We start from the raw sequence: 144,179 nt of genomic DNA, 5'->3' as shown, positions 1-144,179 counted from the left end.
CTAATAATTTAGTTTTAATACACGGTTAGATGACTTTTGACCGTTTAGCTTGTTTCATATTTGCATTCCTGCATTAACATTATTAACTTGTTTTGTACAAACAATAAACAGGTAAATGTAACTGCTGATCACCGAATTGTATACGGAGCTGACCTGGCTGCCTTCCTTAAAACCTTTGCAAAGATTGTTCAAGAACCTGACAGCTTGACATTGTAAAATGTTAACAACCTTTGCAGCACTGTTACATGGTAGATCTTGTTGGTCAGTGCTGCTAAGAAACTTGGTTTTCAGGGCAACACTATTTTTGTTTCTAGCATTTGCAATATTATTATGTTGTACTTTCATTCTTATTTTTTTCTTACCCCCCCCCCCCCCCTCATTTTCTGGATATTTTATGTTGTACTTTCATTCTAATTTTTTCTTGCTCCCCTTCATTTTGTGGATATTTTTTTCGGTGATTTTAAACATGCCAATAAAAATAAGAGATAACCCCCCACCCCCACCACAAACACACACTAGGGGTGCAAACTAGCCTTGCTACTCGTGAGCTACTCGAGATCGGCTCGTGAAAAAGTTCGATCGAGCCAAGCTTAATCGAGACCGAGTTGGCTAGTGAGCCTAAACGAGCATGCCGTTTATATAATTTTGTAATATATATAATGTTATGTAAAAATAACTAACATATTTTATACATAATAAACGAGCCGAGCTCGAGCTTTGAAAATAGAGCTAGAAACGAGCTGAGCTTGAGCACAAGCTCTATATAAGTTAAAGGAGTCGAGCTAGAGTCTCGTCGAGCTCGGGTTGGCTCGGCTTGTTTGCACCACTACCCACCCACCTCCAAACAATGAAGATTTTGTTTAAGAGGAGTTTTGGGTTTATTTGAACATTTGTAATATTCGTGTTTGATCGTTGAGTTTGTTAATTAAAAAGGGAAGTTTAGCAAATGATGAAACGTATGATAGCGTTTGAAACTTTGAATATCTGCATCATGGACAAAACTTATTTCATATTTTAGATTATGTAACAACAAATTTTAAATTAGAAAACAAAATGTTTTAAATGACGTTTGATAACGCCTCAAGCAACACAATTACGGTTGAGTAAATCAAATTAAAATATAAACCGATTTGCATTAGGGATACTTTAGAAAAAAATATATTTTGATATACAATACTAGCTTTTGAACCAGTGTATTACACAGGATTTGTCAAATGATAAAAAATAAGGTTTGCTATTTGAAATAAATTAACAAAATTAAAGGTAAAAAATTGAAATATATTGAACAAACAATAAAAAGGCTGGAATATCAAATTTATAAATTTGATAAAATGTCTTAGTATACAACATTTGTTGTTTTATCACAAATATTCATATCGTCATCCAAATAAACAAATTTAGACAATGTCTGCTAGTTACCCTAAATAATGCAACATATAATGTTCATAAAAAAAATTGTAACATCAAAGGAACAAAATAACCTTAGAAAAAGATCGTTCTTTACTATTTTCTACTTATTTTTCATATTTCTATTTGTTTGATCTTCAATCAATATTTTACTTTTAATTTTGTGACTATTTCATAACCTAATTGTCAAAATGGTTTTGGTCCATGACCCATTGATAGCTGCAACTAAAAATGAGATGAAATATTAGAATATAGGAATGGAAAATTGACTATTTTATAACCCAATTGAAAAAATGATTTTAATCCATGATCCATGGATAACATGGTTTAAGGAGAATAGAGATTAGAAATTAGGATTAATGTGGTTATGACACATCATCATCATTATTTTTGTTTATTAGTAGAGCAAGATAAGATATAGAACATTTTATCATGAAATAAATACTGTTTGTTTACATTGGAGTAAGGACTTACCAAGTTGGTGAAATTTGACATGTAAAATGTTTAAAAGCTCTGTAAAATTGTTTCATGATAATTTTATGTGCCATCTTTCGAGGATAAATAGACGACAAACTGTGAAGAACGAAGTGTTACAACTAGATACGGATGCCACCTCCATCAGTCAATGTCCCATTATGAATGCTCTTAAAGAGACGAACTAAACACAAACATATTACTCTATTAAATACTAGTCCACTCATTTAATTTTTTTAAAAGGCCAAGATTAAAAAACAAAATTAACGAAATTTAATTTGTACCATTTTACCTAAATCAGCGACTCTGTACACGATAATTTTTCCCAACCCATTCGTTTAATATAATAGATAAACACCCGCCATTGTACTCTATACCCGTTCGAGTTAGAAAGTATACGAAACTCATAATGTTTATTAGTCATATATGTTTATAATTACATACAAAAAGTCGTATTTATTTAATTACACACATAAAAACTAATTATATAACTAACCATGTATCTTTTGTACGACCGTTGAGTATACTCTTCCTTTATCATTATTCTTCGTTGCCTTATTATTATTATTATTATTATTATTATTATTATTATTATTATACCTTCTCCTACCGGACCTCTTTCCACGACGACTAGTCACACCACCACTAGGGATAAAAACACCGGTTCCACCACCACCGTCACCATCACCACCGTTAGCCCACAAACTCTCCAACCAACTAGGGACCACATACCTCCCAGGCTCTGACCAACTATAGTAGTCCTTACCCACCAGTCCTGACCCAACACCACCATAAACCACTGGCATCCGCCTAAACTTTGTAGCACGACTTAAATACTCACCTTTGTTGTCGTCATCATCTTCATCTGTAAGCATCAATATTTGTCTAGTGAGTTCTTCGTAAAACGCGTTGTCATCTAAATCAACCGCGCTTGAATAATCTTGAAATGAACCCATTTTTTGTAACAAGAAAGAATGAAATTATATTGATGGTTAGTTAATAGGGGAACATATGCATATATGTATATATATAGTCTTAGTGAATGTGAATAATAATTGGTTTAGATACGGTCAACTAAGTGTTGGTGCATGGAAGGTGAGATGTGGGTGAAGGTTAAGTTTCCAATTTGCAGCCAAATATATTGACGAATTATGTGTTGACTTAAACAAGTCAATGAATTAAAAGTTCGTTTAACCAAATTACAAGTCCGCAAGTCTTGTCCACGAAGTTGTGGTGATTATTATGGCACGATGAGAATCTTTGAAAAGATATTATGTTATATTTTATCAACATTAATGCTTGACGTGTCTTTTATGTTACTTTTATTAGAAGATATTATTTCATACCATTTTAATATTGTTTATAACATTTTATTCATCACTAAATAAAACCAAACATACTATAAATATGCCCAAAAAAAAAATGATTGCACCAACAAGTGGAGTTGTCGGTGATCATCAACGTATAAATAAAAAATAATAATTTTTGATAGGAATTTTTGATCGATCGCTAATCACCAACATATCAGAGTGAGTGATGTCAATTCAATTACCTGAGAATAGTATAAAAAACCAACGGTTGAACAAAACTATACCAAAAAAATATATCGAAAAGCATTTTAGGGGTTTTGTGTCTCTCTCCCCCAACACTCTCATCTACGCGATAATTTGTTATTGTATGAATTTTTTTTCTCTGTTACCACATATTTTTATCAAAATGAATAAATTTACATGATTTTTTTGTTTATTTTGAATGTGTTATTTCTATTTAAAAGAAATATATAATTTTTTATTAACAATCGTTAACAATTCGTCTGTGAATAGCCAATCAATGATTCATCGTTAACGAAGTCTTTACCAATGCCAGAGAAGTGTCTAGGAGTAAAACGTCGTATATATACATATAACTGCTTGCCAACAAGTCCTACGTACTTTACCGATGAATCCGTCCATCAATAAAAGTACACTAATTTGTAGTTAAAGTTGCACATAATCAAGACTAAATCTATAGATTTTCTTTATAGTTAGGATACTAATTCAAGATATCAACATACCATCTAAAAAGAATAATTAAAAATTTAAAACTCTCATAACTTTTCATGTAAAGTACACATGTTTAAAAGGCATGGAATGAAATTTCACATGAAATTTTCCTTTTGTGTTGCCTCATATTTTTCCCTTTTCCCATTAATCAAACAAACACAAATAAGTGATGGTTTTTCCTTCCTCATCACGTACATCACCTTGCTTTAGAATAATAGAGTACAGATGTAACCTTAATAATTTCATAATTCCCTAATTAAATATAAAAAAACACTAATTTAGTAATTTATATCATACGTATACGCAATATTGACCGGTTACACTTGCACTAAAATTAATTAGGAATTAGAAATAAAAGGTCGTAGTCGTTTAAATGAATGGTAATGTGAGGAGAGAACAGGTAAACAAAGACCATAAATTGTCACGCCATAACATAGGGGAGCCCTCAACAGGTAAACGAAGGCCACGAAAGAGAGATGGATACCAACAAAGCCTAAATTCTATGTGTTTATGCATAAAACTCGAAAATCCAAATACTAGCTCTAACAATGCTTCGCTATGATAAGACTCGAGTCAACATAATAACCGAAATCAAAGTCGTTGACAACAAGGTAAAACAAGTTCACATACCAGCTCTAAGTCTCTAACAATGCTTCGCTACATCATTTTGTTGGATTTAGAGTACAATTAGAGGCATTTATAACTTATTGCGAACGAAAACGCAACAAAGGTCTTACAAACTAGAAACAAGCATTTGTCTCCATTAAAAGTTTAATTATATCTACACAAAACTTTTGGTTTAAGTTTCTATATAGTGTTCTATACCCGTAAAGCATATCGGTGAATGGTGAGTTCATGGTTTAAGTTTAAGTGTTTAACTAAAATATTTTTCCAAATCACCAATACCATTATACCATGCCATATATTTTTCACATTTTAATTTGATGCGGACACAGGCCAGAAAGCCCATAACTTGAGTGAGCTATCGGGCCTTCATAAGTGGGCCGACCCAGAAAAAAAATTTAGAGGCCAGTTGCAATTATTGAAGAAATCAACCATAATTTTAGTATACATGATTAATTAGTTAGCCCATAAGCAATCCCCATTATCACATGTGCACGTAGAAGTGAAAAAAAAAACCCGAACCTGGAACCGGACCCGAAATAAAAATCCGGAACCGGTTTTTAATACCCGAACCCGTACCCGACCCTACACATAGGGTACGGATAGGGTATGCATTTTGGCACTAAAACCCGAACCGGAGCCGATTTGTACCCGGTAATACCCGAAAACCCGTACCGGTTCCATACTCGGAACCGGGTTTTTTCAATACCCGAAACCAGGTATTTCAAATACCCGATGTATACCCGAAAAATACCTTAAAAACACCCGAAAAATACCCCTAAAAAGCGCAAACTTTTAAAAAAAATCCAATTTATACCCGAAAAATACCCCTAAAAAGTGCAAACTTTTAAATATGGTTTTTTCAATACCCGATAATAGGGTATTCAAATACCCGGTTCTATACCCGACCCGAACCCGATGAACAAGGTATGATTTTTAGAGACAATACCTGACCCGATTATTACCAATACCCGGTCATACCCGTACCCGGTCATACCCAAACCCGGTTCCATACCCAAACCCGGGTATTTAAAAAACCCGATTTGTGCACCTCTATGTGTACGTCCGCTTCCATTTTTATCTTCATGATTGCATTTTCTTGTTGTAAACCACGTATCAATAAAACGAAGTTTTAACAGAGTCGGGGTCTATCTGCAAGCATCATCTCAATTCTTCTGGATAGATGTATGATTTGACCCTCCCTAAGCTTTATATATAACTCGATTATGGGTGAAATTTACTGGGTATGGTTGATGATATTCTTCGCTTTAAAACTCTTTTGTTGTAACACATATTTAAAACCATAATTTACCCCCACTTAGTATTAAACTAAATTCATTAGGTTTGGTAAATTGAATGAACTTTATAAAGTTTTCTCATTGTTGAATGTGATGAACACGGAATGTTGGTAATAATCGAACAACTCAAATGCAAGTATGGGGTCTTGGTTGAAACCAAATGAAACTACGAATTGGAACTTTGACATGGACGGGGTTTAGGGTTGGGAGTAATAGTGTAAACTGATCATTTATGGTTGACGGGAGGGGTGGAACATTTCATGAAATATTCAACCTAGACACAACCTATGTTTTTATTCATGTCAAAAACATCAACATTAACTCGTGCACATTTAAATTCGTGTAATCTCGACATGACTCGTTTAACCCATTTATCTAAACATGTCGATCAAGTGGGTTGATGAGCAGTAATCAAGTTGTAAACGTAATAATTGGGTTGGTGCATTGTAAAAAAAAAGTGGTTTAAGCATATGAAAATAAGCTAGGTGATCGAAGTGTTTAATTGAACGATTTATACAAATCACGCCGAACACCAGTGGCAGGCCCATGATATTCTTTCATGGGGGGCGGAAACTTTTGAAGGTCGGCTGTTTGTCACTATAATACTATATACTAAAATTTCTCGTTCCAGGTTGGGTTGGGTCAAGTCATGTCACATGATAAAAGGATAAAACCAAATTTTGAGTCCAAGTTTATTTTTGATAAATTGTATCATCATCTTCATACTTCCTAAATTTACGAATTTAAATTTATATCAATCAATACATTTCATCCTATCATTAACATATCATTCCACAATAGGCTAAATTATTTTCTCTTTTTTTTTAAAGGGAAGAATAATCAAATAATCTAGTAATTACCGAAGTTTCAACCTCAAATGTACTAATATAATTTTACGGTTACGTATAGCTCGTTAAACATTCATTTTACTAGCGCGTCTTGAATGCATCTACTTTCAAACGCATCCAAACATGTTACATGATATTTCTATAAAAGTACACAATTTTTGTTTCTCTAACCCTACGTCCACTTTCAAACACCATCAGGTAATCAATCACATACATGTTTCCTTCGGTAATCATCTTCACCGACGGTTTGCCAAGGAATGATGTTGTCGGTGATACTCTTTTGTTTTGTAGTAGAGTTCGTATGTTTGACATAATTTTCGGGTTCATATCATGTTTATCTTTATCCAAATTAATTCTTGGGTTTGTACCAAGTATTTTAATCCGTCGTCCCGTAAACACAACCACTAAGACCCCGATAGATATCACGAGGTTTATTTAAATAATCATGAAGTGAATACAATGTTTAATTGTTGGCAAAGAGAATTTGGCTCTTTACTTGCTCAAGGGACGGATTTAGTTTTCTTGATCTTCACAATACCAAATCTTGTTATGTTCTTCCACGCCTTATCTATTTGTGTTAATAATATATATTATCTGAATATAAACAAGCAATTAAATGAAACAAATATTCTTGTACATGAAACATGTTTATGTGCAACGACAATATATACCGGTTTTCACCTACTTATAGACTACAACAATTTGGTTATTTCTACACTTATTTAGAAATACATTGTAACAAAGTGTTTGTGTGAGTGTGAATGAATTCGTGAAAACACTGCCAATAGGTCCGTTTATCTCTAGATCTAGTGCAAGCTTGATAATAAACACAATCGGGATTGAGAAATATCAATTGATTTGAATTTCTAGATCCGAAATAGAGAAATAAGATGAAAATGAGTGAAACCGAACAATCTCAAATAACATACATCATTAGATAATAGCCAAATATAATACAATAAGTTCCTTCTAACCCGATCCTCATACAAGGAGAGCAATTCAAACAACGTTCTAACACAATCACACTAAACTGCCCAGCTACGTGTAAATGCTCGAAGTATTTAAAGAGAACACACATTGTCGCTGAAGACTAGCAGTGACACTAGAAAGTGTTGCAATTAGTCCAAGCGACATTACTAACGTCGCATACTAGATAATTTACTATGAAAGCCTGAATTTGTTTTCTTCGTCTCGCTTTGATCCAGCCTTTATAGATCTAAGAAATATGTGTTTTTGTTAATAACACAAGTACACAACCAGTAAATTAAGGGCGGAATGAAGCATAAAGCTTTTTTGATAAGTTTTTATCGTCCTTTTGGTTTCGGGTTTGCAAAGCATCTAGCTGGTGCCTCGTTTTAACGTTTAAAACCGTCAAGTTTATTTATATCTAGTATGGTTTTCAGGAAAATGTTTACAAGTACAATGCAACTTATTACTCTTACAAGTTTTAATGAACATAAGTTATAAATCACATACTTGTTATAGTAACACCTAGAAAATCTAAGAACATTAGTTACGGCTATTTAAATTAATATGTAAGAAGCAAATACGTAAGTGATGACACATGCATGTTTTTGTTTGTTTTGAAGTACTATGTTAATTTTAATAATTTAGTACAAGACATTCAATCAATATTTGTACGTCTGGATATTCATACTTCAATCTATAGTGAAGACCATTTGGCATTTAAAATATATATAACAGCTGCATCCTCAATTAATATTCAAAGTTGGCATTCATATGACCTCTCAATATTTACAAAGAGTCTCACTTGAGATAACGACCCCTTTACATAGATCTGAAGTTAAGATGACCCATTATTCATCCACTGACAAAAGTCTAAGCCTCGAATGAACCGTTCTCAACTAGTGTTTTTTAATCTTCTTCTTTAGATAAACATTATATATCTAATTGGCATTATTTAGTACTTTATGTAGTTTTTTTACCGTAATCTTTTAAAGGAGACATGCCCAACGTATAATACATAAATACGATTATCTGATCTTGTTAGTTAGTAGAGTATTGGTATAGATTCCGTGGGTTTTCCTGTGCAAGCTTCTCACGTGAAAAAAAAGGTATAGTGATAACGGTATTTGATCACTAAAAACGGCCATATCGTGTTAGATTAGATATTGTTAGAACGCGAAAACGGGGATTAAATTTCTTTGGTGTCATGTTAGATTACAGATATGGATGACAAGGCTCGAATTAAAATGGTTCATCTGCTAGCTAGGACGATAAGAGGTTCTAAACAAATGAAGAATATACTTCTCATATTTGCTACTTTCCTTCGAATATCCGAATATTTCTTCACTTTGGTATTTTTTATTTACTTTATCTTGTTTTATTGTAAATGATAGGTAATGCATATCTAATGCTTTCCTGTGGACCATTTCATCCAGATTATAATATAGTTGTTTTCAACAATGAGAAGATTGATATCTCAAATGAAATGAAAAGGCTATAGGATTCAATGTATGCATAAAACTATTTTGTGTGAAATATTTATCAAAATAGTGTTGTTTCAAAAGCAATATTATACCAAATTATTGTTTTATGAAAGGGTTTTTTTTCCTATGTATAACCCCTTTATTTAAATAATCAAAATATAAAAAAAGAAATAACGTGATTTGTCAGAATATATTTGTTCTCACATTTCTCGCACTAAGAATTTCTCTCATAAACTTAATTCTACATACACATGCATGTGTGTGTCTTAATATTTTTAACTTAGTTTAAAACTTTAAACACGCTATTTTGAAAAGTCACCTTATATAAGTGTGAAGTTCATCATGTGATTCGAACCGAACTGATATAATATCTCATATATGGCCTTTTCAGGAATTTCAGCATCAATTGTATTTTGGTTTTGTATTATTTAATTTCAAGTTTATGTAAGTAGTTTAAGTAACCCTTACTTTTAAGTTTACGTAAAATGTATATTATTTTTATTAAATTTTACAGTTTTTTGATACATTCTATTATCTTTAATAATATGGTAAAAATAGTTTGCAGTAAATATTTATTAAACCAGATCCTTTTTCTTTAAAGAAACAGTGACAGCTTACTTTTTAACTCATCCAAATCTTAGGCACAACAAACAATCCTACAAAACATTGGACCAAGAGATCAAAACTTAACACATCAAATTGTCTATAACGATATGGTCAATTCATTATCCAAACACCCATGGGAATGCCTATGATGTTCATCACTTGCCTTTCGCCTCGTTTTAGTTTTAGGAAAATCAGAAGTCGAACTGATAACTCAGTGGTGGCCGGTTTGCACGAAGGAGGTGGATTATAAAACGCTATGTTTATCCATTGTCACGAGCTTTTCTGTTTTCTACTATATAATATTATTGCTTGCGTTGTTTTGTTTTGTATAAAGATGTGGCTGTAGACGGTGGTAGAGACGCTATGGGGGCGTATACTGCTTTTGCATTCTTGATGTCATTGGTTAGCAGAGATGTGGTGGCATTGGTTGTATAATCTAGTGGCGGCATCCATATTCGACCAACAACCACTAGTTGGGGATTATTATGTGTGTCGTAATTTGTAGGGCTCATTCTTCTCGTATGCAACCGATATTTCTGTTTTAAACCAAAATTATAACTAGTTAACTAACTACCAATATGTTAAAATACTAGTTAATGTTGTGTTTGTAAGTAAAATAACACTAAAACACAAATTAAACCTGTAAGTGGCTTTTAATTTCATCATTAGTCAGTCCATCCACCTTCATAAATTCCCTTATTTGTTTTGGTGTAGCTACTGCCAAAAAAAAATGTTATCATTTTGATGTGTTCATGTAATCATGCTTTTTAAGGAAGACACAAATTGTCACAAAGCATACCATGAGCACCACCAAGGTGTTGTAGAGCATTAAGGAACCTTCGGTGCAATTCTTGAGACCAACACCTTCTTTCTTTCTTATTAGCCTGCCCTTTATCTTCACCATTACCTTCGCCATCGGCGTCGGCTGATGATTTTTTCTTCGGGAAATGACGAATAGTGCCACATCCGTTTTGGTTTTCTTCCATCGACAACAGCTTCTTCGATTTGAAATCCTAAAAGAGCGAAATATAGTAACAAAAATTAATCCAGTTTTTAATCAAAAATGAAAATTTTATTTGATTAGTTAACTACTTAACTACCTCTTCATGAGGTGGATCCGGGGTTTGAATTGATAGTTGTGTAAACGCAAGCCAATCGTTGCTACACGTGTTCTTAGATTCATGAGACGAATGATGCTTTTGTTGCGGATGATCATCAACATATTCATCATGTGTAGATGAAGTTGATTTCATGGGGATAAATTCTTCCAAAACTGGACACTCATTAGATGTTTGATCAGAATGATCATTACCAGATTCTGTGTTCCCCGCGGTCATTTGTTGTTTGCATCTTTCAATAGCTACGAAACAAATCAACACCAACAAACAAAATCCCATTTTCAAAAAAATAAAATAAATAAAAATAGAAAAAAGTAAAATAGAAACAACAAGGAAACGGAAAAAAATATATATCAGCACAAGCTACGATTTACCTGATACTGGAAAAAAAAATTTGTATAAGGTGAAAAGTTAATGATCATTTACCCTGAGAAACAAGTTCAAGTCAAAGCGGAAGCTCACGTTCGAATACTCGAATCTTTTCAAGCTCTTCTTCTAAAGCTCGAATATACTCTTGGTATTTATGCACTTTCTCTCTAACTTCACATGGATCATTATTGTAGAAAGCCATTCTCTTAATAATTATTTCCTTAAAAACTGTTCCACACGTACTTTTGTTGGATGAGACTGACTGTTAGTTTATAATGGAAATATATAAACTTGGGATAGTTTTGTCTGTGAACATAGGGAGATACGGTTAGTACGAGAAGACAAGGATCTTAACTGGAATTAGGAACGGGAATAAACTTAGTATATGGTATAATTGAAATCGGAGAAATCGAAAGGTGTGGAAGTCGGCGTGTCGTGTATCAAACGGACCTTTTAAATGTTCATGACTATATACATATAAAAGCACAAATTAAAATAAGATTTTATATAATTTGGATATTGTTGCTACAACAAATATAAGACCAATGATAGTGAATGGACTGGTTAGGCTAACAGGCTTCAAGGGTTCCGGTTAACCTAACGCAGGTCGTGGTGTCCCTCTACGTTTGCAAAACGTAGAAGGAGGTTCACTAGTTTGTTGTTGATTGTTATAGTTCACCGAGGATCAAGAACCGTGTTGTTTGGGATCGGTTCTTGAATGATGTTCTTGGTGAAGCTATGAAGATATTGAAGTAAGAAAGAAATAAGCTAGGAGCATATTTCTCAAGGAAGAAGAGAAGATTAGGGAGATAGTGTTATCTGCCCAAATCTGGTGTGTTCTTGTTTATGGCTACTTATAGAAGAAAAGACTGAGCCTTTTGTCCAGTGTACAAACTAACTGACCTCCAGTTCGCTTAGAGGGTTGACCTTTGTGGGCGGGAAGCTTTGGACCGTTGGTCCATGATTAAAATAATAATACTTTATCTGAGCATGTCCCTTGCTCAGAGGGAACAATGATTTGATCAGTGAGTTGACATCGTACTGTAGCACGTGGGTACTGTTCACGTACTTGTTTACATAAAATTTGGGCGGGAAACGAAGCCTTTAACCTTTTAACCCTTTTAGCGTTAATGTGTTTCAGCCATTTTATTATTTCCTTGGGCTACCTCCGTCATCGGATATAAAATTAATTATTAATGATTTTTATGTTAGCTAGCTGCAAATAGTTGTATAATATCATTTTTAATATTTTGGATAATATGCTATATATTCATGCTATATATAGAAGGAGTCAAACAAGTGGATTTTTTCCCTACTATTTTTCTCTTTATTTTTGGGGTATAAATCATAAATTGATATTTAAAAATGCTTTATACAAAAGATGTTTTTTTTTCAATAAATAGCATAAGAATTCATTTGATACTCTTTGTGAGAATGTTCATTCTTAAATATTTCTTATGAAAACCTTTATTTTTATAGATGATGGTAGCTGCTAATATTTTGTATATTACAACCTTTTCATTTTATTTATTCCTTACAAGTTACACTTTTGTTTATTATTTTATTACACACAACAAGGGACTGAAATATTTGAATTCAAAGGTAAAATTGCTAAAGTTTTTTATGTGCAAATCCCACCTATTCGATAATGATCAATTTATATTAAGAAACACTAATAAACATTTAGCCCATCTTTACAACGGGAACAAACTATATTTAAACATATCTATCTATCTATTATATCTAATACCAACACATAATCTAGAATTAGAATTATTTTATTGTAGCTCTGAAGAAAAAAAGGGATCAAATATCAAATTAAAATATTACTACCCCCGTCCCATTATAAGTGTCATAATTTGACATTTTAAGTCTTTCTTTTGCAACTTTGACCGTAAATATTTTTGTCCGTGTCATATAATACTTGATGAAAATTATATCAATGTAAAATACATTTAAAACTCAATCCATTCATATATTTTACATCAAGTATTATATAACACAAACAAAAATATTGTAGGTAAAAGTTAAAAAAGAAAGACTTGAAAAATCAAACTATGACACTTATAATGGGACGGAGGGAATACTATTATAAAAAAGAGAGTTCATAAAATATTGAAAATTAATTTATATACTAAACTTATCTTCTAACGAGAAACATAGTTAGTAATGGAGTATATATTGGAGTTCAAGGAAGAAGGTTGGTAGGGGTAGTTTGAATATTCGACGAAGTGATTCCTATTGTGTTGAGTTTGCATCGAGGTGACCCATTAATATATTGCAGATAAAATCAAAGGTGCCCTCCAATGTCCTCTTTTTTTTTGACCTTTCTATAGCTTCTTTCGTATTAATCGATATTATCTGTAATCGAAAGGGCAGTGCCCCTAGTAATAGGGTCGAAACCAACCCAGCACCCTTGGTTAGGGTCGAGAGTCGAGACAAAGGCCAAAGGCAGTTACCAAACCCTAATTTGTATACCCCTTTTATTAGGCCGAACATTCATTTTCTAGTTCATGAATTTCACTCTCAAAATCACATACTTTTTTATCTTATCTGAGTTTTATCCGATTAATATATTTAGAGACTCACCAAATAATTTGAACGTGATATATAGTGCAAACGTCTCTCAAATAGTGTAGGTTACTCAATTCTGAAATGGCGAAATCCCCCAACATTATTCATTGATGCTCTTGAGCTCAAATGGTAAAAAGTTGGACACTAACCAACCATTTTAAGAAATATATGTATGTTTTATAAATCAAACTATTCGTCAAGATATGTAAATCTAGTTTTTACCTTTTTACACCATTCTCAAATCACAAACTCAAATTTCATCCCATATATTTTCTTCAATAGGTAAACTGAAGGTCACGGGTTCGACTCTGCATACCATCGGTTTTTATTTTTAGTAGGATTGACTTTGATATTCAAAAGGGGGTTGTAACACAACTTGTTACCTGTTTGGCTACCAATTTATTGTAATCGTTTTGTACTTATGTAAGATGGTTTAGTCATAAGAAAAAAAAAGGTCAACAAACTTTTAATTCCGATGATGAGGCTTCGGATTTGAATCTTGGGCTAAGTTTTAGGTGTTTTGGACTTATGGGCTGGCCCATTAGAGTTGAGGCAGCAGTCGTGGATCTAATTAACCTTCAATACTAGTACTCTAGTTGGATAAGAAAGTGTGATACTTTTCTCATATTAATTTGTGTTCTATAGATAATAACTTTACTACCATTCTTACAATTTTTTTTTTTTTTTTTTTTTTTTTTTTGAAATAAAATTTTATTTATTTCTACTGATGAAACATAGATATTACATCAATATAGCAGGTAGGCGGGCAACAAGCTGCGCCGCCACCCCTTTCTGAATTGCAAACCCTAACCTGCTAAAGACATACCCCTGCCCCTTTGGAGTCGACACATTGCTATGCACAACCTGTTGGACCCTGGTTAGAAAACGGATAGCTTCCGGTGCCAAGGAGCCAAATGTATCAAAAGCCAGAGGGACAAAAACATGTTGGTTCTCTTCGCAGGCTTTAGCATGTTTCTCCACCTTCTTCGTTTCAGCAGGTTAGGGTTTACAATCATGTTCAAAATCAGTAGTTCGATCAAACTAGAAACCAACAACATGAACCTGACATGATACTCGTGGGTAGTTTTAGTCTAACAAGATCAAGTCAGGTTAGAATCAAACCCCCAAACACATTTAAGTATTTAAACATGTTACATGTATGTATCAGGTCAATCTAATATGTTTGCAGCTTTTACTTTCAAGAATTTATCAACAGTTAGCATTAATCAACCTTATTAGATAAAAGAGAAATGACTAAATGAGAGTATAGATATGCACTAACGTATCACTTATAAAAATCTGTCTAGAATTTTCGTTTTAAATGGGCCATAAACGTGTCATGACGTGATTTTTGTGTACATATCGGGTTCAATACAACTTAAACTAGAAATGTGATAGTAAGATATTTGCATAAAAGATAGTCCTTGTTGAACTTATTTGATTAAGTGAATCAAGAAACCGAACACGATATTGCATAAACCTTATGTGAACTATTTACACTGAAAGAAACAAATAATAATTGTCTTATTTATAGACTACATGAAACTAAAAGAACAAAACATACTCGAATTAGAAAATTTAAAAAACTTCTAATTCTAGTTAAAATAAATTCCATATATACATAGAAACAAAGTTATTTTCAACTCGGTCTCTGAACTTTAAATATCCACCATAACCGCCCCTTGAAATCTTCATACCAACCTAATACTTTTCGTATTTAACGTCCGTGTCTTTCAAATTGGTATTGCACCAATTTTTACAGTACTTATGTATACTTTGTAATGAAGAAAAGATTAGCCCCATGTTACAGTCAACTATTAATTATGTATAGTTGTATTTGTTAATGACCCCAGTATTTACGTTCTATTGTTGATTAATAGTTTATTATGTGGTCCCAAATCGTACACCTTAAACGTGCTACTTAAAGCAAAAAGGACAATGAAAGCTGGAAATTGCCAGCCTTTTTGGAGAGTATGAAAATACGGTAAAAAAAAAACTAAAAATAAATTTAAGTCCAAAAGTGAAAGTCGAATGTAGTTTTGTCAACATCAGCTAAACAACTTGACTTTTGATTTTTGAAAAGTCAAACTTATCATGTTTTCTATTGAGAGATTGGTAACTAACTAATTAAATCTTGGAAAATTAGTTTTAAATACTCCCAACTATCATGTGTTGACAAATAACACGGGTCCAACTTTGTATTTGGTGGGTGGCGGTCTCAACTAAAGACCTATTTGTTTTTAACGGTACGCGACTAACGGATGACTAACTCCGTTAGTCGGTTGCTGAGTTGGCACGCCTAGTTGTCAAATATTGCATATGTGGCAGCTTATGTGGCAATCAAAGTAATATATAATATATAATAAGTAATATATCTATATATATATATATACATGTATGTATGTATGTATACATGTGTTGTCTACTTGTCTTCCTCCTCCCTGTTTAATTCTCTAGCAGCCACCACCATCGCCATCACCTGCAACAATAGCCGGAAAACAAATCACCACTGCATCACGTTTTTCCGGCTCCTCCCTCCCACTTCATATACCTACCCGTACCCACGTTTTTCCGACGAATAAACGAATCACCACCACCACCAATGGGAAGTTTGAATCCAAAAAATCAAAATTCGTTTTTCCGGTGGGTTGTTTGAATTCCGGCAAGGCTCTTCGGGATATCAATTCGAACACCATTCGAGGTAATAATATATAATTCAACTCGTTTTTATCAACCAAATAACAGCCCTAAGATTTTAATTGCAATCTGTAATCAACTAACACGAATTATGGATTTGAATTGGAGCCCGTTTCTAGACTTCTAATGAAAAAACCCACCATTGGAAACCTAGAACTAAAATTGACCTGAATTTTAGTCATCCATTAGTCGCAGAACCTTTTAGGGTTTCTTCCAACGAGATGAAGAAAACGATTGGGAGCTCAATTCCATCAATTTGGTGTTTTAGGGTTCTTTAGTTTGATCAATTGGGTATATTAGGGTTATGATTTTGGTCAACTATGTCACCTGATGTTTATAAAGAGATCACAGCCACGTAATCGTTCCACGTCAGATGGTTTTTAACAGCTGAATGGCCAACTCAGCATAATACTAACGGAGTTATGAATCCGTTAGTCGCGGACTGTTAAAAACAAATAGGTATTTAGTTGGGACCATCACCAGCCAAATATAAAGTTGGGTCCGTTATTTACCAACACATGATAGTTGGGAGTATTTAAAACCAATTTTCCTTAAATCTTAGGATTACTTAGGGTATAATAAGTTAATAACTACTTTTTAATGTTGTGGTAACAAAGTAATTCCTAAATTCTCATGATTGTGTTCCATTGGTGAATGTTTTATAAATATATAAAAACAATATTAATGGTTTAAATAGAATATACATATAAATTGCTTGGCTGATATTTTACTGTTTACTTTTCTAAGTTGCCTTAATTTGACCAATTATAGAAGTTTATTATTATTATTATTATTTAGTGGCTATTTAGCTATACATTACCTTCTACGTTAAGTTAATTTGAAAATAATAATCACTAAATGTTGTTTTGAAGATCAAGTTGTGATTATATAAACAAATTAACTTAATCAGCCATCATTTTCTTGATTAAGCATGTGATCTTATCTGAAAGTAATATTCAACTTTGAATACTGATGGCAGCCAGTAAATTAGTAGCTTCCTTGGTGGTGTGATCCTTTCTATTTACAAAGTTACTATATGCACACTAGCTAGGTTTTTTCTTTTTTTCAAAAACTAGCTAGTGGTGTGGCCTTGAATCTTGACTTATAATACAATACTGTTGAAGGGTTCGGATCTTGCTAGCACCCAAGTTTGTTAATGGATTAATTAATAATTATTAATTAAATTATGTTGAAATATCCAAATAATTTACAATGAAGTGGCAGGTAAGCGGGCAACAAGCTGCGCCGCAACACCTTTTTGCATAGCAAACCCAATCATACTAAAAACAAAGTTTCGATTCTTATGGGCCGATACGTTACTATGCGCAACTTTCTGAACCCTATTCAAAAGGTCCACGGCATCCGGAGCTAAGAAACCAAAAGTGTCGAATGCAAAGGGGATAAACACGTGTTGATTCTCCAAACAAGCTCTCTCGTGTTTAGCAACCTTCCCCGATGCCGCCTTCAATGCTGTCTGGCCTGCTACAAACCCATTGTCCCTAATCCCAACAAGAGGGGACACTCCTGTGAGGTCAACACAAGCGTGTTTCCCCCCTACCCACCCAAAAACAAGAATATCGGCCGGTCGTAATGAAAGTTTACGGGGGCTTCCTTTTTAGCCGAAATTCCGACTCGTTTAAGAACATCGCATAGAACATCCCTCACCAAATCATGCCTATACTTAAACCCAGGCAACTCTTTGCAGTGAACCGCATGCTCGCCAAAAGAATCCAAACAAACCTTACGGCAAACCGGGCACGGCTCATCTACGGGAAACAAAGGGATCATTAGCCGATACTTCAGGATAGCCCTATACTCCAAAGCGGACATATGTTGGCTCAATCCTTCAATAGGGAGAACACTTAAGAAATCTTGAGCCCAAGGAGCCCGAAGACACTCAAACACCGCTTTCTGACGAGGGGAAAAGTCAAACTTCATTTCCAAACTCTTGATGATTCCACTATAAAGGGCACTCGCCAAAGCATGTTGCTCTCCCCTCCGTAAACCCAAAAAAAACCGATTAACTCATTGAGACATTTTATCGAACACCTGGCGGGCAGACCCAAAACCGAGGATTAGTGATTTGCGAAAAGCAGGGATTGTGTTCTTGTGTTTCGGGGGACTTTGAGGTAATCAGTAATCACTCACTTTGAGGTAATCAGCTTCAATATCTTCTTCAACAAATCCTTCATCATCAGTGATTCACCTAATTTGGAGTAGATGTAATGTAATTACGAGCAAGTGATTTGAGTTTGGAGTGGAGTAGACAGAGATTTGGTGGAAGATTGAGACGCGACGGAGACGGTGATGAGCTTGGTGGAGGTTTGGGGGTTGTTAATGTACCGTTAGATGACTGACAAAGTAGGTTGACATATCCACCTTAGAATCGCGACCCATAAAAAATCTGAAGTCTGAAATTTATCATTGGGTCCTTCAATCGGGTCTATTACTTCATTTGAGTAGAACGAAAGAGTACAATTATTAGTCGTGACCTTATGGTCATAGGGTATACTCTTTTAACTTCACATAAGGATCGCATCACTCATTTTTATCTTTTTCACTCAATCTCACCCAAAGGAAATTGTTTAATTCATTAACTCTATCTCACTCCTATTAATTGTTAATTTAATATACTGTTCTTTGCCTTTTAACCCGTGAAAAGCATAATCCATGACCCTTTTTAACAAATTTAACATAAGTAGAGAGTGATTTAATTCATCTTTAAAGTGTCATGTAATCTTAATTTATGTTGGACGTTAAAATATACAAATAGGCCTGATTTGAAACCTTTAAGGTAATTAACCAAATGCCTGTTCATAGTACATGCATGAGGTGAAGTAGTGGTACGTAGTAGCTACTAATGTGTGTTTGAAAAGTTATTTTTTTTTAACTAATGCTCACGTCAACTCCAATATATGTGATTACGTGTTTTATTAACATTTGAAGTATGATATCTCTAAGAGAAATCATAAACAAAAATTGTGTTTACTGTAGACTTTAACCCTCACAAGTTTGAAGGTCAATCTCCACCTTAACATAGATCTTGATTTGATTGGGCTACAAGCACTTTGGTATTATTTAGATACTCTTAAAGGTAAAAATCACTTTGACAAAGTTCTCTACCTAAAGAGACGAAGTTGAACTTCAACTAAAAACATTATTTTCTTCTGAAAATTGTTGTAAACCAAGTATACTATATATCTTAGAACAGGTTGGCATGTTCTAAGACCGAACAACAACTTTCCAACTCCCATACATGAGCGGAGCAAAAGGAGCTCGCATTGAGGGTCCCGCAAATAAGGGAGATAGCTCATCAACTCCACAGCTCGCGAAGCCCTTTTCATAGCAAGTTCATTGATGAACTCTGCATCCCGGCTAGCGGCTCCCCCGAGGAGTTTCACACCTAGCACCGGTCTTCCAATCTCACAGGGAAACACCCCCTCCTGCACCTTAACCCCATTGCATGACGGCCAAAATACTTCAGTTTTCTTAATATTAAGTTCAAGGCCCAGGCAGGGACCCTCCGACCTGATAATATCCAAAGCTTTTGCAACCTCTTTAGAGTCCCCAATAATTGTACCATCATTTAGGTACCAAGCATGAAAGAGAAGCTTACAGGAACTCTAGACTAGATGAATAAGTGGGTGCAGAACTAAGGCGAAAAGAAGAGGTCCCAAAGGGTCCCCCTGCTGAACCCAGTGATGGACCAAATGAGACCATCCCCCACATATAGCCTGGCCGGTTGCCCATATAAAAAGTTCACCCATAAGGAAATAGATGGGCATCGGGCCCGAACCTCATTCAGAAGGGCAGTTCTATCCACCAAGTTGAAGGCATTACAAAAATCAATATTAAGCATAGCCAATGACCCATCAGAATGGAACTTACTTAAAAACCTGCTCGCGCTATGAAGAACGGCCTCTGCACCACTAGTGACTCCCACCCCAAACTGCGAGTCACGCTATTATTTAGTAATGTCTTTCCCAACACCCCTCATGGCCACCTTAGAGATCAATCATCTCCAAATGGCACATACGGCAATGGGTCTAATCCCATTGTCCGGTTTGAGCAACGGTGTGAGAGGAGTTGACGCAATGAACTCTGCCAAAACCCTTGGGCATCTCCCCCCCCCCCCCAAACATAAATTAACCATCGCAGTAGTAGCCTTTAGTAACCCAACAGCGATCGGCAACCACTCTCCACAAAATGCATCCAAAATATGTTGTGCCCTCAATCCATCTCGTCCGCATGACGTCCCTTTAGGGAAGGATTTAATGCATCCTAGCACACAATCCTCATCAACAACAAGAGGAGGCCCAAAAGGCAATGAATCAGGCATAACCGGCGGGGGCAAATTGGGACGCTTAGCCACTAACGCTTTCAAAGTGTCATTGCCTAAAGGTGCAACCCCTGAAGAGCATAATACTTTAATGGCGGCAGTGAAATGCCCGTCCGCCACTTTTCGTAAACATTGTTTCACATTGGCACATACCGCAACATCATCGTGCTTAGCGAGAGGCTCCTCATGACTCGAGTTCACCCCTATAGTTGTGGCAAAAAGGAATAAAATAAGCACATCAAAACCATCCTTAGCACCCCAAGTTGTTAGTGCATGTTGAATACTATGACATTGCAAAGACTTTCTATTACCGGACCTGCGCTCCTGACGTTTAGAAGGTCTGAAAACACGCAACGTGCACCGCGGTAACAAGAAAAGTTTCACCCACGCCTCAACAGACTCTGGCATAGCAACCACCTTACCCAGAGCTGCAGTTAACGCTTGAGCAAATGCCATACGACAACGATGAGGGATGCTCTTAACAGTTGTGATAGGAAGAGAGAAGACGCGGTCAAGGAGAACCTCATCCACCACTATCCCTCCCAAGGGAGAAACATCCCTCATAACATGCGGTTTATCAATTCCCACAATAAACTCCTCCACGGCTCCCACACCCTCGTTGTACTTGGTGACTCCATCAGCATGATGACACGTCCGTTTAAGAGCACTTGGACGCATACACACCCCACATAGCCACTGGTTCGAGGCATTTAAAGCCTCCCCAACCGAAATAAATAAATCACAATCCGTGGAAGTGGCGTCCCGTAGGGTCCCTTTCCGCTCATCCGACCACAAATGAAGTCGTTTGATATGCGCAATCAACCGAGAGATCCCCTTTGACCCCGCCCGTCCATCCGGGCAACAATGGAAACCCCTAAAAGGACATGGCCAAACACCCCCCGAACCCACACTATTTTCTAGGGTCTTAGACATAGCTCCCTCATCAATTAATCCACCACGAGAAATGATGTCGACCCGACAACCATGTCCACCTCCCGAGCCCACCTCCCCCGATGGGGCTCCTTTGACAATCTGAGCCCTTGACATAACCCCTCACGACAAAAAGGCCAACAAACAAACTCGAGCTGAGTTTTGGGAGTAAAAACCGGAACTAAGAGGAGAAAGGAGAGCAACCGCCAGTTGCTCTCCCCTCCGTAAAACCAAAAAAACCGATTAACTCATTGAGACATTTTATCGAACACCTGGCGGGCAGACCCAAAACCGAGGATTAGTGATTTGCGAAAAGCAGGGATTGTGTTCTTGTGTTTCGGGGGACTTTGAGGTAATCAGTAATCACTCACTTTGAGGTAATCAGCTTCAATATCTTCTTCAACAAATCCTTCATCATCAGTGATTCACCTAATTTGGAGTAGATGTAATGTAATTACGAGCAAGTGATTTGAGTTTGGAGTGGAGTAGACAGAGATTTGGTGGAAGATTGAGACGCGACGGAGACGGTGATGAGCTTGGTGGAGGTTTGGGGGTTGTTAATGTACCGTTAGATGACTAACAAAGTAGGTTGACATATCCACTTTAGAATCGCGACCCATAAAAAATCTGAAGTCTGAAATTTATCATTGGGTCCTTCAATCGGGTCTACTACTTCATTTGAGTAGAACGAAAGAGTACAATTATTAGTCGTGACCTTATGGTCATAGGGTATACTCTTTTAACTTCACATAAGGATCGCATCACTCATTTTTATCTTTTTCACTCAATCTCACCCAAAGGAAATTGTTTAATTCATTAACTCTATCTCACTCCTATTAATTGTTAATTTAATATACTGTTCTTTGCCTTTTAACCCGTGAAAAGCATAATCCATGACCCTTTTTAACAAATTTAACATAAGTAGGGAGTGATTTAATTCATCTTTAAAGTGTCATGTAATCTTAATTTATGTTGGACGTTAAAATATACAAAGAGGCCTGATTTGAAACCTTTAAGGTAATTAACCAAATGCCTGTTCATAGTACATGCATGAGGTGAAGTAGTGGTACGTAGTAGCTACTAATGTGTGTTTGAAAAGTTATTTTTTTTTAACTAATGCTCACGTCAACTCCAATATATGTGATTACGTGTTTTATTAACATTTGAAGTATGATATCTCTAAGAGAAATCATAAACAAAAATTGTGTTTACTGTAGACTTTAACCCTCACAAGTTTGAAGGTCAATCTCCACCTTAACATAGATCTTGATTTGATTGGGCTACAAGCACTTTGGTATTATTTAGATACTCTAAAAGGTAAAAATCAGTTTGACAAAGTTCTCTACCTAAAGAGACGAAGTTGAACTTCAACTAAAAACATTATTTTCTTCTGAAAATTGTTGTAAACCAAGTATACTATATATCTTTTACTCGCATATTTTAGATTGTGCGGTAAACTACTTAAAGAGGTAAGTTTCATCAAGACATATTTGAATTTCAGTATCATTTTGATTATTTTTCTAGTGATAGTATTATGATTTTTATAAAACGTACATACTTTGGTAATGTTGGTTCATTGCTGAAGATGATTTAATAGTTTTTAGGGACATTTATGTGACATATAATCATCATTAATCAAATAATAGTATTTCAAGTCATATATTGTTTAATCATTATCAAAACTAGGGATTCTAATTGAAGATAAAATTGGATTCCAACAGGGTCGAAGGTGGCGGAATTATAAGTACAAAGTAAGATAACTTGCCTTGCAACTAACAAGTAATTAATGAGTAATGTCACAGTGAAATTAGCAATCGAAAACAATAGAAAATTGCATGCTTTTCAAATGATCTTCTCGATCAGTCTTTCAACTTATGATGATTTTATTTTATGTACCTCGATCAACAAATTTTTTATGTTGATAATTTTTATATAAGATAATTCGACCTTGGCGTGGATGCTTTTAAAACTCATTTTATTGATTACAGGGATAAATGAGTTAAAATGGTTTGAAAATAGTGGTTATGAGAAATTGTTGCACCAACTTATTCAAAATGGCAAGTACATAACACTGATTATGATTGTATAAAATATGAATTTAGAAAACTTTATTTTTTTAATCTTAAATATGATTATTGAGAATGTACTTGAACGAAGTTTTGTTTGTTTGAATAGGTGGGGATGACCGATCTAGTTATTGCGAGTAACAACATGGGTATTACTAAGAAATCAAAACGTCTACATAACGAACATGTGGATGCACTCGAAATAATTAAATGTAAATGTGCAATTATGGAACAAATGCTGATTGAGCATGTATAACATCATACATGCCAACAACACAAGAACATGCCACGTCATTACTATAGTCGTCATTACTATAGTGAACTTCGTCTGCCACTTTAGTTGTAACCCACAAAAATATTGTCACATGCTTATTAGTTTTTATAAATATGTAAAGGTATAACGAGCTATATGCATAAACCTAACTGAAGTGTGGTTTATGCCTACGGGTTCGAGGCAACGCATCATGACATTTAATCTATATACGTAGGTAAAGATAGTTACCAACATACAATAGACTTTTACCAACAAATATCATGTGTGGGTAATGACCCAAATTTCTTGTAGTGAATGGGTATGAACATCGTAAATTACGTGATACCGGAAAACTTTAATGGGCTTATGTAATTTCTACGTACGTACAACTGGTTTTAGCGTGCCTATGATCAACTAGCAGTTATCGCTTGTTCTATGCTTGTGAAACTGAGCTATGCAACACTATAATTGTAGATCTATATGCCCCAATAGAATGTATTTCACAAATGACTTTTGAAAGTTTTAAAAAAGTTCACTTTTTTTTTTGTTTTTACATGTACAACTTATCTAGATACTTAGAATTAATTTGTATATAATACGTAGAGGTACGTACTCCAAGTGATCATAAGGTTCAAAATGCCCTCAGGTTATGAAGTGGACGATCAAACAAGACAACATCGATAACTTATTAACTTAGTGAAGCGGTACAACCAAAGATTCGAACCACATAATATACTAACCAGTTCCATGATCATCTAGATGGTATCCTAAAATGTGGGAACCACCCGTAACAGAATAACAAACTTGCTAATGACAGGGAAATGATATTCGAACCACAATCCTCATTAACAAAACCTAAGGGTATATATAAATCACGAGAGGCAAGTAAGTCGGCATGTGACGCATGTCATAGTCACTTGAATCACTTAAATAAATGGGGTCATAGCGAGACACTCTTTATACAACGAGGCTAATCGGTAATGATTCACAATATTACATAATTAAGAAGGTCTCTCATCTAACGTAGAGGTTTAAGTGATCAACCTCAGATATACAAGAGGTTGATTTTCTGACTCTTCACGTATTTTCCTAGCTAACTTTATATTTTGTTAAACAAAATATTGGAACCTACACCGGGAAGACCCCTGTATATACGTTTAAGTAAATAGGGATTGTCAAACAGATATATATTTGAGGTTTATATTTTTAAAATATATAGAACTTGACTTCTATGTTCTAAGTCAATGTTATGTTTTGTATTTATATGGCGTTAAAGAGGTTTAAAGTTGTAGTGCACGTTACACCGGGAAGACCAATTCAACTTATGTTCCGGCTTTCAAAAACTTAGGTTTTCTATATTTTAATGAGAGTTTAAGTAGGTTTATAACCACATATATATATATATATATAAACATAAATTCCATCTATAATGGGAGTACAATAAACCAAGCTTAAGGAGATCAAATGGCAATGTCTAGATTGAGATAGATAGTGTAGATTTGCAATTATATAAATATAATTTTACTTGTTTTTCGTTTTTTCTAGCTTCTTGCTAAATGGCCAGTTTTGGTCAATAAAAGTAAAAAAAAAAAACCAAAAGCAAAACTTAACAAGATTCTAAAAATAGTTAAAACTTTCACAATTTTATATCTGGTAAGAATAAATGTATTTCTTTGAACATGTTTGGGATCGAATTTGAAAAATACTTATTAACATTTTTAAAAAGTTATTTTGAAATGTCAGGATTTGAGGCTTTTGTTTTTTAACTCTTTTAAAAATATAAAATAAAAAAAATTGTGATTGTTAAAACATATTTTAACTTATTGGACTTTTGAAAACATCAATAAGCATTTTTCAAACTCAATATCAAACATGCTTTTTATCTCCAGATATGAAAAATCATTTTGTTGTAAATACATTAACTACATTAGTTTTTAAAAAGGTTTTATACTAATTAACTTTTATTATCATAATACAATACTAGTGGACTATCAATTATTCTCTATTTAATAGAACTTGTATCCACAGATTCCTTGCATAGTTGTAAGTATATAGGGGTGTGATTATCTAACTAAATCAGATAGTATCTTGTGTAATATCTTTCTGGATACAGTGTATGATCTCAGGGTTGTAAAGACCTGGATCTATTCAAATATATTATTTATGTACCCTAGATTGAGAGCATCAAATCATATATATCTTATTTGCTTGTGTGTGCATGTCCTTTTTTACCTTCATTTCAAAAAATTAACTTTCTTTATGGTCTGTACTCGATTACCTTTCCCCAGTTATATATATTATTCTCTTTACTTTTCTTGAGCAAGAAAAATGTGCACAATATATCATGCCAGAAATGTGACTTAGAATGGAACCAGCCATATAGGTTCAACTATATGAGCAATATATAACCGCGTAATATACTTATACATTACCACGTGTATAAAAAATAACCAGAAGTAGTGGGAGAGAGATCCAAAGACATACGGTTATATAATTGTGTTATATACTGGTTTCCGTGGTTATCAACGTATTATTTGTTTTCCGGAGGCCCCCTCTTGATATATATCATCAAAATATTGGCTTGAACAATAAGTTGGTGTGGGGGCATCCGACATTCAAACTTATATATAATTCGACCCGACCTGACCTGACCTGACCCGTTCATCGACTTGCGTGGAGAATGAATGATGTGGTGCCAACTTTAGATATTGTTTTGTGAAGATTATCTTTTATTAGTTTCCTAAACTATTTGATCCTACTTTTGGGGATTTGATTGTTTATCTATTAATCATTATAAATTAGACCTTTAGGGTTTCTAAGTTATTAGGTTTTTTTACATTAAGAAGATCGTAAAGAATATAGTTCCTGAACCTTTCAGTTCGTCTCTAACATTTTGGTTTAGATAAAGTCTATGAATTAATCATTCGTCTTTAAGCCATTTGAGTATTATCGTGGATCTGATATCATTAGTGATGAGTTAGACTATGTCAAGTGTACAAGATTGAACTTTTTTTTAGCAAAAATGTTGAGTTATAGATATCTAGATATGTTTGAAAAGAAGAACAGTTCCAGATATTGGTGAGAGTATAAGAACCACACAATTATTTATTCCACATGTGGTAAAGCTACAGTATCTTAGCAGGAAAGATGAAAAGGTAGGAGGCTCCATCTATTAGATGTGTTGAATGATGGCCTATAGCATACGAATACTTGTACTCTGTTGTACAAGCACTGTGTGGGACTTGTCATGAAACATAAGCAGATATTTAAACAGTTGTTATGCTAAAACAAGAAATGACAATGAAACATTTTCAACCAAAACTAGAAAGGTTCTTCTTCAAGATAACATATTCAGTGTATCACATGTAAATATATGACATGTATACATCCCTTTTTAGTATGCAAAAGCAACCAGTAATGAATAAATATAAGATTTAATTATTATAATGAAACAAATCAAAGGAAAATTATTAAAACTAGTGATTTTAACAGAAAATTGAGTTCAGAATTAGTGACCGATAAATCAAAAAAGAAAATTTAAGGCTAGCTAAGAACATAATTAAATACAAAAGATTAAAGATTAAGCAAACATCCAATTGAGATGAAGAATAAATTTAAGAACAAAAAGTTTCTATTTTTGTGGAGTTTTTTTAATTACAAATGTTCAACTTGATCCCTACATTGAGCTTTCTTTAGCTCTATTATCTTGAACATCTAAAAATCAATATACAAACTTTTGCAACTTGCATCCTCCTATTCCCTTCCCACCACTTTCCAGCCCTACATCATCATCTCTAGAAGAAAAAAAGTAATCCAAAATATTAATTATCAAACAAACCCCTAAGAAAGAGAAATTGTTACAATGGGTGGATTATTCTTTGTTTCTTACAATCTTCCATCCCCAACATGTCTATGTTATTTCTCTTTCCATTGTAGATATTACCAACCACTTGAGTACTATTATCATTGTCACCACTTAATATGTCAACTACAAACAACCTAAACATTTGTACTGGTTGTACTGGTCGGACCGGTTGAATCGATTCAGGATTCACGCTACCTAACACGCTTTTCGTCTTCCGGTCGATGTAAAGCTGCTTATCTGGACCGGTAGATCTTTGAAAACTCACAATGTCACCGGCTTTTAAATTCTTTTCCTTAACGAACCGGCTCCAACCTTTCGTTAAAACGTAGCTTTGGCTACTATTCCAATACGAATAGCGAAATCTCCACACTTTCATCCCAATATCTTCAAAATGCAAAAGAACACCCTTTGATGTGTTCCCAATTTGCAAGGGGAAATGCTTCTCCGCATGTTGTTTCGGTATCACAAGCCTATTTAGCTTTCCCACGTCGCTAGGGGTGACAGCCTTTTCGAATAATTGCTCCCTCGCATTCGCAACCTTACCCGATCCAAACCGGTCCGTAAAAGGGGTTTTTTGTAAACTTTTGTTTCGTTTACTTTGCTCAAGCTCGTCATTGTATGTGTGTTTCCTCAACATATCAACAATCTCGGCTTTCGAATGCGAATTTAAAAAATTCGCTTCTAGCCTAGCCTCTTCCGTGGACGGAAGAGGCTTAAGGTTCGTGACCGCGTCACGGCCACGAAAGCGTTGCACCGCGGTGTCATAAGCTTCGTGTTCTTCGTTAAACGTCCCGAGCCACACGCGTTGGTGTTTCTCGTAAATCTGAGCACCCCAACGACCATTAGGTTGTGGGACAACTCCTTTGAACCTTGATGAAGGTAACTTCCTTGACTCGGCTTCTAAACCTTGTTCATGGTCTAGAACCACACTCCCGGCACTTCCAATTGGTGGTGTCATCGTCACCGGAGCAGCAACGGTCGATGTTGTTTCAGTAGTTGTGCTTTGATCATCTGTTGATGAGCTTTCATTCATGTTAGAGAAACAAGAGAGAGAATTAGCTAGCTAGGGTATTTAGAGAGAGAAGAAAATATTATGAAGTGGTGTAGGAGAAAGGTTGACTATAAATAGGAACATTGCAAGGATTATTGTTTATGATACATAAATAATGTTCATACAATATATTATCATTACTAGGATACTGGCTTTTGTTACAAACGAGTGAAAAAGATTTCAAACGTTATAACATTATTTATATGTGGATTTCATAAGAATTATTTACATTGTCCTCTGAAAAGTCACAAAGTGTAGGAAAAATATATATAAATGGTGGAATGTGAATTGTTATACAAATCATTGAATTGCTAAAATAATAATTATACTAAAAAAGGAAACATAAAATTAGTTATAAATAATTAATTGTGGTCAAAATCGGTTTTTAAATCATTTGAAAGGAAATAGTTTGTTATGATTATGGAAAACATTAATCAGTGATGTTATAATTCTAGAAAATATTAATCAGTAAATTATGTGGTAATTTTATAGATGGAATCCGGATAACTTGAAAGTCCATGTGAACATACTAGTTGTGTAACATCTGGTGTTACAAGTTGAATGTCATGTGAATATCTTGTATTGCTTTAATAATAATAATAATTTGTTGTTTGTTAAGTTATGGTGATATACATAGAATATACGGAAGAGATGTAGTAGAGGTGTGGGTCAAATGATGGTGAGGAAGCAGGAAGATTCATGGCGACTTGTTGTATATTATATACAAGTGGCATTATAATTATTGATAGGATATATAGGATAACACAACATGTGTATGTGCACACACGCACATACGTACGCATAGATACGTATGTATGTATAGATATAGCAAGTGGATGTGTGAGTTCACATGAAAGGAGACCTAGTTTTAAGTGCATCCCCCTAGCTATCCTTTACTGATTGTGCTATACCGGCGAACAATAGCATGGTTTCTCTCTCTCTCTCTCTCACAGACACACTGATTTGTACCGAAAGAATCAAGAAATAATAGAGAAGATTTGATGAAGTATCTATTTAGATAAGATGGCCACACCACCTTTTATGATACAAATACATGTCACCGGCCTAAAGATGTATATACGGGAATATTATACGTATTTTTGTCATCGATCATATATATTGTTGGGTTTGAATCAAATATAAATAAAATTAACATAATAATTGCGATAATCAAGTATAATAATTATATATACAAGTTGAGTAGTTATAATTATTCTATAATGTAATTACATAATTATTCTACTTGTATATATATATATATATATATATATATATATATAATTACCCCACGTGATTCTCACAATTAGCACGTTAATTTCATTCGTACGTTAACTCTCTAGTTTTTTTGGTAACGGAATAATTGATATGTTTGTTGTACGTGTAATTAAATAAAGCATGTAGTTATATATTATATATTGTAGGAAGAGATATTTAATTTATGTAATATTTCACATTTTCATGTTTATATTCAAAGTCTAGGGTTTAATGTTTGGGCCGGGGTCTGAGTAGGTGTGACCTATTCCCGCATGAAGATCCTCATATGTAGATATACATCAAAATTGCGTGTTTGGAGAATCAGCACGTGTTCATTTCATTTTCATTCGACACATTTGGATTCCTAACTCTCGAGACGGTTCGCTTTTCGGAGCGGGTACAGATTGTGGTCAACAGTGACTCGCATAGCCCAATGAACCAAGGATTTATGTTTAGTAGAATAGGCTTTGCGATTCAAAAGGGGGATAGTGACGCAGCTTGTTGCTCGTTTACCCGTTATCCAGATGTAGCTCGGTTGGTGTTGATAATAAATAAATTGATTATGACTCCCATCTCTCAATTTATGTTGCTATTTATGTTGCTCGTTTACCCGTTATCAAAATTGTACTAATTTTGACGTTATTTTACTAATCTCGTGAAAATAACGTTAAAAGTGGCGGAAGGTTAATCAGGCATCATGTGGTGGCGTTGATAGCCGAAAGACGAGTAGGTGTGACCTATTTATGTTGCTCGTTTACCCGTTATCAAAATTGCACTAATTTTGACGTTATTTTACTAATCTCGTGAAAATAACGTTAAAAGTGGCGGAAGGTTAATCAGGCATCATGTGGTGGCGTTGATAGCCGAAAGACGAGGGTACATGCACCAATCAGCCGGTATCCCGATGATTGAGTGCTATGTGCTTTATGTCCAAGGCTTGATGCAAAACTACTATCGAGCCGGGGGTCTCACCGGAAGCAGCCTCTCTATCCCTATGGGGTAGAGGTAAGGCTGTCTACATCTTACCTTCCTCAGACCCTAACATAGCTTTGCTATTGGTGGGATATACTGAGTACGATGATGATGATCTCTCAATTTATGTATATTAAAGAAACTAAATATTAAACAAAGAAATAGCAGGGTTTTGGGTGTATTTTGTATGTTCACAGTGGTTGGAAATAAGATACATTAGGTCTATTAATAAACCAAATTAAATGCTATATATAACTAAACCAACCAGAAAAAGATAGCAACTAATTAGTAAACCACTTGACTAAAGTTGACCGTTTATTCTGACATTAAAAACCAGTTGGTTATGTACACATACATTTGTTTAAACATCTATTCATATTAACTATTTCTAACACCGCCAAACTTGAACAATAATATATACACATATTTTCTTGCCCTAGGTTACAACCTCTCCGGTTTATGTTCATACGCACATATTGATTACTATTTATCGTTATCTGACTCAATGATATCAGGGTATGTAATAGGTGCTCCATCTCTTAATTTAGAGGTTGATGGTTCAAATTACGCATTAGACAGGATAAAGGTCATATGGATTTGGAAGTAGTTTAACCGTTCAAAGAAAAATATCGCATACTTCTAGTTAACTGAAAATAATCACTGAATAGTACGTAATCAAGAGTTGAAAACGCTAAAAGTAAATATGAAAAACAAATCAAACGAGTAAACCAAACAAACCGAAATAAACTATATAAATTTTCTTTAGTTAACCATAAACGACCAAAATAAACTATGTGTTTTGACGCGACGCTCCACCTTTCCTCCTAAATTTTAATTAATTCGGTTTATTGTTTGTGATATAATTATTTAAGAGACGAAGACTTTTCGAAGAAAAGAAAACTCGTGCATGCCCTCATTGATTGACCATATCTTCTTTGCTTGATACTTTTTCTGTGGAAATATTTGAAAGAAGATCAATAGTGGTTTCCTGTGATCACATCATTTGCATTCAACTTGGACCATTTCTTAACCAACTTGGATGGATCTACTTTAATAATGTGGAAATTTGAACCTTAGCCATCTCTTGTTACTATTCTTTTTACCTACTTGCTCACACACATCACTCTTAATTCTAGACTTATAATTATTATAAATTCGCGTAATAACATTCGTAGGCTGCATTCAAAGACTGGTTTGTTCTAAATATTATACCGTGGCATTCAATGATTCAAACTACAATTACTAATGCTATTATCTACTAATCATGATTGAGAAGTTTGTTTCATCTCTTAAAACACACTAAGGACAGTCTAGCCTTTGTCTACACAAGTCTATTTAGCTCGTTAGACGTTAGCTATCACGGTAATCTGATGCACCTACATATCACCCTTATTATATCAAAACAATGCTTAGATTGTTAATATCTTGTATAGACTAGTCGAGAGAACATATTCCTTGTGCTATTAGTAAGGATTGTAGTCACATGTGTTTTTTGATACCTTCATTAGATTATGACAATGCTCACTAATCAAGATCTCGAGATGATCCTTACTCTACTACTTGATATTAATTTGTATCTTTTTTACGAGATCTTTTCCCTCGGAGTTTAAAAGAAACAACCTCTTAGTGTTACCCGATCAAGTACGATGGCTAAGTATCATACCTTAGCGAATGTTGCTATGAGGCTTCATTGCCTCATATGTGTGCCTCACTACATGTGTTTAGTTCTTCTTTGGCCACTTAGTTAACCTACTTCATAAACGTACGAATTACACCTTGAAGTCAATATACACTATTTGGGATACATTTTAGCTCAAACTCCTTAAGTTCGATATTCGTCTACAACTACTAGTGATCTTCTAATAAGGGTTGATTTCTCTCGGTTTCACACACTTTGGTTAATTAAAAGTTACGAAAGCATAGCTTACTAGGAAACTAGGATATAGCTCGTGTAACACTCGGGAAGTTGAAAATACAATAAAAAAGTTAAATTTAATAATACGCGTAATAACATGCCTTATGGATTCATAAGATATAAATAATGATAAATAAAATTTTATCATTATTAAATTATGATTACATAATTATTAAAAAAAACCTAATTTAATACAACACTGAAAGTTACATCATACGAAGTAATTAACTATTTTAATTGAATGACATGAGAAATAATTGTTTTGTCTTAGTTAGATGTTAAAATACAGTTTCCATTGACAATACTCTATATTTCTCTCTTTAATTATATTAAAAATCACTACATTTTTTAATCTTTTTAATAAAATAATATTTTTTATACTTTTACCATAATTATTTATTTTTACTTCACTCAGACCCACTTTATATTAAAAAAATTATATGATGTGAACATTAACTTTTCAAATATACAGAAAAATCACTATATCATCTCTCATCCACTCACAACATACTAAACCAGTCACTACATTTTAAAAATCCACTCTCATATTTTAATGTATTGAATGTGAAAATATACAGAGGTAACGTGATTCCATTTTTTAATACAAAAAGTAAAACTAAGTAAAAACTAAAAATTCCTTAAAAAGTTATCATTAATCGTAGCTGTCATTTTACCGCTTTCGTTTACAATAATTTCTGACTTTTTGTTAAGTAACCTGTAACATTTGTCTTAGATCCTCTTGTCAATATATGTATGTGTCCACCGACTAGCTAGGAGTTCTTTTCAAACACAACTCCTCATTATTTTCACATAATTATTATTTTTTTAACAAACAAATAGAGTATATATATAAATATTATAGCAATAGCTTCTTATACTAAAAAAAGATCCTGTTACAACAACAGAGAGGCAGGTAAACGGACAACAAGCTGCTCCGTCACCCTCTTTTGAATGGCAAAACCGATCCTACGGAAAACAAAGTTATCGTTTTTCGACTATTCAGTGTAATTAGGACCTACTGTTAAAATAAAAAATAGAAACATACCTTAAGTAAAACGATAATCCTTTTCGTATATCCATCTTATGACATTAATATGGTATATTCAAGGTAATTAGGACGTTAAGCGAAACTTTTAACTTCTACTTTCTGATTATAAGACTGGATTACTAGAGATTTTGAAGCGAAACTTTTAATTTCTAATAAAATCTTTTGACAATATCCATCATTTTTGTTATTATTATTTGTTTTATAAAAATGTATTCTAAAAAGACACTTCAATTATTATTTTTAAAAGTCTTTTTGTTGTATTTATGTTGAAATAAATTTAAACATTACATGAGATAATAGAAAAGTCAAAAGCATGACGGTACATCATTGGCCCACTACCTTTCCATCCCTATGTGCTAAAGAGATACAATCAGATATGAATCGCTTAGGCTGAGGGGTGTGGGGCGCTAACCTGGGCGCGTGAGCCCCTCCGCTCGCGCCCCCAGGCGCTAACCCCACACCACCGGGGCGCGAACGGGGCGCGAGCCCCCAGGCAGGCGTGAGTGTGGTCGCGGGAGAAGAGGGAGAAAAAGCCGGTGGGCCCGCCCAAAAGAGCCGTTGGAGCTCATTATTTTTAAAAAAAAAAACCTTAAAACCCTTATATAATATCCCAAACTCCTATATAATACCCCATTTCATCTATAAAATACCTCATTTCACCCATATCAATCACCACAACTTCAAAATAAAACCCAAAATCAACCCATCTTCCCAATTTTTTTTTAAAAAATAATGTCGTCGTACTTGTCTGATTCCGACTCCTCCGAAGAGGATGATTTGCTTCTTCATGTAGCGGGAGTTTTGACCGCAACCGTGGTCGATCTCTTGCAAAATCAAGCCCATCAACCTCGACTCCCGAGGGTTAGAGCACCACCTCGTGATCGTGATCGATCGGGTGCTAACGATACTTTGTTTAGGCATTATTTTAGCCCTCAACCGGTATATGAGGAGTCGGATTTTCGAACTCGTTTCCGAATGAGCAGACAATTGTTCATGCGTATAGCAAGTGATTTAGAGGCACGGTATCCCTTTTTTCAACAAAGGGAGGATGCTAGGGGTCTCCCCGGTTTTACCCCTCTTCAAAAATGCACGGCTGCTATCCGTCAATTAGCGTACGGCATCTCGTCGGACGCTTTGGATGAGTATTTACAGATGTCGAAAAGGGTTGCACGTGAATCCCTTCATTTTTTCTGCCAAGGTAAAAAACATTAATTTTACTTTTTATTAAATATTTATTACATTTTGTAATATATATTATACGTAGGAGTCATATCGACTTACGCTCGGAGATATCTGCGTAAACCTACAATGTATGACATCCAACGCATATATGAGGTGCACGCAGAAAAACATGGTTTTCCTGGGATGCTAGGTAGCATCGATTGTACGCATGTTGGATGGGCTATGTGTCCAACGGCCTGGCGAGGTCAGTTCCACCGTGGTGATCATGAAGGGCCGACCCTTATACTTGAGGCGGCGGTGTCACAGGATCTTTGGTTTTGGCATGCTTTTTTTGGTGTTGCTGGGTCAAATAACGACCTTAATGTTATCGATCAGTCAAATTTGATCAACGACCTTATCGACGGGGTTGAACCACCTCAATCTTTTGTTGCAAATGGAGAACTCTTCAAGTACGGGTACTATCTGGTCGATGGTATTTACAACGAATGGGCTTTGTTAGTTCAAGCTTTTACAGATCCAATCGCCGACAAACGGAAGTATTTTACGAAGAAGCAAGAGTCTGCTAGAAAAGATATTGAAAGAGCTTTTGGAGCTATAAAAAAACAATATTATGTTCTGGCGAACCCGATACGTTATTGGACTCGGGAGAGGATAACGGACGTCGTCTACACGTGTCTGATCCTACACAACATGACGTTAGAAGACGAGGGCAAAGCTATCTGCCAAAACTACCAAGGTGACATTCCGCCACAACCGTCCACAATCAGTGATCAACAAAAACTTCATAACATAGCAAATATCAAGAGCCGTGAGATACACCGGGATCTTCGACATGAGTTGGTTGAACATTTGTGGGCGAGGCGACCCGATGATCTTGTATTAGATTAGTGTTATTATTAAGTATTATTGTTTGTTTAATTTTTAGTATGTTTTTTTTTTGTAATTTGAATTTTAAAAAAAATGTGTGTTTTTTTAAATAATTTATGAGTTTTTTTAATAATACGTTTTTTTAATACATTTATAAAAAATAAAAAGAAAATCCGCTGGAGCCCCTGCTGGAGCCCCTCCACACCAGGGCCAGGGGCTCCAGCGGGGGCTCTAACACCCCCCTTATCCAGTTTCTCTCTCTGCCACACGTCACAATATTATTGGCTGGAGCCCCCACTCGCGCCCCCGTTAGAGCCCCCCACACCCCTCAGCCTTAGCCATAAAGACACTTGTCCGTACAACTAGAAAAAAAAAGATATATTAAAAATAAATGGAAATAAATTCGTTTGGATGCTATTAGCCAAAAACACCATATGATCAACACCAGCTAAGAAATTAAATAAATATTGAAGAAAACATATAACTACTTTATCCTGCCTTAATTAAAGAAATAAATGAAACATTATAATTTGGTTATCATTTAATAATTCTTAATTAGCAGAGTATTGGCGTATCTTAGGTGTTTTCAGTTTCGGGATGTCATAGGGATTATACAAACATTTCACATGTCCTTAAACAAGTGACATAGCCAAATAATTGCCTAAAGAAAATTAAGGTATATAGCTTGTTATATGCACTAAAATGTCCATTTTACAATCACTTTACTTGGATTAACCTCTAAATATGCAACAATCGTATTACACTAAAAAGTATCATAAAATGCATTCTAGGTTTATGAATGTGTATCGTTATTTTGTTGTTCGCTGTTACAATGCATGAGAAAACTGCCACTGCTATGATGTGATTCAAAATCGAAACAACCGGGAAACTTAAATGAAGATAAAAGAACATATGAATTCATTGGACTTTGGACCACATAAAAATTAGTCCAAACAATATAACTTATTATGTTTGTTAACTAAAGCTTCCTTAATTTCATGTAAACAATCAAGTTGGACTAGTTCATGAGTGATCCAAATTGACTAAACCATTCACACACTGCAAAATTCCTATTTGAAAATACTAGTACAGTTCTGGCTGGCTACTTGACTTTTGGCACCATATCTTGTCTGCTTCATCTGTTGGCATTCAAAACAGCCATAAGCATGTGTTTGGTATATCTTTTCTTCTAACTAGCCCTTAACTTTGCTTTGCTTTCCAGTTTATTTTTAACCACTCTTAATCTACTCATATATTAACCACTTGTGTATATACACATTCAGAATTCAAAAGAGAGAAGACAACTTACGATCATGATGTCCCTTCATGAGGACAAGATGCCAATTTACGAAAGATCAAAATCTTGCCATCTAATAGGGTTATTTCTTGTCTTCCAAAATAATATTTGAAAACTTATTATAATTAACAATATATTTTACTTAAAGTTAACGGATTTAGTAATGTAAAAAAATCATTTTACTTTAGTAAGTTTAAATAGATATTACACTTGCGTTTTTTTTTCTTCATCCGCACGCTCTTTACGTTTAAACCCATTTGTTTTGATATCCGTATAATTCACTTGAGTTATGAGAACTCGAAATAAATCAATTTAAATTTCTGTAGAAGGATGTGACTAGTTTAACCATGTAACTGTTGTAATTAAAACGGTTCAAGAGTCAATCGGTCGATCTGTATGTTGGGTGGTGATCACATATATACCCGGCATCATATTTATAAATATCTATTTGCCATCATTAAACTTATGAACGAATATAACCTTTTATCTTAATTTTATAAACACGTGTTTTTGAGTTGTAAGGGAAAAAAAAAGTGATGCAAGACTGTGGATCACTTTTTCTGGATCCCTAAAATCCTAATCCATTGCTAATTAATTGTAATTTTTTAATTAACCGATAAGAAAGTGCAAAATTATAATAATATATTCCACTTTACAACTCCATTCGCTGGTTGGATATGATGCCTCTTCGGGTTATATATATATTATGCATTTACTATTACATGGTACTGACCATAAAGCTAGATAATCTTTAAGGGAATTGGATGCTTTAAGAAAATAAAGAGTTAATCATACTTATCTAAGATTAGGGTAGATTAGGGTGAGATTGTTCTTGTGGAATGTGGATAATGATGTATTAATTCGAGAAAAGGCTTTGTGATGTTGTCATCTTATATTTTTAAAATTGGCTTACACATCATTTGATATTATAATATGATATTAGAACACAAATGAGTGAAATCACAATAAAACCAACGAACGATTTATGATCTAAATCACAACAGACATTAAATTAGAGAACATAACTGGTCGAGAGTTGTATTGTTGTATGTAGAATGCTCTCAATTCTCAATGTTCACGAACATTTAGATTCGCTAGCAAAATTTGCTATCGTGTCATTATAGTTCAGTCATAACATAATCTTGAAATATGAAAATATAATTAAAAATCACGAATAAAACATCTTTGGTTCTTTTTATTGTTTACATGCGATAGTAAATTTAAAGGTTTATAAAAAACTAGGGAATAGTACGTAACTAACTTATATTCGAAGTTTAAAAGAATGAAGTTATATAAGTCATGGTATTGTTATAACCTGGAATGAAATTAAATGTATGATTGTGGTTTTTCCAAGTTCAAGAGGCTACCACGAAGCTCACTAGAATTGGCTCGTTATGATCATTTATTTATTTATTTTTATTTATTTAGCGACAATAATTTATTTTTTCAACAACAAAATTTGACAACTTTAACACCGACACTAAAATAGAAACTACTATTTTTTTAAAGGTTTTTCTGTACATATGATACATGACAAATAATAAAAACAGAAAAGTATATTATTATTATTATTATTATTATTATTATTATTATTATTATTAGACGTGTTGAAACTACCTCATTTTCATAGCGATGAACATTCAACTGAACGAATACGTTATGACAAAAGAAAGTTATTTTCGTAAAATCTAAAATAAATTAGTCACATTTTAATTAATTTTAAAGCTTAAGGTTTAATATGTGGCCATTTTGTCATCACAAATAATTTGTTATATGAATATAGGTTACGTGTAAAAGAAGCCGCCTCACATTATTAATCAAGCATGTGGACTATTCTCGTACGGACATATAATTAATTTTACCATAAAAGGGTTTTCAATGGGGTATACTTGAGATATATTCATTAATGGAAATATAGTCTCCGTCATCTTGAGATATACACTTTGTAGTAGATCTTGAACTCAAGTATTAGAAACTATGTGTCAATATTAGTGTTAGAGTAAAACAAAAACCAACTCAACTCTATAAACTTATTGAAGAAACGTGGATCTACTCACTGGTAGCAGATCTACTTTCCTCGGGTGTGATTAAACTATTTCACCGATGGTTCTTCTGGATCCGAGTTCTTCCACCTACAAAATGAACAGCGCCGTTACTTACCCCTCAGAAAGGGACAGAGGGGTCCTCTTTGGGGTAACCCTCCGGCGTGAGAATCAGTATCTTTTGGAGAAGATAATAATGTTGTATGTAAGTGAATCTCAAGAGTATTGCTGATCGCTGAATACTCTTGATTTGTGTGACTGGTGTTTTTTCTGTAACTGACTGTGAGTGAATATAATTCAATCTGATTGAATGTGATATCACTGCTTGCAACTGTCAATGATTGAGTGTGAAATGAATGTCCATCAAAGTGGAGTTGATGCTGTATTTATAGTGCTAGGGTTTTCACTGGTTGGGCTCAGCCTCGTTGGCCTCCTCCAACCGCACTGCGCCATGTGTCCTCTGGGACACCTGGCGCTTTCTCGTTGGTTGTAATTATGTGGTAGCCCATGTGTCATGCTGAGTTGTCGACCTTTCATTTGGCAGCTGTCAATATCAGCATATTCTTACTCCTTAGAAAGATGCCTTCTAGAAGATTGTCTGACGTGCACAATCAAGGTTGCCCTAATCCTGACTTGAATAAGGACGAGGTTGATTATGCGCACGTGTGATATGCGCCCATCCTGAGGATGCGCGAAGTCTTCTTTTTATTCTCACGCGCAGGTGTGATATGCACGAGCGTGTGATATGCGCCGCGCGATTGTGCGCCGCGCGCCTATGCGACGCGCGAGCATATGTGATGTGCAAGAGCATGTGATATGCGCCGCGCGTTGATGCGCCGCGCGCATATGTGATGCGCGAGCATATGATGCCTGAGCATGTTTTGTATGTGCCATGCGCCTAGGTTTTGGCTTTGTGCCTTGATAATGTCTTTATCTTGTGGGTTGACCCGCCTTGATTGGTGTTGAGGCGGGTACATACCTCTTCAAGCCCCCCCAGTCTAATGTGTGTCTTATCTCGCGCGAGCGTGGTAAGATAGATATTAGACTCACTGAATTGTCCATTTATAGGGGGTTTTGTCGTTTTCTTGGTTGTTTCCGTCATCGCGCGAAGTTCTATCCACTTTGTTGAAAACCAAAGGTCCAAACACGTGGTTGGTTGGTGGTGACGTGCGCCGTAAACGTGTCAGACGTTTCGTGTGCTCGAGGTGCTACAGTTGCCTTTCACGTCCTCTCACAGCTGTCTTGAACACGTGTCGCGTTCGCATTGGTTAGTACCTGCGAGTGGGGGCGCGTGTCTGTTCCGTGGCAGGTCGGTTTGTCACCTCAGACAGCTGTTAGGGACACGTGTCGCGCCTTCGTTGGGTTGCCCCTGCGAGTGGGGGCGCGTGGAATCCGATCAGCTGCCACTTTTCTCTCTCCTGGTCCTATAAAAGCAGGCCCTTAGGAAATTTTATGCTCATCTTTATTGTTGTTCAAATTCGAATTCCTGCTTTCACATTCTGATTTGAGTGTTTACATCGATTCGAATCCTCGATTATCAGCTATTACAGTTGTATGTCTGATAGTTCATACTCGTCTAGCCCTTCAATCACCTCCGTTGCCTCTCGAAGACGCCGTGTGAAATCTGTGGTGATGTCGACATTGAAGCAAAAGGGGAAGGGGAAGAAGGTTGTTGAAACCACATCGGAGGAGGTAGGGAGGACCAAGGCCACCAAAAGGTGGAATGAAATCCCCTGCAAATTGAAGCAGGCGGATCTCGACAACCTCATCACCTCTCAGGGTTTTCCCACCCTGTTTGGCTGCATGTTGCCTAGGTCCGGGCAAACGGCGGCGAACCCGCCTGCCGGCTATATATCCCTATATAGCCACTTTTTCAGCCACTGCAACCTTCGTCTCCCGATGACAAGGTTTGTGGGTGCACTGTTGAAGTTCTATGGGATTCACATATCCCAAGTCCATCCGTTTGGACTCGTGCGCGTGACTCACTTTGAGTTCATGTGCAAATCCCAGCGCGAGGAACCCACTCCTCGGCGCTTTCAATATTTTTATAAGGCCAAGATCCAAGACAATTGGATATCTTTTATTCCTCGCAGTCAGAAGGTGAAGTGCTCCACTGTTTCATTCAAGAGCCTTCATGACTGGTCAGAGAGGTTCTTTTACATTAAGGCCGGTGTAATCCCCATCCGTATGACCATGCGCTCTATCACTTCTGCGCCTGCGGATGAGGATGTCCTCAAGAACCCAACTGGCGCATGGGTTAAGAAACTGACCGCCGAACCATCCCCCGCGAAGAAAATTTGCGAGGAGGCGCTGGTTGGGGTCGGCATGAGCAGGCTCTGGGCCGACAGCGCGCTTGAGCCCGTTATCCAAGTCGACGGGTTGTGTAAGTTTTTTTTTTTTTTTTTTTTTTTTATTTTATTTTTTTTATTGCGCTAACATCCTTCTTTTGCTGATATCATTTAACTCGTCTTTGCGCAGTCACCAAGGATTACATCCTTGCCGCTTATGATGAACATGTGGAGGGCGGCTCCGTCGAACTTGGCATTGGGGAGGTTGGTTTCCCGGATCGCTTCGATGACATGTTCATCCCAGTGGATCTGGATTTTGACTTTGACGGTGACGCGCCTGGTAAGCCTTCGCACTCTTGCTCATTCCTTTAGAAGACCCAAGCTTATTAACAGTTCTGTCGCTTGTTTTTGTAGATGCGCTTGAAAACTACGAGCTAGAGCTCGCGGAAGAGGAGGAGGAGGAGGAAGAGGAGGCGCCTCTACTAAAGCGCAAAGCTAAGGGGAAATCTGGCGCAGGGGCCAGTAAGAAACAGAAGAAAGAGGACACCCCTGTCGCTCATCCCCATGCTCAAACGAAAAGACCTAAGGAAACCACAAAGGTTTCTTTAAGTTCTCTGCCTGTGAGAGTGGGCAGACCTCCTGTCCACTTGAGGTATGGTGCCGTCGCCTCCTCCGTTCGCGCAGCTGAAGAGATAAGCCGCGCCGCGCCTGCAACAGGTATACTTTGTCTATCTTCATCTGATTGAGTTATTATTAAACCGTTGGTTATTTGAATGTTTGCAGAGCCGGCGTCGGTAACAGATCAGCCGCAGGCGCCACAAGGTGCTACGGCTGCGCCGGGGACTCCATCGAAGTCCCCTGTTCTACCCTCTGAAAAGGGTAGAATGAATTTTATGGCGATGTTCGACGCGCGAACAGAGTTGCGCCAAGGTAAGTGTTGCACATTTGTCTTCTGAATTTTTCCTTTTGGAGTTAGTCATAAACCATTCCTTGTTTATTTGTTCATAGGAGTTGTAGCTGGTACAACAGTTGCTGATGATACTCCTGGCGCAGCTGCCGGCGCCGCTGGTTCTGGTCCTGCTCCTGCTAGTGCTGAGTCTCCCCTTATTGGGATTACCAAGGAGCAGGAGACGGTGTTGCGCGCCGAACTGGCGGCGTCTAGACCTCCTTCGCCTCCTCCTGCACGTAGCCCTCCCCGCGAGGCTGGTTTGGAGCCTTCCAGGTCGCAGCAGAAGAGGCCTGTTGAAGAAGACGAGGAGGACGAGGGGGTTCAAGGTGAAGACTCCTTAGGAGATCGCGCCAGCCCTGCGATGCCGCAAGTATTTGCAGCGCAGACCTCTGGTGGGGCTGGCGCAGACATTCCTGCTTCATCCCCGCAGGTATGTATTGATTTGTTGGTCCGCTGCGCGTATCTCCCTATAAGTATGTTTTATGACTTAGGATTTTTCTTACATTTTTGCAGGAAGGTGACCACGTTTACCGCCCGAGATGGAATATTAATGAAGAAAGTTCCTTTCAATCCATGGGCGTATGCGAGGACTTCTGGGCTCATGCCGTGCCTCCTACTGAAAGGAGGTATCAAGAGGAGCGCACTCGCGCGGACTTGCTGAACGAACATGTTTTCGCTGGGTCGGCTTTTTTCGCTGCTTCCCAAGAGCTGCGTCGTGATTATATTAAAGTACGCGACGCTCTTGTGGAAGCCCAGCGAGAGGCTAAGGTGGCCGCCTGGAACCTGTCTGATGCTCGTGCGCGAGCTGAGAAACTCCAGGCGGAGCTCAGTGAAAATCGAGCAAGTGCCAACACCGCATACATCAAGCGCGGGCATGAGCTCCAGGCTGCGCGGGAGAAGCAGCAATTGGCGGAGGCCGAAGTTGCCAAGTACGCGCGCAGAGTGCGTGTCTTGGAACAGCAGGCCGAGGCGCGTGACCAAGCTATCATCAAGAGTATTACTGAGAAATCATCATTGGAGAGCGAGGTTGCGCGCCTGAAAAGGGATTTGGCGGCCGCGCAGGCCGACAGAGATGAGGCCTTGGCCACGGCGGCGTCCAGCCAGGAAGCACTTGGTGCTGCGCAGGCGGAGAAAGAAAAAATTTTGGCGGCAGCAGCGTCTGACAAGGAGGAACTAAAAAAGGCTAAGGAGACTGTTGAGTTATTAAACTCTCAGGTTCCTGCCCTCGAGACGTCTGTTGCTGGCCTCGCGCAGGATCGCCAATGGCTGGTGTCACAGGGCATGGCTCGCTGCGCTTTGGCGATGAAATATTCCGCCGAGTTTCAAGCCCTTGTGATGGACTGTAATGCCGCCGCGCGTTTGGTGGGCCGAGCTGAAGGGTTTACGGATGGGTATGAGTATGGCATGCTGAGGAAGAACCCATCCGAGTACCCTTACAAGTTCGATGCGGCCTGCGCGGACATGGCCGCGGTGGGGGAAAAGTATATGAATACTCCCATCCCCATCCTTATGCAGGTACCTTGATCTTAATGAGTTTTACTTTACTAACCTTTCTAAGTGTTTGTACTCATTACTTTTCTAATGATTTACAGATAACTGCGCTTGCTGACCAGCCCGACCTCGGCGCACTAAAGAAGTTGCTTGATGATTGCGAGAGGGCTGGTGGCGATGATGGTGGCGCGGGGGATGTTGCCCCTGCCAGCGGCTCTGGCGCGGCGAAAGAATCTGCTCGTGACACCGTTGTGATCGAAGACTCCAATGAGGAGGAAGAACTTGACTATGGTCAGTTCGGAGATGAAGAGCAGACCGCGCCAGATGCTGCGCGAGATGATGAGGATGATGAAGCGGCTGACGTCGACGTGGAGACTTGAGAAGCCCTTCATCAAATTTTGTATATTTATCTTTTATACTTGTAGTTTGTAACTCATCATACTTGTAGATTTCGATCCAATGAAATGAAACTTGTTATCTCCTTTTCGTATCTTGCGCATTTCCATTCATCTCTTCATGTTTGGTTGTATAGATATAAGATATGCTTGAACGTTAAAATAAGAACAAGGTTGTAAGGAAATTATTCACTTTTAACCTCAGTTCTATTTTGTTTGTGGCTCTCGCAGTATCTTGCTCATGCTGACATGCGCGCTAATTTTTCGTTATTTCTTTTTCACGCGCTGGGTTCACGCGGTATGGAAGTATGAGTTTAGCCATTACATGTCAACTTGTGTTACTCAGATATCCACTATGGTTCCGCGCGCGGCCTCGACCTGAGACCTTAACATGATATGGCATGTACTTTGCCTTAGTTTTGTTTAAGGATTTTTATGATCAGGCTGCGCGGGGTGTAAGATGGATGTATGTGAGTGTTTTGAGCTAAGGCTCTTTGTTTTGGGCTAAGGCCCTGACGATTTTAGAGTTAAGACTCATTAACGTGCTTGAGCTAAGGCTCGTAATTTTGGGCTAAGGCCCTGACGTGTTAGAGTTAAGACTCGTTAACGCGTTTGAGCTAAGGCTCGCGCATGTATGTTTTACTTCGCTTTATTTTGTCTTGAAGTCAATATAATGTTGTCATATTGTTCCAATTTAATAAAGGAAGTGTGAAACATGTATGCAAAGGTAATAGAACCAATATTGAAAGATAACGCGACAAATATTGAAAGATAGCGCGAATCATCATTAATGATGGCTTAAAAGCCTTGATTACAAATTTGAACTTTTTACATGAAGCATTTTCTAAGCTGTGCCGCGTTCCACGCGCGCGGTATCTTTTTTCCGTTCAAATCTTTTAAAGCATACGCGCCTTTCCCCAGGTCTTCTGAAATTTGATAAGGTCCCTCCCAATTGGGGGACATTTTTCCTGGGGGTATTGCGCGACTAGCTTCATTGTTTCGAAGGACAAAATCATTTTTCTTGAAGTGGCACTCTTTAACGCGCTGATTATAATATTTTTCCAGCTTTTTCTTGTATCTGGCTTCATTAATGATAGCCGCTTCTCTGCGCCCTTCAAGCAAGTTAAGATCTAATCTTCTTTCGCGGTCGTTATCAGTTTTGCTCATCATGAGTACCCTATGGGATGGGCATCCAATTTCCGCTGGGATCATAGCCTCTGTCCCATAGGTTAGGCTGAACGGGGATTCGCCATTGCTAGTTTTGCTTAATGTCCTGTGCGCCCACAAGACATTAGGTAACTCTTCGACCCAAGAATGGGATTCTCCCTCCAATCTTTTCTTCAGCCCATTTAGTAAACTTTGATTCGCGCGCTCCACTTGGCCATTCCCTTGAGGATGGTAAACGGACGTGAAGATTTGGTTGATGTGCAATTCTTTGAGCCAGCTTGACATCTTCCTGTCAGTGAATTGTTTGCCATTGTCGCTCACAATTTCCATAGGAAGGCCAAAACGGCAAATGATGTGGCTCCAGATAAATTGCTTCATCGCCTCAGCTGTGATTTTTGCTAGTGGCTTAGCTTCAACCCATTTTGTGAAATAGTCTATCGCCACTACCAAAAATTTCACTCGCCCTTGCGCTTGCGGCAGGGGCCCCACAATATCAATGGCCCATTTGTGAAAAGGCCATGCTGAGGTGACTGGAATCAAGTTGTTTTTTGGACGCATGGTGTTTGGCGCGTAGCTCTGACATGCCTTGCATTTTTGGATTTCTTTTAGCGCATCCAAGTACATGCCTGGCCAATAGTAGCCTGAGCTCATCGCCTTGGCAACCACCATGCGCGGACCAGCGTGAATTCCACAGATTCCCTCATGAATCTCCCTAATCACATAGCTTGCTTCTTCCGCATCCAGGCATTTCATGAGCGGTCCAAGATAAGAGCGCCGGTACACTGTACCATCAAGCAGTTCATAGTTCTGCGCCTTGTGTCTTATCTTTCTCGCCTGTGCGCGATCATCCGGTAACTTCCCCTCTTTCAGGAATTCCATTATTGGAGTTATCCAGGATGAAGGAGTTGTATGAATTACCAGGACCGATTGCGTTTGCACTGACGGGCTGCTCATTATTTCCACCCTGACATCTTTGCCAAAGTGATCAAAATTAGTTGATGCCATTTTACTCAACGCGTCTGCGGACTTGTTTTCGCTTCGCGAGATGTGTATGATTCTGAAGAAGTCAAACTGCTCAACGAGCTTTTTTGCCTGCTCTAGATACAGAGGCATTGTGTTCTCCTTGGCGTCATATAGGCCGTTGACCTGAGCAGCTACCAAGTAAGAATCAACATGCGCCTCTAGTCTTTTAACCCCAAACTTGCGCGCGATGCGCAGACCAGCCAGCAGGGCTTCATACTCAGCCTCATTGTTGGTACTCTTGAAGTCCAACCTGATAGCATAAGTATATTCATGATTATCAGGGTCTACCAGTTTGAGACCTGCGCCAGACCCTTCGCTGTTGGAGGCTCCATCAGTGAATAGCCTCCAAACATCTTCTTCATCATTTGCTCGCGGAGGGTCTACCTCGCGCTGAGCTTCTTCAATCTTTCCCTCTGGGATTTCCGTGATGAAATCCGCCAAAACTTGACCCTTTATTGCTGGACGGGGCTTATAAGTGATCGTGTGTTCACCTAATTCCAGCGCCCACTTTGTCAGCCTTCCGGAGAGCGCGGGACGTCGCAAGACTTGCTGGATGTTGTAACCAGTCAGTACTTCAATAGGATGACCATTGAAGTATCTATGGAGCTTGCGCGACGCGTGTGTTAGCGACAAAACTAACTTTTCCATGATGGAATAGCGCGTCTCAGGGTCTGTGAGCACTCGACTTACATAGTATATTGGCGTTTGGATCCCCTTGCGATCCACCAATAATACTGCGCCAATGGCGCGATCTCCAGCTGACAAGTACAATGTAAGGGTTTCGCCAGGAAGTGGAGCTGTGAGCGCGGGCAGCTTTATGAGACATTCTTTTATCTCATTGAAAGCTTGCTCAGCCTCAGGCGTCCACTTGAATTGGCTCTTCTTCAAACAATTCCTCAAGGTGTTAACGAATGGAGTAGATTTGCTGGCGTGGTTCGCTAGGAACCTGTTGATTGACACCAATCTACCATTCAGCTTCTGAACCTCTTTCATGGTGGCTGGTGAAGGCATGTCAAGGATGGCTTCCACCTTCTCAGGATTCACCTTGAAACCATCCTTAGTGACCATTACACCAAGAAATTTCCCCTCTTCCGCGCCGAAAGTACATTTGCTCGGGTTGAGCTTCATGTTAACTTCCGTTAGGCGCTGAAGAGTTTCCTCGATGTCGTTGAGCATTTGTCTCTCCTCCCTGCTCTTTATCACCAAATCATCAACGTAGACTTCTAGATTCCTTCCGATTTGTTCATTGAAAACAGAATCCATAAGTCTCTGATAGGTGGCGCCCGCATTCTTTAAACCAAAGGGCATTTTTGTGTAACAAAAAACACCCTTGTCGGTTCTGAAGGCCGTCTTGTCTTCATCCTGTGGTGCCATTTGAATCTGGTGATAGCCTTTGTAGGCATCCAGGAAACATTTGAGCTTGAATGGCGCCACGGAGTCCACCTTTGCGTCGATGTTTGGTAGTGGGTAACAGTCTTTCGGACATGCTTTGTTGAGGTCCTTGAAGTCAATACACATCCTCCATGACCCGTTGCTTTTCTTTACCATCACAGGATTGGCTACCCACGTCTGGTATCGGATCGGGCGGATAATGTTTGCGCGCAACAAGTCCTCAACTTGCTCATTCATGGCCTTCGCCTTTTCATCCCCCATGATTCTCTTCTTCTGAGCAATTGGCTCCACCGACTTGAACGTGTTAAGAGAGTGTTGCACCAAGTCTCGCGGGACCCCAGTCATATCGGAGTGTTGCCACGCGAAGACCGTCATGTATTTTGTGAGCAACCTTTTCACTCTCAATCTGGTGTCGTCTGAAATGGTAGCGCCAATTGTGACCGTTTGGTCGGGGAATTTTGGGTTTAAAATCCACTTCTCTGGCGCATTGTCCGCCGTTGGAAGTTTCATTCTCCCTTCCCGCGGCGTGGTTGTCACTGCGCACAAATGATCGCGGTAAACAAATGCTACGCCTGTTGGTGTAGGGATCCCCAATGCGCCGTGCGCTGGCGATGGTACAGCATTAAATTGGGCAATTGTTCCCCTACCCAGGATCATATTGTGGCATGACGTGGTGGGCAAGACCAAGAAGTTGACCACTTCGGCTCGCTTGTGCTCATCATCCCCCATAGTTAGTTCAAACTGAATCTGGCCTAGGGGATGTATGATTTCATTTGAGACACCACAGATTGGTGCGTTCACAATTTCGAGCCGAGCTTGGTCTGCCGGGTCTAACTTTCTGAAACACTGCTCATACATAATGTCAGATTCGCTTCCAGTGTCCACCAGGACCTTTGACACTTCGTAATGAGCAATGTGTGTGGTAATGACGAGAGGACTGCTTATTGAAGGGCCTCCCCTGATTCTTGGGAAGATGACTTGCTGCTCGCGCCAATCTCCGTGAATTTGCGCGCTTCTCTTTCTTGACGTCTGCCCTTGTCGTCCCCCCTCAGCCACACAGATTCTTTTGTACTTCTTGCTGGCAGAGGCTCCCTCCGGTTGCTCATCTTCTATTCTTTGGTTTTTTACCAAGTGAGCCAGCCTGCCAGACTTTACATCCTTCTCGATCGCATCCTTTAAATGATGGCATGCGTCGGTGTTGTGGCCCGGGGACCTGTGAAATTCACAATATTTACCACTGTTTTGCGGCCCCTTGTAGTGTAGTTGCTTGGGAGGCTTGAATTGGACATTCTCAGTACTTAACACCTGTGAAGGTGTTTTAGTGAGGGGAGTCCATATTCTTGGCAGAGGTCTGCTAGGATCTCTGCCGCCCTCCCTCTTGTCACCCTCCCCGTGTTTACGAGCATCCTTTTGGGGCTGGGGTGAGTTTGGTTGCGCTTGTTTTTCCGCGGAAGAAAAACTTGTTGGCTGCAACCTGGACCATACAGAGTTCTGTTTGGCCCTCTTCTCTTTGCTGCGCGGTGATTCAGCCTGATGCGCTCTTTCTCTTGCCCTATCTTGGGCAATCTGTTTCTCATTTCTCGCGAAAACTCGCGATGCCTCCATTAACTTGGCCCACGTGGTGGGCATACCATCTTTGCTTACGAGAGCTCGTCGTAACTGATCACTGCGCGCGCCTTGTATAAAGGCCACGCGCAGTAGCTGCTCAGTTATGCCCCCGATTGCCAGGGACTCCTGATTGAAACGAGTGATGTAATCTTCAATCGTTTCATCATTCCTGCGGATGCAGTGCATGATGTCATCAGGATCGCGCGTGTGCCTGCGCTGCTGTACGAAGTGGGCCTGGAACTTTTCTAATAGTTCCTCGAAGCCATCAATTTGCCCTGTCGGCAAGCTCTCGAACCATACTCGCGCTGCGCCTGTGAGGCAGCGGGCAAACATATGACACCATGTTGGCATCGTCCAGCTCTCTAGGTTTCCCGTGTTATAGAAACCTTGCAAAAAGTCATCTGGATCTGTCGTGCCATCATATTTCCCCAGACCACTTGGCATCTTGGTCTTGTGCTGGATGGGAGCCTGCGCGATGCGCGCAGTAAACTTTGAGTGTTTTACCAGGATGGCTGGTCTGTAGGGTGTGGTTACGTCCACTTGCCCTCTGACCGGTGGGCTGTATGGCATGTGCAGATCCGGATCTGCTCTGGCTCCTGGCACCATGTTCACAGGCGCGCGGAGCTGCGAGCCTCCTGCATGAGTATCCCTTGTCTTTCTCATGCTATGCACCTCTTCATCACTGAACTCTGTGTGTGCAGTGTGAACAGAATGCCCTTCTTCCGGCGCGCGCGGCCTTTTTGTGGGCTGCTTCTCCATCGCCTGCCTTTGTGTTTGGTCGGCTAGCTTCTTCTGTTTCATCATTTCAGTGTACTTTTCCATCAGACGCCGCTGCTCATTTATGAGCCATTCATTCGGATCGTCTGCTTCATCTTCTGGACCCATTGGTCCCTTCAGCTTCGCGCCGGCCATATTTTGTAACGTGCGATCGTCTGGAGGAGTTTCAGTCTGGCCGTGAGGGGTTGTGACGAAGGGACGGTTGCTGGTGGTACGCGTAGAATCACGCGGAACCCTCAGAACCTGCTGTCCGTCGTTAACACCCTCACGTTCAATATCCTCCAGAGCTTGATCAACGTTACGAACTCCAGAAACCATGGTGATTGAATTTTTTTTTAGATCTGGATGAGATCTGATTGCCGTTTGTAACAGTGGATGGCGCCAATGAAGAAACGTGGATCTACTCACTGGTAGCAGATCTACTTTCCTCGGGTGTGATTAAACTATTTCACCGATGGTTCTTCTGGATCCGAGTTCTTCCACCTACAAAATGAACAGCGCCGTTACTTACCCCTCAGAAAGGGACAGAGGGGTCCTCTTTGGGGTAACCCTCCGGCGTGAGAATCAGTATCTTTTGGAGAAGATAATAATGTTGTATGTAAGTGAATCTCAAGAGTATTGCTGATCGCTGAATACTCTTGATTTGTGTGACTGGTGTTTTTTCTGTAACTGACTGTGAGTGAATATAATTCAATCTGATTGAATGTGATATCACTGCTTGCAACTGTCAATGATTGAGTGTGAAATGAATGTCCATCAAAGTGGAGTTGATGCTGTATTTATAGTGCTAGGGTTTTCACTGGTTGGGCTCAGCCTCGTTGGCCTCCTCCAACCGCACTGCGCCATGTGTCCTCTGGGACACCTGGCGCTTTCTCGTTGGTTGTAATTATGTGGTAGCCCATGTGTCATGCTGAGTTGTCGACCTTTCATTTGGCAGCTGTCAATATCAGCATATTCTTACTCCTTAGAAAGATGCCTTCTAGAAGATTGTCTGACGTGCACAATCAAGGTTGCCCTAATCCTGACTTGAATAAGGACGAGGTTGATTATGCGCACGTGTGATATGCGCCCATCCTGAGGATGCGCGAAGTCTTCTTTTTATTCTCACGCGCAGGTGTGATATGCACGAGCGTGTGATATGCGCCGCGCGATTGTGCGCCGCGCGCCTATGCGACGCGCGAGCATATGTGATGTGCAAGAGCATGTGATATGCGCCGCGCGTTGATGCGCCGCGCGCATATGTGATGCGCGAGCATATGATGCCTGAGCATGTTTTGTATGTGCCATGCGCCTAGGTTTTGGCTTTGTGCCTTGATAATGTCTTTATCTTGTGGGTTGACCCGCCTTGATTGGTGTTGAGGCGGGTACATACCTCTTCACTTATTTTTAACAACATGTTTTTAATTTAAATTTGAATATTGTAGTTCATCATTAGTGTTAATAAAATATGTAAAAGTAAAATTACATTTTTCTATCCTGAAAAATATGTTTACAAGTTAAAAAAATGTAAAAAAAATCACAAAACGTTTTTTATATATTCTTTTTTGATGTTTTGTATAAAATGCAACAACATCTATTACATAATAGGTTAGTGCCTATATAATACACGGGTGATTAAAAAATAAAATAATGTTAACTTTAATAATATACGTAATAACATATCTTATGAATTCATAAGATATAAATTATTTTTTAAAACATATATATTAGTAAAAATAATTTTTATTTGTATTTTAAAATTTATTTTTACCATATTTCATACAACAATGTAAACGGAACTTTGTTTTTACCGTATTTCATACGGTAACCATTTTTTTACCATATTTCGTATAAGAACTTTTTTTTAACTTGTTGTTTGACTGATATCATCATTTTATTGAATTTTATGCTAATAAGACGTGTTTTCATCTTCAAAGTTCCATAATTTTAAAAGAAATAAAATTTAAAACCTAAATCTCTAGTCGATTTTAATTTACATTGTCCAAATATCCAATAAACCATAATCAATCATTCAAGTATTCAATTGCCCAAAAACAAATTTAACAATTTATATATACAAATTAACCATTACAATTTTAGATAAAAATAAAAGAATACCTAAAATGAAAAGGTAGAAGTCGGATCATGGACGAGGGACTGAGGAAACACCGATCGTCGGCTACAACGTGGGGGTCCGATGACCGAAGAAGGGCAGCAGGGGATGGAAGCAACATGGGGTGGACAGTCTGAATGAAACTTTCTTTTGATGAATGTTGAAGTCAGACCTAGTCCAGGTGTAAGGGAACAACGAACAATGGTTTATTTGGTGTGAACTTTAATTTGGTTGGACTTTAAATTTTTATTGGGCTTTAATCGGTTTTAGCTTTTAGTTTGTTTGATCTTTAAATAAATAGGGGTAACGCTATATTTTTTCAGCGGTAGCGAAATACGAAAACTAACTAAATAAATTAAAATTTGCACTGCGACGAAAAGTTGAAGGGTAGCGGATGTTACCCCTGATTAAAGGCTACATCCGCCCCTGGTTCATGTTATCTCATGAACATCATCTAGATGATAAATGTAACGCCATTATCTAGTCATTTATAACTATGTAACACAGTATAACGTATTTATTAAGGCTAACCATGTAACATTTGGGTTCATAGTCTATTATATATGTATACATTTCAAAAATATATAATAACTACAACTTCAATGCCAATTAATATGAAGAAAGAACACCATGATTCAACCGAGCCTAATTGAAAAGTAAACCGAACTAATCATCCCCATAATATGAACGAGATTGCTAAATAACGATACATGTGGAAGCTAAACAAGTCAATGAAAATGAAACCAAGTACTAGGTACCCAGTAATTAGCCACTTGGTATAATAAAACAAACAATACACCTTTTAAGTAGTGTATACATATAGACTATTGTACCAAAACAGTTGAAAAAAGATTAGAAAAATGACGACCACAAAACAATTATCTACAAATATTGTTAGTCTTGTGTCCCACATAAACCTTCCCATTGGTTGAGAAGGTGGTATTAGCTTGTATATATAAAGGCTGCAACTCGATAGGACCATTGATTATTATTTGGCTTGTCTTTAGCACAACTGCACAAGTTGGTCATATTAGACTAAATGTTGGAACCATCACTTAATTTATATCAATCTTAAATATTTTTTTAAGCTTTATGTTTTGTACATCCAAATGCATATTTTTATGTTGTATGTAGCTTCTTAATTCTTTCACGAATAACAGTTATCTCATGATTCCTCTCTGAGTCTCTTCCGTAAAATCTAACGAGATCAGAGGAAAAGTAAAATGGTAAATGTTTATAATCACACAAGAATCTTCCTTCAGTTGGAGAGTATTAAGTCTAATATCTATATCTATATATTACATATAAAACATATTAGGAGGACAAAATAGTAATTAATCGTTTCTTTAGGCGAAAATGTTTTAGCATGATTGAAGGGATTCTTATTCATGGACAAACTAAAAGAATTGCATTACAGGTAATGAAAAGTTGAAAACGTTTAAGGTTTTGGGTTTTTCCTTTTTATTATTTTTTATTATTGTTTCTATTGAAGTTTATTAATTTATGGATAATGAAATTACAGGTAACTTCTGAGTGCTTGTAGTGAACGGAATAAAGCAAGGATTTGATTTATCAGATATTAACAAGGAAAGATACACATCATGAAATTAAAAACTGGTTTGCAGAACCTTTGTCAACGGATTCTTGATGCAGATCTTTGAATGCTTATGGAGCCATTAAGTATTAGAAATAAAACGGGTATATTGAGATTTTGGAGCTTAGGGAAACATTAGCGGGTGAAACTGAATCATAATTTATTATTGTCGACCCTGGCAAGGTTTGTATTCTTTTGAGGAGAATCACCTTCTTTATTAACCTGTTTAGTTTAAAGTATGTTATTATAGGATGAATGGATTAACCATGAGGAATTTAAATCAATTATGAAGGCAGAGACCGATCAGATACTCATCAAGTTGTAGAAACATTGAGTTCAATGTGCATGTTTTACAAACCTTTTTTTGCTACTTTTTTATGTTGGCAATGAAATATTATGATAGGATATGGAATACGGGCTAGAATTTTAATAACATATGTTATATTTTGTTAATATGCAATGTGCAAACCGAGTATTCTGTTTTGTAGCCTTGCAAGATGCTTTGTTTCAATTATCACTGAGGGCAATTACTAAGGGTGAAGTCGATGAGTTACAATAGCTCTAACCGCGACTGAGATTAGTCCTTTTGGCATCTTTAAGTGATAGATCATTGTATTAAACAATACATTTATAATGGTTGTAATTTTTTTATGACCAAACATTTGGCTAGTAAATAAGCTTTCAAGGCTTTAATCATTAAAACTTATAGTCATTAAGGTTTAAACATGAATATGTTATATTAATGGTGATAATGTGTTAACCTCTTGTCAATTATAAAGAAAATCATACCACAGCTTCGTGGAACTTTATAGGCAATTTGTCTGGGGGTATATAACATCCTTACAAATTTACCCGATTCGTAATTTTCTATATCTAACAGTAACGATAATGATAATAGTCAGAATAACATTTATGTATTTTTTTAAGCAATTAACCATAACCATTTCTCTTTTTCTTATGAAACAACTATACAATGTTGGGTATGCATGTGCAATGTCAAATTTATGTCTTGCTAGAATCTTGAAGGGGTATGCACCCGCCCCAACATCGAGCGGGGCGGGTCAACCCATAAAGTACGGATAAGAAGCTTGAAATCAAGATGTCACGAAGACACAAAGCCGAAACCTATGCGCAAGCGCACGAAACACCTGTGCGTGGCGCATATCGCATATGCACACAGCGCGCACACTCAGTGTGAGAATAAGAGAAGACCCCGCGTATCCCCAGGATAGGCGCATAAATGAGACAATAATCTAATCCAAATCAGGATAAGGACAACCGTGATTGTGCTCATCAGACAACCTTCCAGAAGGTATCTTTTAAGGAATAAAGAATGTGCTGAGATTGACAGCTGCCAATGAAAGGTGGACAACTCAGCAAAGCCCATGTGCTACCACGTGATGGCACATGGGTCAGGTGAAATACCTTGGTCAGAGAATAATCAATGAAAGAGCACCAGGTGTCCTAAATACACGTGGCGCGAAGCAATAGGGGGAGGCTAAAAAGGCCCTAATTGGGTCTGAGCCAAATCATTGGAAACCCTAGCACTATAAATACTAGGCCGCCTCCACAGTTGGGTGCAGGCAAGAAAATATATTCTAAGTCCTTTACTCATTTTCACATCCTGATTATTCTCTCCTACAATATCTGATTCTCACACCGGAAGGTTACCCTAAAGAGGACCCCTCTGTCCCTTTCTGAGGGGTAAGCTCACGGTACTATTCGTTTTGTAGGTGGAAGAACTCGTATCTCGGAAAACCATCGGTGATATAGCACACTCGTACCCGAGGAACGTTGATCGTATACAAGTACGTCGATACACGCTTCTTCATTGGCGCCATCACCTGTTACAACGGCAACAAAACCACTATTTCATCAATTTTCACTCTGAAAATCTTCACCATGGTTTCCGGTGTTCGAAACAACGATCAAGTTCTGGAGGATAATGAGCTTGAGGATGTTAATGAGGGACATCAGGTTCTGAGGGCGCCGCGTAACACTGCGCGCACCACTAGTAACCATCCCTTCAACACAACACCTCATAGTCAAACTGAAAATCTCCCAGACGATCTCACGTTCCAAAATCTGACTGGTACAAAACAAAAAGGACCAATGGGCCCGGAAGTTGAAACCAATGACCCTAAAGAATGGCTCATAAACGAACAACGGCGTTTAATGGACAAATACAATGAGTTGGTAAAACACAAAAAGTTAGCCGATTTAACACAAAGGCTCGCATTTAATAACAAACCATTCAGGGAACAACAAAAAAGACGCGCGCGCCGGAAGACGGTCATTCTGTTCACACCGAATAAGCTGATATTAGTGATGAGGAAGAGGTGCACAGCATGAAGAAGACGCGAGATACTCATGCAGGAGGTTCACAGCTTCGCGCACACATGCACATAGCACCTGGAGCCAAAGCTGATATGGATTTATACACACCATACAAACCACAAGCGAAAGGGCAAGTGGACGTAACCACACCATATAGGCCAGCCATCTTGGTAAAACATTCAAAATTCGCTGAGCGCATTGCGAAGGCTCCCATTCAACATAAAACCAAGATGCCAAGTGGTTTAGGCAAGTACGATGGTACAACAGATCCAGATGATTTCTTACAAGGTTTTTATAACACTGGAAACTTAGAAAGCTGGACGATGCCAACATGGTGTCACATGTTTGCTCGCTGCCTCACGGGTGCAGCGCGTGTCTGGTTCGAAAGCTTGCCGACAGGACAAATCGATGGGTTCGAAGAGCTATTGGAAAAGTTCCAGGCTCACTTTGTACAGCAGCGCAGACACACGCGCGACCCCGATGACATCATGCACTGCGTACGCAGGAATGATGAAACCATTGAAGACTACATAACTCGTTTCAATCAGGAATCTCTTGCAATTGGAGGCATCACTGAACAACTCTTGCGCGTGGCCTTTATACAAGGTGCGCGCAGTGACCAACTCCGCAGAGCTCTCGTGAGCAGAGAAGGCATGCCAACCACTTGGGCTAAGCTTATGGAAGCATCGCGAGTCTTCGCGCGAAATGAAAAACAAATTGCCCAAGACAGAGCAAGAGATAAAGGGTATCAAACAGAAGCACCACGCAACAATGAAATGAGGGGCAAACAAAACTCCGTATGGTCCAGGTTGCAACAAACCAATTATTCTCCCGCAGAAAAGCAAGCGCAACAAAGTTCACCCCAACCCCAAAAAGACATTCTTAATCGCGGAGAAGGTGACAAGAAGGAAGGCGGCAGAGAGCCTAACAGACCTCTACCAAGAATATGGACTCCCCTCACCAAAACGCCTTCGCAAGTGTTAAGCACAGAGAATGTCCAGTTTAAAAACCCCAGGCCATTATTCCATAAGGGACCACCGAACAGTGGCAAATATTGTGAGTTTCACAAATCCACAGGGCACAACACCGATACATGCCATCATTCGAAGGATGCGATCGAAAAAGATGTGAAATCAGGCAAGTTGGCTCACCTGGTAAAAAATCCAAGACCAGAGAACGAACAACCAGACGGAGCCTCAGCCAGTAAAAAATTCAAAAGAATCTGTGTAGCTGAAGGAAGAAGGCAAGGGCAAGGATCGAGGAAGAGAAGCGCGCAAATCCAAGGGGATTGGCGCGAGCAACAAGTAATCTTTCCAAGAATCAGAGGAGGCCCGTCTATCAGCAGTCCTCTAGTCATCACTGCACACATCGCTCATTATGAGGTGTCAAGAGTCCTGGTGGACACCGGTAGTGAGTCAGACATCATGTATGAGCAATGTTTCAGGAAGTTGGATCCAGCAGACCAAGCAAGGCTCGAAGTTGTGAATGCACCAATCTCGGGTGTCTCAAACGAAATTATTCACCCCCTAGGTCAGATACAATTCGAACTAACTATGGGGGATGAGAAGCACAAGCGAGCTGAAATTGTCAATTTCCTGGTCTTGCCCACCACTTCATGCCATAGTATGATCTTGGGTAGAGGAACGATTGCCCAATTCAACGCCATACCGTCACCAGCGCATGGCGCGTTGGGGTTCCCAACACCAACAGGAGTAACATTTGTGTACCGAGATCATTTATGCGCAGTAATAAGTATACCTCGAGATGGGAGAATGAAGCTTCCAGTGGCAAACAACGCGCCAGAGGAATGGATTCTCAACCCAAAATTCCCAGAACAAACAATCACAATCGGAGCTACGATATCAGATGACACAAGAGTGAGAATGAAAAGATTGCTCACAACGTATATGTCAGTCTTCGCGTGGCAACCATCTGATATGACTGGGGTTCCGCGAGACCTGGCGCAGCACTCTCTCAACACATTCAAGTCCGTGGAGCCAATTGCTCAAAAGAAAAGAGTCATGGGAGACGAGAAGACAGAGGCCATGAATGAGCAAGTAGAAGATCTACTGCGCGCGAATATCATTCGTCCAATACGATATCAAACATGGGTAGCCAATCCTGTGATGTTGAAGAAGAGCAATGGGTCATGGAGAATGTGCATTGATTTCAAGGACCTCAACAAGGCGTGTCCAAAAGATTGTTACCCCCTCCCAAACATTGACATGAAGGAGGACTCTGTGGCGCCATTTAAGCCCAAATGTTTCCTGGATGCCTATAAAGGCTATCACCAAATTCAAATGGCACCACAGGATGAAGACAAGACTGCTTTCAGAACTGGCAAGGGTGTTTTCTGTTACACAAAAATGCCCTTTGGTTTGAAGAATGCAGGAGCCACTTACCAAAGACTCATGGATGCAATTTTCAACGAGCAGATTGGAAAAAACTTAGAAGTCTACGTGGATGATTTGGTGATTAAAAGCAGGGAGGAAAAACAAATGCTCAAAGACATCGAAGAAAACCTTCGGCGCCTAAAGGAAGTAAACATGAAGCTCAACCCGAGCAAATGCACATTCGGCGTGGAAGAAGGGAAATTTCTCGGCGTAATGGTCACCAAGGATGGTTTCAAGGTGAACCCAGAGAAGGTGGAGGCTATCCTCGGCATGCCCTCACCATCCACCATGAAGGAAGTTCAAAAGTTAAATGGTAGATTGGTTTCAATTAACAGGTTCCTAGCAAACCATGCAAGCAAATCTACCCCATTCATTAACACATTGAGAAATTGATTAAAGAAAAGCCAATTCTAGTGGACGCCTGAGGCCGAGCAAGCTTTCAGTGAGATAAAAGAATGTCTGATAAATCTGCCTGCGCTCACAGCTCCACTACCTGGTGAAACTTTAACGTTGTACCTGTCAGCAGGAGAGCGCGCCATTGGCGCAGTATTACTGGTGGATCGCAAGGGAATCCAAACACCAATTTATTATGTAAGTCGGGTGCTGACAGATCCTGAGACGCGCTACACCATCATAGAAAAGTTAGTTTTATCACTAACGCATGCGTCGCGCAAGCTTCACAGATATTTCAATGGTCATCCTATTGAAGTCCTGACTGATTACAACATCCAACAAGTCTTGCGACGTCCCGCGCTCTCAGGAAGGCTGACAAAATGGGCGCTGGAATTAGGGGAGCACACGATCACCTATAAGCCTCGTCCAGCAATCAAGGTACAAGTCTTAGCTGATTTCATCGCAGAAATCCCTGAAGGAAAAGTCGAAGAGGCTCAGCGCGAAGTAGACCCTCCGCAAGCCAATAATGAAGAAAACGTTTGGAGATTATTCACTGATGGAGCTTCAAACAACGAAGGGTCCGGCGCAGGCCTCAAACTGGTGGATCCAGAAAATCATGAGTATACTTACGCAATCAGGTTGGATTTCAAGAGCACCAACAATGAAGCTGAGTATGAAGCCCTGCTGGCTGGTTTGCGCATCGCGCACAAGTTCGGAGTTAAAAAGCTAGAGGCTCATGTAGATTCATACCTGGTAGCAGCACAAGTCAATAGCTTTTATGATGCCAAGGAGAACACCATGCCTCTGTATCTAGAGCAGGCGAAGAAACTCACCGAACAATTTGACTTTTTCAGAATCATACACATTCCACGCCGTGAAAATAAGTCTGCCGACGCGCTAAGCAAGATGGCATCAACCAGCTTCGATCATTTTGGCAAAGATGTCAGGGTGGAAGTAATGAGCAACCCGTCAGTGGGAGCGAAGTCTGTTCTTGTAATTCATACAACACCTTCATCATGGATAACTCCAATAATGGAATTCTTGAAGGAGGGAAAGGTACCAGACGATCGCGCACAGGCGAGGAAGATAAGACACAAGTCGCAGAACTAAGAAATGCTCGATGGTACGTTATATCGACGCTCTTATCTTGGACCACTCATGAAATGCCTAGACGCTGAGGAAGCAAGCTATGTGATCAGAGAGATACACGATGGAATCTGTGGAATACATGCTGGCCCGCGCATGGTGATCGCCAAGGCAATGAACGCAGGTTACTATTGGCCAGGCATGTACTTAGACGCGTTAAAAGAGATCCAAAAATGCAAAGCGTGTCAGAGCTATGCGCCAAATACCATGCGGCCAAAGAACAACTTGATTCCGGTGACCTCTGCATGGCCTTTCCACAAGTGGGCAATCGATATTGTGGGTCCCTTACCACAAGCGCCAGGGCGAGTAAAGTTTTTGGTAGTGGCAGTAGACTATTTCACAAAATGGGTTGAAGCCAAGCCACTGGCAAAAATCACAGCCGAGGCAATGAAGCAATTTATTTGGAGCCACATCGTATGCCGTTTTGGCCTGCCCATGGAAATCGTGAGCAACAATGGCAAACAATTCACTGACAGGAAGATATCCAGTTGGTTCAAGGAATTGCACATCAATCAGGTCTTCACTTCAGTATACCACCCTCAAGGGAATGGCCAAGTGGAACGCGCGAACCAAAGCTTGCTGAATGGGCTGAAGAAAAGGTTGGAGGGAGAGTCCCATGCATGGGTCGAGGAGTTACCTAATGTCCTGTGGGCGCAAAGGACATTAAGCAAAACCATCAATGGCGAGTCCCCGTTCAGCCTAACCTATGGAACGAAGGCTATGATTCCAGCAGAGATTGGATGCCCATCCTATAGAGTGCTCATGATGAGTAAGACGGATAACGAGCAAGAAAGGAGGTTGGATCTCAATTTACTTGAGGGACGCAGAGAGGCGGCTATCATCAGTGAAGCCAAATACAAGAAAAAGCTAGAAAAATACTACAATCAGCGCGTGAAAGAATGCCACTTCAAGAAGAATGATTTTGTCCTTCGGAACAATGAAGCTAGTCGCGCAATACCCCCGGGAAAGATGTCTCCCAACTGGGAGGGACCTTATCAAGTCTCGGAAGAATTGGGAAAAGGCGCATACGCTTTAAAAGATTTAAATGGAAAGAAGATCCCGCGCACATGGAACGCAGCACAACTTAGAAAATGTTTCATGTAAAAGTTGTCAAGTTTGTAATCAAGGCTTTTTAAGCCATTATGAATAATGATACGCTCTATTTTCTTTCTTAATATGCGTTATATTACCTTTTGCATACATGTTTCACACTTCCCTTTATTAATTTTGAGCAATATGACAACATTGTATTGACATCAAACTAAAAATAAAACGAAGTAAAACATACATGCGCGAGCTTCAAGCTCAGACGCGTTAACGAGTTTTAACTCTAAAACGTCAGGGCCTTAGCCCAATAATATGAGCCTTAGCTCAAATTACTCATAGCATCCATCCTACGTATTGCGCAGCTGGACCATAAAAATACCTAAGCACAACTAAGGCAAAGCACATGCCAAAGCATAGTTGTTAAGGTCTCAGGTCGGGGCCGCGCATGGGATTATAATGGATATAGGCAGAGTAACACATACTGACACGTAAAGGCTAAAAAACTCATTCATAATTCCCTATAATAAATGCACGATAACGTCGCACAAAAGAGGAATAATGAAATGCCAAGGCACGTGTCAGCATATTCAGAATATCGCAAAATAACTTGAAATATGACAACTGTTAAGGATTAAGTAAAAATAATTTCCTTACAACCTTGTTCAAGTTTCAATGTGTAAGCATACCTTATATTCAACAAGCACACGCATGCAATATAAAGGGATGAATTGGGAACGCGCAAGATGCGAATAAGGGAAAAACAAAATTTCATTCCGAAACATAGAAGTTTACAAATTTACAAATGATGAGGTAAAAACTACAAACACAAAAAAAAAAAAAAAAACAAGAAAGGTTTTTCAAGTCTCTATGTTAATATCAGCTTCTTCATCTTCCTCATCATTATTTCCTCCCTCAGCATCTGGCGCAGCCCGCTCCTCGTCATCTCCAAACTTACCATAATCAAGCTGTTCGTCTTGAATATAGTCATTTTCTGTCATGATAGCGTCAGGAGTAGGTCCTTTGGCCACGCCAGAGCCGCTGGCAGAGGTAGCGTTGCCCGCGCCATCATCATTGCCACCAGTCCTTTCACAATCATCAAGTAATTTCTTTAAAGCGCCAAGATCGGGCTGGTCAGCAAGCACGGCTATCTGCAAGTCACAAGGAACAGTATAAGTACAAAAGATTATGAAAATAAGTCAAGTAAACTCATTAAGGTTAAAATACCTGCTCAATGATGGGAATTGGAGTATTCAAGTACTTCTCCCCCACCTCAGCCATGTCAGCGCAGACAGCGTCGAGCTGATAAGAGTAGTCGGATGGATTCTTCTTTAGCATGCCATATTCATAACCATCCTTAAACCCCTCAGCCCGACCCACCAAGCGCGACGCCGCATTACAGTCCATCACAAGGGTCTGAAACTCGTCTGAGTATTTCATGGCATAAGCGCAACGAGTCACACCCTGTGAAATCAGCCATTGACGGTCCTGCGCGAGGGAAGAAACAGACGTCTCAAGAGCAGGGATTTGAGAGTTTAACAACTCAACAGTTTCCTTGGCTTGTTTTAGCTCTTCTTTGTCAGACGCTGCTGCCGCCAAGGCTTCATTCTTTTCCGCTCGCGCAGCATCGAGCTCTTTCTTCAGGCGCGCAACCTCACTCTCCAATAAAGATTTTTCAGTATTAACCTGCGCAATAGTTTGGTCACGCGCCTCCACTGCCAACTCCAGGTCACGCGCTCGACGCGCGTACTTGGCCGCATCTGCCTCTGCCACTTGCATTTTCTACCACGCAGCTTGCAGCTCAAGCCCGCGCTTCACAAAAGCAGCGTTGGAACTTGCCCGGTTCTCGCTAAGTTCTGCTTGGAGTTTCTCAGCTTTCTCTCGGGCATCAGAAAGATTCCAGGCAGAAATCTTAGCCTCTTGCTTGGCCTCCGCAAGGGCATCACGTACCTTTATATAATCATTGAAAAGCTCTTGGGAGGCAGCAAAAAACGCAGGCCCAGCAAAAAGGTGGTCATTAAGCAAATCCACGCGAGCGCGGTCCTCTTGAAACCTCCTTTCAGCTGGAGGAACAGAGTGAGCCCAAAAGTCTTCACATACGCCCAAGGATTGGAATGAGCTCTCTTCAGTGATACTCCAGCTCGGGCGGTATATGTGATCGGCTCCCTACAAACACAAAGCAACGCAAAGAAACGTTTTAGTTATCTAAACACTAATTTGGAAGTCTGCACAGCGGAGCAAAATAAACTTATACCTGAGGAGAACCGGCAGAAAGATTAGTGCCAGCTGATGAGCTCCTGCCTGCCCCATGAGAAAAAGGCTGCGCCATGAAATCTCGTGGCGCTATAGGGCTTACGCGGCCACCATCAGAATTTTCAAAATTAACCTCCTCATCATCCTCTATAACAGGTCTCTTCTCCTGCGACTTGGAAGAATCAAAAATAGTCTCACGAGGAGGGCTGAGCGCAGGAGGAGGTGAGGGAGGTCTTGATGCTGTTAGAGCAGCGCGAAAAATAGTCTCCTGCTCCTTAGTGATCCCAATGAGGGGAGATTCAGTACTTGTTGGAGCAGGAGCAGAACTAACGGCGCCAGCGCTAGCAGTGCCACCAGCAGCTTGTGTGCCAGCTATAATTCCTATGAAAAAACCAACAAGGAGAAATGATTCTTGACTTGAACTAAAGGAAAAAATCAGACAATAAAAGCGCAATAAATACCTTGGCGCACCGCAGTCCGCGAATTAAGCATCGCCATGAAGTCCATTTTCCCCCTTTTTGAGGGCAAAACAGAGGACTTCAAAACAACCTTCGGCATAGCCTTGGCACCTTGCTGCGCCTGAGGTTGAGCCACCAACGTTGCCGGCTCTACAAACATTTGAGTGAACAAAGCTTCATTAATAACTCTATCGGAATCACGCTCATAAAACCACAAAATATAAACAAAGTATACATGTTGGAGAAGACGAAACAGCAGGCGCAGCACCGCTTCCCTTGTCCGCCGCGCGCAGAGATGAGGTGGCAGCACCATACCTCGTGTGGACTGGAGGATTGCCCACACCTTGAGGCAAAGAAGACGAGAAAAACTTGGAAGTAAAACCCTTGGTTTTCTTAAGTTCCTTCACTTGAATAGGAGGAAGATTCTGGGCAACAGAGGCATCATCTTTTTTCTGTTTTTTACTGGCCCCTGCGCCAGTTTTGCCTTTAGCCTTGCGCTTGAGTTTTTGCGCTTCAGCTTCTGCCTCCTCCCCTTCCTCTTCCACAGGCTCTAACTCATAATTAGCGAGCGCATCTACAATACGCGCAACAGAAATGATAAAACCAAATTTGGTATTCTAAGGGCCTAAGCACAAATACAAAGGCTTACCAGGCACATCGCTGTCAAGGCAAAACTCTAAGTCAACAGGAATAAACATATCGTCAAAACGATCAGGAAAGGCGCTTTCCCCAGGGTTCAGCGCAGCAGATCCACCCTCCGTATGCTCTTCATAGGCGGCGTGGATGTATTCCTTGCTGTCTGCATAAAACAAGACAAGTGATATCAGCAAAACAAATTATACTCGCGCAGAATTAATGCAATGAACAAACAACCCACCTGAGCCATCAACACGGATGACAGGCTCAGTCTCGTTGTCAGTCCACCTCTTGCTCATACCAACCCCCACCAGCGCTTCCTCGCAAATATTCTTGGCGGGGGATGGTTCAGCAGATAACTTCTTAACCCATGTGCCCGTTGGGTTCTTAAGGACATTGTCATCCGCGGGCGCAGAAGTGATCGCGCGCATAGTCATGCGGATTGGAATCACACCAGCCTTGACGTAGAAAAACTTCTCAGTCCAGTCTTGAAGGCTCTTAAAAGTGACAGTACAGCATTTAACCTTCTGACTGCGCGGAGTAAACGAAAACCAAGAATCTTGAACCTTTGGTTTATAGAAATATTGAAAGCGGCGAGGAGTAGGCTCTTCGTGCTGAGCTTTGCACATAAACTCAAAATGAGTCATGCGCACCAACCCAAAAGGGTGAACTTGGGATATGTGAATCCCATAAAATTGAAGGAGCGCACCTATAAACCTTGTCATCGGAAGACGAAGGTTACAGTGAGTAAAAAAATGAGAATATAGAGAGATATAGCCGGCAGGAGGATCCGCAGCCGTCTGCCCGGCTGCCGCGAGCAGACAACCATACTCAGGGAGAAAACCCTGAGAAGCAATGAGACTATCAAGCTCAGGCTGTTTCAACTTGCAGGGGATCTCGTCCCATCTTTTCGCCGTTTTATTCTTTCCCCCCTCCTCCGACGAAGCCTCGGTAACCCGAATACCCTTGCCGGTCTTCTTCAAGTTAGAGATAACCATCGACTTCACACGGCCTTTACTGGGGGACTCGGTAGTGTCTGGGTTAAGAGACATGCGATTGCAGAATATGAGCAATCCGATTGTTTAAACACAGAATCCGGAAGCAAAGATAAAGGCTCTGAATCAAAGGGTTAGAAGACAAGTAAAGCTCTAAAGTGACAATGGAGATGAAGAAAAAACCGTTCAAAAAGGTTTGGTTTTATAGGCCCAGGGGAGAGAAAGAGAAACAAGTAATAATCAGATCTACGCTCACGCGCCCCCACTCGCAGGCATAGGCCAACATAAGCGCGACACGTGTTCCTGACACTGTATGAGGAGACGTGAAAGGCCACTGTAGCACCTCGAGCACACGAAAGGTCTGACACATAACGCCTCCATCTCTGATGCATGTCAACACCAACCAACCACGTGCATTGACGATTCGTTTTAACCAAAGGGATGGAATTTCGCGCAACGCACATATGAGAAATGAAAAAGAAAAGACAAACCCTATTAAGAAAGCGAACCATTGACTCTAATATCTCCCTTACCTCGCTCGCGCGAGACAAGACACACATTAGACTGGGGGGCTTGAAGGGGTATGCACCCGCCCCAACATCGAGCGGGGCGGGTCAACCCATAAAGTACGGATAAGAAGCTTGAAATCAAGATGTCACGAAGACACAAAGCCGAAACCTATGCGCAAGCGCACGAAACACCTGTGCGTGGCGCATATCGCATATGCACACAGCGCGCACACTCAGTGTGAGAATAAGAGAAGACCCCGCGCATCCCCAGGATAGGCGCATAAATGAGACAATAATCTAATCCAAATCAGGATAAGGACAACCGTGATTGTGCTCATCAGACAACCTTCCAGAAGGTATCTTTTAAGGAATAAAGAATGTGCTGAGGTTGACAGCTGCCAATGAAAGGTGGACAACTCAGCAAAGCCCATGTGCTACCACGTGATGGCACATGGGTCAGGTGAAATACCTTGGTCAGAGAATAATCAATGAAAGAGCACCAGGTGTCCTAAATACACGTGGCGCGAAGCAATAGGGGGAGGCTAAAAAGGCCCTAATTGGGTCTGAGCCAAATCATTGGAAACCCTAGCACTATAAATACTAGGCCGACTCCACAGTTGGGGGCAGGCAAAAAAATATATTCTAAGTCCTTTACTCATTTTCACATCCTGATTATCCTCTCCTACAATATCTGATTCTCACACCGGAGGGTTACCCCAAAGAGGACCCCTCTGTCCCTTTCTGAGGGGTAAGCTCACGGTACTGTTCGTTTTGTAGGTGGAAGAACTCGTATATCGGAAAACCATCGGTGATATAGCACACTCGTACCCGAGGAACGTTGATCGTATACAAGTAAGTCGATACACGCTTCTTCAAATCTCATTCGTAACAACTCAATCATATATGCGTATATGGTGGCGAGCCTGCAGAAATTTTAGCTCAATCGCAATTGAAGCTGCTGCAGATAAATATCAAGGTGTCGAACAGGTACAAAACCGTTATTTTATAGCACTATGACTACTTTGGCTATTGACAATACTCGTTTTGTGGGTCCCAGTTATGGAATCGTTTACTGGATATGTTGTTTTTCTTTTTTGATGGCATGCCATTAATTGCCATTGAAGGCTTTGGAAGGCTCATCTTGATATCCAACATAGAGCTACAAAGGAAGACATGTAGCTGAGAAAGCAGTGGCTGCAGTTAATATTGATGAGAGGGTCAACTGATCCCTTACTGTTGCTAATTAACCAGGCTTCTAATGCAGCAACGGTGGCAGCGGTTAAGTCGGTTCAGAACTGAGTGCATCAACAAGGTGACAATGACGATCCAAGGAGGTGGTACTGCCTGGAACCGCAATCAGGTGTTGATTGAGGAACAAATAATGTCTCTTTGTGGAAGAAGTATACGTTTATATCTAATATTATTCTATGGTGGTGTTACCATTAATAGGCTTATGAGGAGGGTTCATATAATGTTGGTTTCATTGACTATGTATAAATGACATTAAGAGTAGTCCTTAGTGATTTTAAATATAGCTCCTGACTGCATATACTTTTGGTCTACTACACCGCGTTTTATATCTTAAAACAATACATTATGTACTTTTCTTATAATGGAATACCTACTAATATATGTTTGTAACTCGATGACCGGCGACAACAGTCAGCTTTTGTCTATGTCAGCCATACCCCAAACCCGACTCAACGATCATCGTTTATTATTTTGATATCACTTTGATAATTGGGCTTAAATGTATATAATACATTTCGTTACCATACTAAAAATGTATATAAAAGAATTGTATATATCTCTTCAGCCATTAAGTTTAGCACCGGAGAAAAATCTAAGATGGATGGGATTCTAAACATGACTTTTGACAAGACCTTGATTTTTGACTTTTTTTTCTTTGACAGTTTGACTTAGGTCTTCTTGAAGATGTATATAAAAGATCACATAAATAGGTAAACAAATAGAAGTCTTGTAGCGGTAATAATATTGCACTTTCTATCTCTTCAAAATTCATCACTCCTGAACTTTATAGTCTCATCGAGAAACCCAAATATAAATAATGAGTTCAACAAAGTTTGATGTTATTCGAAGTAACTCACACCAATTTGGCTACAAAATGAAAGTTTGTAAGTTTCTTATGTTTTGTATCGTAAACTATGCCGAGTAAATATTTCCTATAGCAAATATTGATACCATAATGAACCGAACCCATACCGATCGAATTGATATATTAGTTTTAAAATTACATACCCGCTGCGAACCGTGGGTTATCATCTAGACATACTAGGGGGTATGAATACATGTAATTTACCAATAATGGATGGAATTAACGTACTAGACATACACTCATACAAACTACTACTACTATCTTTCGATGACGGGAATAAAATGTTTAAAACCATGAACTAATTGACTCGTAATACACAAGAAAATTGAATCTAACATTAGTTGAGACTCCCGCCGTAACACGCGGGCTCTCCCACTAGTCTTCTTAATTACTTATACCTTACGATGTATTTTTTAATTATAAAATAATAAGAAAAAAATCACCTTCTAGAATTTTTTTCAGCATGGCTTAATCTTGATGACCTCAACATTGGTGACTTTTCAACTTTATTATCCGAGTGACGTGGTTATGCAAAATATCTTTTTATAAAATTCAAAACCCATGTAGAGATTTTTTATAAGCCATCCTTCTCATTCTTCACAACCCAAGAATACATGTCATTTAGATAACCAACATGTCATTAGCTCACACGATCATTTTCATTTCACTCTTAGGTCATGTATAGTGGGCGAAAGGAATGGGCGATTTAGGGCGATTTGGGGCGCGAACATCGCCCATGGGCGATTTGTGGGTTGGGCGAGTTCTGCATATCGCCTTGGTTGGTTTTGATTATATTATTATTATATTAGTATGTGTGTGTTATATACATATACATATATATTATTATTATATTACTATTGTAGCTCCTACACCATTACACCCCAAAAACAAATTTTCATCCCTTGCTGACTGTGCGCCACACGACGCAAAACGTCACAATTTATAGCCCCTCCACTACGCATAGCCTTAGAAGGTAGCCAATCGAATGTGAGAAAATCTTCTGGCTCAACCTGAAACCCTGTAATTTTTTTTTTCACAAGTGCCCCCAAAATACCTATAGTTTTTCTTCTTCTCGTTAAAAGAAAATAAATTAATTTTATATATATATATATATCCAAGAACTTTAAGGTATGTATCAACTAAATTCTTAGACCAACTTTATTACGCCCTTAAATCTTCTGCCCTTGATGACATGGAGTATTTTTATAGTCACATGCCCATTGGAGGATATCCTCAAATGAAGAGGTGCCTGACTGCAAGGGCTTATCAAATTTGGGTTTTTGTGCCAAACTATTACTTTTCTGTTTTCTTTTCAATGATAATACCACCAATTTGTTACAAGCATATAAATAATTAAATAGATGAATTTTCCTTAAGGAAGCCCTTAACATTGGAGATGATTTGAGGGGTTTTAAGGATTTATAAAGGATATGATGTGACGATGATATGGCATCTACGGGCTCTTAAGGGCACCCGTAACATTCTGGATAGTCTTAGAAACAATTGTAAAAAGTTTAATTACAAATTGTTGTTACTGTTATAACACTAACTAGCATTTAGTCAAAAGTGTGTACCGCACACAGAAGGATACCAAATTTTTTTAAATTTTAAAGCATATCTATGCGCATAGAAAACATCCAAAATAGTGAGACTTGAGCTGAACCAAGTTCATGAACTGTTCGACCGAAAGTTCGTTTATGTTTGTTTGTTCACCAAATGTACGAACATGAAGATGAACTTTTCCAGTCCCTTGATTGGCTCGGTAGAAATATACCCATTTGCAACAACAAACCAACGTTTATTGGTTTCAATGAACTGTATCAATGTTGTTAATTAATCACTAGGCAAAGTCATGGCAAACCAAGGGCCGATTTTGGTGGTGTGGACAACATAATGCGTTAGCAACGGTGAAATCAGTAGCACCGCGGTTGTCGAGAAGGCAGTCAAACTCACATAAAGATAACTGAAAAAAGTGTCAAGAGGAGATACGAAGGTTACCTTAGTTTGCAAACGAAGCTAGTGCTAATTAGAGTGGTTAGATGTGTTGGCTGTGATGGGAGGCTTGTTTGGTCCTCTGCCTAATTGCATTATAACATTATATATAACCAAACTCAATTAAAGTTTGGTTTTAAGTATTTCTATACATAGATACAAACATACAATTATGTGTGTGCTTAATTTTGGTATGTAGTATGCAAAGTTATGGTTTTGTTATGTTAACAATAAACGTACACATTTAGAAGTGTTATGAGAGTTTGGATCATATTTTGTATATGTTTAATGATGTTAGATCTAGGTTATATAGAAAGGGCCAAACTCATCCAAGTAAAGCTTAGGTTTTACTATACCATTAAATAAAGGTGTATTGGTTTTATTAATCTTAATTAACGTATTGACTGATAACAATCCCACATTTTACCATATTTGTTAACAACGGTCCGTGATTAACAGAAATCTAAAGCCGTTAGTTGTCGGTCGCCGAAAAAACGTTTTTGTTCGGAAAGCAAACATTTTATTTTTCCAAAAAAACTCAACATTTTCATTCCAAACATCATAGTAACCTTGGATCGGACCTTTAGGAACCTTTTTATAGGAAAAAACCTCAATTATTGAGGTCGTTGGAACCCTAGAACCATCATAGAAATCAGTTGGTGGTGAGTAAGTTGGTGGCGGCGTAGTGTTATAGTTGAGTTTTCAAGCAAAATATATGAGTTTTCCGTACAAAAGCGTTTTCCAGCGACATGCAAGTAACAAATACGCTAAAAAATGAAGCCAACGGTGAACAAAAGATTATAGTTGTGATTAATAAAACCAATACGACTTAAAAAAATACAAACATACATTTATGTGTGTACATATGCGAGGATGATAGATGGGGCTAAGGGGCTCACATGACGCGTTTACATTATTGCTATATTCAATATGTTTGAACTTTTCATGCAAGTTGAGAACTTATAAAAATTGATGAAAACTTGTTTACAAATCACATTTCTTCATACAAAAGAAAATTATAGAAACACTTGAAATCTCACTTATAAATAGAGGGGATGTCATAAACGTCTATATCGTAAAATAGATAAGTTTAATAAAAAAATACGATGGAAAACCATGAACCACAATAAAAAAAGCTTGCCCATCCATAAATAAATATTTCATAATAACCTCATTATCAACAAATAAAACATAGTTGGACTCTTAGAATATGACCAATTAGATTTGTTAGAGAGATAAACCTCAATATATTATCTAATATTGAAAGCCGAAGTGGGTGGTGGAATCACCTTAAAAGTTTAGGGAACTAGTTGCAATCCTATTCAAAATTTATAAACTTGCTCTGGAAGAGTGGTGTGTGTGGTGCGTGTGTGGGGTGGGGGGGGGGGGGTATTGTTTATCAAACATCTTTGTTTTCTATATTAAGGTTTGGGTTCACAATTGGACTTGTGGTCCACTGATATATGAATCACAGTTAACACTTAGGATCTTTATGGTCTTAGGTTCGAAACCTGACATAAGGTGGTTTTCTCATCGTGGTGGGTTTTCTCCTTGAATGTGTTCATGATAGAATCAAGACTAGAGCGTTAAAATCAATATGGACTGTTCACATCCCGTCTCAAAACGACTCACTGTGACATTTAAGGCAGTTCCAAACACTACTGATAAAATTTTGGTTCGATGAACATTTTTTAGTAAAAGATCGTTTTTTATCATTGGTTTGCATGGGAAGAATAGAGGTGGGTACTCGCACCCCTAGTATGCGTGTACTTTAGGTATACGCTCAGTTAGTATTCACACATGTTTAGTATACGCACCTGAGAAGTAATCGCGCTATAGTCTTTGCAAGACCAAGTACTCACACTCGTAGTACATGCACAACTTAGATTGCAAGTGGCCTTGATATGCGTGAACTTGGTGTATGTAGAGTGATTATCTCATATAACTAGAGTAATTATTATGTATATATAGAGTAATTATCTTTGTTAGTATGATTGTTTTATAGTTAGAGTAATTATTTATATGTGTGAAATTAGATGCTTCAACTATAATATCTTAAGTTGCATAATTTCTCTATCTAAAAAATTAATTACTATAGTTACAAGTTTAAACAACATACTATTTTGGTTACATAATTATTCTACCTTTTGTATTTATGTGTTTTTTCAACTTCACTAATTTTTTCGTAGAAATACGATATTATAATTGTTCTTTTTTATTGGAGCTAGAGTAATTACTAAAGTGTCACCACACATTTTTTTATCCACGTGACGGTGTAGGTTAGTCCGAATATAGTCACCCAAACATAATTGATGGGCCATGCATGTACGGACATGATATTATCCGCATGGACATTTTCTTTTTCTATTATAAAGTATAAACTTTGAATGTAAGTTTCTTTCACATTTATAATGGATTCCCCTTTTAAATTTAAAATATTTTATGTTATCTTTTCAGTTATAAAATTCAAGATATAATTATGATTTATGAAGTGATTGTGTAATGGCATACACATGCAAATAAAGTGGATTATAGTAGAGGTGTGTATGGATTGACTTGGGTAGTTTTGGGTTAAAACAAACAAAAATTTGAAATGTTAGTTTTGATTTTCTTGGTTTGTTATTTAAGTTTAAAATTTGATATGAAAAAAATTAGCTCAACATACTTAATTTGGGCGTAATTTTGTTTTGTTAGTTAATAACTAATTGATCATTATTAATTTGAGCTAAAATATTTGGGTTGCATTATTAAATTTTAATAAATTTTATAAAAATAAAATATATAAATTATATTTGATTTTTTAATTTTTATCAAAGGCAAATCCACATCTGAACCGAAAGTTCAGTCTTTCCATAAAAAAACCAAACCATTGGTTTTTGTTTTGGTTTGGGTTTTTAAGGTTGGTTTTTCGGTTTTGAGCGGTTAATGGTCTTTTATACGTTAATGCGTTTCCAAAATACTTTTTGATTATTTAATCAAGTTTAATCAAGTTATGGAAAGATATTATTTTATAGAAAAAGATAAAATATAAAAAAAGTGAGGTTTTTAAAAAATAGGGGTGTTATTTATTTTGTGGGACATGTCTTGGTTTTAGTTGACATAACATAAGTTAGATTAATTAAAGAAAAGCAAATAGTTTGTAACTTTGTATGGTTTGTCAAAATCAATACCTTTTCTGTCTAGCATTTTGAGATACAAAACTACAACCAAAAATCTCAAACTCAAATATCAACTTTTTAGCCCATTATACCCATTTAGCCCATCCCACCAACCCAACCCACAAATGCATTGATCCATTGGATCACTATCAATAAGTTATATCTTTGATCTACTGGACTACGTCCGGGACTGGGCTTGCTGAGTTGGATTGCAATTCAATAAACGGTTAGGCAGGACACAACATAGGCAAATGAAATCGGGATGGGTGATGTGGCCATCGGTATGGACGGGAACACCGTCTCGCCACCCCTCGGTAGTCGGTACCGACTTTTTGTGTCCTGACAATCCCTGGTCTCCAACGGTAATATTACCGTTTAATAACAAAAGTATTTAAATAATAATAATAGTATTAATAATTATTATTATTTCTCTCGGTTGAGATAAATATAAATTATTTCTTCCAAATCTCTATCGGTTGAGGGATGATCATTACCCTATTAGTGGGATATTTTACGATGATCACTATCCAATTAAATATTATATGGCCAGATAAGAGTGAACTGTTTTGTAACTGGTTTTTTTGTAATTCCTAGCCCTAAAAAGTTCATAAGATTTAATTTTGATTGTGTAAAGTCACTTAATCGACAGTTTTGGACAGTTACTCGTTCCAGTCTCTTTCATACGCTCCTCCGGCCTTTCTTTCTCTCCCCACGTTGCCTCCCCATTACCTCCTTCATAGAGAACGTAAGATCATACTTATTTCTACCTCTTCTTTTCTTCAACACATCTTTACAACACGATCTTAACTGAAAATCTATCTGAAAACACATTTTGTCTTTGTTGTTTTTGTTCAATGGTTCGATTCCACGCTTCCTAATCAATGAGACGTTGGAATGACAATTACTACCCGGTTATTAGACAAGTATAAAGGCGATCACCGCTTTCCTAACTAATTAGTTAATAATAAAGATAAACTCTATAATAAGTAATAGATACCAATAAGTGCATGTAAATTGTAAAATGGGTTAACTAATATTTAACCCGAAGCATTATAAATCTTTGTGGTTCACTTTGAAATTGCATAGTTATCAAAAGCTTTCTACTAAGAAATAATTGATAACAAAACCTTATAAGGTGATATTAATTTATTAAACAACCTTTTCATCCATATAGGATCTATACGAAGGATGAACTCGTTATTGATACCAATATCAAAAATCCCCAAATATGGATACGTGTATTGAAACTGAAGGCATATATTCAGTAGAATACCGGTAACGTACCGAAACCTCAAAAAATAGGTACCGAGTTGATACGACTGTACCTGATTCGATACCGATATAAATACCCTGTACTATTTGCTCATTCCTGTAATCTATAACATCTATGTATATACCACAATTAGAGGTGGACAAATAAACCAGTTAACGAACTGACCCGAAAATAGAACCGAAACCTATTATGTAGAAATCGGTTTGGAACTTATTAAAACCGTAAGTTAGGAAATGATTTGTAATTTTCTCCACCAAAACCAGTTCCAAACCGGTTAACCAATCCAAAACCGAGCAAAACTGAAACCGAAACCTATCATAAATTGGTTTTGACTTTTGTTGCCCAAACTAAACCGACTTCAACCCAAACCGTTAATGAGTTTTAAACCGGCTTGTGCACGTTTAACCATGATCACTAAATCTAATATTATTATATATATTAAAAGGGGTATTTTCTCCCCCTCACAAAAACACTATTCATTTTCCTATTCAATTTAATAATATTTTATTATATTTTATTTTCTTATTAAATAACTTTTACTATATATTTATTACTTTTACTTACTTTTTTTTAAACTAATTAAAAAAATTTAACAAACAAAATTTTAAACTTGGGTAAGAGTCGGTTTTACATGTTTTATTTGTCGGTTAAACTATTTTTTTACTTTACTTTCGTATTTCTTATAGTTGGTCTTACAATGATCGAAAGTTTTATCATGATTTAAAAGTATCTCGTTATCACATGTTATATATCCACGCTTCGACGATTGCGCCTTTAAAATATGTTTTTTTTTCTTACAAATTCATGTTTACGAATTTACGTTTGTGCCGCCGATACTAACAGAATTTGCATCGGTTCACAACTATAACGTTCCGGCTTTTTGGTTTTACATATGATAATTTGTTGTATTTTGGCATTGAATGGTTTATTTCTTTTTTTTAATTTCAATGCTGTAACTTGATACAAGATGAATTCGTGTTAACTCGCAACGCGTTCGTGGTTTAACGTTTTTACGTATGCTTTTTTCGGTTCAATGGTCCCGTCGCGAAGCGCTGGCCTAAATCCTTGTTAATAATAATAATAATAATAATAATAATATAAAAATCTAAATATGATTTGTGGTGGTTATCATCCAATCCACTCTACTCAAATTCTCAACCAATAATATTAATACCTGAAAATCCCCCCAAAACTAACCATAATTCTTTCGGTTATTCATATCACATATGCTCCAAGAAACCCAAATTCAAACACTCTAAACTTGAATCAAATGTAAATATGGCCACAGCTTCATCATCAGCTGGACTCCGATTCGGGTTTGGAACCAATTCGATATCACCATCTCCATTTTTTGGCAAAAGGGTATCCATTAAACCATCAATTCGGCCGAAAGTTACAATCTTTAAGCCGAATCTACACTCACCTGGTGTAGTTGCTGCAATTGACTTAGTTGATTATGTACATAATGTGTTTCTGGGTGTTGGGGTTGGGCTTCCGTGTACTGTCATGGAGTGTGGGGATATTATTTACCGAAGCACGTTACCGCGGTCGAATTCGTTGACGCTTACGATCCCCGGTGCGGTTTTGGCTTTAGGGACTCTGTCTTACCTTTGGGCTACACCTGGTGTGGCTCCTGGGTTTTGGGATATGTTTGTTTTGGCTTTTGTTGAGAGGTTGTTTAGGCAAACTTATAAAAAGGTTGGCTTTTTGTTAATTGGTTTGATTATGTTGGTGTTCTTGTGGTTATGAGTTTTAATATGTTTTGTTTTGTGATGGGTGTAGGATGATTTTGTGTTGGGGAAGAAGTTGGGTGAGGGGGCTTTTGGTGTTGTTTATAAGGTTTCGTTGGCGAAGAAGGCTTCTTCGAAGGTGCGCGCCGTGTGTTTGTTGAAATGTTTAAGAGAGATTTGTGTTTTTTGTTTAGGGAATGTTACGTGATCGTTACCTGTATGCATATGTGTTAACATGGATTAATCTTTTATAGGGTTGTAAACGAACTGAACAGACATGCAGAGGGCTTTTTGATGTTCGTTTGTTTAAATTTAAGAGAACAAACAAACGAACGGATTTTCTTGATCATGTTCGTTCGTGAAGAAAATGAACATGTTCGTGTTCGTTTATATTATAAGCGAACATAAATGAACACAATGAAAGTAAGTGAACGAAGAAAATGAATGTGTTCTTGTTCGTTTGTTTAAATTGTTTGCCGATCGCCCAAGGCTTGGTTCCAAATTTTGATTGGGTGATGAGTTAATACATGACGGGAGAATTCGTATCGTTAATGAATATAAATAAATTTTAAGTAATATGTAAACGAACCACGTAAACGAACAAATATAATGAGGATAAACGAACGTACAAACAAACTTATACGAATGCAAATGAACTAACATGTGTTCATGACGTCATGTTCATGCATTTAACTAAATAACCATTTTCTTTCTGTTCATATACGTTCGTTTATTATTTTATTAAATAAAGAAACTTCCCGTCAAATGAACTCTTGGTTCATTTCCAGGCCTCGCACTTTGTTTAGAGTAATTCTCTTATTAGTAGTCAATGCCTCTAAATTCCAAAACAACCATAATTTAGTAACTATTGTTTTTCTGGTGGTTGATAAAAGGAAGGCGATTTAGTACTAAAAAAAGCTACAGAATACGGAGCAGTTGAGATATGGATGAACGAGCGTGTGAGAAGGGCTTGTGCAAACAGTTGTGCTGATTTTGTGTATGGCTTTCTCGAGGTATAATATAATAGATGAAGTCTATACATAATAAAACATAGAATTTATATTATTTATAATTATCACTTTTGAGTGTAATTTGTAGAGCTCTTCAAAGAAAGGAGCAGAATATTGGCTTATTTGGAGGTTTGAAGGGGAATCAACACTTGCAGATTTGATTCAGAGTAAAGAGTTTCCTTATAATGTTGGTAACTCATCTCAAGATTGATTTTTGGATTTTAGATATTGGATTTTATTTGGATTGACTTTCAAGTTTCAACCCGCTTGCTCTATGACCTATTAGACCCGTTGCCTTTTTAGCCACGGTTTTTGTTTGACCCGTTTGAGATAAAACACAACCCATGTCGACCCGTTAAAAATAAACTGGTCAAAATTAATACTTCTACTTATTAGGGGTATGCATGGGTCGGTTCTAGGCTAAAACCGAAATTTTGGTTTTTAAAACCATTTGGTTTTCAAAATTGGGCCCGGTTCGGCCTTTTCAGGTTTGTCATTTGGGCTTGAAGTTTTTGTGGTGAAAAAACAATGACCAAGTTGGTTTTATATACTTTTGTTAATTAATGATTAATTGATTATCAAACATTTGGGCCTAAAATTTTATTTATTATTTTATAAGTCATTTAATGCTCAAATAAAAAATTATCATTCATAAATTTACCAACAAAAGTCAGTTTTTGTGGTTTTTTAAAGGTTCGTTCTTTTAAAAGTTGGTTCGGGTAATTTTCAGGTTTCAGTACCAGCAAAACCAAAACCGAAGCATAAAATCGGTTTTTGAAAAAAACGTATAAGTGTATGACCAAATCATCGATTTTGGGTTGGGTTCTGTTATTTCGGTTCGTTTATGTCGGTTATTTTGGTTACTTATTTCAGTTTCATGCACACTCAACATATGAATAATATGATGGCTGCATTAAGCTTTAAAGCTAAACCGATCCAATGTGCAAGTGTTTAACTTTTTCATCATAATATCACTTAAACTTGTTTAGGTTGAATCAATGATTCTCAGGGAGGTGCAAGACTTACCAAAGGGATTAGAACGGGAGAATAAAATCATTCAAACAATACTCGGTCAACTTTTGTTTGCATTAGACGGTCTTCATTCAACAGGGATTGTTCACAGAGATATTAAACCACAAAATATAATTTTTTCTGAAGGTATAATATGTCACATCTTTTTATTCCAAATGGTTATTTAATATGTTATTAATTCGTTCTAAAACCAGGGTCCCGCACATTCAAGATCATCGATCTGGGAGCTGCTACAGATTTAAGAGTTGGAATCAATTATATACCAAAAGAGTTTCTTTTAGACCCAAGGTGTTACATATTACGTACAATTTTAAACGTTTTAATTCATGGGTTCTGTTTATGCGAAATAAAGATTATTCTTGGAGCCTAAAGATTCAAACTTCTTACAGATATGCAGCACCCGAGCAATATATTATGAGCACACAAACTCCGTCTGCACCATCGGCTCCTGTTGCAGCTGCACTTTCTCCGGTTTTATGGCAGGTACGGTTTTAAGGTGTAACATGTTTAAAATGGGCTCATGTTACAATGGGAATAATTTTGGTACGGGCCAAAATGAGTTGGCTGATCTGAAACATAAAATACTTTTTTACACTTTGGGCGACTTTTGACCCGTTTGACTCGTTTCTTTTTCAGCTAATCTTTTTTGGTTATATCCGTTAGACTCGTCAGATCTAATTCTTCAAACGAAAGTACATGGGATATTTTTATACGCTGATTTATACCTCGAGTGACCTTCAACCCGTTTGACTTGTTCCCTTTTTAGCTAATCTTTTTGGTTATTTCTGTTTGACCCATTAGATCTAATTTTCAAATAAAAATATTTTAGATGTTTTATGCTTTGATATAGACTTTTCTGGGCGACTTTGATCCGTTTGACTCGTTTCGTTTTTAGCTAATTTTTTTATTATACCCATTTGACCCTCAATCTAATTTTTAAAGAGACAGCTGCCACGTAAGCTGCCACATAAGCATATTTTTGACAACTAGGCGTGCCACGTAAGCATCAGACTAACAGAGTTAACATTCCGTTGACCAGTGTGACCAATTAAAAGTGGGGACCGTCATTAGCCAACTCGTTAGTTGGAACTGTTATTTTCCAACAGTTAATAGTTGGGATTATTTAAATCCAATTTTCCTTTATGCATTGAAATACACTTCGGGTGACTTTTTGACCCATTTGACTTTTTTAGCTAATCTGTTTTCACTATACTTGTTTTCTTTTTAGATATAAACACAGCCCGATTGACCCATTAACTATTAATTTTATCATGAAATCCCTTGAACAGTTAAACCTCCCGGACCGTTTCGACATCTACAGCACTGGTCTCATACTACTCCAAATGGTAAGTACTCGAACCGAACCATTCCATTTAAAAAAAATAACAATAGCAACAATAATGTAATATTATTTACAATTTACGGTATCCGTTTATTTAGGCATTCCCTCCATTTCGCTCAGACAGTGGTCTCATCCAATTTAACCGCCAACTAAAGCGCTGTGATTACGACCTCAATGCATGGAGAAAAAGTGTCGAACCACGTGCAAGCGCAGACCTACGAAGAGGGTTTGAGTTGTTAGATTTAGATGGTGGAATTGGATGGGAACTTTTGACTTCTATGGTCCGGTACAAGGCCCGACAAAGAACCAGTGCTAAAGCAGCTTTAGTCCACCCATATTTTGACAAAGAAGGTCTTCTAGCTTTATCAGTCATGCAGAATCTTAGGCTTCAGTTCTTTCGGGCCACACAACAGGATTATAGTGAAGCAGTCGTGTGGATTATTCAGCTTATGGCCCGATCAGGAACTAAGAAAGATGGTGGGTTCACTGAAGCTCAACTGCAGGAGCTCAGAGTAAGTTCATGCATCTTATAATATACAAAAACTGTTAAACGGGTCGTATATGGGTTGCAATCATGTTTTGAACGGGTTAAATGGGTCATAAACGGGTTGGCGGGTTGACTATGTAAAAGATAGTTTAAATTTTTTTGTTCTAAATTTAAATGGGTTGACGGGTTGAAATGTTTAATTAAACGGGCTACACAAGTGAACCTGAACATGACCCGTTTAAGTTAGACATGAGAGCCCAAGACGGCAAACATGATTATTTCATGTCATGTTTGGGTCGTGTCTGAATTTACCATTCATAGATTTTCGTAAGTTAAAGAATTCATCTAAACGAGTCAAACAAGGTGTAAATGCGTTGTAATCAAGTTGTGAATGGAATTAAACGGGTTGTAAATGTATTAGACGCGTCGTAAACGGGTTGGCAGGTAACCCATTTTATTTTATTTTTATTCTAATCATTAAAGCATTGACAGGTTCAAATGTTTAACTAAACGGGTCAAACAGGTCAACCTGACAAGTTAACCAAAAACGTGTTCATTTTCATGTCGTGTTCATATCATATTCCAGTTGGTGTCAGAAATTGCCACCCTTACATTTTAGCAAGTTAAAAAAATTCCGTTAACAAGTAAATAATATTTAGGGGCGTGTATTTGCGTATACTCATGGGTTTGTTTACGGGTTCTTTTCTTTTATTATTTGTACGTAGGAAATACGGCCACAAAAGAAGTCAAGTGCACAAAGAAACGCTCTTGCCTCAGTCCTTCGGTTCCAAAGGAAGATCTTGAAGACACTAAACGAGAGCATGGACGAGCTTAACCAACGGAGGAAGAGCATGTGGTGGAGTAGATGGATTCCAAGGGAGGAATGAACAAGATCTATTAGTGTATATAACATACTTTTGTATAATGCCATATATGTAAATTTGAAGATGAAAAATGTTATGAACTAAAAGGAGTTAAGTTGTATTTTCATAGTTATCATAAAACCTTCTAGGTTGTGTTTGTGGGTTGACGGAAAATCCAACTTGACTCAAACCTGAAAATCGTCTCAGACGTATGAACTCAAACACGACACAAATAACCAATTTTTTGTTATATTGTATTTTATTTTATTTTATTTACATTTTAGTAACATAAAAATTATAATTCGTAGATAAATACAATTTGTCCAAAACAACTACGTTTAAATTATAAGATTTGATGATGGTTTCTTTTTCTCTTTAAAACTTTAGCATAAGATACCTAATCATGACATAAAACATAATTCAGAATTAGATAAATAAATAAGCTGGTCAACCCGCAAACCTATTAGGTTGACCCCGGCGGACACTGAACCAAAACCTAAGAATTTAGGTTAGGTTTAAATTAAAACCGACCATTATTGGATCTTAGTTTGTGATATAAGTTATGAGTTATAACCAGTACATCACATTTTGCTAGCTGGCTTTGAGAGTGTATTTTGATAAAATAACATATGCTTAATTAAGTCATAAAAAATTGATATGGGGATTAGTGGAACATTAATGAGTATTTAATTAGTTAATTATGCTCATAAGTAGAGTGATACACCTGTAATTAGCTCATAGTCATTTTAGCAACATTCGTGTGGTACTTCCTCAAAGTCAAATTAGTCGTTATATTATAAGTGTTAGAAGTCCTTGACTTAAAAGACAACTAATAAGCCTATAAACAATTAAGTCTGAAATTCTTTACACAACCATTCATATCTTAAAAATATGTTTCCACATGCTTGGATCATCGTTTGAACTCTGAAATGATTTTACAAGAAATTTTTTTTATTAATTAAGTCAGAGGGAGAGGGAGCGGTTATTTCCATCTTTTACCTCTTTCTCATTAATGTTATCAACTTATCGTCACGTCGGCTTTTCCTCATTCCACATCTAATCATCGGTCATGTGCATCTTTCACCCATTATTTAATTAGTTTATTCATATAAATAAAAACTAAATGTTTTTTTTTGAGTAATTTTTGCATGCCCGAAAACTAGGGTTTATTAGTGTTTTCGATTTTTAACTCATGCTGTATTAATTCCTTTAGTACAATCATGTATCTTAGTGCATATTCAATACGTGTTATAGTTTATCCGATATCAAAAACTTCGGATTCGGATCTAGAAATTGAAACGCATATCCGAATTTTAAAAATTTATTTTTATTTAATATATTTTGAGAAAATATTTAAAAATTTAAAAAAGAAAATTTCTAGCTAATATTTGTTATTTAGTAATTTTATTTAAAGAAGTATTTTGGATTATTCGGATATCCGAAGCATCCGAAATACTTTTTAAAAAGCTTATTCGAAAATATGAATAGACGAACTTAGATATTTTGGGGTCAAAATTTCAGTTTATTTGAGTCTGATTTTGAATGTAGAACCTTTTGTACACACTACCTCTCTTCTTTTCTCTCACAAAACTAGTTCAAAACCATCTAACATTCTTGGATAAAATGCCCTGTCTCTTTCATCTAGACGACTAGACGCACTCTCCCCTCCGCCTAAATTTTACATGGGAGTGTTTGTTATATACTTAGAGGCCAGGGCCGGAGCAGTAGTGTAGGTAAGGTTTATGAGTAGTTTATCATATGACAATCTCACCCCTAACTATATGGTAGTTTGCCAAATTATAATTTGTGGCAAAGGTTTACCGTATGTTTATATGATTTTAATTTTGGAGACTTTTGAAGAAATTAAAAATACCCATTAATAATCAATTTATTACATATATTACAAAAAAAAAAGTTTTAAGGTACTTATGGGTAAGTGTTTTGAGTTATTTTCTGGTTTGTGGGTACTTGAAGGTAGAAATAAAATAACGATGTATGATTGGTCGGTGAATGGGTAATACCCATGAGCGCCCCTTCCCCTCTTATTTCACTTACTATACTAAAAGTATGTTAATTATATTTAAGCATAACGAGACACATGTAAAAGAACAAGTGAAAGAGATGTTAATTGTTATTTAAACCATTTCCAAGATTGCGAGCATCAAAAGTTACAATCCAAGATAAGGGAAATGTCGAGGAACACGAGAAACACCCAAGTGGTGGTGGCCTAATTTTAGGCAATACTGATTAGTTTTAAGCTAAACTATTTAATAGAATAATAAATAAGTATAAAGGGTTAACGTGTGGTTTACTTTATGTTTTTGTGTGGTTACTTCATATTTGTTGGTTCATTAGCCAAGATTATACTTTTGGCAATTATAGGATCATATATAGTCTTCAAAAGTTGGTTACTTAATACTAAAACCTTGCGAATTGTGAAAGTGTGTGAAGCGTACGAATTGATCACGGGCTGTTGATGGCACATCATCTACATATATGAAGGACGAAAATAACTTGTCATGGTTTTGCACATACCATGTAAACAAAATAGCCTAATGCAGAACACTGAATGGCATTACATATGGTATCTTAATTTCTTATTAAGTTAATAATGCGATATTTCATAAATTGTATCGTGTGCATGATTGTATTTTTGCAAATATTCTTAGATTTTCACGCACATACAACAAAAATCAAAATGATTTATGAATACAATACCACAACAAAAACATTATAAAAAGTATAATATAACATCAAAACATTTACTTGAGATAAAAACATGAAAAAACACTTAGATGGCCTTGACGAACTCAACAAGCTTTTAATATCATAATATAATATCATTAGATTCAACATCGATCATAAATAAACTAGAAATATCAAGAACCGTGCTTTGAGGCAATTGCGGTATCAGCTTAGTGATAGCATTGCAATCGCTCAAACCCTCTTTAAGATCATTAATGGTCCGGTTCACTATGTGTTAATAGGGTTATGAAAACCTTTTAAAACCATGGAAAACATAACATCATAGCGATGGTACATTTCAACCCGTTTTGACAACATTTATGGACTAAACCAATAACTACGGTTTCTGGATAAAGTAAACCAAACCAGCTGAGTTGGTTGTGTTGGCCACACTAAACCAAACCGAAAGGGTAAACGCGAAATAAAGTCACTAAGTAAATAATTTAATGAGTTAAATTGCTGGCCTTTAGAGAGTATGTAGAGTTTACTTAAGTAACAAGTGTTGGGTCATAACCTTGAAATAATAATCCCCTAATATGATGGGCACTTGTATTCATGGGAATTTGGCACGGTATTTGGGACTTCACGTGAGGCTTTGACTGGTATTTTGATTCAAGTCTTTTGACATAATGCTCATATACTGGAATATGTTGTTGGCCAATGTGCTTCACCCTTACCAATAGTTATAAAAATAATACATATATTTCATTGTGAACTTATAACTGCAAATGAGAACATAAATACTTTTTCCATTCTTCTAAAGACAAGTTTTTAGAACTTCAACATATTAAACATCATTAGTTTTTACTTCTTACGACTAAATTTTACACTTTACTGAGTTTGATAATATAGGCTTTTTATTTCACATCTCAAGCACCTTTCAAAATGGGAATTAATTAATGACAATATATCATACATCCTAAATGTAGATATTTTTACATTAAAGAAAATGTGGACTTTTAGGATAATTGCTAAAACAAAATTAATTAATATGAAAGTTTAAAAAAAATCTAGAAGGGTTTTCTTTTGACTTCACAATCTTTATATGAAAAAAATTCTTTTTATAAGTGTCTTTAAAGATAAACAAGAAGCAAAAAAAAAAAATCTTTTTTCTAAGTGTGATGAACAGGAACAATAATTAATTTGGTCATAAGAAGCAAGATGAAAAAAATCATAAATTATGGAGTGATGCTACCTTATTAATATCATACCTGACCCACAATGTCTGTTGGTGATGCCTACACCCACACTCTTATTTTTTACATGTATAATATATGTTTAAACTATTAAGTTACCCTTTCATGAACCAACCCCCCCCCCCCCCCCTTTCCATACCCACCAGCCTCCTATATAAACAAACTACATCCTTCATGTTCTACCATAATATTCCAGCACATCTTTCACAGAAACAACAAGAGAACACCCTTGATCCATTTCTCTCTAAGGTCATTTTCCGCATTGTAAGGTTCTAGTTTCATCGGCTTTAAAAGTTATTATTCGGTTTCGAAAAGAGATTAAAAGATATGAAGATGATGATGATGATAGGAAGCTCCAAGAGAAGCAAGGGACTTGGAGGAGTTCTTAAAGAACATAAAGCAAGGCTTTACATTATCAAGAGATGTGTGGTCATGCTTCTTTGTTACCATGATTGATATATGCAATCTCTTTGATGAGACTTGCTAATTGATCAAGTGGTTTGTATATAGAAATTATGTGGCTTGAGGAGCTCATGAACAATTTTGTAACCCTATTCGTTGGCCCTTAATGTAACTTCTAAGTATTCTACTTATGTTAAAGTCAGTTATTCATATTCTTTTCCCATTATGTGGTTTGGGAGCAAATTAATTTAATATTTCAAAAGTTTATTTATGAAAAAAAAATTATTTATTTTTGTTTCTAAGCATGTTTGTGATCTAATGATCATGTTGTTGGTTGATATGATCTCTTCAAATTCATGTGAGCACGTTTTTGTTTGGTTTTCGGTTATTCAATTACATCACTAATTCATCGTAGTTGTTTGATTTAAAAATCAAAACATTAGCGTATCTGAATATATGATCAATTTAATACACTTGTATACGTTTTTATAGGGACGTTAAAGGCTTCACATTGTGAAACTAAGAGCATCTTCAATGGTGTTCACATGGCACCTTTTGGATTTTGTAAACAGAAACTACAAACTACTTCCCTCATTGAAGTGGTGTTATCTTGACACCATTGGTTTGTGGGCAACGACGGAAGCATACAATTAAGAGTAGGTATTATAAAGGTTTTTGTAATTAAGTTGGTTTGAAGTTTGATGTGGCGTGTTGATGTGGTGCGTTGAGTTGGCAGTTTAAAACAAGGACGAGTGTGTTACATTGGTCATACTCTAAGCCGAACGTTTGATATGTTTTCTAGAAATTAATTATGTGGATAACCAAAGATGGAGTATTGCAAAATGGTGTGGAATTATATTAACAAAGTTTTCATTTGTTCGTTAAGTACTAGAAAAGGAAATTCCCTTTCCTATTAACAAAATGAAGCCATGGTACTTTATATCATATAGTTTAACTTCATCTTGGTAATCTCGGTTTTGGGATTGAGTTTGAAAAATGTTTATTGGCTTATTGGTGTTTCAGAAAGCCAGTAAGTTAACATGTGTTTGACATTCACAATTTTTTTTTAACTTTTTGAAATGGTTAAAAAACAGTTTTCCAAAAGCCTCAAATTCTAGCTTTTCAAAATAGCTTTTCGTAAAAGCCAATAAGCATTTTCAAACTTAATCCCAAACATGCTTTAATATGACATAAATAGTTATCATTTGAGAAATTGTTAGGAGATGTGTTGTGAATATAAAAATTAGGTCAACCTGCCAAGTGGTTAATTGTGTGTTTAATGAAAGTATATAGTATGTATATATGTTTAAACTTCTACATCATGGAAGTCCACACAAGTTTTTACTAACCCGTGAATTTCTATTCGTTAAAAATTCTGGATGAAACTTCAAAATTGTGTCCTCATACCAACATATGTTGTCATAAATTGGGAGGGGAACACCGACGGATTATTAACTAATACTTTAAATTACATTTCTTTTGTAATATACTTCCCTTCTGTTACAGATCCTTCGGTAATTACCAACGGATAATGTTCATCGGTAATTATCATGAAAATAGGAGCATAAACAACCTATCTCCTTTTGTAGTAAAAATTAAGTATTACTTTTTAAGACACATTTTATTGAAAGTTAGTTTATAAATTTAAATGTTTAGTGTATGAATTTGTTAAGTATATGTAAATAATACTAAACTGTTAGAGGTAAGGATTAGGATGATTTTATGGGTATGATTAAGCTTTTATTCTAGAAAGATAACATGTGAGAATAAGAGTGGTCTATGATCCATCTTATGATTCTTTGATTATTGATATAAAGTGGTCTAGTTGGTGCCACCTTTACACATGCTTTTGGTCAAACCAATTAACTTTTCACTCTTTTCTTGCTTTCCATTATGTAAGAAACCGACTAATATATGTTAACTATTTTGAATGTTCAAAAACTTGTGTTTGTAGGCGTAAAATTATACAACCATATATTTGGAAAATCTAGCCGATCGATGTATAGTGTAATGGTTATATATATATATATATATATATATATATATATTCAAGTTGCAGTTGGCTTTTTGTCCAATGGTATAGGGAATGATGGCTAAGGTGACACGTTAAGGTCTCAAGTTCGAAACCTGACTTAAAGGGGTTTTCTCATTGATTGCGTTCTTGGGCGAGTCAAGCTTGGAGCGTCAAAATCATTATGGACGGTTAAAATCAGGAAGACTCGCTGGGTATTGTGGGTGGTTTCAAACCAGTGTTGCAAAAATCCCGACTAGACACCAATTAATCGCTAGTCCTCACTTCACTGATTAACTTTGGGCTAGTTGACCAATTAATCGGTCAATGGTGAAATCCGGCCAAAATGACGGTTTCCGGTGAGATTCCGACCAAATTTAGTAGTTTCTGATGAGATTCCGACCAAAATTGGCGGTTTTCGGTGAGATTCCAGCAAAACCGGCGATTTCCAGCGAAAATTCCGGCCAAAATATGTTTGTGTATGTATAAAACTGAAAATTACATATAAAAAAGTGTGTGTGTGTATAAAACTGAAAATTATACATTCACGTCCGATCCGAGTAATCCCAATTAATCACGACTAATCCCGATTAATCGATAGTCTCCACCCCACCGCCCAACTAATGACTAACGATTTTTACAACACTGTTTCAAACACAAAATTAATCATATTTTGGAGATGTTTTGACACGAAGTGTCACATACAATGGTTTTTAGAAGTAATGATATTTCTGTCTTCAACCAAACAGCCAATAAATCTTGAGTTGTTTCCAAATTAAGTTAATTATATCACCCACTATAATGCATCCAAACAAGACCTTAATTAAACGAAAAATGATATTCGGTGCAGTCAGCACCAAAATAACAAGTAGTTGTGTGGTCACTACCTCCAACAAGCATCCCACGTGTAATGGGTTATGGTCCAATATATAGATATATAGCCATATAGGACACACTTAATTTAATTCTTTTATTCACCAAATTATACATCTTTAGAAATCCAATGTAGACTTAGTCGGTATGAAAACACCCCTCTTCATTTTCTATTAAAAAGGCTAGCAACGCAATTTGTCATCCATTTACATTTAATTTCGTTGTAAACACTACTTCTTAACGATGGAAAATTTTATAATCACATGATTAACATTAAGATATAGTCAAATGTTGGGCTTGAAATAGAAATTCTCCAAAATATAAGGGGTGTCTTAAAAACTCTACCATGAAGATCACAAGTTAATGTTAAGATACCATACCGAGATATGGTGATGATGATGATAAACAACGTTGTATGTCAATGAAACATAGTCAACGTTTGTCTTTTAAGGTTGAAATATGAAACACTTCAACTTAAATTCGTGTCGTCGATCGCATTCTTGTACCAACGAAGTATGTATTTTTCTTTAAAAAAAACATTAGATCAAACACAACAATATTGTTCAAAATATTACTATTACCTTTGGTTGGTTTGGTTATGAGCTAAAATAAATAAAAATAAATAAACACTAGTGTTAGCTATTTAGTCAATCAATAAATAACTACAAGTTTGTTTGATTAGGATATTCAACAAATCACTTTTTCCTGTCAAACAATAAATTAATTGAACCTATTCAACATTGTTGTTATGACAAGAATATCTTAATAAACTTAATTAGTATTTGATAGTAGTTTTAAGGATAATAACAACAGAATCTCATAATTGACATTGTGATCAAGTTGTTTATATAACAATGTAATGACTATTTAGTCAACTAAGCAATAAAGTAGTGATTGAATTGATTGATTATACAAAGCATGGATGACTTTAGTTTAGTCAAGCTATAAATAAATGAAGTTATCCAACATCGTTGTCATGATAGAGATATCTCAACAACATCAATAATTTAGGTATCCATATTAGTTCACGAGTGATATATAATATCACCAACAAATATCAACTCAATAACTAAGTGAGTTACCTCAAAGGAGTCAAATTTGTCCTCTTCTTTTAGTCAACACCTTAATGAGTAACATTGACTCACATAGTCACATTTCTATTGCTACAAGCTGCGTTGTTAGCCCTTTTTAAATAACAAAGCTTAGTGGTTTAAAATTAGCATTCATAAATCGCGGGGTCGTAAATGAAGTCCCTTTGACCATAACTAAGTAGCTTTGCGCTACGAACCAAAAGTATCAAAAGTGAATAGTGTAAACACGTGTTGGTTGCATGACAAGACACGTTTTCTCGCGTTTGATCACCTTTCATGAATCAAACTTTTAATGCAAGCAGACCCACCGTGAAAACACTACTACCCAAGCCCACAAGGGGAAACCCATGTTAGATCTACATATGTGTGTTTCCCTGCTATCTATCCAAAGACTAAAATGTCAAATGGTTTAAGAGCTGGCATTCCATCTAATGGGCCAGTCAAGAAATTCACATGTGCTTATTTCTTAACAAACATGGTGTGCATGAATATGTGAAAAAACACACCCTTAACCAAATCGTGACGGTACTTGAACCTCGAGATCTCTTTAAAATGTACTGTGTGCTCTCCATAGAAGTCCAAATACGCCTCACAAAAAGCAGGACATATCTATATAAAAACCGAGGAAATGAAAAGAAAAAAAAACGTTGTATTCTTCATGACCCAACCCAAGGTGTGGTTAGCTTAAGATTAATACTTGTCGGCCACACCTAAATAGTTAATGGATCACTTAATGTGTAAAAGCTAGCAACTCTCAAGTCTCAACGTGTGATCAGCCCCACCATGACCCAACCCAACGTGTGGTCAACTCCACAGTGACCCGACCCAACCCAACCCAACACTTGGTCCAATTTCTAACTATTTAAACACACCACTTCCAATAATTGGTTTGAAATACGAACGTGGTCATTATAATTTTAGTTTCATGAGTTAAAGGTCTAATATTAAAATTTGATGAATAACTTTTTGGTAACCTTAAATACTTTAACCCTCAATCACTTGAGAATATATTAATACAATCATAATATAGTTAAAACTTAAAACAAATGACTATTAGTTTTTAGGGGCAATTTTATATATACCCTTACAAATATTGAAAATATCATATATGTCTTTACAAAGTTATTAATATACATATATACCCAATTAATTAAAAATTTTAAAAGATGACCAAATTACTCTATTTTGGTTAGATGCATTAAAATGTTTACAATGTAGATAATTTGAACCTTCGAATGGTTTGTAATTTTGAAGAAGGGACGAAATTCGATTTGGTTGTCGTTAAAGGTGAGAAACGTCAATTAAAATTAAAATAATAACATAGGGTAAAAACATATTATGTAATAGAAATTGGTAGAATGGTCTATTCGTTAAAAAATGGCATATATGAAAATTATTTTTTTTGAAAAACAACGATAAAATAGTCATTTATTAAATTATTATTAATTAATAGAGGTATATATAATACTCTAATTGTCTTATAAGGACATATATGATATTTTAGTTATTTTGCAAGATCATAAATAACATTTTAAGTTTTGCTTGGGTATATATGATATTTATAATGTTTGCAAGGGTATATATGAAATTATTTCTAGTTTTTAAAATAGTTTACCCAAAAAGAAATGTCTCATCATGAAGTTTTCCCCGATTGCTTGACGTTCTTGTTTTCTTCCTAATCCGCTGAACTGGCTGCGCGTTTTAATTTTGAATTTGATTTGGATCGAATTTCATGAGTCTTTTTCGAAATTGAATCTAGGATAAGAATTTAAAGTTCGAATAATCGATTAGAGTAATTCAAATATTCGAATCAAACACCCTTATTTAAGATATATAATAATACATATAATTTATGAAAATACTCTTTTGTACACAGATATTACAATGTGCTTTTATGTTCTTTTTTTTTTGTGTTTTTACTTGTAATTGGTGGAAAGATTGGGCTTGACCAGATTGTGCTCTCTCTTTTTGGTTAGGCTTCTTGATACCAAGTTATATCAAGGCATATTGGGCTACTTCAATAATCCTTTTGGGCTCTAGTCCACTAATATAACCAATCACCAAACAGGACACGTGATTTTATTAGGAGTAGATTGATTATAAGCTGTTCTTAATATGAGAACCATGCACAATATTCTGATGCTAGCATGGTAGATGTGATAATATGATAACTATGCCAAATTGCCAATGGTAGATTATTATCACAATTACCCCTAATTCCCTAAAGTCAGTAAAATCTTATGCCCGAGCAAGCTGTCACAACCATTAATTGGCAGCGCGTGATCGGTTTTAACTCATGTCTCGGCCCATTTTTAGACAAAATATGATCCGGGGGCCGGTTTGTGGGTCACGATATCGCCCATAACCATCTCGGAATGTTCTTGTATGTAATGGTTCTTCCGTCTTGACACTCCATTCCGTTGTGGTGTGTTAGAAAACGTTAATGGCCTATCGGAATATAGTTGTCTTTTAGGTATAGGATCTTCATGCATCTTCACACACCACTTTTCGTCTATACATACAACTCATATAGGGGTATAAGGGTCATATAGGAAGAAAACGTTGTTTTTTAATGTCACACTATACACTTGTCAGTCATGTGTGATCTATACGGTCTGTATAACCTTATACGAGTCATACAGATTTGTACGGTCACCATATGAGTGATGTATCACATCCCTTCTTTTATATTTTTAAATTCCTTCTTTGCAGCCCCAGGTAGTGGGGTGGTCATACGCATGGTGACTTTGGTTCCCCACTATTTTATTTGTTTTGATATGTTATTAATTTATCATTCAAACAAATGTTGAAGACACAAGTGTGAAAGATGGAGGTAGCAGAAATGAGAATGTTATATGTTGCAGTTAGATCTGCAATGCTATATGGAACAGACTGTTGGGTCATCAAGAAGACATAAGTGCGGAAGATGGAGGTAGCAGAAATGAGAATGCTACGGTGGATGTGTGGGCATACAAGGTTAGACCGTATAACAAACGTTGTGTTTCGGGAGAGATTAGGGGTAGCGAACATAACAGACAAGATAAGAGAGTGGAGATTGAGATGGTTTGGACATGTGAAAAGAAGACAGACGACGAATCCTATTAGATCCGTAGAAAACATTACTATAGAGGGGGAGAGGGGTAGAGGACGACCTAAATTTACTTGGGACGAGAGGATTAGGCATGATATGATAGACCTAAACATATCCGAGGACATGGTTGAGGATATGAATTCTTAGAGAAGTAGAATTAAAGTTATGGATTTTTATGGAGAAAGGAATACCTTAAGGCTTCTATATATTTTACTTATTTCGTCGCACACCATAATGTTATTTTCTTTACATATATATAGTATTAGTATTATTATTATTACTACTACTATTATTATTAGTATTATTAATATTTTTATATTACTGCTGAACTTTGATTCCCTCTGTATTGTTTCATACATATGTATTTTAGAGCTGATGGTCTCTCTGAAAACCACCTCTTTCTCTCTTTAGATAGAGCTACGGTGTGTCTACATCCTACCTTTCTCAGACCCTACTTATAGATTTGCTGTGAGTATGATTAATGATTGATTGATTCAAACAAATGATGATTACTACACCACCACTCGTGAAATGAATAGGTTTATACTTTATAATGACATCACCCATACGTAATATCATGATGTGCGTGTATATATTTTTTCAGTTAACCGACCAATTAATTCAAAATATTCCATGCAAAATTTATAAATCAGGATAAATAATAAGTTGTTAAAGGTTATCATGCATATATATATATAACATCACATACGACATAGAACATAATCACATATAGATTCATTAATTAGGGAAACAAACAAAGACTTCAACATATATATAAGATTCATACAAATACAACCAATATTCTTTAAGGTTTATATGTTCATAAGTTAGTGAACTAGTTACATTTATTTGTTCTTTGCCTCTTAATGCTCACAAAAGAAGAATCATCCCTATAGTCTGTTTTCTCAATTAGTGCCTTAAGTGTTTCTTCAATGACGTTTAGCGAATGGTTCGCCATTTGTTTATTATCACACGTACTCAAATCACGATCTTCATTTGTTACAAACAAAACATTCTTGACTCGTCTACCAAGTGTTGTGATCTCGGCTTTTAGGGTTCTCAGTCGGAGCACTTTCAATGTTTTTACCAAGTCTTTCAAGAGGTCTGACCTATCCTCGCAACATAACGATGCTTTGATCACAATTCTACCCTCTTCATCAAATGTATTGTCTATGATCAACTCGTCTGTCTCACTGGGTACCGAACTTTGTTTGTCCATCATGGAGGTTTGGTGCTTTAGCTCCTTTACGTGTTGGATCACTTCAGCAAGTAATGTTGCTTTGTCTGTCTAAAGTAGTTCTTTACGGAGTATTTATTACTTTAATACTTTTGGTTAATATAACAAGTCAGATTTTAATAATCTAAACTATGTAATTCTTTACTTTAACCTTCATAGCCAAGATCAATTCCACTCATAATATTAATTCGTAGCCAAGATCAATTCGACCGATAATAATTCATAATAAGTGAAATCGAGTGGAAATCAAGTGTAATCAATACTTTTTATGTGAGTAGGATTAATTGTCTTGGCAAAAAAAGTGAATCTTCTCTGAGTTTTTAGTTAAACTGTCAATATGAATTATTATCGACCAATAACTTATAGTTTAAGTCATTATAATCCAATTTGTAAAATAAAAAAGTAAGCTACGAAGCTTTGTAAGATGGTTATTGATCCGTTCTCTACGCCTTCTTTCTGCTTCACTATGGCTTTTCGAGGCGGCTAGAGCTTTAGCATCCACCATCTCTTGAGCAGTCGTCTTACTTGTTTTAGCTTCAATACTAGACGGGTCTGGTCCATGGTAATTAGCCACTTCGAACCTTAATGGGTGGTTATAATCTCCGGTGGTGTGGTGGTGGAATGGTTGAGGGATTTGTGATGATGGTGATGGTTGGAATATAGATGAATAATCATGAAGATTCATGGTTTAGTGAATGTGTATTGCATGTGTTGATGAAGAAAATAGAAAGTGTAAAAATGGAATGAGTGTTCACTTTTATATCGAGAGGAGTAGTGCCTTTTTATACTTGGAATAATCAATAAATTGGCTTAAATATGGAGAATTTCAGAATAAACAACATATATAATAACTAGTTTTTCTACATAGCGCGTTGCATCGGGGCAGCCGGCAAAACTCCATCGTTGAAACTCGGGCGTTGGTTAAACCCAAACGTTACTACGATGAGTTACACGAATTCGGCCAGTACTAGCTGTGTTTGTTACGAGATAGACACTATGAGTAAAACTGAGCGTTAACCCAAAAAAATCGTCAAACTAACATATAAAAACATTAACATAAATAAAACAAAATATTGAAAATGATGTTTATTTGGTTGGCAAATCTCGTCAGTGGTAAAATCCAAGCGATGTCGGTCTCAAGCATTTAGGAGGTAACTTGCCACGAATTCGGTCGTTTTGATTACGTACATTACGATACCGAAACTAAAAAATGAAATATTTATTGAGGTGAACCAACAACCAATTTTTTTTTTTATTTTTTTGGGGGGGGGGGGGGTCGGTAAACTTACACATTGATAAAACCCGAGCATTTTCGGTCATAGGCTTTAAATAAGGTCGCAAGTCTAAGCAAACTCGGTCTGTTTCTTTCAGTTTTGCTATGATACCGGAACTAAAACAAAAAAAGAATGACGTTTGATTGGTTTCCATTACATTTATTATGGTTGTTAAACTAAAAATTAAAAAATAAATAAATACACAAAATTCACCGACCAATACGGTGCCGCAAAGTGGCTCAATAAGCCACTTGCGGCACCAAAGTTTCTATTTATATATATTAGTAATAGTAATAGTAATAGTAATAGTAATAGTAATATTATGGTTATTAAACTAAAAATTTTTTAAAAAAAAATAAACAAAACTCACCGACCAATACGATGCCGCCACAACTAGACAATTATATTAGTTTTAACTATTGACGGTTAATTATAACTGTTGAAAACTAGACAATTATATTAGTTGGAAAATCCTAAGTATGAACTATTTCAACAACAACTTAGTTATTGTTAATAAAGTTTGCTAACTGTTGATCTTAGTTACCACTAATGCAAGTTATACTTATTAGTCATCACTCATCATTATTAACTTACCATTGATAATTGATTGGTATCAACTTACAAGTGACGGCCAAGTTAGCACTAATGAGCTAACATTGATCATAGTTGTCATTAATGGACCAATTCAGTTATTTCTTACTAATTCCTGTTGAAGATTAGTAGCAACTTATTCTGCTCCTGGACCTCGTCTAGGTATTCCCTTTGAACCTATGAGTTCGTTGGTTCCTAGAATTCATACGATAATCTTGAACAAACATGTACTCCACACCGGTTAACTTGTATCAATGTACATTATATAAAATTATACTAAAATGATGTTGATGTCACTAAAATATTCGAACCTCACCTTTGGGATTCTTCATTCGTCCTATTCCTTAGTTCAGTTCATCGTAGCGATACGTTGGGTTTGGGTAGTTCGGTCATTTTTTATTCTTTCAGTTTGATCGCCGCATCAAAATTAGATTGTATTGTATAGAATCACCATCATACATATGAGTAATTTTGATATTGATGTGCATTGTTTAATTTTCTTAGGTTAAAGTAAATGGTCCAATTAATTTTCCATTTGTTCTTGCATCAACTATATATATGATGCCCACATGTTTTAAACTTTGAGAACCATTTAAGCAGACCCAATGAAATGAAAATATTAAATTACCAAACAAAATGAATAATGGTGAACATTCTGAATGTTTTGATGGAATTCAGAACTTTCAAATTTTATGACCAATGATTTGTCTTATATGGATTAACAATATTCATTGTTGTTTTATGTTCTACTTTTTTATTCTCTGTAATAATCAGTTCTGAAATTGTCAGCGCATAACATAACCCGTAGTTAAAAACTGAAATTGAAAAATATTAAATAAAGTAAAAATAAAAGGATGGAAATTGGGTAAAATGCGCAGTTGGATACAAACAGTAAATTAAAAACACTGCTAGAAATTTATTATTCACACATATAAATCATAGAAAAAAATTGTTAAAAAAAGTGTCAATCAAAGTAACACATTGTTGAAAACCCTAGTAATTTCTGGAGTATTTTTTTTTTAAAAAAAACCAACAAAAAATAATCTGATATTAAATTTGTGTGTGAGTTTAAGGTAGGGCTGTTCACGAGCCGAGCCGAACCGAACGAAGAGTTGCTTGTTGCTTGGCTCGTTTACAACCGAGCCGAACCGAACAGCTGAAATTCGAGCCGAGCGAAAACCAAAACGAGCCAAAATCGAATTGAGCATTTTTCGATCGAACATCGAGCGATTTCGAGCATTATTTATTATTTTTCAATATAAAATTTTTAATAAGAAACAAATTTTAAGGTTGTAAGTAATATATTTTATAAATAAATTAGTAGTTTTTAGACAAACATGTAATATATTGTAAATTTTTATTAAAAGTAAGTTTAGAGTGAGATATAATGATCACGTAAACAAATTTTAGTATTCTAAAACTTGAATCGAACAAATAAAACTATAAAATTGACGGAATATGAAACTTTTAAAGGGTTAAAAATAATTGGAAGCTTACATTTATGTGTTTTGTCTATATATTTATATATTTGTTCATATATAGTTATATATAAAAATAATTAAAAATATTCGAGCCGAATTGAACCGAGCAGACCCTTGCTCGTTGCTTGGCTCGTTTACAAACCGAGCCGAGCAGAGCGGCTCGTTTTCAATCGAGCGAAAAAACGAGCGAGCATTTTACGAGCAATTTTTGAGCGAGCGGCGAACGAGTTTAAGCGACGAGCGGTTTGAACAGCCCTAGTTTAACGATATTTAAATGGGCTCAAGATTCCTGAATGGGCTCAAAAAGTGTTTGGATTGGTTATGTAGATCCATTATTCGTAATTACTTTAAAATCGGCAATGAATGGAAGAGGTAAAACCGTAAAACTGTAAAAGAGAGAATTGACACCTTCTATTAATTTTTTTTTCTAAAGATTTGAGCTAGGTCTTGAGATGTTGTCAGTTTGAACCTTGAGCCCACCTGGACTTTCATCCCATCATGTGTTACCTCAGATAATTCTGCTCTCGCAGCGGCACGACTGTCATGTGACAGCCGTCGATATAGTTTTAAGGAGAACATGCAAGCCAAACTCTGAAGCCAACGTGAGCCTAGTTAAGACAACATAGTCTGACCAGAGTGGGACAACGAGACTCTCCAGTTTAGAAAATACGGTGGCCTATAAAGTATAATACACAAGAAAGTCGTCTTTTTAAAAGTAAAAATTAACTTTCTTTTTATTACTAAATACTAGTTTAACCAATCTTTTAACTCACAAATAACATTAATATCCTTCACGTGTAAACATGTATTATTATGTGATATGAAAAGTTTGGCAATAATTATTTTTAGGCGTTGAGTCAAAAGAGTGTTATGAGAAGGTTGTCCCACAGCACAGTGGTGATATATATACACATATAATGATAGCTAGTTAATGGTGGCTTTAATGAGATTTAATAACCGTCCACTGCACTTGGCTCTCCTACAGTTAGTTGTGCTCTATGTCTACAAACTTAATGCCCTCTTTAAACATGCATGTTATCATAGCCACATGTATTATTAATTGTTTAGTGCCCACTTATTAACGTTAACGCCTAGGGTTGTAAACGTACCGAATAAACAAAAACAAGACCTTGTTCATGTTCGTTTGTTAAAGAAATAATGTGTTCATAAACGCTTACCGAACGAGATTTTATGTTTGTGGAAATGAATGTGTTCACAAACACAAACGAACACAAATAAGATTTAGCGAAGCCTAGAAATTGAAATCGATGTATTCACCAATGTGAATGATGAGAAAGGAAATACGAACAATGGAAAATGGATGTGAGAATATGAAACCTTATTTTATGTTAGAGGTAATAAATTAAAGAATATAAAATGTCTAGATAAGATAAATAAATGTACAAAAAACTTTTAGAGTAAACTGCGGTTTTCGTCCCCGTGTTTGTCAAAATCTGCTGTTTTAATTCAATAGTTTTAAATTTGCGATTTCAGTTCATGTGGTTGCATTTCACTTGCAATTAAACCCGAATTCATTAACCCCGTTAACTCTGGTCGATAAACCCATAAGCATGCCCTCAAGTGAGGGGTAACTTTGTCCTTTTTTCTCCCCAAGTAAACCACGATCCTAATTCGCAAGCCCCCTTATGTGAGGGGTTGGGTGTATTTTGGGGGGAAAAGTACAAAACAGTCCCTCACGTGAAGGGCACGTTGATGTGTTTAACAACCAGACTTAATGGGATTAGTGAATTCAGGTTTAATTGCAAGTGAAATGAAACCATAGGGACAAAAATCGCTAATTTGAAACTATTGGGCTAAAATTGCAGATTTGGGAAAATCATAGGGACGAAAATCACAGCTCACTCAAACTTTTATGAACAACATATACAAATGAACATTAACACGAATGTTTGCGAACATAATTGAACGAACGAGGGCTATGTTCATTTTCATTTGTTTAACTAACTGAACGAAATTTCTTGTTTATGTTTGTTCATTTATTAAACGAACGAGCATATACAAACTTCTCGTAGAATGGTTCCCAAACTGTTCATTGAACGTTTGATTCGTCTACAATGCCTAACTCTAAAAAAAAAATTTTTTAATGACTAGCGAATGAAGCCCAGTTAATTACTCAGGGTAACCCAACAGCAAAAGGGGACCCCATAAGCCCGTGATTACAGACTGTGCTGTGTAGCCAAGCCTACAATCTCTTGTTTCGAGGAAACCTGTTGCCCAAAGACCCATGACGGTAAAACCCAGTAAGAATCAAACCCGAACTTAAGACCTTGCGGTCTCCAACCCAAATCTTCACTTTGCTCAAATACGAGTTGAGCTAAGCTCATTGGCAACTCTAGAAAATAATAGCATGGCAAAATAGTAGCATACATCCTATATTATTTTTTAACTCGACACTGTAAGTATACAAATATATACGGTCTCTTTCTTTGTAGTTCGAGGGTTCAAATTCCACAATACACAGAGTTAAAAAATAAAATATTAGCAATTAAAGAAAACACAATCACCATATTCTTTTTTAAAAAAAAAATTAGTATAACTTCATATATACATTATACTAAGTTACCAAAATAAACTTTTCTTTATACCTCTTATCAAAATATCTATATCATGCCATAAAGACCTACCTTTTGCCTTAAATTCAAACCATGTCTCTATTTCCCTTACTATAATTATATGTTTTCTTCAAGAAACATCAAAAATTTGTTGCATCAAGTTAACAAGTCATGGATACCACAACCCTTGACCACCATGTCTCCACCAATGGGTACATAACCACCACCACAAAAACCACCAAAACTAAGCCTTTTTCTTCTAAACTTAAGTGTATAAAGAAGAAAAAAAGTGGTGGTAAGAAAGATAAACAAAGCAAAATCCACACAGCTCAAGGCCTTAGAGACAGGAGGATGAGGTTATCGGTTCATACCGCTCGCAAATTCTTCGACCTCAACGATATGTTGGGATTCGACAAAGCAAGCAAAACCGTCGAGTGACTCTTTTCCAAGTCCGAAAAAGCGATTAATGAAGTCACTGAAACCCTTCAATCACAAGCTGATGTTCGAACAGTTAGCCGAGAAAATAATATTAATGATGAAAGTTCAAGAATCATGGTCAAGAATAATATTCCTAGTGATGATTTCCATCCACCGCAATTTGGGTTTCCGGAAATTAATCCTGATGATGATGATCATAACATGAAAGATCAACCATTATGTTATCCTGTTGAGTATTCAAACACTTATCACTTCCTGAAACACTTGCACTTGGATAATATTACTTCCATACCATCAACAAATGATCACTCTATATTTGATTACACCAAAAGTATTGCTGATCAGCCTCCTGCTTGTTGGTTAAATTCAAGAAATCCACTAAATGGTAGTAGTAGTAGTAATAATAATAATAATAATAATAATAATAATAATAATAATATGTCTTCCAGTACTTTCATGGGACAGTAAGCTAGCCACTTGTTCTTTATTTTACCATCATATTATTGTTTTCTTTCTTGTTGTAGTGTTGAATAAATGATGCTAGGCACCATGTATCAGTTGTATTATCTTTGTTGTCTATTTCTTTCACTAGAAAATATGTATATTTTTTATGTCCTTTATTCTTGAGTGTTGTACTGCAACTCATCTGCTTGCTAAAAAATTATCATCGTACTCAGTAAATCCCACAAATAGGAAAGCTATAATAGGGTCTGAGGAGGGTAAGATGTAGACAACATTACCTCTACCCCGTAGGAATAAAGAAGCTGCTTCCGGTGAGACTCCCGGCTCAATATATGTTTTGCATCAAGTCTTGGATATAAGGCACATAATACTCAACCATCAAAACACCTGTTCTGGTCCATTGGTGCATGATGCTTGATTAACCTTACGTTACTTTTAACGTTATATTCTGGATCATAAATAAAGGTAGATGTGAATTGATTTACCGCAAGTCTCCAACAAAATACAGAAAAAACTAGACTAATTTCTACATGAAGATTAATCTTCCCTTTTCTTTGAATGAAAAATTGATAAGACTATGAGGATGAAGTAGGCTTGGCCGCTTGGGCATAAAGCCCGTTTCCGGACCCGACTCAGGACCAGACCCTCACTAGTCACTACCCGTCCCACGGGTACAAACCAGGTTCCAGTTCCTCAGAAAAACCATACCTGAACCTGTAAGTGAACGGGAGCCAGTTTCACCATTACAGGGTCAAAACATGGATCCGACCTGGCGAAAAACCGATAAAAACCCAGTCAGACCGGCCAGACTCGACCATACTTGGATCTGGTTCCTACCTTAACCAGTTTTTGACTTTGTTGACCAAACCCGGAGCCGGTTATAAAAAAAACCCAATTTGTGCACCTCTAGGTTGAAGGAATGTAATGAACTTGGACCTAGCCCAGATAAGATCCATATAGCCCAGCCCAATCCAGTTGCTCAACAAGGTGAACCACACAAAAAGAATGGTCATAAGATATGTTGCAGTTCTGGAATCGATCAATGGCTCAAGGAACTCATGATTAACAAAGACCATAAAACAAATAACAATGCTTCGAAAGTACAAGCATTTTCGTTATATAATAAACCTAAAAGTCCAACCACGTGTTCTTCGTCCTTTCATCACATCAACTTGTACCATGTATGAAAATAAAGGTCAACTAAAAATAGTTGGTGAGTTTAACACAAGTTTATATCTATACATGTTTACATGAGGCTAAAATTTGTATAATTCCATGTGCATGCGTATTATATCAAGTAAAGATGAATACCTAAAAACATTAAATAAGGACCCGTTCGACTTGGCACAAAGTCAACTACTAAGGTGGGCGTATAATCATACTATATGAGGCTAATGATATAAATCACATAATCATATAGCACAAGTAGTTTGAATAAAATGAGGCTACAAACAATAACTATTTTTTTATAAAGCATACATGCTACGCGTTGCTTATTTTCAATATTTTTCGATTGATTGAACTTTGTTGGACTTGTTGAACAACTTCATATTTAGTTAGCAACTTATTGTACTCTAGATCAAAACCGAAACCAAGCCATGCTCGGCTAGGTTAGGCAGAAATGGAAACTATAACTTGTACACATATTTTCTTGTTATTTGAATTTGATCTTGTGGTTTAATAAGATATATAAGGTATGTAATTTTTCATAAAGACAGTAAACATAAACAAGCTATAAAATGGAATATATCATCATGAAAAAAAAAGAGATGAAAAATCACGCAACCCTCACGCTTCAGGGGTGTTTTCGTCATTTGATTGTTTATTCATTCGGCTTCTCAGTTCTTCAAATGCCTTCATGCTCTCTGCATCAAACCCTCCTGCAAACTGTAAACAAAAACCATAGTTTTTAATATAACTAACACACAACTTTTAACTTATATAACTCCAAAATTAATAATAAATATTACCTGATGAACACGAAATGCAAAACGCACGCCCTGAAGCACTAAAAACTCTCGGTTTGGTTCCTTTTCGGGCCCGTCCAGCGCATCAAGTTCTGAAGCAACACGCTTCATGTACTTCCTAGCCAATTGTACCGACGCCAACTTGATCTACAAATATAAATCGTTTTTCAATAAGTTTTACCTTTTAAACGTGTGACCGATTAAAACAATATAATTTAAGTTAACCATAAGTTAAGCATACCTTGCCTACAACACCTGAATCTTGCAACCAGTTCACTGGGATACCATATTCTTTGTATCTAGACACAGCCATATCCCTTGTTCTTAATAATGCATACACACTGTTTTCCACTCTGCAAATAATAACCAGATTGTATATATTAATTTTTTAGAATAATAATAATAAAAAAAAAAGAGAATTTTGTATCTTGTTACTTACTTCTCAAGCAGCTTGTACATCTTCTTCAAAGAAGCTTCACAAGAGAGGTTTGGATCGTCGGCAAAATTAGTTACTTGTGACTCGAGTTTCATGAGATCTTGATATTCAAAAGCTGCTTCTCTCAATGCATCTGCTTTGCTTTCTGGCCAGTCAAAGTGTTTCAATACTGCCCTCTCATCAACCTTCAAAATATATCATAACATGAGTCAATGTTTTGTTAGTTATGTTAGTTACATAACTAACTATAGAGTTGGTTAGCTTTGAAAGGCATACCAAGAACGAGAGCTCTTCGTCTAGCCAGCTTACGAAGGCGAGCAAATCTTCTATATCTGTAAACGAAGCAGCACGAACTTCAGAAGCAAGTGACTCGACGAAATCACCTTGAGTTTCCACATCCGCTTTTACCTGAAAAACGACAATACGTTTTATTAGCAACATATTAAATTAGATACAAGATTAGAATATTGAGGCTTGAGACATACAGCTAACAAGAAAGTCGATCGGTTCTCAATCTCGCCAATCATATTACTCCTTGCATCAGCAGTGTTGGACGCTATAGCGGATATAACAGACGTATCCTTCTTCGCTTCACGTTTCATCAAGCTTTGGTAGAATTCGACCAACTCTGGGGCCCGGTGAACTTTATCACCACCACCAGCACCACCACCTCCTCTGCCAAGGCTTCCTGGCGGAGGAGGTGGTAATGGTGGTCCGCCAGGTGGTGGCGGTGGACCTCCTGGTGGAGGAGGCGGAGGAGGAGGTCCACCGCCAGGCACTACCGGACCACCTCCAGTGGCAGTAGGCGGGCCGCCACCTGATCGTTTAGGTGGCGGACGTGCAGTCCTTGGTGGTCTTTTTTCAATATCAGCAAACTGTATCTTACTCACACCTTGTGAACCAACTGCAGTTCCATCTGCTGATTCATTAGCCGAAGCATCAGGGGTTAATGTTAAGGATTTTCTTTCCTTAACTTGCGCCAGTTTCGGCGGCAGACTAACCGTTTTACTATTGGTTGGTGGTTTGTAACCCGAACTGTCACCGAACCGGATGGCTCTCGCTTGATTGGCTTTTTCTTTAATCTTCTTTTCGCGTTCTAACGCGAGCTTATGACGGTCTTTATACGCAGGGTACTTTTCATCCAACACACCTTCAACTGATCTAGACATTAAATGAAATGATGATGCAACATTATCAGTTGCAGTAGGCGAATCTTGATCACCCTCACCGAACGTAGTGATCGCTCCTGACTCGCCCGCGTTTCTCAGCATAAGAGCCTCTAACGGGCCCCTCGGTTTCTGAATCCGTGGGGACCCCGTAAACGATCTCGCGGGTGAAGTAAGAGTACTAGACTGAGAATCATCTTTGGTTTTGCCCCATTTCTTAAGTTTTTGGATCAAGCTTGGTTTTTTACTAAGGCTGCTGTACCGGCTCGTTGAGCTATCGATCGAGGCGGTGTCGAAATCCTCGCTTCCAGGAGACGACGGGTGCGAAAAGTTGCTATCGAGGTCGGTGTCACCGCCTTGACCACGCTCGGACCCTGCATACTCCAACATTAGTTGTTTGGCTTTTTCTTGGGACCGCGGGCTCAGGTTTTTGTTTAAGTCAAGAGCCGAGGTTTTCCCTGCTGGGGTCTCGTAGTTTCTTAGCTCGAACCGTAGACACGCGTTAACCCAACGAAGGTAAACGAGCTCCTCGACTTCACTAAACCGGTTCATTTGGAGACCTTCTACTTGCTTTAACAGATCTTCATTGGTGTGTTTGAGCTTGTTTACCTCTTCTCTAACCCTGGCCACCATTTCGGTCTATAACACCATGTAAACACACATTATGTTAATTATAACTATCAGTAGTCATTATAAGTATTTAGTTGTTTTTAGCCCACAGGTCTGTTGTATATCTGTCTAGGTTTCTTGTTTCCTGTAAATGGGTCGGTTTTAGGCTCAAAATCGAACCAAAAACCAAAATTCGGTTTTTGGGTTTTCGAATACTGTTCGGTTTCAGCTTTTTCGTATTCAGTCTGGGCCCGGTTTGGTTTAAGTTTTTTTGGTTATACCATTTGGACATGAAATTTATTTGCAAAACTTTTTTTTCCCAAAATAATGAATTTGGGCCTAAATATTTTAAATAATTAATTATTACACATTTGGGCTAAAATATTTGTGTTACATTGGTTATTAAAAATTTAAAATCATTATAAATTTCTTAACATTCAAAGTTAAAAATGAAAATCCATACATCCGGTTCCGTTCGCTTTTTTTGGTTTTAATCACACACAAAACAGAATATTTGGTATTTACGTAAACATAAAACCAAACCGACATTTTTGTTTGGGTTAGTTTAGTTCAGTTCGGTTTTTTCGGTTTCATGCACACCCCTAGTTGAAATGCAGTTTACCTCGGTAGTACTGGATAATGTTGCGATGCGCGAATCGGCTGCATCGAGCTTAATAACCAACTCTCTTTTCTCATGCTGAAGTTCTCTGTTCTTCCTTTTAAGCTCCACAGCTTCAACTTCTAATTCCTTCAAAGCTTTTAACTTTTTATCAATATCAACATCTTTCCTAACAGCATCTTTTTCTTTAGTTTGAAGAATCCCAACTTGTTGTTTTAACAACAATAACTGTCCTTTGGTTTGATTTGCTTCAAGTTGAAACTGTCTTTGAAGCTCCTTGATTTTCTTTCTTGCCGAATCCAACTCCTTCTTGTATGCAGCCCCTTGAAGCACTTCTTCCTGCAGTTTCTTTCTCTCGGTTTGTAACGAGTTTATTGTCACGTTTAACATATCGATTTCAACTGTTTTGATCTTTACTTGTCTTTGCAACTCCACAACATCAGATTCTTGTTCTTTGAGTCCATAATATTCAAGCAACTCGCCTTCGAGTTTGACTTCTCGTTCCTCGAGTTCTTTGACCAGGTTTCGTAACCGTTCCAGCTCGTGTTCGTTATTCGCCATCTCAGCTTCGTAAACCCGATCTTTCTCGTATGGAATATCGATTTCGCCCGATAAAAGATCCGCAAACTCTGGGAGAATGTCATCTTCAAAATCAGGACTGTTTGGCTGCACATTTATCAAACCACTTATCAGTTTCACCTCTTCTTTTTCCTCTTCTTCTTCATCCTTTCCTGAACAAAAAATTATAACAAAATATTATTCAGATATTCAAAATAAATTCAAAATAAGAATAATAATTTGGTGTCTGAAAGAGCAAGAAGTAATAATATATTAATAACCTGCAGATTTGTTTACAGGATTCGACGGTGGGCGTTTAACATTAACCTGCTTAACTGCATAAGCTGCAATTGAAGCAGCAACCAGAAAGCCTACCCTGACAATCATATGGATACTGTGAATACAAAACAATAATATTTCCACCAAAAACCGAAACCGATGTCAACCAGCATCCCAAGACTTCATGATCAACCATTCAAAGCATCTGCAAACAATTTAAAATCTTTCGAAACAATAAATTAGCAAACTTTGAGGAGCTTTATCTGTTCTGATAAGGCAGTATGTTTCGATGAGTATAACGTTTAATACCAACGAATTTACAAGGCAAAAACGACTTGAAACAACTGTAAGTTTGTAAAACTTGAATCCAAATGTGTTTTGGATTATAAATAGTTGTGGAAATTGGTTAAGGATTTGACTGATGATGCCAATTGTCTAGCTTTAACAGGTTAACAATTAATGCGGGCCAACGGGTCCATAACTCCATATCCCAGCTAACTATATGTCTAGTGTCCACACAAATTCTACAGTTATGAACCATACATGCTGTTATCTTGATAACCAAGCTAAAAACAAGTAAACAGCAGCCACCAATAACAACTGTTGGATTAAAAACCAATCTTTATATTGTGTTTTTTTGTCTCAAGTGTTGCTAGAAAGGACTAATATTTGATTTAGGGGGGGGTGGTTTCCATTTTATAAGACTAAGTGCAAAAAATGGTTACTTTTTTTGGTTAGTTGGTGGAAATGAAAATACAGATGGGAAAGATAAGTTAATAAAAGAAAGGTAGAGATTGTTCTTGCTTTAATGGATTGATGCATATGGCATATGTTAATAAAAAAAGAGAGTAAAACAAAATCTTATCCATGAATACAAGAACAAGCCTTTGTGGCCACATATTGGTCCTTTATGCTATTTCTTAACATACCAAACATTTATTATCTTATATAATAATAGGTGTTTATAGATGAAATTTATATGTATCATAACTTTGTCACTTGCATGATGAAACTAAAGTAAACTAGTTTTTTTTTTTTTTTGGTGAAATTTTTTTAATAAAACATATTGAAGGTAGGTGCCAAGAGGCTGGAAACTGGACCACTATATTGTATGGGCTAATTGTGATTGAATAAAAACAAGGAATATGATGCTCTGGTTATGGGAAAACCTTACATTCTTTGGTTGTCTTATCATTTGAGGATGAGTCTGATGAAAAAGGAGTCACATATTTAATACTAGTTTTTAAAACGTGAATTATATTTCTTTATTTGTATGTATGTTTATTTATCAAACATGATATAGAAAGAATTGTCCCGTAGACAGTGCATTTATCACCTGACACGAACCTAACATAAAATACGAGGGTTTGGTTTAGAATAAATGGGTTAGGGTCAGTTTCAGATCAAGCCTGCAAACGCAACTACCAAAATGTGTCGGTTTTGGGTCTGCAAGTTGACCCATTTAACCCGTTCATTTAAAAAAAATAATAAAAATACTGCTTTATATAGATTTTTAGTTTTAACATTACTGCTTTATATACATTTGTATTTTAGAGTACAAGTTAACAAAACATAATGTACAAGACAAGAGAACAAATACAGCCAGATAGGCTTTGGGAAGCAAGTGCCAAGCAGTATGAGTTTTGGGTGGTACCACGGGGCCTGGGGTAGTGTTCCCGTCAGTACCAACCCATTTAGGCCAAACGTAGTGGGCGTGAAATCGGGCGACAAACGGGCGCGAAGGGGCTAGAACACCGCCACCCACCCCCTCCCCCCCCGGCGATAATTGGGCGAAAAGGGGCGGGGGCGGGTTCTATTTGTCGCCGGTTGGAGAAAAAAAATAATAATATTATATACAAATGACCGTTTGACAACGGTCAAATGTTAAAAAAAATATTAATTAATTTAAACAATATATATATATATATAAACATACACCCTTCTTCTCCATTTCATACACAATTCATACCCAAATTCTTCAAAAAATCTAACAAAATGAATCCTACAAACAACCCGAACCAACCGACACTCGTGGAACTCGCCGCTACCATGAAAGAAATCATCAAAAAACACAAAAAGTGTGTCGAGGAACTCAACGATGCCATGAGAGAAACCAACAAACAACACGAAAAGATTGCCGCTATGATGGAGTTGCGGGAAATGAGTAAAGAATACAAATCCCTCAAAGCAGCAGGGTCACACGAAGAGGCCGCATTGTTGCAACGACGACGAGTCGAAAAAATGCGCGAATATTATGGATATTAGTATTTTTTTTTAAGTTATGTTTTTTTTAGTTATGTATCTTTTATGTATTTCTTTCTAATTTTAATGCATTTTTATTTAATTATTTGAAGAAATTGGTTTTTATTTGATTAGTTTAATTATAAAAAGAAAATAATAAAAAAAGATAATGTGGGCCCAATTTGTAGCCCCTACACCATTACACCCTAAAAACAAATTCTCACCCCTTGCTGACTGGGCGCCACGTGTCACAATTCGCCCCCAATTGTAGCTCCTCCACTACACATGGCCTTATGTTCCTGTCCCGCACCATATTTCATCTAGAGGTGTGAATATCTTAGACCCGAAGACATGACACGGTCCTAACAAGAAATCCACGGTTCCACACGGTCCTAATAACTTCCTGTCAATTCCTAAATGACCCTCATGTCCAACTCTCTATTATAGTTTACTTAAAGGGTATAACAGGAAAATTGTATCTTTCTTTTCTTTCCTCTTAACTCGAGAATACTTAAAATGTTTAATTTCCTTTCTTTTCATTAAATTGTGGAACACGAAATAAAATCACACATTTTCCTTCCCCTAGCTTTCTTTCCTGTCGTAATTCCCTTTCCTTCACCTCCCCTCGTTAAATGAGATTCGGGAACACGCTTAAAACCAGAAAAGAAACTGACACAAAGTTTATAATTAAAATGTCATTGTTTTATAAAATTTTTATTTTTTTTCTTTGAAAATGTAAATTAAAGTATTAATACATGAAAAAAAAAAAACTTTCGGATCAAACGGATTTTGTTTGGGTTGACGTGTCAGACACGACTTTCGGATTCAGGTTAAAATTTCAGGTTGGGTCGGGTCGAGTCGGGTTGAACCCGCGAACCGGAGTAGAAGTTTGTCTTTGCACATACAGTTTATGATGTTGCTTTATTATTATATACATATAGCAACTGAACAATTCAAGAAATTTAAACACAGATAGTGGTGATGGGTATTCAAGATTACCTTTTTGCCTGATGAATTTGAATTCACAGATTGATCGTCTGGAAGATGAAAGCATGAATTTTGAGCTTGATTTCAAACTACCAAATTAGGGTTTATGTTATTAGAAGACTTGAAAAGATGCAGTTTTTTTATTATTATTAATGGCGGGAAATGGTTTTTAAAGCATTTTGCTTTATTTTATTAAGAGTTAATGGCCATTTTCATCCCTGTGGTTTGCTGCTTTCGCCACTTCAGTCCAAAATTTTTAATTTTGTCAATTTAGTCCTCATAGTTTTAAATTTTAGCCAATTACGCCCCATCCGTCTAACGGCATCCAGCTATGCCGTTAGTTTAAGGGTATTTTTGTCTTTCTCCTTTTAATTTTGAGTTAATGGTCATTTTAGTCCCTGTGGTTTGATATCTTTGCCAATTCAGTCCAAAGTTTGAAAATTTGTCAATTTAATGTTCAGTTTAATTCAGTTTTTTTTATTTTTTATGTTTTTTGTTTATAACCCTAAAGAGCAAAATTCAAGCCCAAAACCATCGAGCAACCTCAAATACTGGTATGCATTTACTCTGTTGACAACAGTAATCATACCCCCCCTTATATTTAGTTTCTAGACATTTCCTAAAATCTTCTCCATGGTGGAATTCAATGGTAAAGTGGTCAAGGTAATTCCATGAAATCGAATTATACACAAAAAACTAAAAATTGTTTTGTTGATTAATGTATAATAGTTGATTACGACCCAGATTTTCGTTATGATATGTTAATCTCTAAACCCTAAATATTATGCATTAATCAAAGAAACGATTTTTAGTTTTTTCCGTACAATTCGGTTTCACGGAATTGCTTTGACCACTTTACCATTGAATTCCACCATGGGGGAGAGTTTAGGAACCGTCTAGAAACTAAATACGAGAGGAGGGGGTATGAATACTGCTGTCGACAGAATAAATGCAGACTTGTTTTGGGCTTGGATAATGCTCTCTAGGGTTATAGAAAAAAACTGACTTAAATTGACAAAATTTCAAACTTTGGACTGAATTGGCAAAAGTATCAAACCACAGGGACGAAAATGACCAATAACTCAAAATAAAAAGGAGAAAGACAAAAATACCCTTAAACTAACGGCATAGCTGGATGCCGTTAGACGGATAGGATGTAATTGGCTAATATTTAAAACTATGAGGACTAAATTGACAAAAATACAAATTTTGGACTGAAGTGGCGAAAGTGACAAACCACAGGGACGAAAATGACCATTAACTCTTTTATTAATCTTTTCCTACAAAAGAATATATGTAAAATAGAAAGTGTTCCTGTAAATTAAAATTAAAACCATTTCAAAAGGAGTCAAAGAAAGTCAAAACCAGTCTCGGTTCGGCTTTTTAACTGGTTTCAACGGATATATTCTCATATTGATTTCAGACTAGCGGATCTGATCAGATTAAAACTGGTTTCACTATTGGTTTCGGACCCCAAACCGGTTCGTATAAACTTATTTTTATTTCATATTTACAACCAACCACAATTTTGTATAATTACTTTCAATTTCAACTAATTCTAAAATAAGCTTGCATGTGAACTATCATAAGATAATAAATAATAGCATTCACATATGAGCCTTTTTATTCATATGTTTTATATAACATTAATTAGAGAAAACGACTAAAACACCACTACGTTTGATTCTCTATAATAGAGAATAATTTATAGAAAAATTAAGTATACCTCTATATTTAGAGGCTCACTTTCAAACCTCTATATTTTGTTTTATAAACAAGAAAAAATAATAAAACAAGTTTTTGTAAGTATGATAAGATTTTCTTACAGTAGCAACTTTAAAAAAAAATGTTTTTAGTTCTCGAATATGAATGCTCAAAAATACTTGTATCCTTACATAACTGTTTATAATTTAGAAATGCAAATTACATAAGTTAGCTCATAGAAACTAGCTTGCTTGCCTTACAAGTTGGCCCGATTAACCGATTCATGGCTAACTTGTCTTGTCTATACCCTTGCATTAAATCAAACAAACATAATACCACAACAATTAAATAGAAACAATGTTGAAACCCGGCCATTGCACCACCAATATCCGCTTAATCACCACCACCAGAAACGCTCTTGTGGTGTTGCTTACAAAACAATTTCCCAAAACACGCGCCATCTTGAACCTCTTTATTTATGTATTAATCGCTAATGAATTGAACAATTTTCCTTCACACACAAACCGCTCAAGAACTGCTACCCCATTTCCACCTTCGGCCTGCTTCTTCAAGAACCTTGGTCCGAGCTTGACCCTTTCTTGCTTCGTCTTCTATCCACGATTTGCAAAATGGGTTGGTTCATCATATGGGTAATTTTGTACGGGCTAGGTTGACCCAAAAACATTATTTCTAAATACAAACACTTTATTATTTTACTATTTTTTAGAATTACACTTTGTGAGACTCTTGACCCTTAAGCTTTTTTTACGTGTTTGACACTAGAGGTGTAAATGAGCCAAGCCACTCTTGAGCTACTCAAGATCGTCACGCTAAAGGCTCGAATCAAGCTGAGCTTAAACGGCTCGAGCCTGAAAACAAACTTGTTTAATAAACAAACCCGCGCTTCACTTATCGAGCTTGAGCTAGCTCGCAAGCCTAAACAAGCATCTTATTATATAATTTTTTATTTGATATATTAAATAAATAAATATATATATATAGAACTATGACTATACATAATAATCATATTTAAATATAATAAATACATATTTACATAAATTATTTAATAGATTATAAACTTGCCGTGCTTGAGCTTGAAAAACTACTCACAGACCGATCTAAAGCTATAAAAATAGAGCTCAAAACGAGCCAGGCTCAAGCTCTCATAAGTTAAACAAGCCTAGCTTGAGCCTACATGTACTTGGACTCTGCTCGTTTAAACCTATGACACGACCCATTTATTGTCGTTAGAACCCAATTTGACCCAATTGTTACTTTTTAAACCCACCCAATTTGACTCGAACGTATTTTTACTGTTACCCGACCCAGCCCATTTTGCCAGGCTTAGGCAAAATAAGCAATACTTTTACGTTTACTTGCTTCTACACGAATGAAAAACAATTGCGTGTCAGAAAGTTGCATTATGTACCTGAGTATACGAAGCGCTTCCAACTCAGCCTCAAGTATCGACTTTGAATCAAGAATTTTTTCATATTTGACTTGTAACTCACTAACAGTCCTACGAACTTTTTGTTGCTCATCCACATAACCAGTCCGTTCATACGTGAGTCTCGTGTTCATTTCATCTACTTCCTCCTTCAAGCTACTAAGTAACTGCTTTTGACAGTCTAAAGCTGCAACCTCCTTTAAATAATTACCAACAATATTATCTTGATTAATCTTAAAATTTTCCAAATCTTTTAATGCTTCCAAATATTCCAATTCATCCTCCAAAAACCGACTCCTTGCGTCTGCTATTTTTTTCTCCCAAAACCGTTGTATCTCACCTCTTTCAAGAATTGCAGACTTTCTCTCTTTCTTAGCAAGCTCGCGCGAAGAATTCTCGGCTTCGAGTTTTGAGAACTCATTGCGGATCGACTCGGTTATTCTTCCGCTTGTCAGCGCCACTGCAGCTTGGGCCTTAGTGCACGGTTTCCCGGGCTGGAACCGCTTGATCTGACCTGATATGTATAGCACAGTATGTTAAATTACTAAATTGCCCATGGGTGTGTGAGGTGTGTAAAGAAGAAAGAGATGGAAAGGAATATAACCGAAAACTTTTGTTATTATGCTTTTGTGGTTAGTCAGCGTGTCGATAAAAAGAACCGGCAAGACGTCTGATTTCAGCTCCCGTGCATCCAGAAAGCCGATTTTGTTCCTTAATATCTGGACTGTAAAAATGTCAGTATATGTTTTATCTCTCATGAGTCAAATGATAATATATCAAGAAAAATTCGAATGATATTTTTAAATGTCTATTCTACCTCTTCATTAAGTCCCGGCACAACTTGATACTCTAACTTGGCTCTCCAGCCAATAAGATCTTCACGTGAAATTAATCTAGAAACCAGAAGTTAAGCTTAATGTGAAAAATAACACCTAAAATATTGCATATTTGATATGTAATGTGTTAAAACATATACCTGTCGGGAAAAAAATTTACACCTCGGGAACTCTTTGAATTATCCTGATCAGAAGTTGAGTTTGCACCAGAAATCTTGCTCAAAACAACGCCAGCCTCAGCCAGGGCTGATGTGGATATATATTATTCAGCACAAGATTAAAAAAATATATATTAATATTCTAAAACGACAAAACATCGAATTATTAAAATTATTAATCTTACCTTGAATGTACTCAAAGTTGGAATCTTCAGCGCCGATGTCATCAAACGCGTTAACAGTAGATCCAGCAAGTGCGACAGATGGAAGTATCCTGTTCCTTGGATTCCTGAATCCCGGGAAATTCTTAGTGAAATACATATGCAATCTATCTTATAAAATAATAATAATTAAGCAGAATGCATGCACAAGTTGCTACCTTTCAAGTCTAGAGTTAACTAGAACCAACCATCTTGCATATTCTCTCCTGGTACATAATTCATCTGCCTTGACTTCATCTTCAATAATCTGTATACCTTAATGACATGTTACTTAAGTAATGCTTAGAACCGATTAACCGAATCTAAAACATGACTCCAAATGTACAATTAGTTAATAGCTTGGGGAGATTGAGCATGCCCGTGTAACGATATTATAGTAAAAAAGTTCAAGATCACTAATAAAAATCAAGACTACCGAATAATTTATCGGTGTTGTATGTAGCTAACGACTAAAGAAAACTATAATTTCGATAAAAAAAAAATCTTTTTAAACCTAGTTCAATTTGAAAAGAAGAAAATAACAACTATCCGTGTCATAAAACTAACAGAAGTAATCTTATCATAAACCTAAAGCATTAATACGACTTGCAACACGATACCTTCAAATTCTTCAACCACGATAGAGCCTCCTGCTGAGTAGCATCTGCAGAAACCAGAACCACAACTCTTCCAGGCTTCCCTTCTTCCCGCTTACCATGATTGGTTACTACATCATAAATATATAAATAATAAAAATAGTTAAAACATAAAATCCCCAACAATAAAACTTTCTGAATAATAAACAAAAATTGATGGAGCTGAAAATACCTTCTTTTGCAGTTTCGCCAACTTCTTCATCAACATTCTCCGTCAGCGGCTCATTCATACCTTCATTCGCCTTCAATCCTTCTTCCGAACCCAATGATTTGTTATCAACAGAGACATGAGCCCGACTGCTAATTTGAAAAACAAAACCTGAAATCGAATTAAAATAAGATTCTGAAAAAGATATGCCCTTCTTCTGAAAACTTTTTGCAAACTGTTCGGTTTATGTTCGTCCGTTTAATAAATGAACTAACTTGAACAAGAAATTAACTAAATGAGCAAACAGAAACAAAGGCCATGTTCGTTCAATTGTGTTCGTGAACGTCCGCTTATGTTCATTACTGTTTGTTTGTTTATGTTTGTTCATTAAGGATTTTTACTATTTTTAATGACTTCTCTAATCTTATCGTATAGATCTAAGCAAAATTATTAAATAAAAAACAAAAAAAATACAAACTTGGTAGCCAAACCAAACCGCCGACACCTTCACATTGACCATTCTCGGTTAACCAAATCAAATAACACATTGGTTGTGTTCATTTGTGTTCGTGAACTGTTCACAAACAAGTTCATTTCCTTAAAAGACGAACACAAACAACTTCGTACGGTTAGGTGTTCGTGAACCGTTAGCTTGTCCGATAAAAGCTTAATAGACAAACATAAACAAGGCCTTGTTCGGTTCAGTTTGGTTTGTTTCGTTTACAGCCCTATAAATCACAATCCTCCAATCCCAACAGATAAAAATATAAAATACATATAAAATGAAAAAGATTTACCCTTTTTCGATAACCTATACCGCGCAAACACCGCAAGTAACGCCACCACCGAAGTCCCAATACCAAACAAAAGAAACACAGGAGCCCCTAATTCACCAAAAAGGTACAGCATTTCAATTAAAAACGTACATATTAACATCAAATTACTGCAATATGCAACAATAATATTATACCTCCAGATTTCTTTCTGGGTAGACCAGATTGTTGAAGAATCGCCCAACCATTGTAATCATCAATATCTCGTCGATCGGAAGAAACCCAACTCAATTCTTGGTTATCTTGAGCAATTGAAGCAGATAAAGGTGTAAACTTTGGGGGTTTAGGGTTTGTGGGTTTGAGATTGAGATTATGGGTTGAAATTGGAAATGGGTATTGGGATTTAAGGGTGTGAAGAGAGAAGAAGGTGGGTGTGGAAGAAGATGAACACATTATTATTATTATTATTATTATTATTATTATTATTATTGTTGTTGTTGTTATTGTTGTACTGTAATGGTGTGAATATTGAAGATGAATTTGGTGGTTTTTGAAGCTTCAATGGCTTTAGATGGAAGAAGTAGAAAAAGGGTTTAGAATCTTGGATTTGATCACTTTATTCATTTTCTTAAAACCCCTTATCTTGTTTTTGGTGTGGGAATAACAAGCATAAAGTTTTATTTTTTTTTAGTAAATTCAGTTTTCGTCCATATATCTGTCTAAATATGTGGTTTTAGTCTAATAGTTTCAAATTTGCGATTTTCATTTATGTGGTTTTATTTCACTTGCAATTAAACCCGATATCACTAACCCTGTTAATTCTAATCGTTAAACCCATCAACGTGCACCTCAAGTGATGGGCAGTTTTGTCCATTTTCTTCCCAAATAAACCTCAGCCTTAATTCTCAAGCTCTCTCACGTGAGAGGCTAGAAATTATTTAGAGAGAAAAAGGACAAAACTGCCTCTCACCTGAGGTGCACATTGATGAGTTTAACGATCAGACTTAATAGGGTTAGTGGGTCGGGTTAATTGCAACTGAAATGAAACCAAAAGGACGAAAACTGCAAATTTGAAACTATTTGACTAAAATCGCATATTTAGACAAACCAAATGGATGAAAACTGCAGTTTACTCTTTTTTATTTTTTTTTTTTTTGGATGAAATGGGTTTATATCAAACTAGTGTTTTACCTGGCGTAAAGCAGGTTGGATGACGCGTCGGGTGGGTCGTATTTGTTTATGTACTAGTCGCTTTGTAGTAGTGCACAAATGTGGGTTCGATTGATTAACATATAAAAAATTAAAGTAAAAGACATTTATTCTGTCGATAAAACCCGAGCCATAGACATAAAACGTTAACAAATTATAATTAAAACTATTATAATTATAAAAATTTGTTCATATAAGTATATTTATTTCTTTAAAATAAATATAGAAATTACAAAAATGGGGCATACCTAATAACAAACCAAATACACATTTAATACTAAGTAAAAAGTAAAAAGGAAATAAATATACACTTAATACTAAGTGAAGTAACAAAATGACAGAATCATGCATGAAAACGGAATTGAGCCTATGACGACTCACATTAGTGTTTTAACAAATAATACATCAACCAACAAACCATATTTGTTAACCTACCAAATAATTTATCTAAAAGTTTGTGACATCAACCATCACTTTTACTCTATATAGATAATTTAGATTTTAGACCTAAGTGTAATGGGGTCACATTACTAGGCAGGAGTGTTAAAACACTATTGATGTGTTGGGCGACAAGGACATGAGTTCCTTTAAGCAGTAGGGTGAGGCCCTAAGTCAGCTCACCAGATTTAACTCGACAAAACAAAGGAAGGACGCCAAGGGTAGGGAGCCCTTTTGCACGACTTTGTAAGCGGGCTCAAGGGCACAGGATGTGGGGCGATGGTTTAATTCAACTAATCAAATCCAACAACTCATTTTTTAATACTAATAATAATAGTAATAATAACAATTGCGTTAGTTTAACCGTTACACATTTTTTATGAAAAGTTAGTGAGATGTCACATGCCTACGTGACAGTCACTTTTAGTTACTTAACATGGGCAGGTGCAATAGGAGATATAGTCCGTTTTTTACCAGTCACATGCACACACGCTTCATTTATTTTAGTAACTTTTTTTCTTTTATTTAGCCTACTAGTTAAACCATCACACACACACACAAAAATCCGATCATTGCATATCTCTTTTATTTTACCACTTTATTCGTGTTTTGTTTGATTCAACAAATTTCTTGGAAGCACTGATATAGAGCGAGATTGGAGATCCTTAATGATGGAAGGCATCTCTTTTGGTCCGTTTTTCATAAAAGTATTCATGGCATCGAAATTCGAATAGTCGATCATCTTTATTAACATGAAGAGAGCATTTTATATACCCAACCCTTTATACTTTTAAATCATATTGTTCTAAAACCAAGCTTCGTGTATATTATTATAGATAGATGAAAACCGGTAAAGAATTAAGTATTATTAATCAAATACATTTTTTTACTATAATAAAAATATTACTAATAAATTTTATAACTAATATATTTTACAACTATAAAAAAAATACTTAAACTCCCCGTCTTGTTAATTAAGTGCCAATTTTTGCTTAAGCCAATGACATGCAACTTGAGGTTGCACATATTTGACCTGGTCTTTTCCCGTGTCCAATACTTGATATAAACTCCAAGACTCGTAACGGTGTGTCACTAGCAATATTAATATTATGCAAAGACTACAGGATGTGTTGAAAGTTGAACGTAGACTTTATAATAAAACAACAATTAATAAATTATATATATGTATAACTTGCAGCCTTCATTTAGGCATGCAGTTGGAGTTGAATGATAGTAAGATGGAGAAGGAGAGGTACTGTGTGGTTATTCTCATCTTGGTTTCCTTCTTTATAATCATCTCATTATTAGGTGAGTTTATATATATATATATATATATTCATATTCATACTTACAATATTTGTTTCGTTTATTTATGAATATGAAATATGCATCATGCTATCTTTCAAACAGGCGGACCTCCAAACTGGAGAGGAGTACCTCCACCGAAATCACCTCTTCCTCCAAGGTATCAAGGTTCACTGTCACCACCGCCGACACCACGACGCCTCAGTTATAGATCTCTGCAGAGAAACAACCCCGCCTGCAGTAGTGGCAATTGTGGAGGAAGATATAATCCTGGTGAAAGGAAGTGTAAGGATTACGACCCGAAATGTAGGGCGTAGCTAAGAATTAGTTTAGCTCACGCATGCATGGATTGGTCATGTAATATTATTACTGTGCAACTCATTGTCTTTGTTTCAGTACCTACATCTCAACATGTACGTGTAAGCGTACATGCATGCTTTTCTAATAATGTAGCATATATATATATATATATATGGGAGGGTTATCATAAAAATAAGTAGTTTCTTAGGAAAACTAAGAATAAATTATAGTCATTGGATCATGTTAATCAATGGTTGAGATTTAAAATTACCAATAACCGACATAGTTTTTTAGAATTACTCTTTCATCAGTCTAACCGACATAGTTTCCTAGAATTGTTCTTTCACCATAATTTGTAATGCCAAATGTCAAAAATTTATTGGTTCTTACCATTCTTAGGAAACTCCTTATTCTTATTTGAACTCTTTTATCTCTCTCTCTCTCTCTCTCTCTCTCTCTCTCTATATATATATATATATATATATATATCGTTTACTATTACATTACAAGAAGATTAAAATCATGTATATGTACTATAGCTTATCTGTGATTGGTTATAAAGGTGTTGTTTTTCCGGCTAATTCTATCATTAATGAATGTACAATTAAGGCAACATCTTGTGGGTATTCTTGCTAGCTTGTCTGAATAATCAATGGGGATCTAGAATTTTTTTTTATGATTATATTGCTTTTAGATGCTTCAATTTTATATGATCGGAAATAAAAAATTATAGCTGGTTTGGCAGTTCTGGTTGGATAAGATTAATCACATATATAAAAAATTATGACATGGTTTGGGTGAGGGCGGTGGTGGCCGGAGCAAAGGGAGACTACTATAGCGGTGTTTGATCGTGCAAGGGGTGGAGTAGCGGTTGTGCACGTGTGATGTTTATGAGTTTTATAAAACAAATATTCCTAATAATACCCTATTTAAACATGTAAAAAATGTTTTAAAAATGGTCACAAACTATAGAGGTAGGGTACCAAAAAGACCCAAATACCCTTAAGTGACACACGCGGGTTAATCAGAAGTCCCTCATAAGGCACCCGCGGGGCATACAAATCATCCGCATAACCATGGGCGGAAGAAACACCCCCATAAGGCATGCAGAAGCATCCTAGCACCCTCAAAAGTTGTCCGCGGGACAGAAAGATCATTCGCATGAATAACTACGAGGTAACGCTCCGGGACAGCTGTCAGAGTATGATAACACTCTAGAAGATTTACCAAGATGCCCTCTCAAGTAATACGTGATGTATCAGCCAATTATTGAAGGACACCTGTCCAGGCTGTTATAACCGTGCACATGGCCAAAGTTGTTTATCACCCTATCACAAGAGGACACGTGCCCAGGTTGTTATACATGCACATGCAACGTATGAATTAAACCAATAATATAAGGACTCATGTCCAGACGGTTATAAGAGCATCTTCCTAAGGGACAGCTGGCCCAATCATCCTTCCTACATCCTTCGGCTATAAATACCCTCTCAATCATCATGAGGTAGGTATTCACAATCACTGTAATCTCTCAATTTACTTAAGTACTTTATCTTCTCATCAGAACTGTACTTATTCTCACGCCGGATGGTGGTTACGAGAAGACCCCCCACCTCATCCTTCCCGTAACGAGCTCACGGTGTTCTGTTTTGCAGGATTCACGTCACTGGATTTTGGGAATTGTGTTCATATCGTATTAGTAATTAACCGTATCCTACCCTGTGGACTCATCGGATCTAGGACCCATCAGTGGGGAGCAGATCCGTGTTTCTTCATTGGCGCCGTCCGTGCTTTTGTAGAACATCAAAAAGTTTTTCCGTTCTCTTTACGATATGACTCAGTTACCTAAAGGGTCGACGGAGAATCAAACACAACCTCCACGTGATCTCAATCTTGAAACACGTGAATGAGAAACATCTGTGTTTGCTCGAATTTCGACTCCTGTTACACGAACCGATGTCATGAACCCTGGAGGTTTTACCTTGGGTGGTTCAACGGCTCGGGGGTTGTTTGCCCAACAAGTAGGTGTCACTCCAACGGACACCGGAAATGTTGTTACACCAGTTACTGACTTGGGGCATGTCACAGCCCTAGGAGGTTCTAATCTAAGGAATCTAGAACGAATTACAAGAGAAGTCCACCGAACTCAGTCGGAGTTAGGTTTGGAAGAAGATTCCGATGACTCTAACCCAAGAAGAGCTCACCGTCATAGTCTAAGGACCGAAGAAACTTTGTTTCCGGACGAGTGGCTTCGTGTCCAACAAGAAAGTTTGAAAGCAGAATATGAACGTCGGGTCCGGAATGAGCGTTTCCATGGCCGGACCCTGACGTATGATGAGCCTCCCAGGAGATCTATCTCTCCTCCCATAAGGGGAAGCCACATTCAGTATAGTCAGCCACCAGAACGGAACATGAGTGAGACTCGGAAGTTACGTCCTCGCCCCCGCATAGACATGCGAGTACCATCTTATGAGGACGAACTGGACGGGTACGACTCTACTATTGTCCGGAAGGTAGTTTTTACAGCGGGGATAGTCGTCTCCCTTCATACGGGGGAACTAGCTACCCGCGACCAGTTGTCCGCCATGCGGAGTATCACAGCAATGTTGAGCATGATTTTTCGAAACCATACCGTCCGGAATCTTTTGCAGAAAAGTCAAAATTTATTCCGAGTATCGTACAAGCTTCATTTCCGATAAACGCGAAGATTCCGACATCTTTTGGAACATACAATGGAATGACAGACCCCAGCGATCATCTGCTGAGATTTGTGGCAGTCGGAGGAGTCAGTGGTTGGACTCTTCCATACTGATGCCACATGTTTGCACTCACATTCACGGGAGCCGCCCGAGAATGGTTTGAAAAGTTGCCTGCTGGACAAATTAAAAGTTGGAATGATTTCATTGCAAAATTTTCCCAGCATTTCAGTCAACAAAAGAAACATACCCGCGACCCTTCAGAAATACTGGATATTACAAGGCGAAATAATGAGTCTATTGAAGACTTCATTACTCGCTTCACAAACGAGAGCCTCAATATCGGAGGGGTAAGCGAAGATATGTTGAGAGGAGCATTCTGTAAGAACGTCCATTGTGATGACTTGATCCGAACACTTACAGGGAGAGACGGAATGCCCGAATCATGGGATGAAATCATGAAGGCATCAAAGCTGTACGCAAGAACTGAGAAAACTCTGAGTTCGAATAGTCAAAAGCAATCACCGAGGGTCGAGTTTCAAACTCCGAGACCAAACAGGCAAGCTAAAGGACCAATATGGTCAAGGCTTCAGCCAAGTGCGGAAACATCTAAACCTTTTGATGCAAGATCTTTGATCGACAACAAGGGTAAACGTAATTTCTCAGCTCGTCCTTCCAACAGTTGGACCCAGCTATCAAAAACTCCCTCAGAAATTCTCACCACTGAGAATTTGACTTTCCGGAAGCCTCAACCTATACCAAGAAAGTCATTTCTTGATAACAAGAAACACTGCTCATATCATAATGATGTTGGACACAACACGAATGAGTGTGTGGCCCTCAGAAATGAAATTGAAGCAGCTGTTAAGAATGGTAAACTTGAACATCTGGTTAAAGGCGCACGAGCAGGAACTAGCAAGCCTCCCGCAAGGGATAACCAAGGTCCAGCTAAAAGACAAGTCAAAGATTTGAATGTCCACATGATTCAAGGAGGACATTCGGGTAAAGGGAAACGAAGGAATTATTTGGAGGAAGAATGGAAAAGCGAGCCAGTAATTTTTCCTCGGGTCAAAGGTGGTCTGTGTAATAAAAACCCATTGATAATTACTGCCGAATTTGGTCATTACCGGTCACAGTATGTGTTCTTTGCTACCGGTAGCACGTCCAATATCATGTATGAACAATGCTTCGAGCAGTTGGACGAAGAAGACAAAGAAAGACTTAGACCAATTCATGCTCCCGTTTCTGGTTTCGGGGGAGAGATAATGCACCCACGTGGGGTGATATCATTCCCGGTAACACTCAGCGACGAAGTTCACTCGCGAACTGAAGAAGTCGAATTTTTGGTCCTTCCAGCAACTTCGAAGCATGACATTATTCTGGGACGAGAGGCGATTGGAGACTTCAATGCCCATCCGTCCACAGCCCATGATGTAGTAGGAGTTTCTACTCGCACCGCCGTGGCAATAATTTATGTGAACCGACATTGTTTTACAACTGAAAGCTCAAGACCAAGCAAGATCCCAAGACAGGCTCAGAGGACTGAACCAGAGAAATGGGTCCTCAATAAAAAGTTTCTGGACCAAACCGTGATAATTGGCCCGTCCATTTCTGAGATCGTCCGAACCTTTTTAAAGCAACTATTGATCAAGAACATTAACATTTTTGCATGGCAGCCCGCAGACATGATCGGTGTCCCGCGGAGCATTTCAGAACACAAGTTAAAGGTGAATCCTTTAATTACTCCAATTGTGCAAAAGAAAAGAAAGATGGGCCCGGAACAAACGAAGGCCATGAATGAGCAAGTACAAGATCTTCTGCATGCTGGGATTATACGAGAAATCAAATACCAAACATGGGTAGCCAACCCAGTGATTGTCCCAAAAAGCAACGGAACATGGAGAATGTGTATAGATTATAAAGATCTAAACAAAGCATGTCCGAAAGATTGTTACCCACTTCCGGAGATCGATTTGAAGGTAGACGCTGTGGCCCCATTCAAATTCAAGTGCTTCCTCGACACTTACAAAGGGTACCAGCAAATCCATATGGCAGCTGGTGATGAAGACAAGACAACATTCCGCACTGACCAAGGAACATTCTGTTACAGAATGATGCATTTCGGGTTAAAGAATGCGGGTGCCACATACCAACGACTGATGGGTCAGGCTTTCAAAGGTCAAATAAGCCGGAATCTCGAAGTCTACATAGATGATTTGGTAATCAAGAGCGTTGAAGAGGATCAAATGTTGAGGGATATAGAGGAAACTTTTGAAACATTGAGAAGCATCAACATGAAACTTAACTCGGCAAAGTGCTCCTTCGGGATGGAGGAAGGAAAGTTCCTCGGGGTAATTGTTACAGGCACGGGCTTTAAAGCTAACCCGGACAAGGTTCAAGCAATAGCCCTCATGCATCTCCCGAATCCCTCAAGCAAGTTCAAACACTTAACGGCAGATTAGTAGCATTAAACAGATTTCTAGTAAACCACGCTGCTAAATCTTACCCATTCATCTCAACATTTAGAAATTGCCTCAAAAAGGCACAGTTCAGATGGACTCCGAATGCCGAACAAGCATTCCAAGAAGTCAAGAAGTGTTTAATGGAATTGCCCACGTTAGCTGCTCCTCATGCGGGCGAACCATTAACACTATATCTGTCGGCATCCGGCATTGCCGTGGGGGCTGTCCTATTGACGGATAGGAAAATGTTCAAACACCAATTTATTACGTCAGTAGAACGCTATCGGACCCGGAAACAAGATATTCAATGTTAGAAAAGTTGGTTTTGGCATTGGTTTATGCCGCCAGACGGCTCCGCAGATATTTCCAGGGCCACCCCATCAATGTATTAACCGGGTACAAACTCAAGAATGTGCTTAGTAAACCCGAGTTGTCCGGACGACTGGCAAAGTGGGCTATTGAATTAGGTGAACACTCGATCGAGTATAAGCCTAGACCAGCGATCAAAGGGCAGGTACTTGCGGACTTCGTCACGGAAGTCCCGCATTACAAAGAACAAGAATGTTTAATCGAACAACAACCCCAAGCACCTCTGGAACAAGGGAAAGTCTGGTCATTGTTCATGGACGGAGCTTCCAGCAGCGAAGGGTCAGGTGCAGGTTGAATGCTAGTCAACCCTGAGGGGCATGAATTTACGTACGCCATCAAGTTGGACTTCAAAAGTACCAACAATGAGGCGGAATACGAAGCCTTCCTGGCAGGACTGCGGATAGCGAAAAAGCTTGGGGTAAAGCATTTGGAAGCTCGGGTGGATCACATGCTAATTGCAGGACAAATTAATGGAACATACGAAGCCAAAACGATGTCATGGCTTCTTATTTGTCACAAGCAAAGGTCTTAATTCGCGAATTTTCCTCCTTCAATATTGTCCACATTAAGAGGAGCGAGAATAAATCGGCGGACGCTCTTAGCAAGCTAGCTTCAACGAATTTTGAGCATTTCGCCAAAGATATTCGTGTAGAAGTTCTAGAACATCCATCCGTCCCACAAAATCAAGTCTTGGTAATTCAAACTGGTGTTGAGTCTTGGATGTCACCCATTATAGCTTACTTATCTTCCGGAGCACTTCCAACAAGAAAGGCTGAGGCTTGGAAGATTAAGCACAAAGCTCTGAATTACCAGTTGACTGACGGTATCTTATACCGGAGATCATTTCTTGGTCCATTATTACGTTGTGTAGACGCAGAAGACGCAAATTACTTAATTAGAGAAATTCACGAAGGCATTTGCGGACTGCACGCGGGACCAAGAATGACAGTTGCAAAACTTATGAACGAAGGGTATTATTGGCCCGGCATGCATTTAGATGCTGTGCAAGAAATCAGAAAGTGTGATTCATGCCAGCGCCATGCCCCCAACACCCTGCGTCCGAAGAACGAGCTGATTCCAGTAACATCTGCCTGGCCGTTCCAAAAATGGGCTATTGATATCATGGGACCTTTCCCAGAAGCCCCGGGACGAGTCAAGTTCCTGATAGTGGCCATTGATTATTTCACCAAGTGGGTGGAAGCCAAGCCGGTTGCATCAATCACGGCTTCAACCGTGAAAAAATTCCTTTGGGAGTTCATCATTTGCCGGTTTGGTCTCCCACAAGAATTGGTAAGTGACAATGGGACCCAATTTACTGATAGCGGACTACAGGAATGGTTGAAAGAACTTCAAGTCATTCAAACCTTCATATCTGTAGCTCATCCACAAGCAAATGGTCAGGTCGAAAGGACCAACCGAACTATCAAGGAAGGGATCAAGGCAAGGCTAGGGACAAAACGAACGGGTTGGGTGGATGAATTGCCTCATGTACTCTGGGTCTTCCGCAGCCAAAAGAACTCCAGTAATTTGGAGACACCCCTTAGCCTAACCTATGGCACTGAAGCCATGATCCCCGCAGAGATCGGGATTCCATCCGCAAGGGTTCTACTGATTAAATATAATGATCACGAACTCAGGATGAATCTCGATTTACTGGAAGAAAGAAGAGAATTAGCATTGATCCGCGAGCACAATTACAAGCGACAGCTTCAGAAATATTACAACTCGCGGGTCCAGACATGCGAATTCGATGCGGGAGACTTTGTCTTCCACAATAATGAGGCTTCCGGTCAGGAGCCTCCGGGCAAGTTAGCCCCAACTTGGGAGGGACCTTATAAAATCAAACAAGTATTATCCAAAGGTGCCTACAAGTTAGAGAAGTTGGATGGGACTGAAATCCCTCGAACTTGGAATGCAGCACAGTTAAAGAAATGCTATATGTAGCAGTTTTATTTACTCTTTTACTTTGGACTGCGTGCCCGCATAGACTAGCAAGTGATGCAATTTCTTTTATTGTAAGAAGGCTTATGCCTAATGTATGAGAATGCCCAGTTAACTCCATGATATTTTGATAAGTTGTAATCTTTTATTAACAAAAACGAAGTTCCGGACAGACACTTATATTATAGTACATAAGACAAAGTGCACCGGAAAGAACGCAAAGACTTCTTATTCATAGTCAAAAGAGATTACAAGTAAAAGAAAAGGTTACAACAAAGACATGTTTTACGGAGCGGCATCCTCATCTTCGGCAGTAGTGTCAGATTCCTCGTCTTCCTCCTCATCAAGATCCAACAGTTCTTTCAATTGATCTATGGCATCTTCCTTGTCCGCAAGCTCCGATATGTGGTCGGAAAGGGAAAACTTCAAGGTATCAAACTCCTTGGTTTTCTTAACAAGGATGGAGGTAGTGTCCTTACCGGCCAACACATATTCCTCCGGAAACCGGAACGCTGAACCAAACTCATATCCTTCCTCAAAGCCCATTTGGCGGCCAGCTTGCTCGGAGGCACGAAGGAGCACCGCGACGCAATTCCCAAGGTCGTCACTATTCCGAATGTCAGTAATAACCTGCTAAGTCAAACAAACATGTGTAAGCACATACACATCTGAATTGATTGTGTCAACAAAAAAGAAACTTGATACCTTGGGGATCGCCGTCGATAGAAGCCATTTCTTATCCGCCTGAGCTCGGATAAGATCCATCTTATGACCAGCACACTCCAAGGCTTGGTCTCGATTCTTAGCATTGAGGTCGGACAAGCGCTTGTCTTTCGCTGCCGAGTCAGCTTGAAGGGTCTTCATCAGTTCAGCTTGATCATCCAGCTGTTTCTGAAAAGAAATTTTAGCTTCCTTTAAGGCTCGATGACTATCTTGGGCGTCAGTTAGCGCCTTGAGAGCCTCTTTCTTCGCACCAAGCAAGTTCCGATCGGTTTCCTCCAACTCATCATTCATAGCTAACCAATCCCGGCGAAGTTCCTAGTTGGTAGACACAGCGTTCGCCACATGATAAGAATTGGATTCGAAAAGCTCTTGGCGTATGCGACGACGTTGTCGTTCCTTCTCTGCAGGAGGAAGACTTTCATGGAGGTATTCCCCGGCAAACGTCCGCATTGCTCAGCACCGAGTTCCGCCGTAATGACCAACGAGGATGATGCGGGGCAGTATCCTCATCCACTAGAGAGGAGGAAGCCCCCCCCCCCCCCGTGTTTAAACACACTGACCCCACCCTGATCTCGGAAGATATGCTCATGACGGAGTGGAGATGTGTGGAACTGATCAGCTTCACCAACCTCTTTGTCCTTAATAGGAGAAGAGTCCGATAAATCGATCGGCTCTTGAGCAGTGTTTATTGGTGAGGTTGGTGGAGTTGGGAGTTTGGTAGCAGTCGAATCCTTTAAACCTGAAACATTCCCAAAAATAAAACCCTTTAAATCACCAAAGAGTGACAAATTGAAGAATACTCATGAGGGGTCAATTTTTACCTTTAGAAACATCTTGGGCAGAAAGCTCCCGAAGACGAGCTCCCAAGTCCGGGACTTCAATCTTATTCTTCTTCTTTTTCTTCTTCTTGGGCGCGGCATCGGAAGCTTGGGCTTTCCGTTTCCCAACAGCTTTTGAAGCACCCGCTTCTGTAACCTGAGGTTCGCCCTCAACGGATTGAGGACCACATTCCTCACCTATTGACGGATCGGTGGTGGCTTTCGAATCTTGCTTGCGGGTCAAACCTACAGACGAATGCGAAGGGTTAGTAGCATCACTCGATAACCCTCCTCCGCAGAGTGATGACTCTTCGCTAGACGAAAGTAGTACTATCACTCCGCTTGAAGTAGCGGCAGTTATAGGTCGAGGTTGGGAAATACCTTCACACTTTTTGACAACCTCCTCACCTTGCGCGTACATTGCCTCGGAGACAATAGGCTCCGGAGTGACGATAGTGGAGAAAAGGAAGTTAATCCGCGAACGTTCCAAATATGGCGCGTCGTGCTGTGCAATAGGGCGGCGTACCATCATGCCCCCCGTCTTGTCCATAAAAGTGGAAAGGACCGAACCTTCACCTGGAATCGAAGAATGTTAAAAAGAGTAAACTGAGAACCCGGAACATTATAGGCGAAAACTTACTTCCGTCAGTATTCTCATAATAAGGTTCCAAGGCGGGGAATGGCCACAATCGACTCATCTTGGCATACACCATCTTGTGGATGGGACGCATGGGTGTCGGTGTCTTGATCAAAGTGTCGTACCATTTATGACCTTCATGCTCAATAATGGAAATCTTGGGAAGTGGATCTTCCGGTTTCCGTCGATTCATCGTAAACGGGATGACATCTTCCCGAATCCAAAAGAACTTGGATTTCCATCAATGGATACTCCGGATCCATTCAAAACCAATGGGACCCTTTCCGGTAGTAGCGAAACCGTACCACCTGTCACGATATGTCATCTTGTAGAAAATGACAAACATATTAACTGATGGCTCGTAACTATGGGATTGGAAACAGAATTCGAAATTCCGAATCCGCAGCATCCCAAATGGGTGAATTTGGGATAAATGAAGCCCGTATTTTTTCAAAACGGACCTAACAAATTTCGTCACGGGTAACCGAAAGTTACCCGTGGTAAAATGGTCCAGATATACCGCCATCTTCTTTGGTGGCTGCGCAGTCGCAATAGCTCCTTTTGCTGGACGTTCGGCTTCCCAATCCGATGGAAAGCCGTATACGTTTTTAATATCCTGAAATCCTTCTCCTTGATGTCGCATCCGACTTCGGTAATAGAAGGGGGATTTTTCTTCTGGGCAGCCATTGAAATCAAGTATCTAAGATAGATATAAGAAGGCAAGAGTTCTCTGATAAAATCGAAAGAGAAAATATGTAAGCGATAAGAATGGATTGAAGACATCAAGACTTATTTATACTCATTGCAATTAATGCGACCATCTGACTGACAGAAGAAAGAGAAAATGCGGACCACGGGATGACTAACACGTCAGGCGGGAGATTCGAAAAAGTGCTTACAGGCTGTCAAACAAGCGTTTAACACGTCCTGTCTGCCACCACCTAAAATCCTCTCTCCGCCACGTCACCAGTAGTATCCATTCAACTTGCACAAGTTCAAAATTTAAAGAGAAGATATTTCACAATGATATTATCAACTCATGGAGTCGTATGCGGACTGCATTTCGACAATTGTCTTGTCTTTCATCTCAGACTGTTCCCCTTGCAGTCTTAAAGCTTCCTCGAGCTCTTGGATCCGGGCGTTTTGTTGAGACACTTCATCCTGTGCCTTCACCAATTCGTCATTTTTCCTTTGAGTTTCAGCTCAGGAAGCTTCAAGGGTGGCATTGGACCTTTCGCAGGCCTCTTTCCATCGCTTAGCAGCATCAACATTTCGCTCCTTTTCTTTTTGGAGTGCAGCTTCGGCATCAGCTTGTTTCCACCTAGCTGCACTCGCTGCTTTACGGTGTTCCTCAACCTCCTTCTTAGCATCCTTTAAGGCCTCGGAAGCTGCACCAAGCTTCCCGCCCATTGTTTGCCACTCCCGCAAGATTTCCTGACTACAGGCTAGACTGTTAGTCAAGGAAACAGCCAAGTCAGAATGAAGATCTTGGCGGGAGCGAGTTAATTGGTATGCTTTTTCGGCCGGCGGCATGCAATGCTCAACAAAATTCATACAGGTCTTGGGATTTGAAACTCGAGACCCATTGACAATGTCCCAAGACGGGACGAATAAGTCATAATCCCCTCCCAATTGCACGCTCCCAAAGTATTGAGAACTTGTGGGACCGAGGCGAACATGAGAGAAAGTATACTGTTGTGGACCACCTTGCGACGAACCTCCCCCAGCCACATGAGCAGAAGATCCAAATAAAAAGTCACTTCCTTCACCCGCTGAAAAGAGCGAGGAAGAAGTGTAAAATTGAGGAGGAGGTTGTATTCGGGCTTGCGGTATTGGTGTTGCTGAGGGGGGTTCAAGGATGAGGATCTGGTATTGTCAAACTTTCTCTTTCCGCTGCTCAGGTTGTTGTTACTGCTGTTGCCAGTGTTCGGGTTGTCACGTGCTTTAGTGGTTGAACCCCTAGGTGGTAACGCACCTTGGGTCACTGCTTGATCCGTCAGCTTGTGAGCTAACCGGATCGTTTGTTGTATCGTGGCTGGTCTGGAAGACGTCACCATGCCCTGAATTTGCGGTGCTAACCCATCAATATACATTTCAATCCTCTTACTCGGCGGGTCTACCATCCGTGGACACATCACAGCCAACTCGTGAGAACGGGTAGTGTAGGCTTCGATTTCCGAACCCACCATCTTCAATGACCAAAATTCTGACTCCAACTTTGCAATCTCCTCTCTTGGACAGCACTCTTCTCGCATCATGTTTTTGAACTCCTCCCAGTTCATAGCGTTAGCCAGTTCCAATCCAAGGATCTGCATGTTTGAATTCCACCAAGTGAGGGCAGAATCTTCAAGTGTTCCAGCAGCAAATTTGACTCTACTGGCAGGGGGATAATTACACATCTCAAACGGCCTTCTCGGCCCAACGCAGAAAGTCTATAGCTCCCTCGGTGCCCTTAAACGTACTGGGCTTGCAGTCAAGGTAATTCTTGAAGGTACACGTTCCAATTGGACCTCCAGCTTGGTTCTGTACATGTGCGACTAGTGCGGCCGCCGCGTGGTCATTCAGCAGAGTTTGGATTTCTGCTGCAGTCAGGTTGATGTTACCACGTCCGTGTCCAGCGTTTCTTCCATCTAGGTGTTATCATCACTAGATGTCATCATCTGAGGACACCTCTGAGTGTGCCTCCTCCTCAGCCGGTTCTTCCTCCGGTTCTTCTTCGGGTTCCTCCTCGGGATCCTCCTCAGGTTCCTCTTCTGGATCTTCTTCAGGTTCCTCTTCAGGCTCTGCCTCAGGTTCGGCTGCGTTCTGAGCAATCTGCATTTGTAAGACATCGCAACGCTCTAGAGCTATCTCGGTTCGGGTCCTTGCTACTTGGAGTTGCTTTTGCAAGTCTATTATTTCGGCTTGCATCTTTCTCATAATCTTCATCTGTTGATCACTAGCCTCCTGCATTTCCTTCATGGTCGCTGCCATGCGGGCAATTTCCTCCTTAGTCTCGGTTCCGTCTTTTAACAGTCCGGAAACGTTCGCTCTCGTATAGCGCATGTAACCCACGTCACGCTCCAAGCATGAAACAACAGCTGCGAGAACTCGCTCTACAGGTTCGGTTATAGGTGGTAGGGTGTTGGGGTAAGCAGGATGGTTCAGGGGTGGTAATGGGGGAACTTGTTCACGATAGATCATACGTCTGATCATATTAGGGTACCAATCCCAGCTAACTTCGTTTTCGTACATGCCTCCGGATAAGCGATACCTCTTCGGTGCGGGAGCTTCGAGTTCCGGGACTACTCGGGGTGGCGATGAGGTAGGTAGCTACGGCTCCTTCCCATGAGCATGAGTCATCTGATCAGATGATGATGAGGGTGGCATCGACATCCCTACAGGTAAGCCGTGTATGCGCGCGTATGAGTGAAAGAGGTAAAGAGATAAGATTACAAAGACTACACAAACATATGCAGTGCGTATCATTATAACTAATGGGTCGTCGCGGTTATAGTCTAGTATGCATGCAGCTTCTAGTTCGCTATAACCAATGGCTCTGATACCAATCTGTCACACCCTCAAAATCCACTAACGGAGTTTTACCGTCATATGGTGTGAACTAACAGGATCGGAATCATTAGTTATAATCAAACCATAAAAACGTTTAAATGAAAATAAGTGCGGAAGCGTAAAACCATAGAAACCAATCTTGCGTCACGCAGGATGACTTAAAAACCCAATGATAACAGTTTAAAATAAGTTTGCATAATTAAAAGTGTTTCAAGCAATGCATGATCCTAAACCGCGCGCCCGCCTCGGCTACCTGAGAATAACATACTAAAAGTGTCAACACAGGGTTGGTGAGTTCACGAGTTCAAATAAAATAAAGCGTTAGCGTTTGCGTTCAGCGTTTTGCGTTCAGCGTTTTGCGTTAAGCGTTTTGCGTTAAGCGTTACCAGATAGTGTTATGTCAATTATATATCTATAGGTAGCTAGCCTATAAAACAAGTATTACTAAGTGTTCGACACCGAAGCTGACTGTTTATCATTTGCCTTGCCACCTGGTCTATCCCGACCATGGTATGTGTTTAGCCAAGATTACACCCACTCGACCTCCAGTCGAGTTTAGCGTTGGGTGGGGTTTGTCAAACCCAGTAGTACTACTCAACAATGACTCGCTATTATCCAATATTAAACGGTTCGATGTGAATGAAGGACTTTAGTTAACACGTTTGCCACTTAGTCTTTACAAGTGATATATAATTTATACTAACAAAATCTTAAATGCGTTTTTTCGGAGTATGTTACCTCTCCAAGTGAAAAGCGTTTGAAAACAGTTTAAAAGGGGTAAGTGAACTCACTGTTTGCGAAGTATTCCCAAAATAATTCACCAAGATGCGCGTCACAGAAAAACTTTCTCTAGCGTTATAAAACAACAAAGAGATTTTTCTAAGTGTCGGAATATTATCGAGTCTCTAGACCCGGCACATAATACCTATGCACACAACATGTTTCGTGTTTCGTTTGTGAATCGTGTGTGACTTTAACAAGTGTATTTGTGATACGTTACATGTGTGAGCAATTATTTACGTGTCATGTATTCATAATGCACATCACTAGCAATTACTCCCCGTTAGGGCAATTTGGTCAACACATAACAATTAACTAGCAATTATTCCCCACGAGGGCAATTTGGTCAAATCATGACAATCAATTAGCAATTATTCCCCGCAAGGGCATTTTGGTCAAAACACGACAATTAATTAGCAATCATTCCCCTCAAGGGCAATTTGGTCAAAACACGATAATAAATTAGCAATCACGTTGTTTCATGCAACTTTCACAAAATTCAGCAACTAGTTTCTTAACGACAGAATTTCTACTTGAAAAACTAGTCTATCCCACCGATCATAGCATCACAATTAATTTACCAAAAATCATCACAAAAGCATATATGTCCTAGGTTTCCAGAACATATTTTATTATATTTTTATTCCACATAGGTTTCTCACAATAATCAAATCATTACAGCAAACTCATAACAGTCTTCATGCGCAACAGAATGTTATTTGAAATTCCCGTTAAACGAAAAATCCAATAAATGCAAGACCACTTGGGTTAGGTTCCTAACTCAACAAGTCAACTTTCAGAAGTGGAACCAACCCAATTTGTCTCGTAGTTCATGAGATATAACATTTACAAAACAACCTAACAGCAGGTCTAACAACTCAGCTTTGCACAACGTTTTTGTAAAATCATAAAAGTTAACTTTTACACGTCCAAAAATTGCAAATTTATATTCTTTAGAAACTAGACTCAACCTAGTTTACTGTAGTATCAATTATCTCAATCAATTTTCACTTTTACACCCCGTTACAGTCAATCAAACATCAACAACACAATCTGTCCAGAAACTGTTTGCATCCAAACTCAACAATTTAACTATCTATGGACCACAAATCATTCATATAACATTCTAGACACCATAACTACTATCCATGCATATCAATTACACCATACATACATAGTTAGGGTTTTATTTGATCTCAAACTCAAAGACACAATAATTAACATGCAATAATATCAAAACTAGTTATCAAATCATCATCAATACACCATCAAATCAACAACAATCATATGAACACCATACATAGGAAAAATCAGACCTAGGGTTTGTAATTTATACCTTCAAAAGCACCAATACAAGCAATAGGAAGGTAGGAGATGGCTAGAAACGGATATAGGATGCTTCAATTGTGAAAGACAAGATCAAAATCCAAGAGGTATGTGTGTGTGTGTGTGAACCGATTGTGAGGAGAGGGGGGGGGGGGTTGGCCGTCGGTTTTGGGAAGAGGGAGAGGGAGGAGAGGTTAGGGTTTTATAATATTAATAATAATAACATGTTACACTTTAGTCCCTAAACTTCCAAATGTTACATCTCTAGCTTAATTAATTGGGTTCTTGTTTCTTGTTTAGCATTCCACATAACATAATCAAGTAACACACATGTCTAACACATAATTATCACATAATTATTGTTTTGACGTTTTTTGTTTATTCACTAATCGTTTGCGTTTCGGTGCAATTCCCGAAAGACTACACATGTAGTAAGTGTCAAGCGTCATTTAAACCCTAGTTTAAATGTAATGAGGTGTGCGTTATAGATTCAGTGATCTAAAGTTTGAATTGACGGAGTTAACGGAGCTAACCTGAAATTGACGATTGTCACAAGTAACAGCCGTCAAAAACGTCCTGTCACCTGCACACGCGCCTGCGAGTGGTCAACTTGCCCTTTTTCATGATTATCCACAAACAACAAATGATATTTCTCACCAACTTGCAAAGTCAAAAATCCCCAAATCCACGATTAAGTCCAGAATTTTACCCGCATAAAGTACTTCACACGGAAGAAACACTGGACTGGGAGGACTTATAAAGGTAGGGTACCAGAAAGACCCAAATACCCTTAAGTGACACCCGTGGGTTAATCGGAAGTCCCTCATAAGGCACCCTTGGGTAGGGGTGTTAATCGGGTCAACCCGATCGGGTTTCGGGTGAATCGGGTCGGGTTAGTCGGGTTTTCCTTAAAAAATATCAAACCCGTAACCCAACCCTATTAAGGTTCGGGTTAGTCGGGTTCGGGTTATTCGGGTTTCGGGTTTGTCGGGTCGGGTTAGTCGGGTTAATCGGGTTAACCATGTTACTTTATAATTTTTAAGTTGTTTTATGTGTTTGTAACTTGTAGGTTACAAAATTTCTCATTCCACTAAATTTTCAATTTCTTGTATAAGTAATTATCTTATAGATTCACATATACTGTAAACTAACCGAACGAACATGAACAAAGGCATGTCCGTATTCTTTCATTTAACTTTTAACGAACCCCAACACTTAATCGAACAAATATTTGGGTTCATGATCATTCATTTAAAATCTAAACGAAGAATTCACAAACATAAATGAACATAATTAAACAAAGATAAATGAACATGAAGGAACATACATGACATGTACATACATTAAGGAACACAAACATACATTAACAAACATAAATGAACGCATTTAAATAAACATGAACAAACAAATATAAAACATATTAAGTTGATATAATTACTAAATGCAAATAATATTTAATATTTTTCTATTAATATGCAAACGAACATGAACGAACGTAAACAAACTTAAATGAACGATCATAAACAAACATTCACAAACATAGATGAACAAGTGAAATATGTTTTCATGTTCGTTCGTTTAATTAAATGAACACAACTTAAATGAACTATCCGCCGAACAGTTCATGAACACAACATTATTGCCTTTATAGTGCTTATTTCACCTTTTAATCATTGTATTTAAAGTTAAGTATCACCAATAATAGGGTTATTCGGGTTAACCCGAAACCCGACTTTTTTTCCCAAAAATGAAACCGAAACCCGACCCTATTAACAATTCGGGTTATTCGGGTTGACCCGAATAACCCGATAGATACATTTGCTTATTCGGGTTCGGGTATTTTGGACACCCCTACCCGCGGGGCATACAAATCATCCGCATAACCATTGGCGGAAGAAACACCCCCATAAGGCATGCGAAAGCATCCTAGCACCCTCAAAAGTTGTCCGCAGGACAGAAAGATCATCCGCATGAATAACTACGAGGTAATGCTCCGGGACAGCTGTCAGAGTATGATAACACTCTAGAAGATTTACCAAGATGCCCTCTCAAGTAATACGTGATGTATCAGCCAATTATTGAAGGACACCTGTCCAGGCTGTTATAACCGTGCACATGGCCAAAGTTGTTTATCACCCTATCACAAGAGGACACGTGCCCAGGTTGTTATACATGCACATGCAACGTATGAATTAAACCAATAATATAAGGACTCATGTCCAGACGGTTATAAGAGCATCTTCCTAAGGGACAGCTGGCCCAATCATCCTTCCTACATCCTTCGGCTATAAATACCCTCTCAATCATCATGAGGTAGGCATTCACAATCACTGTAATCTCTCAATTTACTTAAGTACTTTATCTTCTCATCAGAACTGTACTTATTCTCACGCCGGAGGGTGGTTACGGGAAGACCCCCCACCTCATCCTTTCCGTAACGAGCTCACGATGTTCTGTTTTGCAGGATTCACGTCACTGGACTTTGGGAATTGTGTTCATATCGTATTAGTAATTAACCGTATCCTACCATGTGGACTCATCGGATCTAGGTCCCATCAGTGGGGAGCAGATCCGTGTTTCTTCACAAACAAAAAAAAAGTTATTAACCCGTTCATTTCTTTCTATGTCCGTCAACGTGTTTACACAATCTCGTATATTAAAACCTTATTCATGATTCGTATGATTCAACAAATTAATTTATTTGAAACACTACTATAGAGCGAGATTGGAGATCGTTAACGGTGGAAGGAATCACTCTTTTGGTCTTTCGAAAAAGTACCTTAGTATCGAATAATCAATCATCTTTATAACATAAAAAGAGAACATTTTATATACTATATATACTCGATCTTTATACTTTTATAAAATATATCATATATTGTTGTAAAACCAAGCTTTATATATTACTATAGAAAAAATAACCCCCTGTGTAAAGGGTCAGTCTTTTTTTTTTGAACGACCAACAGAGACCCTCCAAACTTGGTACTGGTTAAATTCCCGTAATCGGGATACGCCACTGCCGGTCTACCCCAGATGCACGGAAACTCCGTGGAATGGGTAAAACCGCGCCCCCCTTGGACTCGAACCCGAGATAAACGCCGGACCAAGCCTTCACCGAGATAGGTTTCACCACTGCACTGCAGTGGATCACCTACCAGTCTTTTATTAAATTATTATTTTTTTTACTACAATAAAAATATTATAGTAAACATTTAATAAAATATTTTGCAATTATATAAAAAAAATACTTAAAAGTCACCTTGTTGAAACTTGAAAGGGCCTATTTATGCTAAAGTCAAGTAATGACAAGTAGCAATTGACCCAGTCTTCTCCCGTGCCCATTACTTGATACTAATATTATGCAAAGAGCTAATTAAAGACTACATAGACTTTAAAATAATTAAAATTTAAAACAACAATTAATAATTTTTATATGTGTACATATATATGGCTTGTAGCCTTCATGGTAAAATATTAATTGGTTAATTAATTCTCTCCTTTAGGCAGTTGGAGAGTTGAAATAGAAAGATGGAGAAGAAGAAGTGTGTAACAATTCTGATCTTGGTTTCTTTCTTTATTATCATCTCATTATTCATATTCATATTCATATTCATATTCATATTCATATTCATATTCATATTCATATTCATATTCATATTCATATTCATATTCATACATACAATATTAATTTGTTTCATTTATTAGTTATGATCAATATGAAATATGCTTCACAAATCACACTATCTTTCAAACAGACGGTCCTCCAAATTGGAGAGGAGTAACTCGGCCGGTATCACCTATGGCACCAAAGTATCAAGGTTCACTGTCACCACCTGGGTCACCACGACGGACGGGCAACCTCACTTATAGAGCTCTGCAGAAAAACACGCCCACATGTGGCTCCAATTGTCGAGGAAGATATGAAGTTTATAAAAGATTAAAAGGAGGTGTACGCTTAACGACACATCATGTAGCTCAAATTAGTTTATAAGAGCATCTACAACAATGAGCATTCTCCAAGGTTTGGATGATGTGGCATCAAACAAACTAGATGGTTAAGAACTTTATCCATTGTGAAGTAAAGTTTATGAGTTAAAGTTTGCATAAGCAAACTTAATTCAAACTTCTAGGGTGAGTCTCAATGTTAATTTCTCTCACATACTCGTATACATATTATATATACATACATAATTTTAATAAGGTTTTTTGTTGTGAAAGAAAGTTTGGTTTTTGTGAAAAGTTTGAAATCTGATGTGGAACTGATGTAGCGGTTTGTAAACGTTTTTTTGTTGTAGATGCTCTAACTTATACAAACCACCACATCAACGTCACATCAGATTCCAAACTTTTATTAAAATATTTCATTTTCTCCTACAACAACAAACCTCCACAAACTACCACATCACCACCTGCTTCTATAATTAATTTACATTTAACTGCATTTTATAACATATTTATTTTTTATATTTCATATAGGTTTTAATATATTCCTCTTTTAATAAATATTATTTAAACACTAAATGGTTAAAATGTTAAAATGTATTTATAAGGTTTTTTAATTATGTATTATTTTTTGTTTAATGGCATCGTTTGGGGTGTTTTTGATTTTATTATTATTAATATTGTTATTGCTATTATTATTATTATTTTTATTTTGTATCAACTTTTTTAATGTGATCGTTCGGGAGGCTTTTGATTTTTTTGTTTATTATTATTATTATTATTATTATTATTATTTATAAACTGACCGTTGAAAATATATATATAAGCTTCATGTTTTATTTACTCAACTATTATATTATTTTCTTTAATTTTGGGTTTTGGTGGAGGGGCCATATATATGGTTTGTTACAAGTTTGCAGCCGCAGACTTTCATTTCCAAATTTAGCTCCATATCAATACCATATACTTGCATCATAAGTTTGTCAGTGCCATGTGTATTCAGACTTTTAATCCAAGGCCTTGTTGTAGTTGCTCTAAGGTGCATATATGGGGTTGGTTGTGTTATTATTCACTTATTGTGCAATTCATCGTCTTTGTTTTCACTTATACATGTCAACATTTAGGGCATCTCCAATGGTGTGATGTGACAAGCGTTTTGTATTTCAAACTAAACCCATGAACTTACCTTCACCATTGGAGGTTGCCAGATGTATGAGAGAGACAACAATCAGTCCGTGAATCCAAAACGGTTTGGAGAAGGACATTTTGTAGAATTATCAAAGAAAAAGTAGAAAAAGAAAAGAAGAGAATAGAGAGCAGGTGACTGGTGAGTGGCGAGAGGTGAGTGATGATAAGAATTAAATGGTTGAGAATGCTTTGTATATATTTTTCCTTTTTAAATTTATTAATCTTCTTAATTAAATGTATAAAGGAAGATGATAAAATAATCATTTTACATAGTAAAAATTAGAAGATAAAAATTTTTAAACGAGTAATTGAAAATATGGTTTATCACTGTTTAATTTATTTAATATATACAAAATATAAAATAATTAGTTACAAAATATATAAATTGTTATAGATTAATAAAGGGAAAAGTAGGTTTGAGATGGATAGTGAGGTGGCGGTTTGAAATAAAAACGAGTTAAGAACCCACGGAGAAGAAATAAGGGTTTTCAAATAATAAATTATATATGGTTTACTATTAGATTATTACAACTAGATTAATATTATTTGTACCAGCCAATTTTACAGCCAATTTTATCATATGAATGATTGAACGCACAATTAGTTAAGCAACATTTTCCAGCCAAATACTCTTAATTGTATAGTTCTTTTATAATCTACAAGCAATGCATCCAAAACGTATTGGTGGTATCTAAGGTTAGGCATCCAAATCACTCTTGTAACCATCCCGATGTGGCTAGGGCCGACATCCCACTTATCATATCACTTGTACAGTTGTACATATATCATAAATCAAATGCCATTTCATAATTTTTCAGTTTGGTACATTGTATAAATTAGATCTTGACACTTTCCCGTGACGTCCTCAACATCAGTCTTGTGTAACCTGACAATCTGACATGCATGAAAGGAAATGTATGTATCATCTACATAATACCTAGTACGTATCAATGAAGAGGTAGGTCCCAGCAGAGCTCAGTTGGACCCGCAAGACTCACCTAGAACAGGGACGTCTGCGCAACGACCAACTGCTCCTGCAGGACCCACCATGCTCAGAGAAAACCTTACGCGCAGTACGCCAGCTGTACCCGCAGGGAAAGCCTCCCAATGGTAAAGTACCCCGCTTGTTCCCGCAGTTGCGGATACAAGCCGTCAGGGAAGGCTACCCGCACTGACAGCAAGGCTACACGCACAAGGCACTAGCTACTTCAGTAGTCACATGAAGGAATGAGCAAGACGGGAATACTCCCGCCTAAATGAGCCAGTCCGTATGCTTCTGGAAGATCTTTTGTACTATACCTACTAAGGTATGGGCAGAACAGACGATCTGACCAGAACAGCCCATGAACCAATCACAGGGTGACAGCTCACCGACAACAGTACGAGGAGGAGCACCCTCTAGTACTGTTTGTCACTATTAGCCGCTGCCTACTCACCAACCCTTACTATGGGACGTGCGCAGCCTACAGTTGGTGGAACAGTGCATAGCCAGCAGTAAAGGAACAGTGTACAGCCGACCTTGTTACTGTCGGCCGTAGTCTATCCACCAACCAGCATGGCCTGTGCGTAGTCCACTGTTGGTAGAACAGGAATACTATTCAGCCGGCTGTACCTTCTAGGAAACCTACCTTCGGCTATAAATACTCCAACACCTTGGAATGGTAAGGACATCATCTGATATCTCATTATCTTATCTTATCTAGCAATCTCTCAATATACACTTATATTCAGAGCAATCTAGTCTGATTCTCACGCCGGAGGGTGGTCACAAGGAGGAACCCCCCCCCCCTTCTCAGTGACGAGCTTACGGTGTCTGTTTTGCAGGTCACCTGAAGAACAACCTTCTCTGCTGGACCTCATCCTCGTGGGAAACATCTATTTAACCCCCAGATTATCCGTAATCTGCCCATGGTCGATTAGTGTTTCTTCATTGGCGCCATCCGTGGATAAAAGCTAGAACTAATTCTTAGTTTTTTCAAAATTTCTGAAGAAATGGTTAATGTTACTCCGGTCCCAAGGCCAGTAAGTGACCAAGAAACCCCGGTGACCACAACCCCAGCAACTGGGAACACCGGCGGTTATACAAATTTTACGAACACTACCCCGGTTACCCAAGCCGGGGCAAGTGCAGTAAACAATATTCCACTAGGGTTCACTGATGCCCAGTTGGAGAAACGAACTAGGGTCCCTCGCCAAACACTAGATCAAGTTAAGGCGTGGGCCGAAGCACGTCAGAAAGAGTTCCAAGCTGAGTTGGATGAACGCTTGCGTTCAGTTCAACAGGCTGACGAATTCGGCAGTACTCGCCAACATCTCAATATGAACAGTGAGTGCGAGTACTCAGACGATGAGCGGGAAGAATCCGATACCGACGCAAACCCTCGCCATAAGGCAAAAGGGAAGCGTAAGGAAACGGACTTCCAACCGACAAGGAATTTTGGGGAAGCCTTTAAACCAACGAATGCGGAGAGAAACCCGCGTGACTTCTCCAAAACCTTTAGACCAACTGCTGCAAATGCAGGAAAGTCAAAGTTTGCAAGGGACATTGCGGAAGCAATCGCCCCGAGAAGTGCCAAACAAATGTCCAACATCGGCACTTATGATGGTCTATCCGACCCAGACGACCACTTGAACAGATTCATTGCGGGGGCAACCGTCAGTAACTGGACGGAACCCACGTGGTGTTATATGTTCCAGATGACTCTGGTTGGAGCGGCCAGGGCATGGTTCGATCGTTTACCGGTCCATCACATCTATGATTGGGCGGACTTTCAGAACAAGTTCAGCCAACACTTCAGCCAACAAAGGAAATATACTGAGGAACAGTGGACGATCCTCAACTGCGTTAGAGAGGAGGATGAATCTTTACTAGACTTCATCACTCGCTTCAACTCCAAAAAGCTAAGTCTGGGCAACATAAGTGAAGATCTTGTTCGCGCCGCTTTCATCCAGGGCGCTGAATACCCAGAGCTTATCCGCACATTGACGGGTAAGGACGGCATGCCATCCACATGGGATGCCATCATGACGTCGGCCAAGCGCTTTGCCGAGACGGAGAAGCAACTGGGAAGGGATCTTCCCCAGAGTACACACCTCTACACGCAAAGGACTAGAGAAAACAATGTTCGGATCGCCCGGCAAAACAAAAAGAGGAAGCTAGGTATTTGGCAGTCAAGGGTAAACTTTGACACCTCATCCAGCTCTCACCCTCTTGTTGGCGGAAGAAATAACACACACCCTTCAAGCCAAAAACACCGGTGGAAGCCACTCACCAAAAGCGTCACGGAGATATTTGCCACTGAAAAACTACCATGGCCAAAAGCTCCAATGATCCGGCAGCGACCTAATGCGGATCAGAGCAAATCCTGTGACTTCCACGGGACAAAAGGTCATAGTACGGAAGAGTGTACATCCTTGAAGGATATTGTTGAAACATTCGTCAAGGATGGAAGACTTGCACACCTTGTGGCATCAATCAAGAAGGGAGGAAGGAACGATAACCGGTACCGAGGTAACGGACGAAAGCCCGTTGACATCAGCATCAACATGGTTCATGGTAAGATCAGAGGAAGAAAAGGGCGAACGACAGAACCATGTGCGTGGAAGGAAGCTGAGGTGCGCTTCCCGTGAGTGCCAGGAGGACCCAGTAAAGAAGGCCCTATCGTCATCAAAAGCCAGCTGGGGCACTACATCACTTCTCGCACTCTTGCTGACAACGGCGCCTCGTCAACGGTGATGTACAGGCAGTTCTTCGACAAGCTAGATGACGAAGACAAGGAACGCCTGGAAACGATCTACGCTTCGATGGAAGGGTTCGATGGCAGCACAAACACCCCCCTGGGTATCCTATCTTTCCCCGTCACTCTTACGGACGGGAATCACTCACGCACAGAAGACGTGGATTTTGTCATAATGAGGAAGCCACACCACACATACGACATTCTCTTCGGGAGAGACGGGATGGCAAGATTCAACGCCGTGGTATCCTCAGTCCACGGTATGATGGGATGGCTAACAGCTGAGGGTGTAGCGATGATCACCGGCATTCTCCAGGTATGCATCGCATCTGTCTCATCTAAACCCAAACCAAAGATGGCTAAACCAACCATCACCGAACCAGAAAGATGGGCCTTCAACGGAAAATATCCTGACCAGGCCGTTTCCATTGGCCCAACAGTTGTTGATCCCACACGCACCTTACTCAAGCGCTTATTACAGAAAAACGCTGACATCTTCGCGTGGACACCAGCTGACATGACTGGTGTACCCCGAAGTAAGGCAGAGCATAAGCTCAAATGCGATCCGGCTGTTACGCCAATCGTATAAAAGCGCAGAGTAATGGGGCCAGAACAAACTAACGCGTGTAGAACCCAAGTCAAGAAACTCCTTGACGCAGGCATCGTACGCTTTAGTAGATATCAAACATGGGTTGCAAATCCCGTTATGGTACCGAAGAATAACAAACAATGGCGCATGTGCATAGATTTCAAGGACTTAAACAAAGCATGCCCCAAAGATTGTTATCCGTTAGGTGGATTCGTTAGCACCGTTTCGCCTTAAATGCTTCCTGGATGCATATAAGGGGTACCATCAAATCCACATGGCCGTTGATGATCAGGACAAAACCGCTTTTCGGACGCCCGATGACACATTTTGTTACCAAATGATGCCATTCGGACTTAAGAATGCCGGGTCCACATACCAACGCCTGAT

At 37.9% G+C, this 144,179-nt stretch overlaps 6 protein-coding genes and 4 pseudogenes across 8 annotated transcripts in view; 5 read left to right on the top strand and 5 right to left on the bottom strand.

The window, feature by feature from the left end:
• The window catches only part of LOC143631025 (dihydrolipoyllysine-residue acetyltransferase component 4 of pyruvate dehydrogenase complex, chloroplastic-like), a 2,707-nt gene extending 2,398 nt beyond the window's left edge, over nt 1–309 (top strand). Inside the window, exon 6 of the mRNA XM_077099890.1 lies at nt 112–309. Within this exon, the coding sequence (XP_076956005.1) occupies nt 112–216 (105 nt within the window). The 3' untranslated portion in view covers nt 217–309. The remainder of the gene's footprint in view (nt 1–111) is intronic.
• A 9,625-nt stretch (nt 310–9,934) lies between these two features.
• Nucleotides 9,935–11,711, bottom strand: LOC143631024 (transcription factor HRS1-like). Of its 2 annotated transcripts, none has more exons than XM_077099888.1 (5): nt 11,294–11,711; nt 10,850–11,109; nt 10,549–10,762; nt 10,390–10,466; nt 9,935–10,285 (listed from the first exon to the last, which is right to left on the bottom strand). In XM_077099888.1, exons 2-5 carry the CDS (start codon nt 11,084–11,086, stop codon nt 10,052–10,054), a joined length of 762 nt encoding a protein of 253 aa, XP_076956003.1. In that variant the 5' UTR covers nt 11,087–11,109; nt 11,294–11,711; the 3' UTR covers nt 9,935–10,051. The 2 variants fall into 2 exon arrangements, with proteins under 2 accessions (XP_076956003.1, XP_076956004.1); XM_077099889.1 differs by having other exon boundaries at nt 10,390–10,463.
• A 15,995-nt stretch (nt 11,712–27,706) lies between these two features.
• Nucleotides 27,707–29,123, bottom strand: LOC143631081 (AP2/ERF and B3 domain-containing transcription factor RAV1 pseudogene; annotated as a pseudogene).
• Nucleotides 29,124–76,243: 47,120 nt separating this feature from the next.
• Nucleotides 76,244–81,658, top strand: LOC143631080 (serine/threonine-protein kinase STN7, chloroplastic-like). Its single transcript, XM_077099931.1, has 10 exons — nt 76,244–76,765; nt 76,850–76,936; nt 77,691–77,810; nt 77,896–77,994; nt 78,797–78,965; nt 79,034–79,127; nt 79,229–79,322; nt 80,129–80,185; nt 80,280–80,693; nt 81,394–81,658. The coding sequence occupies exons 1-10, from the start codon at nt 76,346–76,348 to the stop codon at nt 81,553–81,555; spliced, it is 1,716 nt and encodes a 571-aa protein (XP_076956046.1). The 5' UTR covers nt 76,244–76,345; the 3' UTR covers nt 81,556–81,658.
• A 3,970-nt stretch (nt 81,659–85,628) lies between these two features.
• LOC143631023 (small polypeptide DEVIL 4 pseudogene) lies at nt 85,629–86,142 on the top strand (annotated as a pseudogene).
• A 7,633-nt stretch (nt 86,143–93,775) lies between these two features.
• Nucleotides 93,776–94,934, bottom strand: LOC143631048 (transcription factor bHLH30 pseudogene; annotated as a pseudogene).
• A 5,149-nt stretch (nt 94,935–100,083) lies between these two features.
• On the top strand, nt 100,084–101,002 carry LOC143631047 (uncharacterized; annotated as a pseudogene).
• A 1,629-nt stretch (nt 101,003–102,631) lies between these two features.
• Nucleotides 102,632–107,207, bottom strand: LOC143631079 (protein CHUP1, chloroplastic-like). Of its 2 annotated transcripts, XM_077099930.1 has the most exons (9): nt 106,633–107,207; nt 105,797–106,524; nt 104,187–105,204; nt 103,885–104,138; nt 103,676–103,807; nt 103,403–103,584; nt 103,205–103,316; nt 102,967–103,110; nt 102,632–102,883 (listed from the first exon to the last, which is right to left on the bottom strand). In XM_077099930.1, the coding sequence occupies exons 1-9, from the start codon at nt 106,736–106,738 to the stop codon at nt 102,785–102,787; spliced, it is 2,775 nt and encodes a 924-aa protein (XP_076956045.1). In that variant the 5' UTR covers nt 106,739–107,207; the 3' UTR covers nt 102,632–102,784. The 2 variants fall into 2 exon arrangements, with proteins under 2 accessions (XP_076956045.1, XP_076956044.1); XM_077099929.1 differs by having other exon boundaries at nt 103,885–105,204.
• A 5,699-nt stretch (nt 107,208–112,906) lies between these two features.
• LOC143631046 (uncharacterized) lies at nt 112,907–116,263 on the bottom strand. The gene is made up of 10 exons (XM_077099909.1): nt 115,978–116,263; nt 115,805–115,891; nt 115,032–115,178; nt 114,824–114,930; nt 114,383–114,471; nt 114,189–114,292; nt 113,986–114,091; nt 113,827–113,902; nt 113,614–113,728; nt 112,907–113,523 (listed from the first exon to the last, which is right to left on the bottom strand). The coding sequence occupies exons 1-10, from the start codon at nt 116,231–116,233 to the stop codon at nt 112,907–112,909; spliced, it is 1,704 nt and encodes a 567-aa protein (XP_076956024.1). The 5' UTR covers nt 116,234–116,263.
• An 8,794-nt stretch (nt 116,264–125,057) lies between these two features.
• On the top strand, nt 125,058–126,337 carry LOC143631045 (uncharacterized). The gene is made up of 2 exons (XM_077099908.1): nt 125,058–125,639; nt 126,197–126,337. Exons 1-2 carry the CDS (start codon nt 125,058–125,060, stop codon nt 126,335–126,337), a joined length of 723 nt encoding a protein of 240 aa, XP_076956023.1.
• The last annotated feature ends 17,842 nt before the right edge of the window (nt 126,338–144,179 follow it).

The sequence above is a fragment of the Bidens hawaiensis genome, unplaced genomic scaffold (genome assembly GCF_021521415.1).
Source record: "Bidens hawaiensis isolate Kalapana, Puna unplaced genomic scaffold, B.hawaiensis_p1.1 tig00005935_1, whole genome shotgun sequence".
Lineage (NCBI taxonomy): Eukaryota > Viridiplantae > Streptophyta > Magnoliopsida > Asterales > Asteraceae > Bidens > Bidens hawaiensis.
This window is presented reverse-complemented; position numbering and strand designations above follow the sequence as displayed.

Bases quoted from the DNA above. Each gene is read 5' to 3' on its own strand.
- LOC143631080 (XM_077099931.1), top strand. From the start codon at position 76,346: ATGGCCACAGCTTCATCATCAGCTGGACTCCGATTCGGGTTTGGAACC. The intron at 79,323-80,128 runs GTACGGTTTTAA...TCCCTTGAACAG, and splicing joins TTTCTCCGGTTTTATGGCAG to TTAAACCTCCCGGACCGTTT. The intron at 80,186-80,279 runs GTAAGTACTCGA...CCGTTTATTTAG, and splicing joins GTCTCATACTACTCCAAATG to GCATTCCCTCCATTTCGCTC.
- LOC143631046 (XM_077099909.1), bottom strand. From the start codon at position 116,233: ATGTGTTCATCTTCTTCCACACCCACCTTCTTCTCTCTTCACACCCTT. The intron at 115,892-115,977 runs GTATAATATTAT...TTGGTGAATTAG, and splicing joins ACCCAGAAAGAAATCTGGAG to GGGCTCCTGTGTTTCTTTTG. The intron at 115,179-115,804 runs GTAAATCTTTTT...ATTCGATTTCAG, and splicing joins GTATAGGTTATCGAAAAAGG to GTTTTGTTTTTCAAATTAGC.
- LOC143631079 (XM_077099929.1), bottom strand. From the start codon at position 106,738: ATGATTGTCAGGGTAGGCTTTCTGGTTGCTGCTTCAATTGCAGCTTAT. The intron at 105,205-105,796 runs GTAAACTGCATT...ATGGTGTTATAG, and splicing joins CATTATCCAGTACTACCGAG to ACCGAAATGGTGGCCAGGGT. The intron at 102,884-102,966 runs GTAATATTTATT...TTTTGTTTACAG, and splicing joins TTGCATTTCGTGTTCATCAG to TTTGCAGGAGGGTTTGATGC.
- LOC143631024 (XM_077099888.1), bottom strand. From the start codon at position 11,086: ATGACCGCGGGGAACACAGAATCTGGTAATGATCATTCTGATCAAACA. The intron at 10,763-10,849 runs GTAGTTAAGTAG...TCGCTCTTTTAG, and splicing joins CGGATCCACCTCATGAAGAG to GATTTCAAATCGAAGAAGCT. The intron at 10,467-10,548 runs GTATGCTTTGTG...TTTTTTTGGCAG, and splicing joins ACACCTTGGTGGTGCTCATG to TAGCTACACCAAAACAAATA.
- LOC143631045 (XM_077099908.1), top strand. From the start codon at position 125,058: ATGGCTTCTTATTTGTCACAAGCAAAGGTCTTAATTCGCGAATTTTCC. The intron at 125,640-126,196 runs GTAACATCTGCC...TCACGAACTCAG, and splicing joins CGAAGAACGAGCTGATTCCA to GATGAATCTCGATTTACTGG.